The 121,896-nt window shown below is 38.7% G+C and overlaps 2 protein-coding genes across 6 annotated transcripts; one reads left to right on the top strand and one right to left on the bottom strand.

Moving 5' to 3' along the window:
* Window positions 1–429: 429 nt before the first annotated feature.
* LOC107223604 (nuclear factor of activated T-cells 5) lies at window positions 430–65,668 on the top strand. Of its 5 annotated transcripts, none has more exons than XM_046741798.1 (7): window positions 639–1,024; window positions 53,795–54,081; window positions 56,213–56,381; window positions 58,029–58,547; window positions 61,133–61,594; window positions 62,482–63,965; window positions 64,457–65,668. In XM_046741798.1, the coding sequence occupies exons 1-7, from the start codon at window positions 922–924 to the stop codon at window positions 65,429–65,431; spliced, it is 3,999 nt and encodes a 1,332-aa protein (XP_046597754.1). In that variant the 5' UTR covers window positions 639–921; the 3' UTR covers window positions 65,432–65,668. The 5 variants fall into 5 exon arrangements, 2 of the variants coding, with proteins under 2 accessions (XP_046597754.1, XP_046597753.1); XM_046741797.1 differs by lacking the exon at window positions 639–1,024 and adding an exon at window positions 39,463–40,557; XR_006904714.1 differs by lacking the exons at window positions 53,795–54,081; window positions 56,213–56,381; window positions 58,029–58,547; ... (1 more) ...; window positions 62,482–63,965; window positions 64,457–65,668 and adding exons at window positions 2,663–2,764; window positions 3,293–3,435; window positions 4,043–4,099; window positions 4,333–4,508 and having other exon boundaries at window positions 430–1,024.
* A 5,817-nt stretch (window positions 65,669–71,485) lies between these two features.
* On the bottom strand, window positions 71,486–76,315 carry LOC107223603 (endoribonuclease LACTB2). The gene is made up of 4 exons (XM_015663334.2): window positions 76,150–76,315; window positions 75,881–76,063; window positions 72,538–73,213; window positions 71,486–72,063 (listed from the first exon to the last, which is right to left on the bottom strand). The coding sequence occupies exons 2-4, from the start codon at window positions 76,006–76,008 to the stop codon at window positions 71,947–71,949; spliced, it is 921 nt and encodes a 306-aa protein (XP_015518820.2). The 5' UTR covers window positions 76,009–76,063; window positions 76,150–76,315; the 3' UTR covers window positions 71,486–71,946.
* Window positions 76,316–121,896: the final 45,581 nt, after the last annotated feature.

Here is a 121,896-nt window from a genome sequence, read left to right as displayed (position 1 = left end):
TAACTATTGCAGGTGTTTATTACTTTGGGTTATTACGGTTGAGATCGTAAATCAAAGGTTTTATGTGGAAGCTAATGTTGAAAGGTATAACGTTTAAATGGGAAAAAATATATATACCATGTATGTTATGAATTTGACTGATAAAATAACGGTTAATCTAGCGTATGAGAACTATCGATATAAGAATTTGGACGTTATGATGGTAACTATGTGTGTTGGTATTAATCTACGACTATCGGTAAGAGCACGCAAGGCTCTCTTATGGTAACTGCTCGCTGGTCAGGTAGGGCGCAGAGAGGGCACCGCCGTGGATACCGGCTGGCACGTAACACTGTGATGGTCATTTGTCTATTTTTAGGTTGAGGTACACGTATCGAGCATAGATTTAGTATCAAGTCATCTTTGCGGGCTTTTTCGAGTATGAAGATGGATACTAAGCCGTAGCTTGTTTGCGGATGTGATCGTGAATGCCTGTAGGAAGCCTGAAAAAAGAATTCGAATCCGTGTAGATAACTTAACGAAATTCGCAAATGACACAACCATCATAACCTACTAAAGCACGCTGCGTCGAAAATAGTGCACAGAAAAGGAATGTTTTCTATCGTTTGATTTCGGGACAAAAACAAAACAAACAAATGAGAATATAAGATGTAAAAGTTGAAAACAGCTGAACGTCGTGACCGCTTTCGGCAGATCCCTGCAGTGCGTCGTCATGACGTCGTAACGACCGATCAACCGCGAGATGGCCAAGACCAGAAAAACGTCGGGAACGGAGAGAGAGTGGTATATTCGGTGCTCTAGCAGCCAGAGCATAATGTCGGACAGTATAATAACACACATTGATAGAGTATGGTATGCTATAGCGTAGTTGGCAAATGGCGGTCGCGAAATGAATAATAATGTGCAGTTGTGGTTTTTGTTATGTTAAATATTGGACGAACGAAGTGTAAGATGTTAGTGAAGAGTCCTACGTCGGAGAAAAAGCAAAGAAGGAATAATGTCAGAAGTGCCAGGAGCGGTGCCGGTAAGTCTTTAGATCGGAACACCTTCGTCAGTATCAAATATTCGACGGTCGTGTAGCAGTCGACGAAAGGGTTCTGACTCTTGACCACTGACTGCCTGACCACCGATTATGCGATGTCAACGCAACATGGCGGTGGTTTCCGTGATCTCGAAGTGAACATAATAATCGCTTGAATTCAGGGGCAGGAACATTTGAGGATGAAATTTCTTATCGAAATTCGGCTCCGAGTGAGTCCGTAATTTCGTCGATTCTGTTATTGCTAGTTTACAACGCACTCAAGCCTGTTGTTTACCAACGCTTACTGATTTCAATGCGTATTCCGCCGTGGATTTTGGTCGCCATGTTTCGATGTATTCAAAATATTTACGTCTTGAGAACGCGAATCATCGTTATTCAGTTGTTATGTATACCTTGACTAGATAATTTTTACAATTGTCATGCTAAAGGCCTGTGATGCGAGTTTCGTGGAAGACGCGATGTATGGATATGTTTACATTGGTTGGTACCTGCGTTTACACATGTATACAAAACACACATGTACAGACTCGTAAAGACAGGGTAAAGGTATGCGTGCTTAGTTGCGAGCTGGTAATGTAGCGACGTCAAACAGGTCTAACAAGAAGCACTTACTGGACGGTCGTATTCTCGCATTGCGCCTTCACTTACACGCGTACACGTGCAAATTACACAATGTTGCCATGGCGATCAGAACGCCGGTCGATGTTCTCGACAAATTAGAGAAGACAATCGATAGATGCGATGTCGCGAATTCTCCCACTTGTCCTGTTTCTAATTCATCTTCAGTGTGGAACGTGTTCAAATAAATTTACACGGTTTATAATTCCCGAGCAACAAGTAGTTCATGCAGAATTTTTAAGAAGTAATTATTTCGAGCTCGCTGATAATCCGATCGAGATTTAAAATATGCGTTGGCATGGTTTTTAACCCTTATCGAAAAGTGCAGATTGAAAGTATATTCAAGAAACTATAGGAGGCACTATAAGTGAAAGACGTCCTATTTCTCACCGATGCTAAACGTAGCGCAATATTTGCCACAACTGTATTCATACGTCGACAATCTTGTATTGAAATTTCTATCATTGAGACGTTTGGTATATAGAAATATCATTAATGTTGAACTATGGTATTAATTAACGTCTATTAAGGGGTTACGTGGATTTTTAAATTTCAAAAACACCATTTTTTCTATAATTATTTTTCAAATATAATAAAAGAGTTATTTTAATCAAACTTAAGGTATATGAAAGAACGATATTCAAACTATATTACGTAAAATTTTTATCAAAAAATGCTGAAAATTCAGTCGTTCCGAACTGGTTTTCGGAGACCAAGTATTTCCGCGGCGGACACGATACCACCTGCTAGCTTCATCTGACATAAAAAAAAAAAACAAATATTTTCTGTTAGTAGGTGAGTATAGCTAGTGAATGAACGAAGGATTTTTGAAAAAATTCGCATTTGAATTTTTGCCAGAGCTTTTTACAAGAAAATACGATTTTTGGTACATTTTACACTATGCATTGCCTTGTCAAATAAGTTGTGATCGAAGAAAAAAATCTCCTTCGTTCATTCTCTAGCTATACTCACTAACCGAAAATATTTGGTTTTTGATTTCAGACGAAGCTACCAGAAGCTATCGTGTCCACCGCGGAAATACTAGGTCTCCAAAAACAAGTTCGGAACGACTGAATCTTCAACATTTTTGGATAAAAATTCTACGTAATATAGTTCAAATATTGTTCTCTCATATACCTTAATTTTGATTAAAATAATTCTTTTATTATATTTGAAAAAAAAAATTATTAAAAAAATGGATTTTTCGAAAGATCAAGAACCATGTAACCGCTTAAGTTGACACAACCAAATGAGCACAGTCACAAAAAAAAAGTATATTAGTATAGTGCTATTTTGTTGCTAAATAGTTACGCTATCGTCAACTTTGTTACCGCATATACTGTTTTTCAAATGGTGGTTGTACTGAATTGATACTTGAGCTAGCACAACCATTCAAATGTTTTTTCTCGTCTAATCAGGGAGTCAAAATTTACTACTCTTGTGTTGCTAATTTGTTACCCAATTTTCAATTTCTTTGTGCTGATTATTAAAAAAAAATTAATTTTTTGCCGACTGAAGTCAAAACTTGGTACAACCAGTTCGTTTTTTTCTTCCTGCAATTTCCTATTAAAGTTTTCGGAAATATTAATTTCATTACACGCTCCAGTAACATCGTTGCTTGCTCTCTCGCAGAAGAAGCTGCGCAAACCACGCCGAAACAACACATTATCTCGCGGGAGAAACTGCGCTACAATAACTACAAAAACGCAAACACGAAACGCGAATTTTTCAAGTTCAACTAACGGGTTTGCTGTATTGAAACTTCATACAGCTAGGTATGGAAAACTTTTGCTTCGACAGCTTAAATTATTGCTGTAAATCTATTACTACTAAACTTTGCTGATCTCAGCGAATTATTTTTTCCGTAGAATAATAATGCAAGCCCAAACGCGAACGTAAAAATAAAAGTAAAAATGAAATGTGGATGTGCCAAGTTTAGTGTCGAGTTGGCAAAATGTTTATTTGTTCGAAAATGGGCGGCACGACGTAATTGAAAGTAGTTATACAAGTTAGCAACAAATGAGCAGTGAATTTCTCTATCTCAATTCAAAAAAAAATATACGCAGCGACAAAATAGCACTAAATTACTATACGAACTTGATTTTTACGATTGTGCTCATTTGGTTGTATCAGCTTAATAAACGTCATTATCTAGTATTTCATCAAGAATAGTTTACTATTATTATTGCTATTGGCTTACTATTGGCGATTTTTAGTTGACTTCTATAATAGAAAAATATTCTTTCCGTTGAACCTGATGGCTTTGGATTAAACGTGAAGTTTAAACAGAGGCGAATTTTCAATCTACCCAAAATATTTCAATTGATCCGAATACATTTTTCGCTAAAGTGTACGCAATGATGGTGAAAACGATTTTTACAGACGTCCAAAGGGTGGCCAACTCAGAAGTCAAACGGATTATTTGAAATTGAAACTGAAGTGAGTAGATGAAAATGGCTTTTGTAGTAACAATACAAAGTTTGGAATTCCGTGGGATTGTGATTATTTTTCAATCAAATTCTCATCACTTTTTGCTACGGCAATATTAAGGTACAAAATGTTAACGGCAAATCGAAACCCTTTTTCAGGATGTGGATAAGAAAATGTATTACTTGGAATTTTGAAAAAATCCGTACGACGTTCAAAGCTTTTTGTGTTGTTTTTGGTTTCAGATGATTCGTGCTACCTATAAGGTGACCACCCTTTGGACTTGCACTGAAAAACATGACCCGCGCTCATACCTCATGTAAATATTTATACTTCAAAAAGAACGAATTACAATTCGTCATCAGTTAAAAACAATGTACACAGTTTTTCCAAAATAAACAAAAAACCGAGTTTTGAAAAATCCGATACCATTTTAGTCTCAAACACTGCTCTCTAAGTTTTCAATGTCTTTTCACTGCTGCTGTAAGGCTTTCGTGCAACATTTTCAGGTTAGCGATAAAGAAAATGTAGAAGAGTTTTTTTTTTTTTTTTATTATCGTTTGGAAGTATACATCTTTAACATAATCGACATAAAATTACTTTACTTACACCTGAAAGTCGATTCGCCATGTTCGTTTGTTATTCCTTCGAATAATTCTATTACAATTTTACTCGTAGACGTCTTTTATCGAATTCTGAATACCTAAGACGAAGCATTTTTTCAAAGAATGTACCATTATTAATTTATAAATCATGATCCGTTTTAATGTGGAATGCTTAATAATTGAGACATTAATTGTTCACCATTCGTTGCTAATCTAAATTCTTGTGTCGTTTTAAGGTACCAATATGTGAAAGGTAGCGGTCAGCATTTACTCATATGAGGTATATGTATAAAATAGGAACATGTGATTGGAAAATATACTGAAATAATCTAAGACGAAATGTACTCAAATAGTCTACCACGTCTATTTTCGGCGGCACGGTTCATTTCCGTTGATGGCTTGAAACGCGTCTGAGGGACGTCTTTACAATTTACAACTGTGTTGTTCTATTTCAAAAATAGATTTTTAAGAGGGTGCAAAAATAGAATTGCGTGTAACGCCGCGGGAACATTTAACATTTAATGAATTTCATATAATATTAATATGGTTTTGCCTATGGCGGATTCTAACGTGCAATATTGAATATCAGTATCAGGATTTAAGGCGGTTCATTAGGACAAAACACATGGAATACTTTTACTCTTATAATTCAGTCTATTCGAAAGAAAAATTCAACGTAAGAAGGTTAGAAATCATTTCCAACCAAGCAGTCAACATTTCTTAATCAAGAAAATTAATTAAACTAATGGGCTAACAAAATCATATTAGTTACTAAAAAATGATGATCATATTCTCGAAGAAGTTATAGAAAGTATAATGACTATCGTAAAACCACTGCAATCTTGTGGCTAAGTCACGATACTTTCATGTACCGGTTTTTCGACTACCGCACAATATAAGTTTTGAATTTGATTTACTCGCAAACAAACTCCTCGAAATTCTCGAAACTTCAACTTAAGTCTTCTTTGAAACTAATCAAGAGAAGGGTTTTTTCAAGAAGTTCGATATCACCTTCAGCGAAGGTTTGGAACCCTATTAAGAGTTCAATTCGTTCAATACTGACAATGATTTCGAAGAGCAACCAAAAGACTCACTATTCGGATCGAATAGCGGTTTTCATTGGCTGTTTAATTCAGGACCAATTGTTGAATACTGCTAGATTTTTAATAAATTCTCGAGTATTTCAAATGTAGGTACGTTTATGTTCGAGAGATTGCTCGACGACTTATTCACGGTTGAACCGAATTGAATTAAAATTTTAATCATTCTCAATCAGTCTTTGAGTCGAGGGAACCTGATTTTATTTTCAACAGAAAAATGATACAAAAAACCAGTTAACGTAGATCCCGAGGAGAGCTCATTGAGCAGTCGGAACGCATTATCGCGTTCGTCACTCACTGCGTCATCGGCATAGCCACAGATGGCAGTTACACATCGATGTATACACATGCATCCTAATGTCTCAAGGCCTTTGCAATGTAGGCCCAATCGCCGCCAATCATCAACCATAATGTTAACAATTTGTCGTGGGCCAACTTTTTAAACTACGACATCCCTTGCCGCCTGTGTTCTCTGTCGACGGATCTTGTTTTATTACATATCGCGTGTTTGGTATGCATTATCGTGACGTCAAGTCTAATACGTATACATCGTGTATACGATACACGTGTACACGGTTTTTTAATTTTGGTTTTTTCGTGTGGTTTTTCTTCACAGTTTCCTAAGATCTCCCTAACATCTCGAAAATCGTCAGACCGAGTATAATAATTGAGATGAAAAGATTTTCCGATTAAAATTTATAAATTTAGATTAAAAAAAAATATTCAGACACTTACTTACAAATCGAGCGGTTTGAAATTTCAAGTTTCTAACTTGCACTACTGCAAATACGATAAAAATCTAAAAAATTATTTGTTATTTGCACAGTTCAAACAATGAAGCAAAACGATTGACCAGCTTGTTGCCTAGATTTGAGTCGAATCAATTTAGGTGATTGTAATTTGCCCGCTGTTCCTTTGTTGATTATGTTTACTGCATCATTTTATATTTATAGTGTACGTACGTTGCGTAAAAGTTTATTTTTCCGTCGAATCTATTTATATTTTACTCGTAAATCTTGTCTATTCATAAACAGATGAAAAGATTTACATTGGAGTAAAATGATTTTAAACCGACACAATGAATCAGCTAGTAGAAATTATTATTTCTGTCTTCAAAAGATGGATGTTCGATTCATGTTACGACATCCTATTGAAGTAGTGCTGTCACATTCATAAGACGCCGGTAAGGAACGTTTAATGGATAGATTAGACCGACAGCTCCTTTTAAATGTACATACATTTATTCTGCGGTTCACTGAGGCACAATTATACGAACGGCTGATATACGTATATAAAGTATTATACGGTTTAACAAACGTTCACAAACCGTTTATTTACCCCATTGATCCACGCCACATGTGTTACTTAAATTGTATGCTTTTGTGGGTTTTTATAACCATGTCATGTGTTATTATAGTTATTGAATTGTAGTCATCGACCGACTCATGGATTTAATTTATTAGCGGTCGTTTTCTTCAGCCTTAGATCGGAAACGTGAACATTGAAATGGCCAATCTATCATTTGATCTGTGCAGAGAATCTTCAATTTTTTGACATATTCGTTAAATTCCGCTGCCGAAAGTTTACAGGGGTAACTTTTTTTATGCCTACTCTGATGTAACTGTGTATTACGTTTTTATTTCAACCTCGATTTTATGTCCGCCATATTAAAAGTTAATGATTTATATAAAGTTTCAAAACTGATAGGTTGTATCTTTAAGAAAATTTCCCCCCTTGCAATTGGTAGACATTTTGCGATCACATATATTTATTTTTTGACTACTGCGTATGACATTAGAAAACATAACGTCCCTAAACTTGGTTTCAAATGACCGTCGATTAAACACAGAAGGGTTTAAAAATAGAAGAAAGAGGAATTCATCACTAAAGTGCACAAAATTACAAATAAAAAAAAAAAAAATAAATAAAAAAAAGACAACAAATATTGACAGTTCTCCCGCTTTTTTCTATCGAAAATTTGAAAGCCACCGTGTTAGCCGCACTAACAGCGCGCGGCGATTCGATTCGATCGGCCTGTTACTAATAGGTTTTTCCAACCTCCAAAAAACTCGTTACTAAAACACTATGAGTAGTGGGCACTGGGCATTTATAGTATTCATTATAGCCTGTCGACGAGATATGCAAGGTTATATACACTGTACATAAATATAAGCAAAGATATAATGTAATATTAAAATCATTACATGTTTACACTATTGCGATCATTATTAATTATAATTAAAAACAGAAGAGAAAATTGTTTCCGTAGCTATTTAGCGTGTGTGTTTATGTGTACGTTGCTTTTGATACGATATATACGCGCATGCGTAAGTTGGGTCAGTAAATTCCCGAGCAATAAACATCTGTTTTTTTAACGGGGGAATTCAATGCGGTTTCATCTTGCGTTGTACGGTCATCGGTCCCGATGTTTTTTTTTTTTTTATGGTATATATAGCAGTGTCAGTTATAATCACTCGTATCTTTTTTGCCCCTCTATCCATGTATGAAGTTGGAAGCCGTCGCTAGCTAAGCTCTTAGAATTTTGTGGCAACATTTAGAAATCTGAAAAAATTACAGATATTAGTTACTTTTTCATTGCGGGCTTTCAGGAAGTTATGAATAACTTGTTCACTGTTCGTTACAGATAAATTTATAGTTGTAGATTTTTTGGGGCCGCTTTGATGAATCTGAAAATAAAATCACGAATATTTTAAGACTCCGTTTATGAAAATTATTCAATGCAAGATTTGAAAAATGTATTTATCCCCTCAAAAAACACTTGTGGTGCAAAAACCTTTCGCCAAGTACATTAAAAATGAGGTTAAATATTATTGACATCAAATTCTGAATATGTAAAAGTTTCAAATCTTTCTAATGTGATTAATAAAATTACTTTTGACGCACTTTAAAGTTGTACAAAGAAATCTGTGGACAGATTTTACGATGATCGTTGAAGGGGCCATTCGCTTTGAAATCATCAACGAAGCACAAGTGATTTCCTGGTGATGTCCAATATTCAAAAATAGTTTGCATTCCACTAATCTTCAAGTGGTTCCTAAACGTTTGAAGGTGTTCGGAATTTTACTGATTTCCAATTGATTTTCAGTATTACAGTACATCTTTATGTCTAGTGATTTGCAGTGATTTTCTTCAAGTGAATGGTTCCTCGATGCTGGTGTTTGATCCTGTGTTCGGTCGTTCGTATTTGAAAAACTATCTATCCATGCACATGTTACACCAATTCTACTTCAGTCGAAGCTTTTAGTGTCGAAAATATGGAAAGAATGTTTCCATGTTCAGGACAGACAGAGCAATAGATTACGTAAAACACTGTACATTTCATACATGTTTTCGCTCAAAGTTATGTCTTGAAGAATGTATCAAACCATGAATAGTGTTCAAGTAATTATCTGCCAACTATATAGCTTGCACTGTGTACCACAAAAAATTCCCAACTCCTATGATGATAAATGAATGAACAGAATCTGAATAAGAACAAACATGGGACTAGCTTGCACAGAATACAATACAATCAAGTTTTTGAGTTAACAAGGCCGAAAAAGGAGACACCAAGGCCAGCAAATACTTGAACCGCAACTCGTTTGACGAATTGTTTTCGAAATGCGTTGCTCAGTGAGAATCCAGGTTTCTGTATATTCCATCCCTTGTCCTTCGCTTTTTGCCAGTATCAGCTGACTCCTGTAGGTGCTGGATCTACGCTTCTTCAAAGAACCCACGTGAGAGAGGCGATAGCACGCTTGCATACACTTGTCAAACAAGATACTAAATTCATAATATTTCACACCTATTTTATGTCAAAATGTATTGTTTTGTATATATCAGTTGGCACCGCACACTCGTGACATTTGCAGATTTTATTGAATCTTGGGCTTTGTTCGCCATCGATGTTACGACGTACGATTTGCTACGCGTTTTGTGCTCTGGACTGATTTTCGTCCCACAGTGCATGCTGAGCGCAGCGACGTGCTTTCTTGTGCAAACCTAGTTATATAGAAGGTATATCTGCCGGGTTATATATGTAGAAAATGTAGATGCTTATTCATTTTAATAAATAAATAATATCTGTAAATTCTCCTCGGTATAAAGAAGTATATGGAAAACACAATTAATGAAGCACACGGCGATTGACATTCATTGTGAGGGTACAATGCAGTTTCGAAAAGTTGACATAAAATATTGAAAGTTTTTACGAATCACACATACTTACTGAATCAACATATTATGACTTACCTGCCGGTTTTACTTCACGTCATTCAGGTTCGGCGGAATCATCGTTTTTATTGAAAAACTTTCCCACCATACCCATATCAATTTTTAACACATTGTTTGAGGTTGCCTTTTGGATACCAATGTCGGTCATAATTTCGCAAAAACACTATTCATACGAAGATACGAAGAAAAATTACAGGAGGATTTGGATCTCGTGTAAACGTCATGTGCTTTTACCGCCATCGTGCCTCTGGGACGAGCTAGGGGAATTTATGGGGACTTTTAAATGCGGTCAATCGGTTTCTCAACAGGGCTGTTCAGTTTTCGCCACCAGAGGCCTTCACATAAATTTCGTACGGGTTAGCGATTTTCTATGTCGTTAAATGTCCTTTATACTCATAGCATTTGGCTATATCACGGGCACGGTCCTACATACAGGTCAGCCCCCTAACACACGCTGCTAAAAGTGGTTCGCAAAATGTCCCTCGATTCTGCCGCCAATTTCCACCACTAGTGGCGCTAGTAGTTACCTGACGAGCTTACACGCGGTCAGCGAGGGCAGCGAGCGTGTCAGAAGTCTAGTACTAGCGCTACGTAGAGGAACTAAAAAACGGGGACAAGACGCGTACAATTTGTTAGTATACGAGCAGTGGTGAGTTCAGGGGGATGACCGTGATCACGGGTCAATTATACAAGACGGACAACAGTATTTATCACTGTTTTGTATATCCATATACACCAAAAAGTGTACGGTCGAAACGACGTGGCGACGACGAAAATTATTGATCGATCTGACTATTTCGACGATGGATGTAGGAAATAACAGAACTGGATCGTACTGATATAGGGTTTAATTGAAAGCTTCAAAAATTTATAAACGCATGAAACTTGCCGAATGTAATAACTTATCGTGAGAGGGAACAAATACCGAAAAGTTTCTTTAAATGAACTTTGCGCGATCAACCACCGCTGATCTTGATTCTCTGCCAACTGGAATTATCACGCGTTTCTGAATAAATTTTTTTTAAGATATTGAAATTTCATCATTTTGCGTAGAATTTTCAGTAGTATTCACTAAAACACTTCTTTCATTGTGTTTGCATTGTTAAATATTCAATTTTACAACATTGCACCAATGTTGGTTTCGATCGACAAATGGCAGTATCGAATTGGGTATTGTAAAAAAAGAAAATCCGTTTTACTGACTAATGTAACAAATAATTTTTCGAATAAAATTACCGATACCAGAGTGAATCGTACGAATCTGCAAGATTGTAAACTATCTTTAAAGGAGTTGATATGGAGAATCGATACACATAAATTTTTCTTCAAAATTGCAGTATTTTTTATATTTTTATATTTGAAAGACATTTCCAAGAATACATTAATTTTATATATACTAAAAAGTATCGCTTTCGGTAGGTCAACTAATCTGATCGAGGTGAAACCGCATGGAGTTCCTCGTACATGTATTCTTATTTTTGTTTTATGTTAATGTAGTGCCATTGTTATAATAAAATTACGATGATTATTATTTCTATTACTATTATCGCCAATTTTATTCGCATAAGGAGCTATCGTCGTAGTAACGCAATCGTAGATGCATAAAATTAACGTGTGATATATTTATGCAGTATATAATGTATAAATTTAGTTAGTGCATGATGGCAACAATATCGCCCGGGGCGATTTTTGTTCCTCATCTTCGGTTGATTCACTGTCGAATGACGTAGGGCGTTCACAATATTCCAGTTGCGTGCTTCGTCGCCTGGCGGCACTGCGTATATTGTGTTGTTATAGTGACGCTGACGCCGCGACGTCGAGACGTCGCCATTGCAGATGCCGATGCACTTGCCGCTGCAGTCGCCAAGTTAAATCGTCCCAATCTTCGTTTTATGTTTCAGAATTCGTGTGTATTCTTGCGAAATGTGAATCCGCGGAAATTTTACGCCGATACATGTAAAATACGATCAGTGAGTAGATATCTTATCCTTAATAAAGTTAGTTATTGTGTATTCACTAATGTCATCGATTCTATTTTTCTATGCATTGGTGAAATTGTAGTATAATAAAACGTTTGGGCGAATCTCCTCAAAACTAATTGTACAAAATATAGTAAAAACGCAATTTAATGTTTTCGAAATAACCGACCATCAAGCTGTCGAAAAACAAAGCAATCAGTTAATTGAATGAATCGATTGGTCTGAATTGAGGATTAGTCTGCAGAGAAATTATCGCCAGTTTCGTAAATAGTTCGGGATGAATCGATAGATTTTTTTAGGTACATGAAGACTAATTCCATTGAAATCGGTTTATTTGTTCTCGAATTATCGTTGGTCAAAAATTTGTTACACACAGATACACTGCGAAATATTCATCTAAAGTTGATGAGAAGTGAATGTGCAATGTCTCGAATCACAGCGTCAATTCGAAATTTCTCTTATGTCCGAGGTGAATACAATACCTTTTTTTTTCTTCGAGTGGAGAATAAGAGAGAAAAAAAATAGAATGTTGGTCCTTGGGGTATTTTCGTCCAAAATAACTGTCGTCATACCTGAACGATGTCTAATAATCTTGAAAAAAAAAAAAAATGAACGCTGTAACTTATTTTGATTGAGGTCAAGAACACTTTTACGCAACTGAAACAAAAACTTGCAATTAATATGTTGACAATTTCATTACGTGGGAAATCCATCTTGTTTGGAAATTCATTACTTGTAAAAAACAGGGTGAATGTTGATGATAAAACCGTCGGGATTACGATGGTGTTTGAATGGAAGCCGAGTTGCAGCGTCGACGAATGACGTCTTTGAATATCGATGAACTGCAACGGGCGCATTGTCGGCGTGTTTATTGCAGGCTTAAGTTCGAAACGACCTTCACTCCGATGAACTTGAATTTTGTTTGACTTGAAAAGTCAGGAGCCTTGAATCTTTTGCTCCGTGGCAATTAAAATCATGTACACAGAATATACAATCAAACATATCAAACAGAGAGAAAAGATTTGTTAAATTTATGTGTGGTGAATCAACAATTTTGTTTTCAAGTGAAATATCATATTTATTTAAATTGAGAAAACATTTCTTTCCTCATATTTGATCGCGATATTTGATAAAAATTCTATACAGTTATATGTGGCACAGGGACAAACCAAAATTGCGGTCAAAATTGAGCATCCAAGGAAGAAGAAAATCGTTGCCAATTTCGCTGTTGGTCATTTTTTATCACGTGCGGCAGAAAACCATATCCGTTTTGCCGCTCGCGTAAATACAAACACTCCTGTGTATAATAAAACATGACACGTACGAATTTCATATGTGGATATAATATAGTGTATTTGCCCAACGTTGGAATCTTGTCGGACAAGTTCGGAGCAGAACGCTCGCTGCACGATCGCTGCAGACGTAAAATTTCTTCACACTCACTCACGATCAGTTGACCGAAATTCGGGGAAACGCGATGTTGGAATATCAGTATCGATGTGTAGTCGAAATTTTGCAAAAAACCGATTAAAACACTGCATATTTATTACTGCTTCTGTCAGTTTAGGGTATAAAACGCATAGTGGCTAACTTTTTCGAAAATCTAGCTCGTTTTCCCCTATAATCTAGTGAATTAGGTCACGTGGGTTTCTTCTCTTCTGTCTATATTTTATTCTATGTCTAATGGCGTGTCTTCACAACAGTTATCTACGAAGTTATCGAATTCATGTTCTTACATGCAGGTCTGAATACGACAGGGGTGGGGGTAGGCCGATCAGTGTCAAAGTTTTTTATTTCGATTTACGCTGCAAGGTGTGCTCATAGTGACGGGATGTGATGTGCGACAGAGAAGTAAGTATTTTCCGTCTCTCTCACTCCCGAATTCAGTGCATGCACCTTCGACCCTAACCCAAATTTAATTGAGAATCGGCGGAAGAGGAACGGTTCTAAACGGATCAGTCCTACAAGTTCGTTCTTACAAGTGGCGATCTTACAAGTTCGTTTATCTAAACTAGTGTGGAGGAAGGAGGATTGATTTTACAGAAATTAGTTCTTAGGGCAAAGATTCTACAGAACATGTTCTGCAGACTCGTTTCTACAGAAATATTTTTCTACGGAACGTTTCCCTACAGGAAGGAATTCGAGATTCACATCAGAAATGATACTGCATGAATTATCCTACAGGAGAATTCTTGTGCAGAACAGTTTTCTAGTTTTACACATCCAACAAAAATAATTGAAAAATAAGTCAAAAATTTTCGTCTAAGCAAATATTTTTTAAAGTTATTTGCATTCCTTGTTTGTTTTTCTTCCGTTTTCTGCAAAAGTTTCTCAAACTAACCAACTATAAAAATCAATGTAATCTGCTGGTCAATCCTCTTCTGGAGAAACGTATTATCACATTCTTTTGAGCAGGTTCAGAGTGTGCGAATATTATACCGCACATATTCCATCCAGCACGCGAAACTGTAGAATAAACTCGTTTGACGCTCGTCTATTGCCAATAATTGACTCGTTACATAACGATGCAGCCGCGGTTCATATCTCGTTTCGTGCATCATCATTTTTGTTTTTATTCTTCATTAATTTTGCATGTCGAACTTCTGCGGAGAGCTTTTTTTATAATAACTCCTGTAGTAGATATGGTAATTCTTCATTGATTTTTGCCGTTCTCATCTATACTGAAAAAAGAGCGATAGATCCCACGATTTGTAAAATAGCACTCAATTACAGTCTCTCGCATTGTTAGGAACCTTTGCATCGGTGACTCTAGAGAGACAATCTACAACGTCTCGACGTTTATACAGTGATGTATTATAAATGAAGACTGACGATACAGAAAAGAAAACTCAGTCATAATATCGATGTTTATAGAATGAGACGCGAACGTGACAATGCCAAATAGATGGTACTACACTCCTTGATGTGTTTTATGTATTTATTGATATGTCTTTACAAGTAGAGATTTTTTAGGTTATGCCGCTGGAATAACTCAGGGTAGAAAGATATTTTTGGTATTCTAAAACGTATCTCGAAGATACAAGGTGCGTTCCGTCCGACAATATTTTCGTGATACTTTATAGTCAGCAATTATCAGTTCCTCTTTCAAATACAAAGGGGTCTTCCACTCAAGTAATTATGGTGTCAAAATCATTCGGAATGATTTCGCAATCTCCGAAATCCTACTGCAATCACTAATATCGAAATAAAATCCTGTATTGGTAATCATTGGTAGTCATGAGAAATCATTCAGGATTACATAAATCTGTTTCCAATCTTGAGAAATCATATGAAATCTTAGAAATCATGAGAAATCACATAATCGAAGTAAAATTTATTTATCTCCTCAAGTTATCTCCTCTGATCGCTCTATAAAATCTGAGTAATTATGAAGCATTGTAATCGCGGTGACATTTTTTCTCGGTAAAACATCCCCTGTTAAGTACTAACAGACTGCAATAGAAAAAAAATTTAACACCTAAGGGAGTGCCCTTTCGACGTTGAAGTTTATATCTCCAAATATCTAAACATGAAAAGGGGATTAACAGCGTGATTCTGTATGCAATTCTGATCAAAAATACTTCAATACATTTTCATTTGACGCAGAAATAAAAAAATGGCATCGACCAGGGAAACCCCTTAAAGTGCGTAATGTTAACGTAAAAAATCGTTTGAATATTTCAGAAACTTAGCACGTTCAAAGTTCGCCTGTAGTTTTTAGCAATTATTTCCTCCCAATGTTTCGTTTTACGTAAACATTAACGGCTTCAATCTCACGAAAAAAATTCGTCTATGAATATTAGACGGAGTTGACGGAATGTTGCCGCAGGATACGTAAAATGTGATCAACATATATTTAATCAGGTCGTTAACTTGCAACACTCACCACAATTCGGGATTGTGTTGACTAAATGTAAACTGGCTTCGACAGCTTTGACAGCTCCGACGGTTATAACGCAGTTATAATTATTCTTACACAATTTATTACATATGTATATGTAGTATGTGTAATATGTGTATACAGCACACTTCGCATGTGTGTTGTGCGTACATAATGAACAGCAGTTCGAAATGATTTAACTAATGAGAATATTGTATAATTAGGTTGGTTTGTTGTTGCTGCGGTTTCACTGGCATGTTTCAGAAGAAAAATATTGCATATCGCTTTTTCTCAACTTCGTATAATATTAGTTGCAATATTTCGCTCATCTTCCTTTGCTACATTTAATCTTTTAGAACTGATCAGGCTGACGGAAAAATTATGGCGTTCAAACGGTTCTTTGAGTCACATGTGTAGATGAAATGTTCTCGTGCGTTTTTGTCGACTGGTTTGACTTTTCATTAAAAGCTGAACTTATCAGGTTTTGAACGTTCTTCTGCAAAACTCGCTGCTGTACTCGTCTCCATATTTTTTTTTTTTTTGGCCTATACTTGAAATGAATCCCTAGTTTGTATTTAAGGAACTTTAGATTCTCATGATTTCAAGATGCTTCGCGTGATTTTAGAAGTAACTTCCAGTGACTTATCGCGTGACTTAACTGCAGTATACAACTTTCCGTGACTTCAAAAGTGATACATCATTTTCAGTAAATTGTAACTTTTTCCAACATTGCCTGATTTCACTATAAGTTGACTTTATACAGGTTTACCTGTGACAGGAATTCAAACGATTTTATCATTTCAATACCTAACTTCAAGTGACTTTACACATGAAGTACTCGAGCTACATTTCATACAATTCAAATAACTGACGTCAAATGAATAATGACTTTATACGTTCGAAGCTTTCAGCTATGACTTCACTCGTTTTAATAATTTAATAAAAGAATGATATAGTCAGTCTGTACCGACTGAGTAAAACATCACTTAATTTAATTATCATACCCTACGCAGCATCGATTGAAAAATACGGCAGTCAGTTCAATTCTACGTGCGATATCAGATAAATATATCAAAAAAAAAATTTTGTTTCACGCAACAATGCCGGCAAGAAATGTAATTCTGTAATCGGATCACCACTAATTGCAGAAATACATTTCCACGAGTTATGTTCGCATGTAGCGAAAAGGCTATCGGATACTTTTGTTCGACATCACGTGTAGAAACGTGCGGAGTACTTTCCACGGTATTTTCTCAGTAATGCAACGTAAGCTTTGACGATGATCAACATAAGCGAAATTTCCCTCAGTCGATAACGATTGACTATAACATCCTCTCAAAAACGCTTCCAACAGTAGATGTCTGTAGTATTCAAGTAGCTTACAACCACAGCATGTAAGTAAGCTTGTCGTGTTGTCCGTAATTGAAAAGTTCTGAAAACCTGGCGAATTTGATATATATTACCAAGTGACGCACTTAGTGATGACATTAAGTAGTAGGAAGTGTATTTGGTTTTTATCAAGCTTCAGCTAATGTAATGCACACACGCGGTATGTACACAACATATTATTCATTCTTCCTTACGAACATCGCGTAACTTACGCAGAGTCAGACATATATATGTATATATAACGGATACGTTATATGATGTGTATGTGTGTGTGTGTGTGCGTGCATGTGTTTCAAATACCCACCGCGAAACGGTTACACATACCGACGAAATGCAATCATTAGGCTAACGTACAAGTCCAATTTACTCACTCGGCGGCGTTATCACGAAGTATTTCTTTCTCTCAGTTTCTCTCACCGAAGTAAGGTCTTATAGCAATATCGCTACTTATGCATACAAACGTTTGATTATATTATCTCGGCTCTCGTACCGCCGTTTCACCTGTTATTCGTAAACACCCTGGCAAGGTATTTCTCACCTATTCACATGGTAATCGATGTACATACATGCTCGCAGTAATTATGTGCATACGTTATATACACACACACACGTATTACTTATGCATCGATAACTATCGTTCATGCCTACTGCGTGTTGTCTTTCCCAGGTGAGAAGTTGTACGGGCAAGTTGCTCCGATTCAGTGAAATCGATTCTTCTGCTCCGTATTATTTGTATTGAATTATAATCGTTTAATATCGAGAGTCTTTTTTTATTTCGTATCGTGCCATTTCATTCATTTTATTACGAAAGAGATGCCGAAGTGCTTTCAATATCATTTATCGTAGATTCTCAACCAGAAACAACCAACTGTTGAATCTTTTGACATTTGAGTGCAATCCTTGATATTATTTCGCGAATCGTAAACTTGATACCTTCCAATTCGTTAACCTTCCTAATGCGCTTCCTTACATCCGTATCCAAATCTACACCGGCATGAAATAGTTCGTTTACACATGTATGTTCGCAATAAAGACAAAAACTGGCGTACCCGATTTCAATGAAAGTTTCACCGACGTCTTCCTTACGTCTTTGAGGCTTAAGTGGCAGGCTTACGTTGCGCAAAAACGTTTCAATTAGGTAAGAAAATGATCCAAGTATAATAATAATTAGAATTTTTGCGTAGACTCTGTACATCTGTGTTGGTACTACTAAAAATGGCCGCAAGATGGCGTTTCTTCATTTATTTAAAACTTGCGACGTAATCCGGTAGATGGCTGCCAAGTTAACGCGATAAACGCGAACAAAACGCGACCGGCTTTACTGCATTTAGACGGATATCTTGATCGTGATTCTACGGACAATAGTTTCCAAAATTGGTAATTTGTCCGCTTGCGGCTCTCTCTCTCTCTCATTCGAATGCATGTTTCACAATTGAGCCTCGCACTATATTTTTTGAGGCTACTTTACCGTCATCCCGTCGCGCCGAGAGTCAGTTTGTTTGCCCGAGGCTATCAATCGGTAAATACATAGGTAGTAGTGGTAACAATGGTGTATAAACCAAACCGAACACGTCATACGATTAAGGTAATGGAGGTGCTGACGTAAAAAATTTTACGTCGTTTGTCAAAGTGTCGCGTAAAACACAATGTAAATGTTCAATTTCTGCCGAAGTTTAATTTTTCGATATCGAAAACCCTTAAAAATTTTATAATCAATAATTTCACCCAGGCGGGTGAAATTTCACTAAGGCGGCTAGGTGGTCTAGTGGAGTAAGGCTCCGGTAAAGCATCGCTAGATACCAGGTTCGATTCCTGGCTCCGTCGTTAATTTTTCGAATTTACCAGTAGTTCAAAAATTATATACGTTTCACAAAATAATTTCACCACCTATTCTTTTTCCGATATTTATATGTACATATACTAAGTTGAATTCAAATAATCTAAAATCCATCATTTTTAGGGAGTTTTTGGTTTGCCGATTTCTAATACAGGCGGATACTGAGGTGAAAATGCACAAATCGAGGTTTCTTAGTTAGATAATTTCAAATATTATGTCTTTAATTCAACTAAATTCGTACGACTGAAGTTTACCCGACTTCGATTGAATTCTAACGAGTTAAAACAAAGTCATGAGTTAACAACCACTTGACATAACTTTGGGTCACTTTAAGTAACTTCACATGACTTCAGGAAAGTGTGAGCAGTGAGTTTATAAGATTTCACCTAACTTCAAGAGGCTTGATACCAAGAGCACGTATAAGATTTAACTTTGAGTATAATTAACCGGTATGTTCAATCATTATACCTGTTGAAAGCTTAAGTGTGAATTAATACTTAAAAGACTTATATTGCCCGAATCCGAAGCGTGTACACGATTGTTTATACTTGAAATTTTCAATCTTGTGTAAAATTTTGTATTACACATCAGGCTGTATTCGGGCAAACAAAGTGTTGAACGATAACGGTGACGGTTTAAATAAATCCCTTAAGGCAAGTCGGCATACGCGCCATAGATATTAAATTTCAGATGAAGAAAAATGTCCCACAATTTTCAAGCGTTTTAAACGTCAAGTCAGATTTTTTCATACTTTTCTCAAAAAACAGGATCAAGTGCTGAAAATCCAAACGCTTAAAAATTAAATGAAAAAAATTATCGACAAGTCTCTCTCGTGAACGATAAATTTACAGGTCTAAAATTTTGGGTATTTCTTGCATCTTACGTACATACGCGATGATGTATGGAAATTGGAGTTAAACCGGAATAATTACTACCGATCGTTTACTTATAATTGGCGGAATTTCCAATGAGTTTGAAGTCGATTTGGCGAAGAAAAAAAGAACCGTAGATCATTGACGCAGGAATCATTGGGAAGCTTTGACGCAATTTCTGCGTTTAAACAGTCCTCGTTCAATGTCTCGCGGAATTCGAAATCAGAGTTATTCGATTTTTGCAGTTTAAAAATGTGGTTTCAGCGTGTATTTAAAAAAATATTGAATATTTTTTAACAAATCTGATGTTGCCCGAGTGCGTTAGTATATCAAAAATTGAAATGTGTTGAAAATTATTTTGTTGTTAACTACGAGTATTTGAAGCCAGAACAGCAATTTCCGAAAAATAAAAAACAATCCACAACTGTGACGAAAAAATCAGCTGTCTCTGTATCTGTATTTTGAATTATTATAGTCACAATAACAACATTTCGTACTATCACTTGGTTTTGCTTATGCTGATCATCGCTGGTTATTGCACTTTCGCAAATACGATTTTAGCACTATTTATTAGTTGTGTATATAACGGTACAAGTCGTCTACTGTATACAAGCATCATACACAAAGACACGTTCAAAGCGTTGAAATTTGATCACTGCAAACTTTTCGAAAATAGAAATATCTAGACGATAAATATCAGAGGATACGGTAATTTTTTGAGATTTACCAGAATTATGAAAAAAAAAATATGATGCAACGTTACCTTCTAGCTGTTTCTGAATAATGAAAACGATGATCGAATAATTGATAATAATTTCTTCCTAAACAACGATAAACCGAGATGATGAAAATTTTTTTCGGCCAAGTTATTTTCAAGAGGGTGAATCAGAACTGAAACGCAGAAACGATAATATACACTGATTGTGAGAGTAATTTTTAATTTCGGTTACCGCTCAGCCCTTATTTATTTTTATTTTTTACCACAATCGAAAAATACAGTTTTAGGTATAAAATGAAAATCAGTTTTCTAGCTGTTACCAGAAAGTCTAGTATCCGTTACTATTCTTTCTCATTACGATCGCTGTTACTATATTGTCTTGCAACTGTTGCGAAAATTTAATGCTTTTGCAACAATAAATTGACGTTAAAGCCTTATTTGACTAAAAAACTAGAGTAAACCTCACAAACTGATTTTGCACTGCAATTACCAAAAAAGGATCGACAACAGCGCAAAATGGTTAGGCGTACCTCGTTTTTCGTAATTCCAACAATAGTCAAACATTTATTTCAACGATACCTGTTTTACTGAATTTTTCTAGTTACTACGACAAATGAAATTTTTCTCAGTGTAGAAGGAAATGTCCTTTAAATGCGTTAAATGCTTGATATAGGTACCAATGAAAATTAACATTTCAGATAAGTGCATCGATGTTTGAATTATGAGTAGGCGCTGACTGTTCTCGAATGTTGAGAAAATAAAAGGTCATTGTCCATCGAAGGCGTGATTTAGGTTTAACGATGTGTGTACAGTTTGCACGCGGTGTCACATCTCGTTACTACCCTGTTCAATTGCGAATCCTTAATTCGTTGCGAAACTGTTGTATACACACATAGTTGAGGAAGCACCCGATTATTCCTGCGATTTGTATATTTTCATTATCGCGACACGCTAATTACTCGTTTAGCCACAGTTTCGTCGAAGTAATGACTGTTCCAAACTTTGCTCTCGATTGGTTTGAATGGAATAACGTTGTATGCAAATTTACGACGTTGAAGTTAGTAACGTCATAGTAACGAAACGTTTGGGAAAAATTAATATTTTCTTTTTTTTTTTTTTTTCTGCAATGATTTTGAAGTAACTAGGATCGCAAAAAATAAGTATGTCTTGTTTTATTACAGTTAACTTGATTTCAAACAGTTCCAAAATTGCGAAATAACGGTTATCTCGCAGCGTCAATTTTTACGATAACGTTACCAACTTCAACACGATGCAAATTTTCCATGCGCAATCATCGGGGCTGCCGCTTAAAACTGAAAATCCTGGAATAGTCTAGGGATTTTTGTATTACATAAAAAAATTATTATGACAGAGTGAGAGAAACTTCGACGAAAATTGAAATTGAAATTTCAAACTTTGATATCCTTCCAAGTTTTATACTCTTACCGAAATACCGCGATTCACTCGCAATTGAAAAATTTATACGTAGCAATGAAGTACAAAGATTTTTAAACAGTACGTAAAATACAACTAGTAATACAACATGAAATGCAATTTTGATTCTGGGAAACGTGGCAAATTTAGGGATTTTTACTGCGTAATAAAGAAGTTCGTGTGATCTAAAAAAGAAATATAGAAACATTTAGTTTCAACTTCGAACATTTTGTCATTAACGACTGTACAGATGAATCGCATTATCCTACTAGTTTTCTACCGAAAAATTTATGTAGCTGAGAAAAGAATAAACTGGGATGTATTTTTATCTTGAGCTTGTTAGTTTGTACGGAAAAAAAAAATAAAAAATAAAACACGTATAATCGTTTTAATTTAAAAATGGTGAAGATATCATTCAGAAATAAAGAAATTATTATTACGAAAAAGTCTAACTCGGCCGATTTGTACGGAATTGTTATCCATAACAATTTGACATGTCCAGGGCAAATTTTTTCCCACGAAAAAAATGTTACAATGAAAATTGTAATTGTTCTCTGTTATTGTCGTTATTACAATTAGACGTCTAAAGGTCAAATTCATTCGTTGAATGCTTACACATACAGTGTTAATTTTTGTATTCCCATCGGCGTCGTTTTACAAACGATGATTTCCTCTCGCGTAGCATTCGAACCGGTATAATTAATAATTAATTTATCTCGCTTGTCGATTTTATTATCATCGTTAACCTTCTTCTAACATTTTTTCCTCAGACCTTCGATTTTATAACATATTATGTGACGATCAATTTCAACAAGGATGTATTTTTTTGATACCGTTATTTTTGCCGGAAGTACGTGGTATAGTTTAACAACAGATAAAGAAGACGAACCGCTATAATTATACAGTCGAATAAGAATTTGAAAAATGTAAAACACAAAAAAGAAAACATTAATTACTTTAATGTCTTTTTTTTTTTTTTTTTCTTCCATCTTTCACACCATCGTTTTGCCAAGTATACCAGAAACAGGTTTTTTTTTTTTTAAACATTTTTTTTTTATCTTTCACACTCTCAACACCAAATTTATTCTGCAGTGATATTCGCGCGGCGTAAACGAAATTCTCTTCACGAACATTATAATATAACAATTTCGGAAAGATTCAACTTACTTCGGTAAGTTTATGTATTATACATATATGTATAATACGTATATTGTTAAATGCGGTTAGGTATACATTATAATCATATACCGATCAACATTGAATATATGTATATACATACACGTATTATGACACGCCCGCGGGTATAATTCTATTTAATGGTAAATCCCAGTTCTTCGTCGCTACGTCACGTGTACCGGTTTTATTAAATCAAACGTGACGCCATTATGGCCACGTAACTAAGGTGGTTCGCTATTCAACGCGATTCAAAGACAATTCTTATTATTTACGTTCTTTTTCTATTTCCGTGAGCAAATCAGGGAGTATAATATACATATATAGATACATATATATACACACACCCATGTGTACATATGCCTGATGCATGCGTACACAAATTACTTGGGTATTTGTTGATGTTGATTATATATACGAAATGAAACATAACGATTTTAATGAGTGTTTACTCGTTGTCATTTATCTTTATTACATTCCCAGATTTCTAGACGCTTAATTAGTTGTTTATTACGTCACTTATACGACACGGTGTCTAATAACATTACTAGATAAATAAAACGGTTCTCGTAAATTTGTCACTACGTACTTCTAATCGATTTTGAATACCTGAAAAAAATATAGGCTTAGACATTGGTTTCTAAAAGTCTAATGTCGTTTTAAAATGCTTCTACTCTTCATCTACATTCCCCAATCATCCAGTGAACGCGATGTGTTAATTTTTAGCAGAATACATTTTTTTTTATAAAATAGATCAAGTTGTTGGTGAAATAAATCAAATCCGCAAGACGGGATTTCATCAAAAACGGATACACAGGAATTTTGTTTGCGAGTAGCACTAAAGTATAAATACTATTACATCTATCCATCAAAATTAAAAATAGTTATTATTTTTGTTGAAAACGCGACGAGTTTTTTCGTTCACGTTGCATATTTAATTTTTGTAATTGTCAAAAAAAAAAAAAAAAACAAAAAAAAACGTGTTCCAATTATTGCTAGATTTATAAATTCCGAGGCATCTAAAAGTTTGCAAAAAAGTATTCAGGAAACTTGTGTTTTTTTTTAACCAACTTTAAGTTGCCAGGTTTTGCATTACTTTGTCATTTTTAGCAGGGAGATTCAGCGATAATACTTTGTATAATCTTGGAACAATTTTCTTCGCAAATTGAAACTAACATTTACTTAATTACCTCGAGTTTGAAATCTTTCTGATCATCATAAAATAATGAAACAAACACATTGAAAAAAATTCAACTTGTCGTAGTTGCTAGAAAGTTCTGGTAAAGTGGTAAACGTTTTGTGGGTGGCGATACAAAATTTTCTACTTTTACGTACCTCGTTTTGTTTTTACACCGTTGCGGTTTTCCTTTTACGTCGCCCCGCAGTGGTCCAAAAGCCCGAATTCCTGGTCAAAACTAATAACTCAAATATTTCTCAGTTAAAATTGCTAGTATTACCATACCTATAGTTTTTTGGCTGGCTGATTTTGAAAATGAATGCAAAAATGCGAACTTCAAAATGGCGGACCCGAAATGGCGGATATTTTTTACAAAAAATGGTACGAATTTTTAGAAATTCATACTACGAATGTTTTTTGGGTCGCTGATTCCGAAAAAAAAAACAAAAATGCAAAATTAAAAATGGCGGACGTTAAATGGCGGACGTTTTTCGCGAAAAATGATACCAATTCGCTGAAATTCATACTAGTACTGTTTTTGGGGTCGCCGATTCCGAAAACGAATGCAAAAATGCGAAATTTAAAATGGTGGACCGAAAATGGCGGGAATATTTCATGAAAAATGGTACAACTTTGTTAAAAGTGATATTTTGTAAATTAATTTCTTTAATTCATACAGATTTTTTTCTTACAAAACAAAATAACATAATTTTTAAAGATACATATTAATCGCTATCTGAATTCTCATCATCGACGTCGTTTTGACGAATGACGTTGTCTGCGTCGCCTTCTTCAAAACTAAATTTTTCATAACTTAGAAGCGCGATCGCTTCAGGAAACAAACTTTTTCCCATTTTGGGAGGTACCTTTCGCAAACTCGAAATAAGCGGGTCTGAAGAAGCTAGAAGTCGGAGAAATATATCTTCAATATTTTTTTCTCTCGAGCATTTTCGTGAGTAACGTTCGCGGTAATTCCGTACGTCTTTATTTCGCTACCCCTGAGCTTCTTCAGAGAGCTGTCCTATTGGCAAAATGGCTAATTCGACAATCCGTGGGCCATGCATAAGTACCATATGTACGGTTGGGGACATACAATACCATGGGTATAATTCAACGAATCGATCAGCAGTCTCGTTGCAATATTTTCCAAACGAATCTACTTTGACGTTAAACCCGCATGAAATAACTTGCAAAATTACGTGAAATCTTTTCATTAACTCAGCATCGACCCCAAGAATGCGAGCAGACGTTTCAGTGTTTTCAAAAAAACGCCGAGCCGTATTGCCGTCATTTCAGAAAACGATCCTTAACGCGGCAAGCATTTCGCCATTTCATTTTGAAATTGCAAATGACTTTTGTCAACGCCTGTCGCGAACGATCTTCGATGCGAAACAAATGTGGTGCTTTATTGAGCAGTTTAACGCCCAAATTTTCGATAAGGGTATCGAGATTTTCGTCCCATTCCTCACGCACGGCATCGAACAGTTGCTGTCGTGTCCACTGCACAACCTCCGTCTTGGATCCTATCATTGAAAATGCAAATATTTCACTTACTTTTTATAATTTATAAATTAGAATTATTCACTTTCATGATAATATTCAGTAGTGCGAGTCAAATGAAATTCAAATTGGACACCATGTATATTACATCAGATACATTTCTAACGGTCCCCAGGTATATGTAAACAAAAGAAAAGGTCTGCGTCGCCCCTCTGCACTAATCCCTCGAGGCGGACCTCGAGGCTCCGGCCGAGTCGACAAAACACTGCTTCAAAGAACGCGTATTTTTGACCAATGGAGCAAAAAAGAGCACGCGATGCCAACGGTTTCACATTTTCTATACTTTTTCACACTAGGAATCGTTGAGATCTCCGCAGGATCTCCGGGGATCATAACTAATTCTCTACAGATAGTAATGCAATTCAATGAAATAGGTTATTTTGCAGCACTCGTATTGCATCGTTAATATCATCGCCATAAATTCCGAAACTTGGTTCGTTCACAAAATTTACGCAATTCACTTACCTTGAGGAATAACATCCATTTTGGTTCATTCGATTTTGATGAAAATTGAAAAAACTACAGGCTTTTTTTTCGCGCACTCGAAAGCGTGCACACACCACAGTCCAGCGCGAGTCTCGACAATGGTCACTTTCGAGGGTTTATCACAAGCCATGGAATGAATATGAACAGCTGCCCTTCTGGATTTCAAAGCTCTAATGCTATTTATTGAAAAATATATGAAGCTTTACCTCGGATGATAACTTTCGATTTTGGGGGTTTTGGCCGAGAATTCAGGCTTTCGGACCACTGTCGCGCCCGGTCAAACAATAATAATCATGATCAATAGAAGCCGCAATTCCAACCACGTGGCCACGACTCACGTGAAGTCAGCCCACCTTGCTGGCAAAAAAACATTGCTCCAAACATTGTTCCAAGTTTTTCTGGAGTTGTTCTACATTTTCTACCGATTCAATATTATAAAATGTTTCTTTCTCCTAAAATGCAAATTTTTTTTCGGTTCTGTCGCTGTTGAAAAATTGTTCCAAAAGAAGTTTTTTTTTGCATAGCCTTTGTTTTTGCAAAAATCAACATTTCCGTGCCTCTGTTCTGGTTCTTAATACTCAAAATTGTTCCCTTAATTGTACATACATTGTCCGAAAAGGAGGGATTTTCAGTGATAGTCACCCAAGTTTAGAAAAAATTCAGTGTTACGGTTATTTTTGAGATTCTTTACTTTGTTCCAAACGGTAAAAAATTCAACCCCAACTTTGGTTATGAATAATCTTTGATATATTCTTGATTCCAAAAGTCCATAACGACTTGCGACAAGTTTAGAAAGTTATTTTTGAATTCTAATAACGCAAGATAAGTTATCAACAATTTGAGAAACGTTCTTGAAATTAGAACGTTAAAAATTATTCAATTCTTATCTTTTTGATCCGACGATTCTTATGTTTTAGGGCTTATTTTGTTGACCGTAGATATCTCCAGATAAGATCTGAAAACATCTTTTTACAAAAAGTTATCTCCCGAGTGAGTGAAAATAGATTTGTCAGATTTTCTTGATATCTTGAACGTTTTCGGAACAAATTATTACATAGAAGTGAAACGAGCACAAAAACTTTACAATCGATTTAAAAAACACGATGCAGAGTTTGATTGTTTTGAAATTGCCAATTAGAAATTTGCATCACAAACTGTAGATATCTTGGCTTCTTAATTTGAATTTGCTCAGAGTCATTTCTGTTACATAGAAAAGATGTTTCATCCATCGTCACTATCATTGGCTCAAATAACGTTTCCGGAAACTTTTTGAACGGTCCTTCTTGTCTTTTCAATCTTCAACTCGGACTGCCAATTCTCAGTTCAAGACGTTCCAAGCCATCTCACAAGCAAAGTTTATTGCGCGTGTTGCAACAAGACACAAGTCTGCACTGAGCTACTTCATATACTTCATAACATCACGCGCGATCCATGCGCATCTAAAGGGAAGGGACAATGTCCTCTATCTGCAATCGAGGTCTTTTTTTTTCATCCGCGTCTGATGTCAGTTGGTTGAACCCGACTGTGTTCACTGTCAATAACAGTCGCGACGTTAATTTTGCAATACACGTTGCACCACCATTATCGATGGCATGGTCTCTTCTTCAACGAATGCAGTAAAACCCGCGGCTTTCTCTCGTCGTCATTCGGGTGGAATCTAGCTCCGATCGAACACCCTCGATTTTTTACCGATACACTGAGAAAAATTTCGTTTGTAGAACAAATATCGTTAAAAACAACTGTTTGAATATCGTTGGAATTACGAAAAATGAGGTACGCCTGACCATTTTGCGCTATCGTCGATCCTTTTTCGGTAATTGCAACGCAAAATCAGTTTCTGAGGTTTACTCTACTTTTTTAGTCAAACGAGGCTTTAACGTCAATTTATTCTTGCACAAGCATTAAATTTTCGCAACGGTTACGAGAAAATATAGCAACAGCGATCGTAATGAGAAAGAATATTAACGGATACCAGACTTTCCGGTAACGGCTAGAAAACTAATTTTCATTTTTTACCTAGAACTATATTTTTCGATTGTGGTTAAAAATGAAAATAGTTAAGGACTGACCGGTAACCGGAACTAAAAATTTCTCTCACAGTGTAGCGAAACTGTGAAAGCTCTGAGCTTTGTTCTCAGGGCTTTTTTGGCACTTCTAATTTTCCCTATTTTTCCCAAACCTGAAGCTTTCTCGACTTATGGTTATGCTATGACAGGTATTCTACAATTTTCATAAATTTCATATCTCATGATGGCTGCTTCCCACTACAAAGTTCTGGAGTAAATTGGCTATCGTTGCAATTTAACGGTTCAAATATATCGTTCAAATTACAAGAATTAAGTGTGGGACAGGTCATATTTTAACTTGCTCAGGTTTTTACATTAGTTTCGGTGGTTTGGTTTAGCTTTTTTAGCTTTCACTCGCCCGAATTAAGCTTTATAGGAATCAGGAAAAACTCGATTTTTTTTTATCAACCTTGATCGATCTAGATCGAAACTTCAAACGGTGTTATAAATAACGAAATAATTATGCCTTCCGATGAATTTTCGTCATACGAAGAACGAACTTCCAGTACAGTATAATTACTCTGATTGAGACTTCCGAGGATAACCGTGTATACCCATTAATTGCCATGATCTAATTCCTTTGACATTTGTTGTGGTGATTTTTCAACGAGCCATTCCCGAAACTTATAAGAGCTCGAATACGTTTACAGACAACGTGATGTTTGAACTCTTGTGGATTTTTCTACACATTCACGTGTACGTAAATTCTAAAAATAAACTCAATCCACATTTACGGAATGTCTAATATTTGACATTTTCTCACGGTGTGTATATTTATCCAGCAGAAAGTACAATCGAATTTCTCTGGCTGCAACGGATATTTAGCAATATTTATAATATAGGCTATATTTGCTTTACCACAAAGTGGTATGTAAATTTGATTCAAGTTTACCGCAATAAAGCTAAGAACATACATTTTCAAATATAACAATCGCCAATGTATATAAGCGTTTGCCATGATTTTTTTTAACGGTGTTTTTATCGACGTGAATCATTTTCACATCAATTATTATCATGTTATGCTGGCCCATGTTTTTTTAAAATAGAATTTCGATTGCTGAATGATTCACGGAATCGTCATATATTATAAAAATCCGATCAGCATTCTCGTCTTTGTATATTTTTACCCAGTAAACTGTACTTACTGGTTAATAGTTGACAGTAAAAATAGTTTACGACTGTAATCGTAACCATTATTAGAAATTAACGATGGTGCAAGGAAAAATTTAAGGAATTTTGTGTCGGTTTATGAAAAGAGAAAATAAAGTTAGCGTCATGAAAACTCCTATGAACCTGAAGTTGGTAACGTTATTCTGTAGATTCACGTTTCGGATAAAATCGTTATTTAGCAGTATCAGAAATATCTGAAATGCAGTAAATTGTAATAAGGAAAAATGTATACAGACTTGGAAAACTTTACTACATCAAAGTCACTATAAAAATGCAAAATAGTGATTTTGCCCCTCTATGTTTCGTTACGTTAACGTCACTAACTTCACTCTCTAAAAGCCTCGGTTATATGAGACTATTAAATATGTCATAACCGTGTTTTTGATTACCAATTGATACGGAGTTTGATTTATTAGCTACTCAACTCGGCATTGTTCAAATTTAATTCCAACGATTTAAGTTTACTTATTTTACGACTTTCGAGACAAGTTATCAGCCTTTTTTCAAGGGATTCGTAAATTAGGAAACGACAGTTTTTTTTCTCGATTTTATTATAACAAATATTTGTGAATCGACCACGATTTTCCTAATATTGCAACCCAAATAAGTGAGAAAATTGTTGACAAGATGTATATACTAAAGAAACGGTACAAAAATTTATACATACACATTTGAATTATGATATAAGATGGAATTTTTCTTTAAATATTGCGTCGTTTCGTTCGAGAATACATTCTGTTTACCGTGTAATTCTGCAATACATTTATTGATAATTTTTTATATACTAATCCGTGACTATTATTTCTCATTACGATCACTGTTACTATATTTTCGAAGATATAACGTTTGTGCAACGATAAATTGACGTTAAATCCGTATTTAACTAAAAAAGTAGAGTAAACCGAACAAACCGATTTTGCGTTGCAATTACCAAAAAAGGATCGACGATAGCGCAAAATGGTTAGGCGCACCTCGTTTTTCGCAATTCCAACAATATTCAAACAGTTTTTTTTTAACGATACCTGTTTTACTCAATTTTTCTAGTTATCACAAAAACGAAATTTTTCTCAGTGTGTGAAATAATTATACGTCCATGATCGCGAACAATAATCCCGTGCCCGACTAATCTGTATAGAAAAAAAAAACGGTTTGATTGATTCAAAACAGAAACAAGGCAGAAGAAAGTGATACCGACCCTGATATTCCATGAAGAACATTTATAAAAAATGTACATAAAATGGCTTGTATTCAATTTTAGTCGACTATATTATTGCACGAGATTCATAATATTTTTTCATCGTTATTATAATCATTATCGTTTTTATATTACCATTATTAATTAGCTTCGTTTTTTCCTTTCTTTATTCGTTTTCAAAGGAATCTGAATCACACAGAAATTGTCGACAAGTATGTGATATTAAAAGTATAAGTAATACGAAAATCTATCCGTATTTTTATAATATATATTGTTTACCAATGTTCCATAGCGAATTTAGCTATCACAATTATTTTCCATGTAGAGATTGCTTTTTGCATCACGTCTCTTCTCATTAAGATTATTGTCGATAAATATAAAACTTCGGTTCGTCGAATGTTATTAAATTTTCGAACGAATTGTACAGCAAATCGATTAGATTGACCAAATTCAAAATAGAAATAATTATGCAAAATTATCTGTCTGAAAATTTTTCTTCTACTTCAATAATTCACAATTTTGAATTTTCCACCACCGTGTGCAATAATTTTTTCACACACTTTTTTTTACACTTTATAAGTCCCGAAGTGTAATTTTATTGTTTCTATTTACGTATACTTTTTTGTATATCGATACATAATGCTTACACGCTTATAATACTGACTGACCTGAGATACGAATAATAATCTTACGCTGAATAAAACTATATATGGAACATTCCACGTCAAATTGTCAGCCCGTGTAGCTGAGCCTCTTCGATTTTAATCATTTTTTAGTATGATGTTCATACGGACCGTAGAAGGTTTAGGAATTTTTTTCAGATTATTTTAACCACCGGTGAAGTTTGAAAAAAATGGACAAACGAATTCCGAAGACGCCATCCATAAAAAATATGAAAAAATTCACAGAGAATCTGCGATTTGAAATATGATTTTCAAACACCACACGATGTATTTATATAAAAATAGTAAATATTGAGATCCCATTAATCGTGTGTTGGTCAAAAATCACATTTTGAATCGTAGAATCGGTGTGAATTTTTTGAGATTTAAAAGAATTACATTTTCGTATAAATTTCACTGAAGAAAATTTGAAAAAATTCTTCCGATCCTTTTGGCCTGGTAAGTATATCACATTAAAAAATGATCAGAATCAAAGGTACACGGGCCGCTAATTTGACGTGGAACGCACCGTATATATATATATATAATCACTGTTGCTATATCGTGGAACATGAATAATCTGAAAATATATATTTATACGTATCAAATTATCCGACACAATCTTACGGATGCTAGACACTTGCTTTCCCGTTATAATTAATCAGCCAATTTATTTGGATTAACGCTTTATCTTTACACAACGATTACGTGGGTGAAAATTGAAATGCTTCTCACTTATAAGTATTATTATTCACCTTATCTTTTCTTAACACATTTATTTACATACACACACACATATGCATATGTTGTGTACCACGTGCATATACGTGTAGTTATATAGATGCGTACGAACATTGATGATTCAAACACTCGGCTTTACTGGCGGTCTGCTGATATTATCTAACACGTTATTTGTAAACATTATATATATATACATACATGTGCGTAATAAAATATTATATGTATATGTATTAGATTTAAAAATAAGACTTAAATTTCGAATGATGAAAATTCAGATTTTTTCATCACGTCGAATCGGAATGAAAAACTCAAAAGTCTAAATATCCGAAACGCATGCGAATTGTTCAACAGGATTTGAAAACGTTTTCAATTAATGACAAGCGAAAACTTGCTAATGGAATTGAAACGTAGTTAATTTAACGGAAAAAAGATTTGGAGTTCGATCGTATCGAACGTATCTTCCTTGTACCGCATTGTCTTAAAAACACCACGTTTATTTACACACATTGAAGTAACAATGTTAATCTTAAACAGAAATTATTACCTCCTGTCAAAATGACCGTACGTACAGGTACGCTATAGCAAGATTATTTATTCTTTGAAAAAACCAAAACTTAATTAACATAAACACTAGAGTCAGTTTTTTGAATCACCTTAATTAGCACGAATTACTCAAATTTCTTTCAACGTATCAATCGAAATTCGCAAGCAATGCAATTATCACCAACTTTGTACAGACAATAAGAAACAAAGGAACCTTACATTATAGATGTTGTAAAAATATGGAACGGACGTGATTTTTCATTTATGTATCGAAATGAAGAAGCTCAAATTGATCGTACGATTATTCATATTGCATCTGTTTTTCGCGATCGGATGCCCCGAAGGTTGGAAAAAGAATTATAACTCGGCGTGATCGATGATCGATGCTCGTCGATGCAATAATAATATGTGCTGTACAGCCGGAGATGAAACCAGTGTAGATGAAACCTTTGAACCGCTTCGGCGATAACAGGAACCGTATAGCCAAGATCTGTAAAAAAAGGCGAATAAATAACTCCCTCGAGTTATCGCGCGTTGCGTTTTTTTAATATGGGTATAATGTACTTTCTGGTTGGATCGTTCGTATTTTTTTGTTGCGCTCAGAGGCGTGAATTCGGATTCTATCTGCTTTTATTACGTACACAGATCCCTGCCCGCCTTTCCTGATCTGCTGAAATCTCGGGCTGCGGGAAACGAAAATCTTGGAATCTAACAATCGTTACGTCGCTCCTTCGTCACGTTCTTACATGAAAGTTTTTCTACAATGACCAAAGGCTGTTTACATAACCGCTTTTCCAATACTCATCTAGCTATAGCTTTGGACGATGTTGTTTGTTTTATACGCGTTTGCATTCCGACTGCGGATTCGAATAAATAATAACCGGCCTCGTAATCAGTCTGATTATCGTACGAGTATTAATATCGAATTTGTGATTTCGTTTAAGTTGTAACGACAATTTTTTTAAGCAATTCGAGAATAACGGAAAATAAAACAAGTGTCGAAATTGTGATGAAAAACAGTTTCGGTATTGATTTTTTTATTTCAAATCGATTTAAAATGCTTGAAAGTTTAGTATTATAGTAGGTGGAAAATTATTATTCACAAATTAACTGAAACGGATTGTTTACCTGTTTTTCAATTATTGGAACACGGACGGTATCGTCCACCCTGACTTTCTCACTTATTGGTGTCTCGGGAATTTTTCATTGTTTAAAAATTTCTATTAATTAATTAATTGAAAATTTCCTAATGCAAACTTTTGTAATATGTATCAAATAGGCCTTGAATTTTTTTTAAATCCTATCCGATCCCAAAAACTTATAATTTATGTAAAAAATGTATACGATTAGAGGGATAACTTTCACGGAAATTAATTATTCCTTCAATTTTCACGATTTTTTTCAATCAAATTGTTTCCAACGATAACAATTTCCATTATATCGCAATAATTACTCTCGAGTACTGAAAACCTCTCAGTCTACTATCAGAAATAGTCAAATGACACAAAAAAGAAACATGTTTTCAAAGTTCTCTAAATATACAAAAATGGATGTAAGATAGGTGGTAAAAATACTTACCACTGCGATTCAAACGGCCAAGAGCAACGAGAAGTGAGTTTTAGATGAGTGCGCAAACAAGCCTGTGCATCAGAAAAATACTCAGACTGCATTAGGTATATATTTATACATATAATACTTGCGTATGTGAAAAAAAAAACATCGTGAGAAATACTCGACGTGTTACATGATATTATCAATGACAAAACTTAAAAGTGACGATTATCAGACAACTATCAAGAAACTGATAACCGGCAATCTCGTTTTTGGGTTTAAATAAATAGATTGTTGCGTAAACTATTGTTTTTTCCTTTTATCGATTCATCCTCATCGAGCTGGCTTCAACTGCATTCCCAAAAATAATTTGGTTCACTGAATATACCGATATGATTAGTGACAAATAAACTGTAAGTGGAACAAAGTAAAAAAAAAATAACAACAATAACAATAATAATTGAAACTGTTATTTGTATTTCTTAGTAAGACTAAAAAAAAAAAAAAAAAAATGAATTCAACCGCGATGAAGTTTCAAGTGTAAACAATAAATTTTGTTTCCTCGTGTGATAATGACCTGAAGAAAGAATAAACAGTGAAAAATGTGTGTTTGTATACAGTACATGTATTACGTATACGACGTTTGAAAACTTCAATAAATAAAGAATTGGAGATTCATTTTTGTTGTTATATAATGCTGCCTATTACAGCGACGCGCTCGTTTAATCGCCGGTCAATCTTTAGATAAGAAAATTTCAACGAGACTAACAACGATAAAGAGCGATCTTTACAATATGAGAACGTATAATGTATTATAAATAACCGGTGCGTGTCCGAATTTAGATCTTTTTTTTTTGTCCGCCGTACGCGACGACACCTGTTTTGTAACGCTAAGCTTGCGCCAATTCGCCCGGCTTGCATATCGAATAGATAAAATGTGTCCACGTGAATTAGTTGGTGAAATCCGACAGCATAAAACTGTACTAAAAGCTTCTAATCAAAGCTTCGATATCGATTCAGAATTGTTGAAGATTTGGCAGATTCGTGCGAGTTTTGCATTTTGTATCGTAGAAGACGGATTTTCAACAAATTCACTGGAACAGGTTTTCTTTTTCAGTAGTAAATTCAATATCGTTATTTGTTGATCGTGTAAACAGTACCGTTGCAATGTTGTGAAATTCAATATCCAACGATGCTGACATGATGGAAAAAAAATGAGTTTCAGTAAATTTGTAGAAAATAATGTTCTGACGAAAACGATGAGTCATAGTAGATCAAAATCGAACGAATCTACTAGATTTTCAAGTGTTTTGAAGCAAGTCGAAACAAAGCATCGACATTTTAACTTTTGATTATAATCCCTCTATAGTTAACAACATATTTTTGTATTCTTTTTAAACAGATCTTCGTACAGTTCACAAACAAAGTGATTTGACGATAAGTATCGAATTTTACCCAATCGCAATTTCATCAACTCTGTTTCAAATGAAACAAAAGGAGAAACGAACCGTACAATTTTCCCCTAAACTTTCAAAATGCGAAATGAGATAACAAAAAAAAAAAGATCGATTTTCAATTTCGATCAATTCACAACCCGGTTTGACCAGTTTTTGGATCCAATACTTCCATGTCACGGTTTATACTGTACGTATATTAGGTAAACTTGGGGACAATGAATCTGAGACGGCTAATTTTTTACACTAGACAGTTATGTTGGCAACACAGAGAAACCTGCAGCGCCACAGTCGGCCGAGCGTGAAACAAACTCAATCTCAACAAACGTAACATAATCCATGACCGTCGAATCTAACCTTAAAATACCGCGGCGATGATGACTTGTTGGATTGACACGTATTCTAAGGTTATATTCGACGTTCGTGGGTTATGTTACGTTTATCGAGATTGAGTTTGTTTCGCGCTCGGCCGACTGTGGCGCTGCAGGTTTTTCTGTGTTGCCAACACAACTGTCTAGTGTAAAAAATTAGCCGTCTCAGATTCATTGTCCCCGAGTGTAGACACGCTCAGATGAACAGAGCCCGGTGTGCGAGTTACGATACGCAATATTATACATTCAAAACGTCGTTTATTATACCGAAAGCGCGGCGCGCACGCGACCCTCGATTAGGCGTCTTTAAAAGCGAATCACGTGAAACGCGACAGTCCGAACGAAATGCTTGATCACGCGTTGCCCTGAGTAATTAGGCGTTGTAGGTATGTCACTGTGCCTCGAACTCAGGCCGCAGCGTTGTCGTCGTCGGTTTTCGTCTCGCTGACTATCGACGACCTTGTCAGGCCCGCGGCGTCGCGACGCCGAACGTTGAAATGCCGCGATGATGAGGAGCGTGTGGAGAACAGTGAGATAGGCGCCACTTCACTCGATTTAATAACGCTTCGTGTGATCGAATTCGAGATGAAAATTGTACCTGAAACGGGCGGAGTTAAGAGGATGGCAAGGTCATTTTTTACCGACCGAGTAAAAGCTCACTCGTTTTCATTATTACACGCGCTTACGCGTCACTAATGCAGAAAAAGTGCAGTTAGCGCCATTCCACGTTCGATGCGAATAACTAGTATGAAAAAAAGTTTTTACTTACGAAATAATAATACCAAGAAATGCAGTGTTCCTGCAATCGAATTAACACTTATTTAGGAAGATATGTATGGGGCGAAAAAGTTTCTCGACATTTTTGTTCGGCATTGCGCGTAGAATGACCCTATCTGCAGTTATTTATTAATTTGTTTTGCTTTAATAATGTTTAAGCGTGGGTAATAGCCGAAATACAGGTAATTTAAATTTTACTTGATTGGTAAAGATTGACCCCAGCAACCTCTTAAGGTGCTTGTGTGGCAAAAATTTATACTTCTTATTAATTTCATTACGAGTCAATCTGACATTCAGTATTCATCAAATTATTATGTTCGTAAGCGAGCTGCGAGAATCTATTTGAAAATAACAAAAATAAAACACACTAGAATTAGCCTTTATCCGGAATTCTCGTTTCGAATGTTGATAAGTACATTCGCAGGTACAGCAACTTGAAGTAATTATGTCACGTATTTCTTCTTTTTTTTTTGTTTTTCGTTTTGTTAGATATAACAATTGTGAATTTTGAATAAATAGACAGTTGAATTTTCCAGCGTTCTTGCTGTATACAAATATATCTTGGCACGGGTGACGTCATAACCGTATTGTTTACAATGCTTCGTACGAGTTATGATTTTTGTACAGCTGAAAAAAAGAAAAAATACGACGTAATTATTTGTTCGTGAACTATTAAAATACGTTAATAAAACAACAGGGTTTGACCCTAATGTTTCGGTTCGAAATTTTCACAAGAATTTTGTAGCATCGTTAAATTTTTCTCTTCCATGGCTCATTTTATTCAGAAGACTACTTTCTACAAATTTACTGAAACATCATTTTTATGCATTTATTCGATTCGGCGAAGGAGAAAAAAATTAGCCACTTTCTTCAACGCAACTTGTTCGTTTATATCACAATCAGCCGATGGGAAAGAAAGTGCTGTGAAAAAAAAAACTGCAGCAAACTTTCAAAGCCAAAATTTACCGTGAAAAAAACTCTGCAACGTGATTCCGCGCGTGTTTTGTCGTTGTTTGAAAATCTTCAGCCCTTTAGTTCCACGGAATAATCTCAAGATAAATTGTTAAGATTTTGAACGCCTGCCAAAATCTATTTTATTCTATCAACGTATAGCCTTGACCATCTCGGTTTTGATCCATGTTTTTTACATCATTGCTTCAACTCCCAAACGCTCTTACAGGCTTTAATTTTTCAACGCTTTTGAAGTATAAAAAAAATACTGTGCAGTTTCTGTTCTATATTGATTTCAATGTTGTCGTTGTTTCGCCAAAACTTGGCGAAAAAATGTGAAAAGGAGGAATGCAGAAAACGAAGAAGATACATCTAAGTGAATCAGCATCATAAACAGTTATTTATGAGATCGTTGGCACAATCGCACATATAAATGTACATAAACTGATAGAAATACATGTCACATAATTTCGTTTTACGACTGGAGACTGTATGGTACACCATACCTTTAAAAAAAAAAAAAAAAAAATCAAACAATAAGTGTAAAATAGAAAATATAGCCGATTACTTTTATAATATACATGATATGTACTACTGTATACTATACCATTCAGCGCATTCTAGAATATTAATTTCAAATTCAATATCACTATATAATTTTGACTGAAAATCTCTTGCCGTAACGTGTTAACAAGATTATCAATAATAACAACGATTGATAGAAAGTTAGCATATTAATGTCAAAGTAACGATACATTGATGAAAAAGTCCCTATTTCCCAACCTTAGAATCCCACCTTTTGAAGATTGATGGACATTGCAAAATACGAGTTGTATAATGCTTCCCTTCAATAAAACCTCATAAATTTTCGAGAGACGATTCTGAAAATTGTGGAATAACCATTTTTTTCCCTCTTTATATGTATAAAAATTATGCACACGTGATAATTGAAATTAATTTCATGACCATATGACGAAGAATAAATGAAAATACAACCATCGAACGAATCACTCTTCTGCAGATATTACAGTGGAAAAAAAAAAAAAAAAAAATTGAAATATTTAAAAAAAAAAAAAAAAAAACTTACATGTATGCACTAACGCACATTTATACACACTCTCTTCTTTTTACACACGTCATCAATTTATATGTACATAACGCCGAGCTGTAGACAGGAATACAAATAGATTATATGTATATAACATACCAAGTGTACGACATATTATAACGCGTGGACTTGTTGCGTGCGTGTGTGTATTAATATACATATTGCATGTGTTAAATTATACAGCGATACGCGTGCGTGTGTAAGAGCAATAATTAGCGTCTTGACTAACTTGGTGAGGAACGATGCGGCGGGAGGGGTGGGGGGTAGAATCACTGCTGAGAGACGGACAACTGCGGAGGATCGAGGGGTGGGGATGAGGTTTAGAAGTGGGGAAGTATTTCTATTCAGTCTACGATCCACGATCGCCGAAGCGGCAGTCCAGTCGTAGTACGTACTAGTACGAGGTATTAACTCGAACGTGAACGTGAAACTGTGCGCGGTGTTGTTTTGGCGTGCTACGACTTCTCCTCTCCGACAATCGTGTGAATGCACAGTCGAACCAAAGTTCAGAGTGCAACTATACGTGAGACAGGACGTCACGACTCGTGCATCGTCACAATCGTCACAATCGTCACAATCGTCATGTACGACGTTGGGAGTTGGAACGCGTTTCATGGTGATTGGTCATTTGTCGGTAAGATGGTTGTGTAACGCCGCATCATCGAAAGATGGGGGTGCGGGTGATTTACAGATCCAACCTGTGTTGTGAACTTGAACTACTGTACGCGTGACAATGGGTGTGCAAAACAGTTTGGTAATAGCCGAGCACATCCGATAGGTAGTGGTTGACCAAGGTGATAGTGGTTAAAGATATATTTTATACCAAGGTGCTGGTACCGATCATTACACACGTCGAGCACGTGGAGTGGTCGAGTAAATTGCCAAAGATAAGTGTCACACGACGTTGCCAATCTTCTCTATCCTCTCGGAGTCGAGAGTGTTAAGTGCTTGTGTCTTGCCGTTGAACGCTCCTCTGATTTTCCGGATAAACTATTGTGGCGGCGGCGGTGGTGGTGGTGCTGTTGGTGGTGGTGGTGGTGGGTTGTAATATCTCTCCTCCGAGTGCCGAAAAGGGAAGTCCGATGGCTTTAATGACACGTGCGGGGCACTTTGGATGATGACGAGTCGGCTCGACAATTCGCTGAGGGACACTGATGAGGAAGCGAGTCGCGATGATCGGTTGATTACAACCACGTGTGACCGTCGGTGAAACAGCTGAAATAAACGCCGTGATTGAAAAAACTGTGTAACAAGGGAAAATAGTGAGGAAAAGAGGAGCGTCTACTGCTCACTGGGATTTGGATGGCACCTGATTTAGGCGGCAAACGATCGCCAGGCAGAGCGATTACTGCTGCTCATTGCAGTGCCGGAGGGATGCTACTTTTGCAGCACAGACGATCCGCGGTGGGACACTCACTCGACGGCTATCTGCATGCTGGTAAATTTTTTCGTCAACAAATTGAACGGGCTACTTTTATCAACAAGTCAATAAGGATATCGCGGTCAATGGGTTCATAATTCACTTTTTCCGATCACCCTGCAGGCTCACAGTCGCGTTAGTCAGTTCCAGTGTGTAACAGCGTTTTTTTTTTTCTTTGCCGAGCGAAAGGTGGATAGTTACGTAGAAAAGCTTGAATTTCAAGGTTGTTACATTGACACGACGAAATTTTGAATAATTTCTAAGAGACTCATTACCGTTACCAGACTTCAGGATTGTTGGAAGTGCACTAACAATATAATGAACGGTACAAACGGTGAGATCAAGACCGTGCCGTCCGAATCGAATGTTGAGTGGAGAGAAAAATTAAACCTTCGATCAAAAATCTACAGCAGTAGTATTTTTAAGAAACAGCACTGCTACTGTGCGATGTAGACGAACCTGAGCAAATTGAATAGACACGTGACAACATGTCAGAATTTTGAGAAACGGTTCGCCATCATTGCCACAAATAATAATACTGCTGGAGATTTTTTAAATCGTTCTTTTCTTCTTTCCTGACTTTTGACTCAGACGGTACGGCCCATTCGTCCTCGAAACTAGAAATCTTCATTTATGATTGTACCTCTCACAATCTAATTGTGAGCTTAAAAAGTCGCGACTCTTCCGTACGTCTCGTCACGTTAACGTTACCAAATTGAACGTTGTAAAAATGTGTCTAGCTGCTTTAGCGCAGTGATCACAGAGTTTTACGTTACTCGGTATCAGTTTTCCTCTTCGTTCAATCTTCCACCGACATCTAGATATCGTTAGTTTCTCAATTCCGACTCCACTGTGTGTATCACGTATGCTCCGTAAAGTATATCAATATTGTGCTGATTTGCGTTGCGACGTTAACCGCGATCATAGTTTCCTGACCCTGGACCTCGACCGAGTACATCTATACACTAGCAGTGTCTACATCGAGTAAATTTGTCAAACATCGCTCGCAACGGACGGACGGACAACTGTGTCGAGTAATAGCTGATGACGGTAGATTACATCGTTAGTTCGTTCGTTTACTGTCCGCGAAGCATCGCTCGCTCCGGGGCATCCAGTGTTACTCAAGACAGACTCGCTTGTCGTCTTATCGAACGTTATAATCGTCTCATACACATATTTTCTACCTCATAATTTTACATCGTGGAATAGATTGCCCGTGCACCATCGGACCGATACAGTGAACACTGAAATCGCGATGATGTTTTTCCCAGTTCCATTTAAAATCATTCTCATGGAGTCTGTCCGGATCGTTCAACGAGTGTCAACCGATGGATACAATCGAACGGATTTGAACGAATTCATATGGACCACATGGATTCGTTACATAAATCTTCAATTGGTGCATGAAGTCTGAAACACCGACAATGGTGGATGACATGCTCTGCTCCGTGTCATATTGCTTGCTCATTGTCAACGGGACTGCACAAGTCGTTCCATCGATGCGTGATCAGTGCCGTTGGTGCATGTGCTCGTTGACCGATCTCTTCTTCTCCATACAGGCCTTTTGATCGATTGCCTCTTGTTTTCGTTCTTCTTTTCTTTCCTTCTTTTTTCCTTACGTTGCTTTTATTCTGATTTCACGCGGGTTATTGCTCTTATACGTCGCTGGGGTTCAAAGGTCAGTCGCTAATTGACTGCACGTTTTTATTTCTCTATGTGTTTAATAAGGCCTGCACATCACCGTATATCATTCACGAAGAGTAGCATGCAAAACGGATATACTGAAGTTATCGACCGTATAACGAAGGGACGGTGATATTTTCGACTTCGAGGCAGGGAAGCCAACTCACTCGAAATGGGGCATGAGATGTCAAATTCCCCCGCGTTAAGTGTCAAATTGAAATTACATATGTTGTAAGGGGGTTTCTCAGGTAAGAGCAGTTGAACACGGTCATATTATTGGTTCATTGTGGCTAGACTAATGGGTGGAAGAGAACGAAACAAAATTTATTCGAAAATGAAGCTGAAACTAGCAGCCAGAGTTGACAGACAAACGTGTTTAACTTTTGGGAAGTAGAAAAATGCAGTTCAGTTCCATTCTCGGAATTCTGTAAAAGCATTGGGTGTTCAAGGTATTTGCAAAAATTTTGTTTTTCGGACCTTACTGCCTTATTCGAACGAACGTTAGAACGTTTAGGTGCTAATTCTGGCCGCTAGCTCCGGTATCGTCAGTCGAAAGCTACAAATTTCCGCTTTGAAAGCAAAAAACATAAAAATTTCAATCATCTTAAAAATGTACTCCCGTAAGTCCGTTCAAGTAGAACTCTGCAGAAAAGGATTGGCAAAATGGTAACCACGTTTGTAGGTGGATGGAATATCCAACATACATAAACTAAGACTTTTTAGAATCGTCAACATGTCCGCTAAGCTTCAATGGAATGGATTTCGGATTCGAGTTTTTATTTTTGAGAAATTAATAAAATAGTTCTCGAAAAACTGGAAAAAAAAACACACGAAATCTGATGAAAAAAGTTGCAGCTAAGGCAAATGTCAGTTTATCAAAAATCCGTTCCACAGAAGTTTAGAGAATATATTGATGATTCTAAAAAGTCGTGGTTTTTCAGATATTCCGTCCGCCTGCGAACGTGGTTACCATTTTGCTAATCGTTTTCTGCAGAGCTCCGCTTAAACGTACGCACAGGAGTCAATTTTTGAGATAATTTGAAAATCGTTTTTGTGTCTCAAAGCAAACGCCCGCAGCTTTAGAATAGGGTTTGGTTCATCCTGTTCCGTCTATTAGTTTAGTCACAAAAAATATTGAATAAAATGAAAATTTTGTACCGCTCTTACTTGGGAAACCCTCTTAAGTATATGACAACTGGTGGCAGTAAACAGTCATTAGTCAGTTGACGGTAAAAGTTTTTCTACCATTCCCGAATCACTACAGTGATTATTTGACATCTGCTTAACCATAAAAATTTTGCATGACCTACGTAACCTTTAAAAATCTCGATTGACGGCTGAAGTTTGAGGTGGCTAGCCTGCATGAAAATTCGCCAAAACTCGCGCATGCAAAGTCGGATGCTCAATCTGCCAAGTTTCACTGCGAGAAATTTTTAGTTATGGTTACTACAGAGTCCTTAATTGTCCCAATGCCTTACCGTAACCGAAAATCGTAGTTTTCGGTACAAAATAACAATGAGTTTTGTAATTGTAATCGGAAAATATAGTGTGTTTTACTATTCTTTTTCATCACGATCACTCGCATCATATATTCTTGTAACTATTGCGATAATTTAATGTCGGTGCAACAATAAATTGATGTCAAGGCTTTATTTAGCTGATGAAAATTTAGTCAACTAAACAAATCGATTTAACGTAACAATAATCAGAAAATCTAATATCGACAACCATAACCACATTAAACTGTACTCGTGCCACATTTTCATTTGTTTCCGAAAAATATTTGAAGCATATAACCATTTTAATAAATTTCCCCGATAAACACCGTATGACGACGATATTTTTCTCAATGAAGGAATGTTAATGCATCGAATGAGATCGTTGTTGAAATATGCAAATTGATCCTGAATCAGTTCCTATTATATTATGTTATGTTATTGTTTATTATTTATTATTTATTATTTCTTCGCTCCCTACGAGTAATTTCTTTTTCATATGTTTGTATAAGTTAAAATGTGTGAGAGGGCCCTGGTCCTTCAAAAACAACCTGTTTTTCCACCGAGGACGAGGGCGTCCTCTCAGTCGTTCGACGCTCTTGATAAAGCAAAGACGTTAAATAACAAATGAAAAGGCATTCAAGCACGTTCACCTAAACAATGGATTTATCGACACTTGTTAAAATCACCACCTAACTAACAATAATCCCAACAATCGTACTGCGTAATTTTCGCAAGGGCCGAGCTTCCTCCGTAGTTACGATTAGCTGCAGGTATGGTTTTGCTCTATTGCATCCATTATCGCCCGTTATCTTGTTTATTTGACTAGACTATCTCTGATGTCATTAGTGTCATTTAGTCGTACCATACCGACACCGAGACGAGCTGTGCATCCATCCGCTCATTGGTAGACGACGGCTTGTATCTTCCACTCGCGTTGTGAGCATATCGACGGTAGGTATTTGCAGTTTTTATGCATCACGCGCGATCTCTCGCTGTTGAAAACGCGCGGCGAGAAAACAAAGCAATAACTTGACTGGTCTGAAAGGCACAGTCCTGCACATTTCTTTTTATTCGAAAATATTATATTTGGATACGTTCTGCTCAAGATTCGAGCTTGCAGAAATTTAGTTCAACTTGTATATGTGGGGAATTTTACATTTTTTTTCCGTGTGTATAACGGGAAACCGGTTGAACAAGATTACAAAATCACCCATTTCAGCTTCTAACTTCTCATTTTTTTTTTTTTTAGGAGTTGGGCCACAATGTCGAATGTTAACAAATATGAGAATCTGTTTCATAGAGTTTCGACATGTAGAAAGGTTGATTATAGATAAGTCAAAATGTAGAATCGTCAGGATTCTGCAAATTCTGTTTTGGTTTTTTATATTCTTATTCGTTGTCGTAATTCTATATTTTGGTTGCCCACGCTTTAACCTTTTTTACATTTGTACTATTTTTTACTTAGCCTTTTTTACATTTTGAAATACTATGAAACAGATTTTAACGTTTATGAAAATAGGATATTTTGATCCTTATTACTATGGGGTCATCGTTTGAACTTTCACTCTTTTAACAATGCGGTATTATGGTCGCTCTTCTCACTGCACGACTAATCTAGTTTTGAAACTCTACCTTACAAAAAATGAGGGGGGGGGGGGGGGGGTCCGAAAAATAGAATGTCCACACGATATAGAATGATCACAAACCTCGAGTTTTCGAAGACGCGAAGATCCGTTTCATGTGATTTCAAAATGTAAAAGGTCGAAGTATCAAAAAGTAAAAATGTATTAAGGTCAAAGTATAGAAAACCAAAGTAAGATTTGTAAGATTCTCATCCATTCTGACGATTGTACGTTTTGGCTTTTCTCTACTCCGCCGTTTCTACATCTTGAAACTCTGCGAAACAGATTTTCGCATTATTGAAAATTCGATATCGCGTCTCTTCTATTTTCTAACCATTCTATTACTTCTAGCCCCCTGCAACAATATTTCCATTTCTCCTCTATTTCTCGCCGTTTTAGTTTGTTGCAAAAAAAAAAATTCCCACCCGATCCATCCGCGGATGGTGGATCCCCCGTCCTGTCCGATCGCCGACTCGTCGTCGCTCGTGCAGTTTCATTGACCGATTATCACTCACCGAAGCGTCCTCGAAGCCCGATCTCGTTGCATTGTGCTCGCGCCGTCTGCACAGGCGGCTCTCTGCAACGACGCGACGCATCGCATCGCTATTGGCGCCGACACATTTGAGTCGACTCGACGATGCATAGGTACTCCGGTCGTTGACATTAACTCCGTGATTTTCCTCGCGCCCGTAACAAATAACATATCGCGGATCTGCTCTCCATGTCCATTGACGGCGCTGCTCCGATGCGAGAGCAAACCCACCGCAGCCTCTCATCCCCTGTGTCGTCGCCTCGTTGCAATTGCGAATTCATTCGCGTGCAATTAACAGCAACCCGCTCCGACTGCGTGACTAACTCATGGAGATTCTTCCCCTGTAGTGATATATTTACAACTTTATTGCGTTGTTGTGCGTTGTCCTGCTCGTTATGCTAGATAATTTAGGTTTTCTTTCTTTTTTTTTTTTTTTTTTTTTCTTCTTCTTTAATTTAAACATTTTTTTTTACAGATCACGTTGAGTGGCCATCAGGGTACGCGAAACAAACGAATCTATCGAATTTATGGTTTTAAAAGGACCTATTTATTAAGAAAAAAATTCTCTCGTTGGGAAAAATTTTTAGCTCAATTTTAAAAGGTGTCAGCTGGCCATTTGAAACTTTCCATTTACATAACACGAAAAAAAAAAAAATTTTCCAGGTATATTCTTTTAGGGAAAAGAATGAAATAAGGTGTGTGAAAGGTGTTGTTTATAAACTAGATTCGTCAAAGAAGTAGAGTGTTGACACTTTCAGTCATGCATTTTTCATCTGCACCGATTTGGATGAAAATTGCTACTCGGGGGTTTGTGGAGAGTTTTCGGGGTCGCTGATTACGAATCGGGCATTAGATTTTTAAAATTCAAAATGGCGGATCCAATATGGCGGACGTGAAATTCCAAATACTTATTAATTCTTCTAAAACTTTGTACTCAGGGGTTTTCGGGGTCGCTGATTACGAATCTGGCATTAGATTTTTAAAATTCAAAATGGCGGATCCAATATGGCGGACGTGAAATTCCAAATACTTATTAATTCTTCTAAAACTTTGTACTCAGGGGTTTTCGGGGTCGCTGATTACGAATCTGGCATTAGATTTTTAAAATTCAAAATGGCGGATCCAATATGGTGGACGTGACATTCCAAATACTTATTAATTCTTCTAAAACTTTGTACTCAGGGGTTTTCGGGGTCGCTGATTACGAATCTGGCATTAGATTTTTAAAATTCAAAATGGCGGATCCAATATGGCGGACGTGAAATTCCAAATACTTATTAATTCTTCTAAAACTTTGTACTCAGGGGTTTTCGGGGTCGCTGATTACGAATCGGGCATTAGATTTTCAAAATTCAAAATGGCGGATCCAATATGGCGGATGTGACATTCCAAATACTTATTAATTCTTCTAAAACTTTGTACTCAGGGGTTTTCGGGGTCGCTGATTACGAATCTGACATTAGATTTTCAAAATTCAAAATGGCGGATCCAATATGGTGGACGTCAAGTTTTATATATCTTTCTACTCAATATTTTGGCCTGAATTTAGTAGTTTGGGGGGTTTTGGAATCGCTGATCACGAATCTGAAGTCATAACTTTATAATTTCTAAATTCAAGATGGCAAGTGCCATCTTATCTTTCTTTGTCTATATTAGTGTCTTTCCCTTACCGCTACCCGGAACTAACGACGAGGACGTGGAGAGCATCTAGTTCCATTTTTGTGTTTGTTTTTTTCTGTTTTTTTTTTAAAATTTTTTTGTGATTTTTCTTCTAGTTGTTTTTTTTTCAATACCCCTATTATGACGCACGCACGCACGCATATATATTTATATATATATATATTAGACTGTTTCAAAATAAATCGACAATTTTTTTTTTTATATATATATCAATGATAATGATAAGGAACGACGGATTTTAATTATCTCAAATTTCATCTCAAATTAACTGAAATATTTATTTCTAATGTATATTTGAAGGAATATTCCTGATAAAATAGGATTTTATGTGATTAAAATTTTTGTTGTCACATTGCCCAATTGGATCGACTATAGCGGATCCACAATTTTGAATTTTCAAAATCTGACCGTGTTCAGCGATTCAAAAAACCCCTAGATACGTATTTTCAGAGGCCTTGGTTCAATATTAGAGCTCTGAGGTGATTTTTTAAAAGGTGGGACCGTAGCGGTCCCACTATGACTGAAAGGGTTAACTCATTTATTCATTTTTTATTGCATTTTTAAACATTAATCTGCTACTGTTAGGATACTGTTCCATTCGTACTCACCAACATTGGCGCGAATAACGTTGCTGGAAATTTATTGAAACGGTTTTCCCTCTTTTCTCCTAATTTTCCGAATCGTAATGTGAACTCCATTCATCCTGATGCAGGCAAACCAATGGTCTAAATATCATCTGAATCGGTCCATACGTTTTTGAGTTCTTGTTGGACGTAAGATCTACGTGAATTGTTTTTCGGATAACGCCAGCGGAAAGAGCACATTCGATTTTACTCAAAAAATTGATGAGTCTGTCTCAAAATGATCAGAGACAATTCTCTGGACATGAAAACATCGAAAAATCTGATGAAAATTAAACTAACGCATTTTAACGCAACGACTTTTGTTCAAGAATGCAGCATGTACTCGAAATTTTTATCGATTAGACTTTATCACGTTTTTCAGTTTCCTGCGCTTGTCCAATGCATATGAAACCTACAAACAAAGGAGCCCGTTTAATCAGTCCAGGAGTAGCATCTGATATTTTCAACTTGTGGGTCAAAGTCAAACCGACCAATTCCGATGCCTTTTAAAACGTGAACTGCGTCCGATATTCTTAAAACGTTATCTCATCTCGTTAGAATACTCGATATTCATGAAACAGTAAACGTTGATAGGATTCTAATTAATTTTTTTCTCTTCTCCTTCGCGTTACGTGACTCTCATTATTTCTTGTAATACTAAGAAAAAAAACTTTTTATCACCTATCATTTTTTCCCGCCAAACTTTAAGATGTCAAGAATAAGTTATTGTACAGAACACTTTGGCCACGCAACATTCTCTGTTGTACCGGGACAAGTTTCATACTTTGAAAGGTCTTATTTCAGGTAAATTACCACTGTGTCCTAAAGCAATTTAGCAACTACGCAGTTTCATCACGAGGTCTTTTATACCACGTATCTAGTGAATTAGTGAAATAAAATACATCTGATCATAGATGTAAGTAGCTATACTGCTGTAAACTCATAAGCCTATTCATTATTTACACTGTTTTACTATAACGTGACGCTTTTTGATAATATCAATAGTATAAGGTCACCCGTGTTGACAATGCCCGTATTTATACTTATCTGAAACCTTTGTGTTGTGAAGTTTCTCTGTTAATTTTACAGCCACTATATCCCAATAAAGAAATATCGATAGAAGTTGTTCTTAAGTATTGTCATGATTCGAACATTGACCATTGCTGTTAGACTCGTGGCTCGCTGTTATCCTCTTGGAATACCTTATATATTCTTCGGTCAAATTCCAAACTAATATGGATAATGACAAGTCCCGACCGCTTTTACTTCTGACATAATATATCTAATCATGGGTGGACAAGACTGATTTTCATGTGATAAATTATGTTCCAAAAACATCGGGCGGTAAACTGTTGTACAAAAATTGAAAACTCACATTACAAAATGCATTTGTGGCACAACATACCGTCAAAAATACCCCGGTTCATACATTATCGTTTTGACACTTCGTATACACTATTCTTATGAAGATATTCTCATACATATGAGGTGATTTACTCTGCGACGATACGATGACATGCTGCTATGTGGTTCCCAGACGTTTTTGCTGTTTTCAATTAATTTCGATCGAAAATTCACCCAATTTAACACTTTCTTTTCGACCCCAATTTTGAACTGACGATCAAAGTTACGATTGCGATTTAATATTACAATCAAATCTGAGTTCCGTGGGCCTAGAGCTTTTCCTGAACAGTGCAAAGAATTCTTCGAATGTTTCTTGAAGAGAACGAGTTCTGCTGCATGTCAAAATTGCCACGGGCTAATGTATCTTTCTTTCATTGTTCTTTATTACAGGTGTTATTTTCTGCGTCGATTTCTTCAACGTTATGTTACGTCGAGCTTTGAGTGTCAAGCGATTTCGAATAACCGTATAAACTGGATCATTACTCGCACGGTAGAAAACAAGCGGCCAAATAGCACGGTGATCATCGCTCAATATTCTCTACGTTTAAAAATAACATGCAGGTCAAATTTGGAAGTGATGTCACAACGTTCAGGAGGTTGGCTAGAAAACGATACATTTTAGTAATTTTTTTTTTTTTTTTTTACGCACACGATCGTACGTTGAGTACATTTATCGGATTCTTATACTCACCAGCTACGAAGATCCCTGCAAAAATGGGCAACATTGAGAAATACTTTATTTCAAATCGCTTCGAAAATTAATAAAAATCTATTATATCCGTTAAAATTGAGACTAAGGTGGCTCGTTGCATTTAGAAGTAGTATTGACTTTGTAGAAAACAGTCTCCTGAATAAAATACACTATCCTAGAGTAAAATTGACCGAATCGAATGAATTTATAACAATTTCGAAGCGATTCGGAACGAAGCATCATTATCATCTAAGCTTTCGTTTAACATTGGACTGTTTTTTGTTTCTTGAATTTTTGAATCGGAATCCATAGCTAACGAATATGATAATTCTGTGATTACTCCATGTGTAACGATTGCCTCGCAATATGATCAATAAAGAGTATCAATTTATGACCACGAGTTTGAAGCCAGAATCCTGTCAACTAAATCGTACTTCTTGTACGATTGGAACGATCGTAATTCTTTTTCCATCAGCCCCTTCGTTTGCGACAATTAGTTACCGCTGGCAAAGCGATCGGACAAAGCTCGTGAAAGAGTCTTGATTTTGTATTCGTCCTGAAGAATCACATCTACCATCTTTTTTCTACGGATGCGTCTGCAGGTGATACAAATGTTCAACTCTGGGTCCGCGACAGGATTCTCAGGGTTCGATTTCTGACCGCGGGCATTTTGCGTTATGGATGTTTGCGTCGAACTTTTCCACGGACAGACGCGTGCCTTTGCTTTGGGCAACGATAAGGGAGATCGGCCCATCTAGGAAATGCTGATTGAAAAATTTTATGCTCCTAATGACGGCTAAATAACATCACAACCGCGCGCATGCATTACTCTTAAAGTCCGACTGAAAATCGGGGAAAAAGGAATGGAGGAATATCGGTTATTGTACTCCGTGAAAACTTTTTGAAGTGCTCTGACGACAGCGATGATTAAATTGTCAATTTAATTGTTCGATTTCTCTCCGCCGTAAATCATATTTTATCCAAATTATTGTTTTCTCTAAATTCACTGAAACAGATTTTCCAGTTTTCGAATTTCGAAATCAGTATTGCTATCTGTTGATCGTAATCGGTATCGTAGCAGTGTTGTTAAGTCAGATATTTAAGTATGTCAACACGTTGAAAAGAAGTGTTAGGTTCGAATTGTAGAAGCTATTCTTTTCAATAAAATGAACCATCGTAGAGTGAAATTGAATCAACTTATTCGACTTTTGAGAATTTTGAATCAATGATTGAAATGAAACCTCAATATCTAAGCTTTCGTTTATATGTGCAATAGTTTATATTTTTCCGCTTAAAATTAATAAAAAATATTGATTCTTGGCTCACGTCCAATCTGTCGTTCTAATATATGGTATTTTAATTTCTTGAGCCGAACGCGATTGAAGATATAATTACTTGGTAAATTTGATACATTTATCTCAAATCCAAGTCCTACTATCATTATAAAAAAATTTTAATTATCACATATTCGTTTACATATTATAATATAGTATGTGGTTTGTACGGATTTGAATTTATTAGATATATATCTCTTTTCTCTCGTATTAAGTCGCGGAATTGTGAATTTAAAAAATTTTATACGCATCTCGTATTAATATCACATTTTAAAACGTTGCGACTCGTAGAAAAAAATGCGGAATATAGTAAACGCTAAATTCTATGTTCAGCGTTGCTTGTATTAAGTGTGAAGTAATAACTTGACAAAAACACATTTAAGTTCGTTGACACAAGCCAAGGTAACGAGTGAATACCATCTCCAAAACCGATTGAATTTTAGTCAATAAAGAATAAGGAGACAGTTCAGCATGTTCTTCACAACTTGCAAGTCAGTAATTTTGTCAAGAACTGTCCATTAAATGAATGTAATATAAATGATATTGGAGGTTCAGATTTTGTTTGAATTCACAACACACGAACTAAGTAAAAACTAAATTTGGGTTGAATAGAATCATAAAGATTTTTATAATTAGGTAGAAAATTGTTGATGATGTGTGGAGAAAAGAAATTAGTTTTTTCTGAATATCCAATTTCGTTGTACAGTAAATTTTGTCGTCGATGGCTTTATTCTCAATGTTCGATAGATAATAATGTAAATCGATAACGAAAGATTTACGTCAGAATTCGGGTGTGAGATGGAACGAATAAAAGTCATACCGTCTCTATCGAGGCAGATTTTACATGCGTCGAAATGATTGAGCGTGTTAAGGAAAATCGATTTTACGTCTTATTTTACGAGTTAATCGAAAAGTCGGTAATGAGCTTCGTAATTTAGGTCGAACAAAAGAATGATCGCGGCATCGCCTTAAGGCGGCGCATTCAATGGTGGTGTAGACAGATTTTAAAATCTAAACAGTTCTCGTATGGTTATAGAATTTCTGATACGTGCCGTCAAACAGAAGCCAGAATTACTATATTATACGAAAGAATAACTGTAAAATATACATACACACATAGGCAAAAGATTTGTATACGTGAAACTGAGGAATTCTAACGATTTCACCCAAGTCTTCCCCTAAATCGTAGTGATTTGCTTAACTTCAGAAGTTTTTAAAATTGTTCATCGTGCGCACTGTGTCCCAGAAATTGTTTCGGTATCGACATGAAGAAAACAAATAAACTAGTAAACATTCCTGTAATAAGGAATAAAACAACATCCATACTGTGTGATAGAAATGAATGAAAACAAGTTTGAATAAGATAAGCTAAAACATTTTTGGGGGATTTTTTCGTTCACTGTAGAAATTTACAGAAGTTGTTTGAGAAAAATGTTACCATTAGTTAGAATATCTTAGATTGGATAAACATAGATTTATGCGAGGGGCCAATCACTCAACATCAGTAGCTTTGTACGGTAGATTTCAAGATTGAATCGTTTCAAATGATTCTACATGATTTCAAATATTTCAGAGTATCCAAATTATTTCACGGGATTTTACGAGCTTCAAAAGGATTTTCAGGCATATATGTAATTTCAAAGAATTTCGAAAGGTTTTCGAAAAATCTTGTACGATTTCAGGCTTTCATGCGACTTCAAAGATTTCATAAAATCCAAAAGATTTCGTAAGATTTCAAAGTATTTAAGATGCAATACAATTTCAAAGATTTCATAAAAATCCACAACTATTGAAAGAATTTTGAACAATTTCATGGGATTACAGAGAATGCGTGTAATTTCAATTAAGATTTTGCAGGGTTTCTCAAGATTTGTTCAGGATTTAAAAGATTTCGTAAAATTTGATTATTGGCGCACACTGGATTCTAAGAGTGGTCAACCCTTCGCCATTTTTTCAACTAGTTGACATTTCAACTTGTTGCAATCGAATTTGCTCAGAATCATTTCTATTGCCCAGTGGAAATATTGTTTCGTTCGTGTTCGCGAATCGTTGGTTCGAACAACACCGCTGCAGGTTGTTGTAAAATTTTTTCGTTCGTCTCTTTTCACAGCTTCCGATCATTCAGACCAATTCATCCTTACTATTTTCCATCATAACACAGTTTTCTCTGTTTCCGCCCCTCTGCAGGAAGTGCTGGGGGTCTGTCATCAACTGCGACTGGGACTTCCGCGAGAGGAACGGTAGCGCCAACGGCTAGAACATATTCCTCGAGGAGGATCAACCACCCTCGTCAAAGTGCGCAGCCCAAGGTGCTGCTTGCCTCGGCGAGGCCAAACTCTGGTATCCGGGGTTCCGATGAACTCGCGGCGAGACTGATAAGCGCCCAGGACGCCTGTGACAATTCTAACGACTCGGGCCTCGGCTTCGAAGAGCGGCAGCAGCAGCAGCAGCAGCAGCAGCAGCTCTCCAACGCCGTAAGTATAATTCTATCGTATTCACACTGGTTCACAGACAAACATTTACAATTGCGTTTACTGTCCTTAACGAAAGGGTATTTACTTAACGATCAGGTGATAGAACCATTTCGATCGGTCTCCAAGTGATTTTAAACATTTTTAATTGGTTTGAAAATGATTTCCAGCTGTTTTAAACCAATTTCAACCAGTTTCAAACGGCTTACAAGTGATTTCAAGTGAATTCAAGCGGTTATACAATGATTACAAACAATTTTGAACTAATCTCGACGATTTAAAAATTATTTTTGAAGTGGTTTCAAGTGATTCATAAGGGTTTCAAACTCGTTTTAAACGATTCATGACCGATTTCTAAGCAAAAGTTGTTTGCAATTTTAACGAGTAAATGGTCCCGAGGCCCTATTGACTATTTTCATTTTTTACTACGGTTGAAAAATATAGCTCCAGCTAGAAAATATAAGTTCGTTTTGTGGCTGTGAAATTCTGACTAAATGATGATGGAGGAAAACAGTCATACTTTAAAACTTCAGTACTTTAACTCGCTCGAAGTCGTTCTAAATGTAATTCAAATAAAAAAAAAACGTCATTTGTCCTTCGGTGTTTCGTCACGTTAACTCCCAACTTTAGTCTGATATTTATTTACACTTCTCTGTTATTCGGGGATTGACGTGTATAATCAGATGTACGGTCTGAGCAAAATAATGTCAAAACGGGAGAGTTACAGAATAAAAAATGGACAATTCCAACTGACGATGGGGTTAATCAAGTTGAATTAGGCCAAAAAAATGTCCCATTCATATGGAGAAACAAAACGAAAAAAATACCAGTGGATATACCTGCGTGATGCTCAAACATAAACAACTTTTCTCTTTGTGTACTCTTCGTAAACAAAAGCAAACAATAATTATAGATTGATCAAATCTTCCAAGTACTAATCTGTTTTCTTTAGATATTGAAACGGGTGTCACCTATTAATATCGTCTATCCACATGCCAAAGATGTGAAACTGATTTAGATTCTAAACAATTACTGATTGAAATAATATTTGAATGTAGTCATCAGTCTGTCATTCATATTATACTATTTCGACCCATGTTATTCAGACCCTTTTTACTAAGTAGCTTGAGTATTTTTTCTCTTGAATTTTAATTATTTTCTAAATTGAATTTCTTCTGTTGTTATTACAATGTGTTGCTTTTACGGTGATTTGTAGATAACTTATTTAAAAATAAAGTCAGATATGTTTTGTTACTGATGTATGATATACGATAAAGTTTTTACTAAAACAGAAGGCAGAATAGTAATACGACGATTTAAAAGTTGTTGATCATTTGGTTTTCTTCGAAAGGAGTTTTTTTTTCAATTTCCTTTTATTTTTATTTCTTCGTATTGAGGGGATATTGTGTTGACCAAATACATATTCATTAACCTCATTTGCACTTTTACTTCGTAATTGTTTCGTTCGAGCATTGTTTTAGTTGGACAGCTGATTGAAAACTTCAATAACATCTGTTTTTGAACCAGTTAAACAGTCTCTTAAATCAGCGTGAAAGCTAATTTCCTCATTACAGCAACACCTCTGTCTCTTACAACCCCACATAATTAACCACCTAGCCAGAATATTTTGATAGTTCGCAGTCTTCTAGACATTTCCAAAATTCAAACCAACATCACATGTATAATGTATATAATATATACCTATACATATTTGGAAGTTCAAGGGTCAGATACTCGTTTGCCTCTTTGCAAGTGTTTCGTCTGCACGTCGTGCAATTCTAACGCTATATGGAACTTCAAAAACAGCGAAAAATTAGTCTGTATAATTTCAAAAAGTTAAATTGTAGAAGGGTCAAAGCATGGCGATCTGAAGTATACTTAGAACCGTAAGAATGAGTACATAAGCCGAAGCATAAAATCGTCAGAACTAGAACAAGAGTCAAAACATAAAATTGTCAGAATCCTGCCGATTGTTTATTTTGGTTACTGTATATCTACTTGTCTACGTATCAAGTTTCTGAATTTAAAAATTTTGTCAAACAGCCTTCCGCGTTTTTTAAAATTCGACGTTGTGGCCATTCTATTTCTCAATCCTTCCACCTTTTCACCCTTATCCTTTCACTTTCCTTATCAGGGCTGGAGCGCTGGCGAGGAGGATTCGAAGCGGCGCAGAATGGACATAAAGCTGGAATCGGAGGACGCCAACTTTGCGTTCCCGGAAGTTCAGGCACGCGGCCGAAACGAGACGAAGACCGCTGCAAGGGGCAATACAAATGGTATTGGAGGTGCTTCTATTCCCAGAGGTGGGTTAGGAAGCGTCGTCGGTCGCGTTATTGGCGTCACAAGGCCGCGGCCAGCCATCGGCGTCCTCGGCCCAAAGAGGGCCCCCTTTGCTCATCAAGGCCCTGTCAGACTAATTTCGCAATTATGTGAGTCGTTTCCCCCTTGAAATCATCACGTCAAAAATTTCAGAGACTCGCAATTAATTCACGGAATATTACAAGATCGTGAAGATTTTTATAAGCTCTCAAGAGATCTCAAATGATTTTTACAAGATTTTACGTAAAATTTGATGGGATTTTAAGGGGGTGCTCTGGTCGGTTTTGACCACGGTCTTACATATAAGTCTTGAACCGAACGTGGTGGGGGGTGGTCAGTTCACGTCCGAAACAAAAGTACAACTTATGGCCACAAGAGCGGCGCTACGAGTTATTCACAAACTTATTATTATTATTTGGCGGAACCCTAACCAATCTTTTTGATACTCATACACAGATAACCTTACGTTGTAATGTCACTCACAGCCCCCTGACACTCACCACTGCTCGTATACTAAAAAATTGTACGCGTCTTGTCCCCGTTTTCTAGTTCCTCTACGTGGCGCTAGTAGTAGACTTCTGGTACGATCGCTGCCCTCGCTGACCGCGTGTAAGCTCGTCAGGTAACTACTAGCGCCACTAGTGGTGGAAATTGGCAGCAAATCGAGGGACATTTTGCGAACCACTTTTAGCACCGTGTGTCAGGGGGCTGGTCACTCATATGTCTATGAATAACTGTCAGCGCTGCGTAGTGGCCAGTAGTGGCAAAAACAATTTGGACAATAACGCGGCTACCCCCACCACTCAAATTTCAGTTCGTTGCAAGACTTGGATGTAAAACACCCGTATTCATAGCCCTTCCTTGAGGAACAAGGATGCGCTTGGTGTCTATGCACTTATGACCCGTATGACGCAAAGATCACAGGCAGTCTACAGGTTAACCTCTTTGAGGTTATACACTCTCATTAACCGACGCAACTTGACAATGCGAGCCAAGCGGTTTAAGTTAGATTTAAATATGGCGTTGTGACATCTGGTGGCAAAATAATCCGTTACACTATGTGGCCACATTTAGGTTTGAGAGACCTTTTTCATCGTATTTATTGCCGTAGATAGATTTCTTGCAAAGAAACTAAAGCTTCACAGCTTGCGCTGGATTTTCCGTACATTCATTACGCGTAATTGACCCAAAACAATCCACTGATAGTCCAGTTCTTATCGCCATATTGCTTAGCTACATCCCATGTTCGTGCAAATGCTGATTTCTATTACATCATATGATATCGATCGATTTCCAATTTCACCCTCGATTTTCAATGATTTCTCAAGGTTCTGCATTATGATGTTACATGACTCTAATCAAATCGTAAAATCACTCGAATTCATTGGAATGGGGCACTTTGTTAAAATCAATGGAAATCGATAAACTGAAAGTAAAAAAAAATACCACGACATGAATAAAACGAAAATATGTTGCTCCAAATTGATGTTTCAAATCGAAATCATTGATCCGAATTGTAATTGAACAAACTTTAGCATTTGACTGTGCCGAAGCGAAATTTTTTTTTTCCATGTCAGAGGATGCGCTTTACTGCATATTCAAATAAAGATGAAATTACCAACGATTTTCAGATAGTACGTCAAGAGACGGAAAGACGCAACTGCAGATAATCTGTCAGCCGGAGCAGCAGCATAGAGCTAGATACCAAACAGAGGGTTCACGAGGCGCTGTGAAGGATCGGACAGGAAATGGATTCCCAATAGTGCGTCTGGTCGGTTACGACAAGCCAACGACCCTCCAGGTCTTCATTGGCACAGACCTGGGTCGAGTTGCTCCACACATGTTTTACCAGGCATGCAGAGTGAGTGGAAAAAACTCGACCCCTTGCGTTGAGCGCAAGGTGGATGGTACGATTGTCATTGAGGTGGACATGGATCCGGCAAAAGAAATGCTGGTCACCTGTGACTGCGTCGGCATTCTGAAAGAGCGAAATGTTGATGTCGAGCATAGGTTTCCCCAGGAAGCTGGCATTCTTCAGGGGCGCAGCAAAAAGAAATCTACCAGGTGTCGCATGGTGTTTCGCACTACTATTTCGCACCCTAACGGCACCACTGAAACTCTACAAATTTGCTCACAGCCCATCGTTTGCAGTGAGTATAATCCTTTTTTCAACAAATCTACAGAATGACTTGTTAGATACTCGTTTACCCATCGATTTCCAATATTTTTCATGCACTTGCAGTTTTCGTTCACAGATTAGAAGGCTGAAAAAGTACGTGAATTTTAGCAATGTATATCTTAACAACCAATTTTTCAATTTGATTGGCGTGTGTTTTATTCAAAAGTATGTAAATCGAGCTTTGTTTGCATTTCTTTTTTTATTGGAATCAATTAACGAGGTGCATTGTTATTGACCTGACTGTAACGTCAACCATTTCGAGATGTTTAGCGGTGCCCACGATTTTTCAGAAACGACTCAACCGAGCGAAATGATTGATATCACCGTCAATAACATTCCTTTCTGTTAAATTATCGAACAAAAAAAAAAACTTGAGTGACGCTTGATCTACTCACTTTTGAACAAAATACACCCTAATGAAATTGAATAAATGGTTTTTGAGGCATAAATTTCCAAAATCCATTCGCTTTTTCAGTTGTCTTCCTTATGCTAAAAACTAGCAGCCAGAGTTCATAGTTAAATTTGCTGTTTTCATTTAAACAAGGCGCAGTGACGCTCAGTGATCGAAGTTCTGTTCAAACTCCGCGAAAAACAGCTAATACATTTAGCAATTCTGATCAGGCATCAAACACTATCGAACTATCCTTTTTATAACAAGTCTACTGCACTTGGCCGCTAACTCTGGCTACCAGCAGAAGCTTCATGTGTTTTTTTCCAATAAAAAAATTAGATCATTGTTGATTCAAAGTGGACATTTCTTGTCAAAAAATGTTGAAACAAATTAATATTATCAATCCGATCAGAATACGAAGAGAAAACTGAAGAATAGTATCCATTTCTTTTTTGAAAAAAATAACAATATGATTAAAAGCTCATCGATTGGATGAATGTAAAAAAACTCTGGTCAAATAGTTTATATATTTTTTAGTTTCTATTTCATACTCTTTCAAAAAACAAAAAAAAACGTCTTTTAAAGGTAGCGCGACTTTCTGGGTTTCATCCTACTGTTTGGGGGTGATTACTCATTGATTAATCAAACATACCAGAAGTGACAAGCTATGGAGGTTTGTTGTTCATTTATTTTTTTCACTGTATTACAAATGAATAAACAGTTTCGTGCATTTATTTGTCGAAGAGTGAAAATTTAACAAGACATATTGTAATCCATACAACTTGTCAGAAAAAACAAATAAAAGGATCGCTCCAACAATAAAATAAACTCAAAATAAAAAATTGTTTTGTTCGAAGAAAAAAAAAAACTATTAAAAACAATACTCACGAATTCTATAAAATCTTATGTATTTTATTACGTTTTTTCAAAACACAAAGCAACAAATCCTTTGCAGTATTTTGAATCATTCATGTTTCCCAGAAACTGACAGTGTGCTTTGAACAGTTGTTATAGAAGTATTTATAATATCTGTATGAGACAGTGTTTGTTTGAAAGGTTTTTGGAAATTCATAAACAAATCCATGATATTGGTAATGATTATAATAACTGAAATATCTGTCCATAATTTGTCGATTTTCCTGCATAAAGATGTAGTACATTGACAGAATTCAAGTCCCTTTTGGTAAAATCGTTTCTAAGGGTCACAGTCATTCAATCTGTTTGCAGGGTAAAATCAAAATAGTTCCGTTAGATGTTATCTGGATAGTTATATTGAATCGGGTTACACTTGAGAAATTGAGTATTCGTACATTGAGAATTCCTTTTGTCATTAGTTTATCAATCAAGCAACAAGAGAAGATGATTGTAAAACGCTTAATTCCTATTTATGCGTAAATACGGAGAAATGAACTTTGATATAAATTTGATGGTTGTGGTATGCTTAATTTCTGAAAAAAGTCAGTGTAGTATTCTGAAAACGTCTGAGAATTCTTATATATTCACGTATTGACAATGAAACGTAGACTTTCAAAAAGAAAAGAAAAATGTGAAATTTTCGGCAAACATGTAAGCGTAAATATTTGTAAACGGTGGCTACTTTTCTGGAAAACCTGAGAACCCAGTAAATGTCAGCAAGTTTAGGTCGGTACAGAAGAGTCAGGGACATTTCGAAAATATTTGCGTTTTTTTTCTGGAAATTCCGTGAGATATGGCGTTCAATTTAATCTTTAAATTTATCAACTATTACTGATAATCTAAACTAGTTTGCTAGGATATTTTTTCAATTCTTATTTCACTTACCGCATTCACTCAATTATCTGTATGTATTTGTAAAGTTGACAATGATGATCTTAATAACAGTGTGGACATGTACGCTAAAAACATAAACTTCAATTTAACTAGGTTTTCTGCTTTTTATTTATTTACGAACTATTCAACTCAGACGTTTTTAAAGATATTGAAAAGATGTTCCAAAATGCAAAGCAAGGACTCGGAGAAAAAGTGTAGGTTCGATCAGGTAAACAAGGAAAAGTTAGATAATTTTCAAAACCAAATTGATTGGTGACTTTAAAACTGTGAACTTAGCATTTACTGGAAAATTTAAAGGCAGGAAGATTGTAAAGGATTCTAGTGATTAATTTCTACCATTTTCTCTACTTTCTCAGCTCAACCGCCAGGCATACCAGAAATCAGCAAAAAATCTCTCACGTCATGTCCATGCACCGGTGGGCTGGAGCTGTTCGTGCTGGGAAAGAACTTCCTGAAGGATACACGAATCGTGTTTCACCTGGACGACGAAGATATGTCGAGCAGCATGGAGCCACACTGGGAATGCGCCGTGCTTCCTGACAAGGAATTTCTGCAGCAGACGCATCTGGTCTGCGTGGTTCCGCCATACAGACGCCAAGATCTCGAACCCAACGAGTCGATTAGTGTGAAACTCTACGCAGTTTCATCGGGGAAGACTAGCGAGCCTCATGCTTTTCTTTATACCGCTGCCTCTGCCGCTCCTGAACCATCTGTTGGAAAAATAGAATCTGTTTTACCCGTTTTGACCACTACTTCAGCCGAAGCCACTCTGACTTCGTCCACAGAGGTTGTTTCTCTGACAAGCGTTTCTACGAGCTGTAAGTGCAATAATTAATAATATGAGTTCGCTACAGAGTTTCAGAATTTTTTCTGAACATTCAGACCGATTTTCATCCAATTTTTACGCGATCGAGGAATTGAATGTATTGCTTGTCGTCAAAAAATCGTAAAAATTGATGTGCTGACCGATTTTTAATTTGTCAATGCACATAAGGAGAACAAAAAAATCTTTCAACCGAAATATGTACTTTATTTGATTTGATAAGGCGGAATTTTTTTTACAATTGCGTAATCAAAACCAGTTGGATTATGAAAATTTCAATTCATTCAATGAAACAAATTAGGTAGCTGCAACTTATTCCTTAAATATTCGGTACACTTATCTTCATAAAATATATTCACCTAATAAATTGCCTACGTAGCTTCAACGAACTTTCATTGTTTTAAGAAATGATTCATTTTATTAGTTGATTCCAAAATTTCTCAGGCCAATATATAGAAACAACACATTGTTTTTCACAAATTGTAAAACTCCATTCAGTAAAATTTACATGATAATCGTAAATTTAAAGTAAAATAAAAAATAGATTTTTAAGTACATGTAACTGTACACAATTCAAAGACCGTCGATAAATTAACAACTATAAGTTCGATTGGAAAATTTCCAAAAAATCATATTCTTTTTTTCAGTGTCGGCTGTATTTTGTTCGGAGTTCATTGTTTTACTGATTTTGGAGTGAAAAAAAAAGAACAAAAATAGAAAAATAGAAAGCACCAATTTTTCAGGTGGTTGTTTTTTGAAAAATCATAAAGTCGGGAAGAAAGATCTAAATGAGAAAAAAAATGATTAATCTGAAGGTAGTGATGGAAAAACCGCATATCCGTATTCAACAAAGCGCTAATCAATATCCGAATAAATTTTTAGCGCTACTTTCGCCAGTGGTGACAAGCACGTCAAGTTTCGCATCGGCCATGGAACAGCAGCCGTCGCAGCCTCACTCCGAGCCGCAACAAGTGCAACAACAACAACAACAACAACAAAAACAACCACAACAACAACAGCAGCAGCAGCAGCAGCAGCAAGAAGTATTGAAGAGCGAGAGCTGCCAGTCACCTCCATCATCGAGTTCGCCAGTAACGCCTGTAATGATGTGGACCACACAGTCCCAGAGTTCGTGCACAAATGTAATGATGCCACCACCTCCGATGATTGCAAGCCCAATACTAAGCATTCACTCGTCTTCCGATCTCCAACTGATACTCCCCGATAACCTGAAAACCGAGATCCTCGACGAAAGCAGTCAAAGCAGTATGATTAGCGAAAACAGCATGCAGGGACTGCCGAGCAGCACAGCAACCAGCCAGCAAGCAGCGTCCTGTCCCCTGCAAATAAGTGGCGAAGGCTCGAGGGAGGCTCCAGCATCACTTCTGTCTGTCGTTAGCGCTAATGTCTCAGCAGCTGTGAGTCCCTCTGAGGAGACAGCAGTTAATCTGCTCGGGGTCGCAGACATGATTCGAAATCAACATCCGCTCGCCCTCTCTCCGCAAGATCCCTTCAGCGTTATGCAAGACTCTCCTCAAGTGAAGGTCCTCAGTCCACGACACATCAATAAAGAATCGACGGGGCTTTTGTCCTCCGGAGACGGAGACGGAAGCTCCAGTGGACGGGTCCAGGGTGCAGGTGTCGTCGATCTACGAATGAAACAACAACAACAGCAGCAACGGGATTTCTCCACCCTGACGACGTTTGCTGCAACTGCTCCTGATCAAAGTCTTCCTGCGCAAAGCGGACACAGCATTGAGAAGTATCTGAACCACATTGAGACTTCCCCGTCACAGAACAAGGAGCCAGAGAGAGGCGGAGCAGGAGGCGATTTTGTGGCTAGCGTCCAGCAGCGAGGGTCGATTATATCGACCGGCAGGCAACAGCAGCAGCAGGTTTCGCAACCTCCAAATATCCTTGCTCCGACACACGCGACTAAGAAATTAGATGCTTTGGTCAATTCTGCAGCTGAAACGCACCAGCTTGGTTCACCAGTTCCAGCCTCTGAAATCTCGACGGTGAATCTGATAGGGCATGTTTCTCCGGACGCCGAGGCGATCCATCGACAGCAGCAGCACGACGTTATGTCTGGATCTCCGCAGCCAAGAAACAGTCCGCCTATTCCTGTTAAGGCGATGATACTCGAGGCACTCATGCCCGCGCCAACTATCTCTGGACAGCCCATGACACCTGTCAGCGTCGCTGTTCCTGCAAATAATGGAGCACCTGAGAAATTGCCTGAGGAAAATCTTCTAACGACTATTGCCACTGCGCTTCTGCCTCCCATGCAGGAACCACCGATCAATACTGCTGCTGATACCGCCGCTTCGCCTACCTGCGTTACCACCATTCATCGTCCGCTGGAGGTATTTTTTTATAAAGCTAGTCATTTTTTTTTTTTTTACTATTCAGGGTATATTCATATTGGTATGCATAGGAAAAATCTCGAAACGTGCGTAAAGTTAGTTAAGCAGTCGATTCACGTGATACCAGGTGTACCAATGCAACAACGAGAAACATGCAAGTTTAACCGTTAAATCCGCTTCATACGCCGTTTTGGGATAGTTTGAAAGATACATATTTTCACTTTTCGGTTTATCGAAAACCTGTTCCACCAAGTTTAAAGGATACATTGACGATTCTAAAATATCTTACTTTTCACGTGTCTGATATACCGTTTGCCTGTAAACGTGGACCACTGTTTCGAATCGTGCTCCACTCAAACGGACGCAGAAGAGTTGATTTTCGTGATTATTGAATTTCTGTTCTCTTGTTATAAAGCCCTTTAAATGCATTTACCAAAGCACTTAACCCAGCCCTGAACAAAACCGAATAATCCAAATTGTCCGAACACCAGGTACCAAGCGAGCCGATTCCCTCAGCAGCTGAACAGATCCAGCAGATGCAGGTTCTTGCACAGCAGGAAGTGGCTGCAATGCAGCAAGTCCAACAGGTTGAGCAAGTGATGGCACAGGCTCAGCAGCAAGTTGAGCAGGTTGTGGCCCATGCACATCAGCAGGCAGTTCAGGCAGTTCAGCAGGCGCAACAGCAAGTGGTCCAGCAGGTTGTCCAGCACGCGCAGGTGGTCCAGCACGCGGTCCAGCAGGTCCAGGCAGTCCAGCAGGTACAGGCGGTTCCAGCGGTGCAGCAGGCGGTCCAACAGGCTACGCAGGAGGCTGTTCAACAGGCGGTTCAGCAGGCGACCCAAGAAGTGGTCCAGCAAGTCCAGGCGGTTCAGCAAGCGGTGCAGCAGGCACAGGCAGCACAGGCAATGCAGCATGCGGTTCAGCAAGACATAGGATCGATGCTGAGCCAGCCGGCAGGTTTTGTTGCCGAAGCGAGTTCGGCCCTGGCCAGTGGAGCAGCGCAGGAGCCAAGCCAGCAGAGGCTGACAACAGCTGCCGAGCAGGCGATAAATTCAGTGATAACAAACGCGACACAGGACATAATAAACAATCGTCCAATAACTACGACGACAGCGCACGCGATCATTGCCACAAAGAATATTCTCAACAGTGTTGCGACGCAGAGCGCACAGCTAATGAACACCGCCATGGAGGGGATTCTGCCGAAGTCTCCGACTGGACAGGGTGCCATGGTCGAGCAAGTTACCAACAAGGCGACATTGCCAGTGGGCAATTCTAGCCAAGGTGTCAGTGTGCCTGTAACTGCCAGCGGGCCTGTTAATCCCAGCAACGCTGGACCACCTGCCAGGAAACCTGAAGATGCTGGGGGCATGTTGCCACAGGAATTAACTTCTATGTCTGAGCATGACCTTCTCAGCTATATCAATCCCAGCTGTTTTGATCCCCAAGGAGGATTTCTCATGTAGTATCGATGTCGATATGGGTGCTATATTGGATTACTCTAATACACATATATACTAACCCCCTCCCCCCAAATTCGCAAAATGATTAAGGTGCTTTGAACATTTACGAGGATTGGGATAATTTATTTTTATTTTGAAACTTTGAATCGATTTGGAATTTATAAAATGATCGTGTATTATTATATTGTCAGAAACTGCATCCCGGTCAGCTAGGCCGGAATAAACATCATACAGATTTTTCATCTATTTATTTCTCTGCGAGACGAGTTTTTGTGGTTATGCTGGGCAAATTATTCAATTATCAATTCATGTGATAATTTATCGGCCTTGAGTCACCAGAGCACACTTCCTAACACAAGATCTATCGTATCGCAAAACATTTTGCACCGAACCGATGTTTCACGAAAGAATGGGATGGATTTTCGTAAATACTTTGAAATCGGCAACATGGCCCTGTGCTCAAACACCTTAAGACGGTGCCCTGATCTATTTTGTCGTTGACGTATGTATTTCCAAATGTCAAATCCATTCTACACGCAATTCTGAACAAAAACACTCATACGTTTTCTTTGACACAGAAATAAAGAACTGCTATAAATTCTACGAAATTGTCATAGTAAATTCGTAGAATTCACGTCATTTTTTTATTTCTATGTCAAATGAAAATGTCTCAAGAGTGTTTTTGTTCAGAATCGCGTGTAGGATGGGGTTGTTAAACCCATTTTCGTGTTTGACATACATGGACGTCGATATTTGGAGATATGTACGTCAACACCGAACTCGACCAGGGCATCCCCATAATTTTGAAAGGTATATGAAGTAAAAAAAATTGAGACTAACTGTTAACAATTGTTTACTCAGAATGTGTACATATAAGAAAAAAGAAAAAAGAAACTAAAGAACGTTATTGTTTTATTACCGTTCGAAACAATCGACACCGCGGTTCACAATATGTATCTATATATATATATACGCTACGGGCCTTACCACGGCGACCAGAAACGTCCCACTACCTTCCATCACGCGGTAAACCGATCGATAAAAATTCGGCATGGCGAGGACTGTCGTTTAAATCGAAGGCCGTAAAATCGAGGTCCTAGTATACCACTTAAATTGAATTGGAGATCTTTTAAATCTTTTTTTCAGTTTCTTATTATTATTTTATTTGGGACAAAACAAAAGTGCCTTGAAAGTAAACTACGTGTTTATTTATTTGACTTATTTTGTTTTTCAATTATGTAAAATTAGATTGATGAAAGTTGATAGAAAGAAGAGAAGAAAAAAAACTAATATTTCTTTTTTAGATTGTAACGAAGCGGTTTTTGAACTGGATATATAAGGGCTATTCGGCGTCAACCGGATCAGTCATCTCTCAGATATTTTTTTAATTTGTTATCAATTGTTTATTTAACAATTAATTTTTCAAAGATTTTTAAAACAGTGACTGACACGATCAAAAAAATTTTTTTCAATTCTGACATGTTCCTTGAACTGTACTACAACCTGTGAATTAATTCCAGAGGGGTGTTTTTCTTCGTTTTCGAGTAAAAAATCATTAAAGATGTCGATGCGCATGAAACTGCGGCGCGCCGAGTCTCTACGTAATGGCAGGCGGCCGGTTGTCGTCCACCGCTACCCCGCGGTGGCGTCGCAGCGTTATTTTAGTCATTTTCACGATGTAGGACATCATTGAAGAATCTGAAAAAAATACTGTACCTTCACAAGGCCTGCTCAAAGCGATAAGTGAAGTTTCAGGAATGTGTTTTTCACCGTTTTTTCATTACAGAGATTCAAAATAACGGTTACACACCATGAGAGTGCACATAAATGATAATAATTACATAACTTGCTACTTATTTTAAAACAAAAACACATTCTTGAAACTTCATTTATAGCTTTGAGCAGGCCTTGTGAAGGTACTGTATTTTTTTTAGATTCTTCAATCATGTCCTACATCGTGAAAATGACTCCAAAATAACGCGGCGACGCCACCGCGGGGTAGCGGTGGACGGCAACCGGCCGCCCGCCATTACGTAAAGACATCATGCGCATCGACACCTTTAATGATTTTTTACTCGAAAACGAAAAAAAACACTCCTCTGGAATTAATTCACAAGTTGTAGTACAGTTCAAGGAACATGTCAGAATTTAAAAAAAATTTTTTGATCGTGTCAGTCACTGTTTTAAAAATCTTTAAAAAATTAATTGTTAAATAAACAATTGATAACAACTTTTTTTTACCATTTCGTATTTTTTTTTTAAATTCTATGGAGCTTTCCGCGTAATTTGAAGAAAAAAACTATATCGTATCTAATTTTTTGCCAAAGTTATGAATTTTTGAAAAAAATGGGAGTCTAATTTGTTATTGTTAATAAAAAAATCGAATGTTGCATTATGAGATTCGCGCTTTGGCACAAAAATCTAACTCCCCCTACACAATCCACCTGCCAAATTAAAAAAATATCTGAGAGATGACTGATCCGGTTGACGCGGAATAGCCCATAAATACACACACACACACACACACACACACACACACACACACACACACACACACACACACACACACACACACACACACACACACGGGAACAAATCCTATCTCCCCTGTTAAATTCAATTGACGATGAAGGACAGAAACCTATTATTGTTAAGTGAGACGGGCGCAACGGGCGCGACAATTAAATTTTGTTACTATTATAATATATCATGATAGGGTGTCTACTACCTGGAAAATTCTGGAACTTCTTTAATTCTTAGGGATTTTTTTTTCTCCTGGAATATCCTGGAATCTCAGGGAATTTTTTGACGAATAGAAATTTTTATTTTTCTAATAATTCAATCAACTTATAAATACGAAGCTTACAAATAGATACTATCTTTTTTATAGATCGAAGTATGAAAAAATTTAGCCATCGCATGCATGCAAAAATATATATATATATATTAGGGTGGTCCTTATTTGGGGTGTTGACGAATTCCGACAAGTGCGCCCCCTAGACACGTTTGAAATAAATTAAAAAAAATGTGTGCGAAAACGGAGCGCTGTAGTCCAATTAGAAGACGTGCCTATAAGCTCGTTTTGTTTTTCATTTGAATAACATGGGATTTTCAGACTACTTCAGTCATTATGTTTTTGAGTTGTCCCCATGAACGCAAAAAATTCTTTTTTCACATAAATCTGTTGTTCATGGATCTCGGAATATCGTAAAATCTTTTCCGATCCAAAAAAACAGACGGCGATCAAAACATTTTAATTTTAATTATTACTTTTTAAAAAAGTATGAAGTATAAACGATGTGTTTTGAAATACACTAATTGAAATACATATTTTTTCCCACATGTACAATTATTTTTGTTTACAAACTTATGACGTAGATAAGACTGCCTTTTAATTGGTGAAATACTGTCAAGCACCAAGCGGCTAAAAAGAGGTATTCTCACGTTGATCAATTTGCCGTCGTGTATAATATCAGGGGGATGGGGGGGCGTAAAGGTTGTGATAACGACTTGTGGAAAAATATACGCGTAGTTGTACCCATGAACAACAGATTTATGTGAAAAAAGAATTTTTTAAAACATAATGATTGAAGTAGTCTAAAAATCCCATGTTATTCAAATGAAAAACAAAACGAGCTTAGAGGCACGTCTTCTAATTGGACTACAGCGCTCCGTTTTCGCACACATTTTTTTTTCATTTATTTCGAACGTGTCTAGGGGGCGCACTTGTCGAAATTCATCAGCACCCCAAATAAGGACCACCCTAATATATATATATATATATATATATTCATACTGAGTAACATTGTTTAACCCTTTACGGACGTGAGATCGCGAACAGCCGCCCGATTCTGTTTACAGTAGCGAGACCTACTGTGCACGGCTCCGTCCGCAAAGGGTGCCACAAATGGAAAATCATCTCTCCGATATATCTGTAAGAATTGAAAACTTGCCTGGAAAAATCTCGAAACCTCAGGGAATTTGGGGTTCTAAGATTAGCAGACACCCTGCATGAACATAGTTCGTTTTAACTCGTAGTAATGATTTTTACTATTTTTATTTGTATTTTCATATCGTAATTTGTGTATTTCCTCAGTGCCAGGGCTGCGTCCTTCTCTTCTGCTAAGAGATTTCACACGTTTATATATCCTACCTATATGTTTTATGTCAAAACCATAATCGGGCAGATAATAATAATAATAACAATAATAATAATAACAATAATAATAATAATAATAACAATAACAACAACAACAATGGTGATAACAACAAAACTTCATGCATACGCGATCCGAATATGGCGTAATTCTATTCTAAAAATGTTTTTTTTTTGTCATTATTTCTTTTTAATTCGTTTTTATATTTATCCACACAACAAAATAAATATATAACAAGACGCCTTGTTTTTAAAATGATTCACTCTTTTTCTGCATTTTCTAATTTCGTGCATTCGCGATGATTCTGAATCACTTTATCTTACCATTACCCAATTTAACCGCACTAGAAAAAACAACTTTCAATCTTCACAGTATCTAGTATAAAAATCGAAATTTTTTGTGTGGATTGGGGAGAAACTTGGTAAATAATACTTTGACATCCAATCTAGTTATAAACAAGAAACAGGGTCTACGATTATTTATAAGTTCAGTGTCTTCATTTTTACAGGTTTGTAAAATGAAAAATTTATGATTATTATTATGTTTTTTTCCTCAAATAAACGAAAATACAATGAATAGATATATAATTGTAAGTAAAATATTGAACAAGATTTAAATTGTAAATAATTTCGATGAAATGACGCCAATTTTGTTTATTATTAATATCATTTTTCAACAACTTTGTTGACCTAGCTTTGCAATTAAAACGGATAAAAAAAAATCGAAAAATTTTAATCAGCGTGGTCGTAATTTTGGAATAGAATTACCGGTTGTGGTCCTATGGATGAATTTGAATATTGCAAGATGTCGTTCTTTTGCCAATTGTACGTAAAACAAAATTATAATTCTATGAATTGTTTGTAATAATTTGCTCTTGACTTGATTTCATTTAATATAATGGATCATTTTTGTTATTGTACATCTTTATATACACCTCTTGTGTTATGTAAGTGTTATAAGTTTTATAGTTTAATTGTTCAGTAATAATAATAATAATGATAATAATAATATGATTGTGTTGTTGATTAGTGACGATATGAGAAAATTATGTGAGTTTGTTAATGTTATTATATATACGGAGTAAAAAAAAGGAGGCAAGAAAATATATTCAATGAATAGTGCGACAAAGAGATTGTACATGTATATATACACATACACACATATCTAGTATTATGTGTGGTAACAAAATTAACTTTAGGAGTACAACAATAGCTATTGATGAGGTGGAAAAGTTTGCCGATTAAAAATGAGAAACAAAAAAAAATGATGACCACTAATCATACACATATGAAAGCGTATATAAATACTGCAATATCAATCAAATACACACACATTGAACAGGTACGATGTATTGCTCACGCTCATTCAAAAGACGTAAAGAGTACGTGACCGATATGCTTAATTGAAATTTGGTTGAAATGAGCTTATTGTGAATCGCATAGCATAACTAAACGTAGCAAAAAATCTAACGTAATAATGGAAAACCAAATACCCCTTCCTCACGGTCCTTAGTTTGATCAATAAGAAGTTTCATGCCAATGATCAAGAATCCGAATACTCGCCAGAATTAGGATATATATATGCATTTGTGTATACATATATACGTATATATGTACACTCCTATACAGTAGGAAACAGATTTTATACACGCACGATGATATACGCGTACACATGTACTCATATGTCTAAAATATATATATATATATATACGTACATGAGCGTGGGTGTGTGTGTGTGTGTGTGTGTGTACATATGTGTGTATACACACACACACACACACACACACAACTATATATCTATTAATGATCTTGAGGTAACGTTTATAAAAAAAATATATATATATTTTATATCTGTCATACAAGCATATAATTATCATGTCAATTTGTTGTAATACACAAAACTAATCAGATATATATTATATAAATGACGCATAACTAAATTTCTGATACGAAATGGTTCACAACGATAATTTCCTACCCAAAATTTTCACCACCTTCCAAACTTCATTGTGACATACGCATAACGGTTCTGAAACAGATTTGCCAATCAACTCACGCAAACGTTATGCATTCAACTTACCACCTCAATTATTTAAGACAATATCAGTTTATTACTTCCTTTCTCTTTATCCCTCTTTCCCTCTCTGTGAAGACGAAGGTTAAATCTGTGTATTTTGGCAGAATTTAAGGTATGAAAAAAAAGCTTATGGATTCTGAAGTAAGTGAATATTTTGTGTATCATATCACATTATGTACATTTTGAGCTCTGTTTTTGCGTTAGATTGCTTGTGATGACATATTACAATATCGCTTTACAGTACTAGTTTGTAAATCAACAGTACATTTTTATTGCTGCATACATTCAAACGCATTTGAGCCAGGCTCCCGTATCCCCGCGGACCTTCCGTTCTTTCAGAAGCTTCTTCAGATGATGGTTAACGTTCTCAGCAGCTGCAATCCAGAGGTTCTCAGGGGTGTCCTGCAAACATGAATTGTGTTTTGTAGCTACATAAAGTAAAAAAAAAAAAAAATCAAAAAACCTTAGATTCACAGTAACGAAGAGTTTAACCATTTTTGAGGTCACGTGAAGTCATTTAAGGTCATGTGAACTCGACCGAAGCCTTGGTATCACGAAGTGGTTGAAATAATTTCAATTCAATTGAAGTCTTGCCGATTCAATTGCAGTTCTATGAATTCGTTCAAATCAATGGACGTCTTGTGATGTCATTTTCAATTCAATTGAGGTCTGTTGAACTATTTTAATTCAATTCAAGTCTTTCGATTTCTTAAAGTTACTTGACATTTAATGAAAGCTTTCTGCAATCTTTCGACTTCATCAAGCCTTTGGAATTCACAATTAAGACTTGAAGTCATATGAACGCTCGAATTCCCGAATGGCCAAGCCCTCGATAATGCGAAACATTATCAGTAATACGATAATCATGATACCTACTTTGTAAACACGTCGAACTATGTCAATTTCCGACATCGGTGTCTCGGTGGCGTGCTTGTAGAGGACATCAAGGATTTGTTTTTCCCTCTGGTGCCTATGAGCGATATAGAACTTTATTCGAGGCACAGGATCCTCAATGACCGGTCCGTGTCCTGGATAAATGAGTTTTGGAGAAATATCGAGGATCTCTGATAGTGAAGCCATATAGTCGTAGAGGTCCTCGAAGACGGCCGTTCCCTCACCCAGAATGCAGTCGCCACTGAAAATCGCGTTCTCTTCTTCGAGTTTCAGGCATGCATGATCCGTCGTGTGACCTGGAGTCCATTTAACTGTCAGAGTTGCCCCTTCCGTCCGAAAAGATTGCCCGTTCTCCATGGCCTCCCATTTCAATGAACGTTCGTCGTCGCTGATATTTTGAAAGTCATCTGGCGCCCTGGGTAACTTCGACACCCTGAGTCGGTCACTTTTTGAAATTTCCCAATTTTTCGACTTGTTCGGTTCGGTTACTGTGGATTCCACCAACGCTTTCACCGCCGACACACCGCCGATGTGATCATGGTGCCAGTGGGTTAACAAAAGGTGTTCCAATGTTGCATTTTCGCTTCTAAGCACCTCGGTCAAGTGCTTTGTGTACTCGGTCGACGTTGTTTTTTCACCCGCATCGATCAGAATCCGTCTTAAATTTTCGGTTTTCTTTCAATCATTTATTAATTCGTATTTCATGTAGTAGACGTAATCGGTTTTGGTCACCTAGGTACCAGTTGTGGTCATAGTTTAATTATTCGATTGTAGCTATATATGTTCATTACATATAAACTGGGGATATAGCCCCAAACGGTACAGAGGTGTTTTGATCCACTTGAATACTAATTTTCAATCTAGAAAGTGTACCGAGTAATGAAAAACTTTTGTTCCAAAACTTGCTCGAAGTCAGATTTTGATAATGAGTTAAGTAATTGATAAGATTAGTAAGAATGAGTAACATACGAGCCAAATTAACAAATAAAGAATTCTATTTAATCGTCCACAACTGGTGCATCTACCCACTTTTTTCACAAAATTGGCGAAGAGCCACGGTAGGGCCATTCTACATGCAATGCCAAACAGGAACACCCAAAATAATTTGATTATATGCGAGAATAACGCCAGGAAATGTATACCTGCATTAAATGGTAATTGAATTACAGGAATACATTCCCTAGCATTATTGTTACGTAAATCAAAACTTTTTTCAGATATTCGTAATTGACATAGTATGTAGAACGGCACTATCAGTTGGAGCTTTTTTGCGTTAGTGATGCGTAAGCGTCGGTATAGTCGAAATAAGTGATATTTCACACGGTCTATAAAAACTCACTACAGCATCCTCTTAATATAACGCGATACTTTTTTATTTATTTTTATTTGAAAATGTTATTTCGCAACTTCAGGTTTGCGTATAGTTTAACAAGCCGTAATAAGGCATAACGTGATCATATTTTCAGTGCCGAATTAATGAACCTGCCGCCCCCAGACCCTAAAATTATCTGCCGCCCCGATACGTATTTTTTCCGATATCTTATTATTTAAATGAAAGAAAATGCATAGTTCAATAAGTCGATGCCATGACGTTTTGGGTAACTCAGTTTTTTTTTTTTACATCGGTCTACGTCCACTCTTTTGAGCAACAAATCTCTCAATTAACTCTGTGTAATACGTAGAAGTTGTAAGATCTTTTTCAATTGCAAAAAATACAATGTATCCACTAATTATCATTTCATCCGAATATGATTGGAACACGATCTGACGGCAAAAACTGTAATAATGTAATCTTAACAAGAAAAAAAGAAAAAAAACGGCAGTGCTGCTTCTAAAAATTTGCCACCATGAAAAATCTGCCGCCCAAGGCCTGGGCCTAGTCGACCTAGGCGTTAATCCGACGCTGCATATTTTGCAAACTGAATATCTTCAAACTCACATGAAAGTTGCAAAATACTGAATTTTATTTCAATGTCTCGTTACGTTAACGGTACGAACTTGAAACTCTTTTTGCGTTGAATTAACATCTTCAGTCAGCACTTCTTGTTCTTCTTCCTCAAGGGAGGCTTCTACTTTGTTGGGCCAGAATAAAAAAAGTTTTCGATTCTTTTTATCGGAAAGAGCCAATGCTTAAGTATACGCTCAGCAAATTTCACAATTGGAATCCAAGCAAAAATAATGGCAGACAAAAGGGATACGGTACGCGTGAAAAAAGCTGCCGCCATACATTCCACTGCATTAAAAGAGGCAAGATTGGCTCAAAGACTTGGGCGATGACGTCTTAGAGGGAGGGGGGGTTACAGCTTGCACGGTCTAAACTCATACCTATTATTAGGAGTTTTTTTGAAAGAAAATGAAAACACTTAGAGAATCTGAGTTTGAGGGCTTTATTATTTATAGTTTCAAGAAAAATTAGATTTTTTTCATTGAAATTAACTCTATAACTCATGATTTTATTTTTTTACCTCCAAACGCATGACTGGGGTTCGAAAATAAACTGCAGATTAACTTTCAACACGTTTTTCTCGAAACCACGTTTTCTCAGTTTCCGGAAGTGTCCCTGCACATCCTAGATGAGCAATCGTTATGAAATATGGCAGGAACGTGTACAACAAACATCTTCATTAGTTGAACTAAAATTATCCAAAAATATTCGAGCGCTTTCATGTTATGAACAAAAAACTGCAAAAATTTTAGGTGAAAAACTAAACATCCCCTTTGAACGCTCACTGTTCTGCTATTTTTCAATTTTTATTCTTGATTTTAGTTAAACTTGTACACAATATTGTACAAAGTAAAAATATATTTGATACTTTTTCTTCAGATTACTCGTTCAGGACTTAGGAGTTCCGCAAGCGAAGAATATCATCGTCAGCGCACCGACATACACGGTTCCTGCAACTCCCAGTGCCATCTTTTGTCAAACTTAAAAAAATACTATTACGTTCAATAAAGACCGGTTAGTAAGTATGCCAAATATCAACAATCTATATTTAATATTTTTCGCATCAATAATTTGTGAAAATTCGAACATTTTTTGGTCTAACAAAGTAGAAAACCTCCCTTAAAGCTACGTTTCTATTTTGAGGACAAGTACTCGACCTCATCGTCACGAATTTTGTTTGAAACAATTTGAAATAGCTAGTCAGTAACTTAAGGAAATTAACAAGGTTTTACATTTTCTTTTCTTCTTGCTCCGAAATCCGTGTAAATAGAAGTTTTGCAACATGCAAAGTTCCCAATAAATGTTTTATTACAAACTAACATTATCAGTATTTATGCAGGAAGAGTATTTCAACACAAAATATTTTCACGATGTAATCACCTTGGTCCTGTACCAACGAGGTACGTGTTTGTCCCCTGCAACGTCATCGGGCCTGGATTGCAACCGAGGATACGAATAACACGGCTTGATATTCGCGACACGGTAGGAATAGCTGTCAACGAGGTCATGATGCTAGTGTCCGAAACTCCGATATCATCAATAGCCCGCTATGAGTTTAAACCTATAAACAAAAGTAACTGAATTGTAACTCTGGTAAAAACGATACATACTCAGTATCAGTAGAATAGAAAAGAGATATTTTGACTTGCCGTATGAATAATTATGAGCGCAGCTAAACTTCGATCGTTAGCAAGTTAGTTAATCTATTGATTCAGTATTCGCAAGCTCGATGGTACGGAACGATATTAGCGTCTTACATGACCTAACCTCAAAGGTTGCGGACTGTGATTTTTCAGTCATTCCTAGCCACGTGTTCTACCTTACCGACCTAACTCGCCGAATTCACATGTTTCCACGTCGCTGCCACGTTCTAATCAACACGAGGTAAACAAGTTTCAAGCTTATAAACTGCGTCGCATGTTCTGTGTTCTTACGACAGACTTGTTGCGTCCTTACAATCGAAAAATATCTTCGTATTTGTTGTTAGGGGTCAATGACATAATTAACCGATTGACGCAGTGTGGGTTGATGCCAAGACGGGAGATAAGCCATTTGGAAACTCATTAGTCGTTGCTCATTATCTATAAATAAATACGAGTTTCTCGATAAATTGGAACAAATTTATAATTTCCGGGTGTGAAGTATTTTGTATTGAAACGAAGCGAAAATACTTGAAAGGAATCGGTTTCATTTCAAAACAAATTCTAATTTCATTCGGGGAATTCGGAATTGGGTACTAATATCAAAGTAATTGCAGCCATTTCGTTGATTATACGTAGTTGTAATAACTATACGTGCGTGATTGAAGGATTTTAGCAGTTTCGTGAGCAATGCTCGTTTTGTATTCGCTGTCTGCAAGTAACTTGCATCTAATTAGATTATTTTCATTCGGTTTAAACAAAACATAGTTTAATTTAGTTCATTTCATTTGAACTGACTTAATTCCTATTCTTACAATTACCTAAATTCAATTCGATTAATCTCAATCTGATTTAGATCAAACTAGCTTATTATAGTTTATGACGCAGTTATATTTTTCTACAGGCGTAACTATCGTACGATATCATTGACATTTAATAAATCGTTCCTAATTTGATTTAATCAAATGTAACTTATAGGAACTAATGCTTTCCTTTGCCGTATAGCATTAGCTTGATATTACTTGGTTCTGTCTTGAATTCTGATTTGAACATGATATGTTATGATTTTATAATGTGATACCGTGCTTTCTGATCTTCTGATATTCAAACAATTTATACTCATTGAAGTACGTAAATTCGTAAGCTGTTTTATCTTTATCATTTGTAAAATCGAGGATAATTTAGTTTTTGTGCAATTAGTTTTTGACAATAAGCAGTGAGATGGGTAGATTAACATAGCCTAGTTCATACTACTCTCTATTACGAATTCGGTCGTTATATGCTGTAATAGTATAGATATTATTGGTGCAGGTTATTGTGATTATTATTTTTATTGTAACCACAATGACTACGGTATGATTGCATATGATTACAATTAAAAAAATGACTGCTAGATTGAAGACATTTTCATGATTACAATGTAATTACAGTGATTGCAAAATTACTACAGTAACGGATGACACATTGACTGCTTTAGTGGCTAAATCCTTGGAGTGATCCTGTTGATCTGACTTTATTACTAACAACGTTGAACAGCGAGGCGTGCGTGCGATGAAGAAATACTGAAGTAGGGTATGATGGACTACCGGGCACTGTTATAATCCTTCCTAGAATAATTTTAAATCATGATATTTTTCTATGCATTATCCCAATATGTTTGAGCAAAAATATTGCACGCGGATTTCGAAAAGTAATCGAATTAATTAAAAACAATTAGGTATACGGAGTGTGACATCGCTGCGACAACGAATCAGGACTTACAGCCGGAAAACAGGGTCCTTTGCTAATGCTTATTTTACATTTTTCCGGGTCCGATGAGTTTTCAAGAATTGAAAAAAGGCAAGGATTACTTTGAACGACGGATCAAAAATTACGGCTGAAATGCAAAAAATTTGCGACGGGTTCTTGGAACTGCGAGGAAGGAACATCACAAGTTTTTGGGTGTCAGTGTGCAGTAAGTTGACAAAATGACGAATAAAATTAGTGTATCAAAGAAAGTGAAATGCACAGATATAATTGAACATGAGATAAGAAGTCGAATTATTATATGAGAGAGTAGGTGTACAGTATGCAATGTCTCGAGGAAAGTGTGAAAAATACTATATCAGATATGTGGCTTTTAATGTAGTTTTGACACATAGCTTAAGTTTCCGCCTGTGGCCAGGTAAAACACAACTCTGCCGGGACACGATATATAATGTATGATATCGCATTGTCTCTTATTTTATGTATGCTGTATTGGAAAGAATGGCAATCGAACTTTTGTAACGTTTTTTTTTTTGTAATCTCTCAACTGTTGGTCGTCGCCTAGTCTAGATCTCTTTGTTGCACTCCTCAGGATTCAATCAGGCTAGCAGACGAGCATAAATTTTCATTGTGTCCTTGAGAGCAATTGATGAAAGCATCTTCATTTTCGCGGCCTTGTTGCGGCTAGGGTGTTGTGCTGATAATTCCAGGAAATTCTTCAAATTTTCGAGTTGCGAAGCATGAGAGCATGTGTCATCGCATGACTGTCAAGGGAAGAAGGCATGCTTCCAGACACAGCATCGACATTGCAAGAAATTCATTACTGTATCAATATGTGCCTTTGTGCAGCTTTTGGCTGTCAGAAGTCTACTTCTCATAACAGAGAAAGTTTCAAGTTGGAATCGCCGCGATTCACTCAATCTCAAAAGGCCAAGTATGAAAGTAAACCTGCTTTGTAATTTGGCGAAGTCACATCGTATTTGTTGAGCAGTTGAATCTCGATTTAAACCCACGATATGTGAATGTTCACTTCGATTTCCCTTTGTGAGTCCGACGAGTTCGAAATAATTTCTCCGATTGAGATTCACGAAAATCTATTGCTTAATACGCTGTATCCACATAATTTTGGAAGAGAACATGAATGCATCCAATCCCCCATGTTACCCTTTTGAATGATATGTTAACGGCAGATGAAATAATAATCAACTTCTTCATTGACTGGAGAATATAAAGACAGTTGCCCTAATCGGCTTTGGTATGATAACCGAAAATCGTCGTGCGCTTGCGCCCCCTGAGATGTTCCAACGGTACAGTTGAGAACTTATTGCAGAACATCAGAGAGTTACCGATTTCGACATGATGCACGCTGCATTCACCTTCCGAGTAACGCAGTCTTCGCAATGATACGCCCAAGCCAGTATTTTGCCGGTGTGTACTTACCGACTTGTCGGCGACACAAGATATTAATAATGAGAGTGAATTTCTTCCAAAATTTGTAGCTAACCAGTGATTTGATTAAATATAGGTAATAATGATATATCAGATGTAATAATGATGCAGAGATCAAATAGTATATATGTATATTCGGTCCATGTAAGATATTAATATATATGATCCATTTACGATTACTACGTGATGCATACCATAGATTTTACAACTTTCCAGGAGACAAACTAGATTATCTACAATAATACGGAATAATATGAAAATAGAAGAATGATTCATTTCGAAATGGGATTCTATTCGACGCGCGCTCGATGTATTCCATAACATTATTATTCATAAGTATTCCAATAACTTTTCATATGCTCTCTCGATCTTGAATTTTCGTAGGCATAGAATCTAAACGCTGTTTTAGCTAGTAGTAAGTGAAATACTTCACGTTGGGTAGAGAAGCAGAATTGTTTTTCGAAAATTGTATGGAAAAAAATTCAGAGTAACTGTAATACATCACGGATGCGCTAATTGTGATCAAGATGAAATGGATGCTCCGTTTATGAGACTTTATTAAACGCAGTGACCTGATTTAAAGACCTAAAAAGATGATTGTCGGCGATTTTTTGTTTCGTTTTTTTTTGATAGGGAGAGAAAGAACGAAGCTTCTTGAAACTTCGAGTGTATTTTAACACACATTTGAAAGGTACGAGCAAAAATTTTTATCATCCAGGTGTCGCAGAACGGCAGCGTTATTAGCTGACCCGTTAACTGAAGAATATATCTTTAGTCAAAGGCTGACCATCGAAGGGCCAACCGCTTGAGTCTGGAGTCGGCAGGAAAGATAAAGTGCGTATTTCTTGTCTGAAATGTGAAAACTAAAATCATCATACATCATATCATATCATCGTACATCATACATGATACATCATCATGCATCATACATCATGCATAGTATTAAAGTTCGATACCAAAGTTTGGATGTCGGATGTTCGGCTGTTCGGAAAGTGATGTCACCCAAAATTTTTTTTCTCTCGACGTCATCGATCTATGGTAATCAGCTGGCCAAATTCCTCAGTCTGGAAACAACCGCGCAGTAGAGCGGACGGATAAGAATCGCGCTCCGCAGATTTCGTGTACCGGGTTCTCTTCCTCCTGGATCCTGCGCTCCGGGTTCACTTCCTGGTGCAACTCGAGTTCCAGGACAAGCGCTCCGTAGTTTCTGCGCTCCAGGTCCGCTACGTGGTGAAACTCGACTTCAGGGACAAGCGCTCCGTAGTTCCGGCTGTCCAGGTCCTTGACCTGATAACTTTTGACCTTCCGGACAAATTTTCAAGTTTACAAGTTTGATTATTGAAAACGTCATGTTTTCTACTATCATCGGATAGGAAAAAAAAACCAAATTGGTGAGTGGTTGGCATTGTATACATAGGAATACATGACAACAACGTCGTTCAATTGGAGCTCGAATTGCTGTGCGTAGTGTTTCAAATCTGTCAGCACTTAGCTGATTGTTCTGTGGTATTTTTTGACGAAATTTATGTGTAAACGTGATTTGTAGCATTATATAGAAAAAATCTTACTGATAGATTCGGTTTACGTCAGATGCACAAAGGCAGTGTTCGCTCTGTATACTATGAAGCATATACCAGATTTTTTTGGGGACTCATCGTGCCCCAGTCTCCCCTACAACTATGTCTTCCCTACAAAAACCAGTTACACTAGGCATCCGACCCCGAGCGAGCTTTAACAAGAGAGTGTTTTAAAACTAGTTATTTTTGATTCGCGCATCATTCTATTATCAATGTGTCGAAATAACCCAAAAAACCGTGATATAATATAAATTGTCGAGCTCGAACCTAAAAAGTAACGATTTTATCAAGAAAATTCTGAACGAAAATGAATGTGATTTAATGGATCTTTATGAGTTTTGTAGTTCATTGTTGATAAAAATATATGTCAATTCAAAGTGATTTTAGCTTTTACATTTCAGACACAAATTACGCACTCCGTCTTTCCTGTCAATTCGGGATTCCAGCGGCGAGGCGCTTCATTGGCCTGCTAATAACTTCGCCATTTTGCGACAATTGATGATAAGTAAATTTTTCTTGTACTCTCCAAATGTAAGTTGGAATACACTCGAAATTATAAAAAGCTTCGTTGGTTATCTTCCATAGAGAAAAAATAACCGACAATTCGACGTTTCCCTGAAAAATTGTCGTATTTGATTGATTTAAAAAATAATAATATTTGTACTTTGCCCCATCTTTCATATGGCAGCATTTTAAAAACCCGGTTTCCACTTTGAACCGACACGAGAAATATTTTTTCTCCATTATCTGATTTTATTATTCACCTTTCTTCAGTGTTACTTAAATATTTAGCTGCATAATAATTGATTGCTTTCAGTTTTTAACCATTTTTATACGGTAATAGTACAGAACAAAGAATTATAATCAACTATTTTCCTGTGAACCATTAACAAAAAGCTATGTTACTATTTGTGCACGGTCAGTATAACATTTTTACGACATTTGATGGCGATTCTAATTATATTTTATCCACATTTTTTTCAACTTGTTACATTTACTATGAATTATTTCGATTCATTTTTCGCACAAGCCCAAATTCAGTAGCTCTCAATGCGGTCGTAAGATTTCGATAATTTTTAATGATTTTCTTATGATCTTCTTGGTCAAATTTGTCGATGGAAAAATTACATTATTCCTTACACAATATTGTTGATGTGTTCTAATACTTGAAATATTCATTAGTATTCGAGGTATGACTCGAGGTGGTTAGAGGTGGTCGTTGGAGGTGGTTGGCGGTGGTCGAGGTGGTAGAGGGGGCCTTACTTTTCCTTCGATTTCGGAGCCGAAAGTTTTTGGTCTCAAATTCGATTTGGATGACCCTCACCTGACTAATTGGATCCTCAGGAACACAAGAAACAAAGCGAAAAGAGCGTGGGATCAACAGCAGAGAAGTTACGAAGGAAAAAGCACCCGCTGAAAAATGTCGAAAATACAGGTTGTAGTTTTTCGGCTGTAACTTTTTATACGTTGCTCGCAGCGTATTGGGACTGCGCCTGATCGTTTCCTCTGGCAAAATTACGTCAGAATAGTGTACGAAAGAATTTATTCCAGCACTTTTTAAAATCGCGAAAATTTTCGCCAAAAATGCAAAGGGGTTAGCCTTTGTTACGCCCCGACGTACCGCCTTGGCGTACCTTTTTCAGAATTCCATTTCATTTCATTTCTTTAATTTCTACAATGCACAGATATCATTTCATCAAAATCTCATATTCTAATAAAGGCGAGTTCCACCCCTCCAGGCAAAAGTCACGTAGAGACCAACAATGATCCCTAGAATAAGGTTCAACTTTCTTCTATTTAACTGGTACCAAGAACTGAGATAGGAGACTGCTGAATTAGCATCAGTAGCGCTCAGCCTGGAAATATCCGTCTTTTTAAGTTAAAACTATAATCTATAACTAGGATAAACCACTACCTTTGGAACCACCAAATTAAAACAGATTACTTTTTAGGATGTATGAACGAATGTGTGAATTTTGCACGTAAATATCTTTTGTTCATATTTTCAATGTGTCACCGACGAGATTGAGAATCGTTGGAACACCTTCGAAGACCGTGAAGTAACGCTGACCATGTGGATTTGGGCGCCAGGAGGTCGCCCTTGCATCTCATTGGCTAATTACCGTTGTAACTTATTACAACTGCAGCTCCTTGGACCCTCGGACCCAAGAAGCCGCGTCTTTCATCTGTCAAGTCGTGAAGTGCGTGGACGTAAACCCGGATTAGCCCTCTCGAGCAAGAGTAGCGTTTGGAAAATCTTAGTTGTGACCGACCTAAAGTCTCGCGCTAATTCGTCAAAACCGAGCATTCAGTTACAAAAGACTCGCTATTTTCTACGTTTCCATCTTTTCTGTGCTTTACTAAATCTCATCATTTCGAGAATAGACATTTTTATGCCATTCCATTTTCCATAATTAAATTGAGTTCGGCCCTGATTCAACCGAATCAGGTAATTTTAAGTGATAATAATAATAACTACATTAGCGTTTTAATAAATAAATCGTTGGAATCAATTTTAACATGCATCAAAATCAGCAATTTGACACTTTCTACTATAACTTTCGATAATAAGATATCGTTCTAAATCTACAAAGACTAAGTGACCGACGTTCAACATCGTTCGATTGATCAACTTTTCCGAACTTGAGGTGAGGCCCTGGTCCAAAATTCTACTGACGCAGACCGACACGATCCGACGGCTCTCAATCTCGTCGACCGATTCACCTAAAGATAAGTCAATCCGAGTGTTACTCTTCGAAATTGAACGAATTCTTGTTTCACCTTTATAATCAGAATTTACTTCAGCAATATTCATTTAAAAGCAAGTCTAGAATTGGTGGCTAGCTTCACTACCCTCAATTAAATCATACTTATTGTTTCCAAGAATTGACCAACAAGACTTAACAATAGGATATATAATTGATTTAAGATAATCTAAAAAGAGACATACAATATCGAATAATCACGACCAGCTAGTTATAACCATCGTTCAGAGTAGATGTTCCTGGTACCAAATAATAATATCCTTTAGAATAGAACAACACACGATTTGTATAAACTCGAACACTTTATAAATTATTACTTTCGGCTCTTATGTCATTATCACCATTAATTGTAACCAGACATTTCAATCACCGAATCAAAACAGAATATACTTCATCTTTTACCAGTTGAATCATATTGAACCATTTATTTTGATCGACCTTTTCCCCATTTTCATTATCATAAAATTGCCTCAACAATTTAAACAAACCTCACAGACCTGTACAGGACTATAGTAACACGATCCTACAAATTACCGGCTTATCGAAAGGTAGGTCTTTTCTTAGTTTTGATATTTATTCATTGTCGTTACGTGGGAGCTAGATTATTCAATTAATCATTAACCACCACGGCTCAGTACACTCTCACCCCCACGTAACACCTGGTTTTTTTTCAGTTTTCGTCCAAAAAATTTATGGTCTAAGATTCGATTTATACGACCCTTTTCCGACTAATTGGACCCTCAGGAACTCAGAAAACGCAGCGAAAAGAGCGTGGGATCAACAGGAGAGAAGTCACGAAGGAAAAAGCACCTGCTGAAAAACAACGAAAATTCACGTTCTCGTTTTTCGGCTGTAACTTCTTATACGTTGCCCGCAGCGTATTGGGACTGCGTTTAATCGTCTCCTCTGGCGAAATTACGTCAGAATAGCGCATGAAAGAATTTAATCCAGCACTATTCAAAATCGTGAAAATTTTCGCAAAAAATGCAAAGGGGTTAGCCTTGCTTTTTTTTCATTTTTCGACCAAAGAATTTATGGTTTCAGATTCAACCAGTATGACCCTTTTTCGACTAATTCGACCCTCAGGAACTCAGAAAACGCAGCGAAAAGAGCGTGGGATCAACAGGAGAGAAGTTACGACGGAAAAAGCACCTGCTGAAAAATGTCGAAAATACAGGTTCTCGTTTTTCGGCTGTAACTTCTTCTACGTTGCTCGCAGCGTATTGGGACTGCGCTTAATCGTCTCCTCTGGCAAAATTACGTCAGAATAGTGCATGAAAGAATTCATTCCAGCACTTTTCAAAATCGTGAAAATTTTCGCAAAAATTGCAAAGGGGTTAGCCTTGCTTTTTTTTCATTTTTCGACCAAAGAATTTATGGTCTCAGATTCAATTAATATGACCCTTTTCCGACTAATTCGACCCTTAGGAACTCAGAAAACGCAGCGAAAAGAGCGTGGGATCAACAGGAGAGAAGTCACGAAGGAAAAAGCACCTGCTGAAAAATGTCGAAAATACACGTTCTCGTTTTTTGGCTGTAACTTGTTATGCGTTGCTCGCAGCGTATTGGGACTGCGCTTAATCGTCTCCTCTGGCAAAATTACGTCAGAATAGTGCATGAAAGAATTCATTCCAGCACTTTTCAAAATCGTGAAAATTTTCGCAAAAATTGCAAAGGGGTTAGCCTTGCTTTTTTTTCATTTTTCGACCAAAGAATTTATGGTCTCAGATTCAATTAGTATGACCCTTTTCCGACTAATCTGACCCTCAGGAACTCAGAAAACGCAGCGAAAAGAGCGTGGGATCAACAGGAGAGAAGTCACGAAGGAAAAAGCACCTGCTGAAAAATGTCGAAAATACACGTTCTCGTTTTTTGGCTGTAACTTGTTATGCGTTGCTCGCAGCGTATTGGGACTGCGCTTAATCGTCTCCTCTGGCAAAATTACGTCAGAATAGTGCATGAAAGAATTTATTGCAGCACTATTCAAAATCGCGAAAATTTTTGCAAAAATGCAAAGGGGTTAGCCTCACTTTTTTTTCATTTTTCGTCCAAAAAATTTATGGTCCAAGATTCGATTTATACGACCCTTTTCCGACTAATTGGACCCTCAGGAACTCAGAAAACGCAGCGAAAAGAGCGTCGGATTAACAGGAGAGAAGTTACGAAGGAAAAAGCACCTGCCGTAAAATGTCGAAAATACACGTTCTCGTTTTTTGGCTGTAACTTGTTATGCGTTGCTCGCAGCGTATTGGGACTGCGCTTAATCGTCTCCACTGGCAAAATTACGTCAGAATAGTGCATGAAAGAATTTATTCCAGCACTTTTTAAAATCGTGAAAATTTTCGCAAAAAATGCAAAGGGGTTAGCCTTGCTTTTTTTTCATTTTTCGACCAAAGAATTTATGGTCTCAGATTCAATTAGTATGACCCTTTTCCGACTAATTCGACCCTCAGGAACTCAGAAAACGCAGCGAAAAGAGCGTGGGATCAACAGGAGAGAAGTTACGAAGGAAAAAGCACCTGCTGAAAAATGTCGAAAATACAGGTTCTCGTTTTTCGGCTGTAACTTCTTCTACGTTGCTCGCAGCGTATTGGGACTGCGTTTCATCGTCTCCTCTGGCAAAATTACGTCAGCACAGTGCATGAAAGAATTCATTCCAGCACTTTTCAAAATCGCGAAAATTTTCGCAAAAAATGCAAAGGGGTTAGCCTTGCTTTTTTTTCATTTTTCGACCAAAGAACTTATGGTTTCAGATTCAACCAGTATGACCCTTTTTCGACTAATTCGACCCTCAGGAACTCAGAAAACGCAGCGAAAAGAGCGTGGGATCAACAGGAGAGAAGTTACGAAGGAAAAAGCACCTGCTGAAAAATGTCGAAAATACACGTTCTCGTTTTTTGGCTGTAACTTGTTATGCGTTGCTCGCAGCGTATTGGGACTGCGCTTAATCGTCTCCTCTGGCAAAATTACGTCAGAATAGTGCATGAAAGACTTTATTCCAGCACTATTCAAAATCGCGAAAATTTTTGCAAAAATGCAAAGGGGTTAGCCTCACTTTTTTTTCATTTTTCGTCCGAAAAATTTATGGTCCAAGATTCGATTTATACGACCCTTTTCCGACTAATCTGACCCTCAGGAACTCAGAAAACGCAGCGAAAAGAGCGTGGGATCAACAGGAGAGAAGTCACGAAGGAAAAAGCACCTGCTGAAAAACAACGAAAATTCACGTTCTCGTTTTTCGGCTGTAACTTCTTATACGTTGCCCGCAGCGTATTGGGACTGCGTTTAATCGTCTCCTCTGGAAAAATTACGTCAGAATAGCGCACGAAAGAATTTAATCCAGCACTTTTCAAAACCGTGAAAATTTTCGCAAAAATTGCAAAGGGGTTAGCCTTGCTTTTTTTTCATTTTTCGACCAAAGAATTTATGGTCCCAGATTCAACCAGTATGACCCTTTTTCGACTAATTTGACCCTCAGGAACTCAGAAAACGCAGCGAAAAGAGCGTGGGATCAACAGGAGAGAAGTTACGACGGAAAAAGCACCTGCTGAAAAATGTCGAAAATACACGTTCTCGTTTTTTGGCTGTAACTTTTTATACGTTGCCCGCAGCGTATTGGGACTGCGTTTAATCGTCTCCTCTGGCAAAATTACGTCAGAATAGTGCATGAAAGAATTCATTCCAGCACTTTTCAAAATCGCGAAAATTTTCGCAAAAAATGCAAAGGGGTTAGCCTTGCTTTTTTTTCATTTTTCGACCAAAGAACTTATGGTTTCAGATTCAACCAGTATGACCCTTCTTCGACTAATTCGACCCTCAGGAACTCAGAAAACGCAGCGAAAAGAGCGTGGGATCAACAGGAGAGAAGTCACGAAGGAAAAAGCACCTGCTGAAAAATGTCGAAAATACACGTTCTCGTTTTTTGGCTGTAACTTGTTATGCGTTGCTCGCAGCGTATTGGGACTGCGTTTAATCGTCTCCTCTGGAAAAATTACGTCAGAATAGCGCACGAAAGAATTTAATCCAGCACTTTCAAAACCGTGAAAATTTTCGCAAAAATTGCAAAGGGGTTAGCCTTGCTTTTTTTTCATTTTTCGACCAAAGAATTTATGGTCTCAGATTCAACCAGTATGACCCTTTTTCGACTAATTTGACCCTCAGGAACTCAGAAAACGCAGCGAAAAGAGCGTCGGATTAACAGGAGAGAAGTTACGAAGGAAAAAGCACCTGCCGTAAAATGTCGAAAATACACGTTCTCGTTTTTTGGCTGTAACTTGTTATGCGTTGCTCGCAGCGTATTGGGACTGCGCTTAATCGTCTCCACTGGCAAAATTACGTCAGAATAGTGCATGAAAGAATTTATTCCAGCACTTTTCAAAATCGCGAAAATTTTCGCAAAAAATGCAAAGGGGTTAGCCTCACTTTTTTTTCATTTTTCGTCCGAAAAATTTATGGTCCAAGATTCGATTTATACGACCCTTTTCCGACTAATCTGACCCTCAGGAACTCAGAAAACGCAGCGAAAAGAGCGTGGGATCAACAGGAGAGAAGTCACGAAGGAAAAAGCACCTGCTGAAAAACAACGAAAATTCACGTTCTCGTTTTTCGGCTGTAACTTCTTATACGTTGCCCGCAGCGTATTGGGACTGCGTTTAATCGTCTCCTCTGGAAAAATTACGTCAGAATAGCGCACGAAAGAATTTAATCCAGCACTTTTCAAAACCGTGAAAATTTTCGCAAAAATTGCAAAGGGGTTAGCCTTGCTTTTTTTTCATTTTTCGACCAAAGAATTTATGGTCCCAGATTCAACCAGTATGACCCTTTTTCGACTAATTTGACCCTCAGGAACTCAGAAAACGCAGCGAAAAGAGCGTCGGATTAACAGGAGAGAAGTTACGAAGGAAAAAGCACCTGCCGTAAAATGTCGAAAATACACGTTCTTGTTTTTTGGCTGTAACTTGTTATGCGTTGCTCGCAGCGTATTGGGACTGCGCTTAATCGTCTCCACTGGCAAAATTACGTCAGAATAGTGCATGAAAGAATTTATTCCAGCACTTTTTAAAATCGTGAAAATTTTCGCAAAAAATGCAAAGGGGTTAGCCTTCGGTCGGAAGCCGCCCAAACGACGATGGTGCTTGACCTGGGAGCGGCCACTAGGAGTAGCGAGGTGGAGGCCAATGAAGGGCCGACGACGGCGACATCAGCCGGTGCTTCGGAGTTCGAACTTCGCCTAACGGGATCCGAACTTCGACTCATCCCGGACAGTGACAGGGTCAGGGACGAGGAGATGGCCAGACAGTCCGCGGCCCTGAAACAGGTACGAGAGGAGGTGGGCAGGATATCCCTCCTGCTCCTCGATGCCTCGAGCAAGAGCGGAGCAGCTGACCAAGACCCTCTTGGTAAGGGTACGGCACAACCTCGCGGCACGCAGGCCACCACGGAGAAAGTGCAGAGGTCCTCGGGTGACCGGGGTGCGACCGACACTCCGATGGAAGTCGATGCCGGCGCCGATGCAGAGAACGGTAGGGGCGGCTGGAGTACGAAAAGGAAGAGAAAAGGAAAGCGCCTTGGCGAGGGAGTGCCGAGTGGGGCAGCAGTGGAAACCACACAGACTGCCCCAACAGGGGCCCTGCGGCGTACCGGGGAGGACGGACCCACGGTGGCTCGCCGTAGAGCACCGAGGACAGCAGCCGTTGCTATCAAAAGCAGAGAGGAGAACACCCCGTATGCGGAAATACTCAAGTTCGCACGCGAGAAAATACAACTCGCGGAGCTTGGTATAGAGGAGACGAGGATGCGGCGGGCAGCTAACGGGGGGGTTCTCATCGAGATTCCTGGCCCCGAGAATACGAGGAAGGCGGACGCTCTAGCGGCGCAGCTGACCAAAGTAATCCTTGATAAATACGGCAACGCAGTCTCAGTGACAAGGCCGGTTATCAAGGGCGAACTGAGAGTCCTGGGCTTGGATGACTCAGTGTCCACCGAGGAGCTGGCTTGCACCCTAGCCGAGCAGGGTGGCTGTAAGGTGGAGGAGGTCCGTGTAGGCGTCCCGAGGAGGACACCGAATGGACTATACAGCGCGTGGGCACAGTGCCCCCTGAGGGCAGCTGTGGCTGTCGCGAAGAAGGGCAAGGTGAGGATCGGTTGGACCACGGCCAGGGTAGAGCTGCTGGAGGCGCGCCCCAGGCAATGCTACAAGTGCTGGGGCTTTGGCCATATAGGGAGTACGTGCAAGGCGTCGACAGAGCGCCGGGCCGCGTGCTACAGGTGCAGCGCTGAGGGCCACCAGGCGCGAGATTGCACGGCCAATCCCAAATGCGCGGTCTGCGAGGGGAGGGGGATAGACAGCGCCCACAGGATGGGTTCGGGACGTTGTACATCCGTCGGCGAACGGGGTCGGAGGCCCGCGACTAATGCAAGCGAGAATGGTCAGGTACATACAGTGTAACCTGAACCATAGCAGGGGGGCTCAGGACCTACTGAAGCAAGTAGTGCTCGAAAGGGAAATCGACGTGTGCCTCGTATCCGAGCCGTACGCTACTCCGAGCGTGGCCACTTGGCTTAGCAGTGACGATGGCCGGGCGGCCATATACTGGAGGGCAGAGGGTAACGTCCGCGGGGGCTCGCTCGTCAAAAGGGGAAGAGGGTACGTGGCCGCTAAGTTCGGGGATATAATTGCCATATCGGTGTATATATCCCCGAACATTCTGATAGCGGAGTTCACCGAGCATCTGGACGACCTGGCTCGGGTGATCCAGCTGGCGGGGAACAGTGGGAGGGGGGTACTGGTGGGGGGGGATTTCAATGCCCGCTCGCCGACCTGGGACCCGTCTGGGTCCAACCGAAGGGGAGAGCTGCTCGAGGAGTGGGCGGCATCATGCGGTGTACGTCTCCACAACACTGGGAGGACGGCGACATGCATTAGGGCACAGGGGTCATCCGTCGTCGATCTGACGTGGTCGTCAGTTAATCTTGTACCCGTGATCAAGGGGTGGCGGGTGTTGGAGGAGACGGAAACACTATCCGACCACCGGTACATCTCGTACGAGGTCGGTACCCCTAGACGCGCAGAGCACAGGGGTAGAAAGGGCCACATGCGCTGGAACTGGTCGAAGTTCAGTCCGGAACATCTGACAGATGCTCTGTCCCTCACCCTTTCCTGGGGACCAACTGGAGGGGACTATACGACGCCAGAGGGCCTTGCAGGATGGATCGAGCGTGCCATGACGCAGGCCTGCGACGCAGCCGCGCCGAGAGCTCGCACGGGGAATCGCTCCAGGAAAGCGACATACTGGTGGAGCGAGGAGCTGGCCGACATACGCAGGTCCTGCATAGCGGCGAGGAGGCGCCTCGCTAGGGGAAGACGGACGGCTGATGACCGTCAGGAAAAAGAGGCCGAGTATCGGGCCGCCAAGAGGGTGCTCCGAGACGGTATAAAAGCGGCCAAGGCCAAGGCGTGGAGAGACCTCATCAGCTCCGTGGAAGCGGATCCATGGGGTCTCTCTTACAAATTGGTGCTAGGCAAACTGCGAAGCTCCCAAAGAGGGTTGACGGAGACGCTGGAGGAGGATACCCTCAGGAGCCTCCTTGATGCCCTCTTCCCGAGGGGTGATGGATGCGCTCCGAGGGCCCAGGGCGGCTGTCAGTGGGACGAACGGTGGGCGGTCACGGCGGATGAGGTTCGAGCTGCGCTTAAAAAGGCATGCTCGCGCAATGTCGCCCCGGGACCGGATGGCGTTAAGGGAAGTGCGTGGGCGAGAGTTCCGGAGGGAATGATCGCACTACTGTCGAGGAATTTCAGCCTCTGCCTGCGAGAAGGAGTCGTTCCGCTGCCATGGAAGAAGGCTCGACTGGTGCTCATCCCTAAGGGGGGAGCACCCACCGGACCTATCCCCAAAGTAAGGCCGATATGCCTCCTGAACGAGGTGGGTAAAATGTTCGAGAGGATCCTGGTGGCTCGGCTGGGCAAATGGATGGAGGGGAATCCTCGGGCGCGCTTGTCCGAGGACCAGTACGGGTTTCGGGAAGGGCGATCCACGAACGATGCTTTGCTAAGGGTGCGACGATTCGTGGAAAACGCCACGGAGAAGGGGGGCTACGCGGTGGCTGTGTCTCTCGACATCGCCAACGCATTCAATAGCTTGCCATGGCCGTCCATAAGGGACGCACTTAAAGACAAAGCGGCTCCGGAGTATCTTCGACGGGTCCTGGATTCCTACCTGTGGGACAGGCACGTGGAATACACAAACGGAGATGGAGAGCTGAGGAGTCTGGCAGTGACGGCCGGGGTCCCACAGGGCTCGGTTCTCGGCCCCCTGCTATGGAACTTGACTTTCGACGAGGTTCTGCGGGGGGAGGGGGTTGCAGACTGTGTTACTGTCTGCTACGCGGATGACACGCTGGTTTTGAGTTCCGCTGGGGATCCATCCACAGCGGTAGCACTGGCAAATGCGATGGTAGCCAGGGTAGTCCGGCGAATTTCGGGCCTAGGCCTCACGGTGGCGGCGAGCAAGACGGAAGCTGTCCTATTCTGGCGCGTGAAAAGGGGGGAAGCACCAAACACCCCAGACGTCAGAGTTGGCGCGGAGAGGGTGCTACTGTCGGGGTCCATGAAGTACCTGGGGGTGCGACTGGATCCCGGCCTGACGTTCAAAGCGCACTTCGCGTCCATGGAGACTAGGCTAGGGGGTGTCACGAGGACACTAGCGAGGCTGATGCCAAACCTGAGGGGGCCATCCGAATCTAGGCGTAGGCTTTATGCGCAAACTCTATTCGCGGTAATAATGTACGGCGCTCCGGTGTGGGGGGATGTGGCGAGGTCCTCAAAGTACATCCAGCGAGTAATTACGAGGTGCCAGAGAAGGATATGCGCAAGAGTAGTTGCGGCATATCGCACGGCCTCCTACGTGGCCGTTTCGATGCTGGCCAGGACCCCGCCACTATATCTAGTGGCTGATGCGTACAAGCGCACATTCCATAGAGTGCGTGAACTGCGGTCGACCAGGACGTGGTCCCAGAGCATGGTCAAAGCGATTAGGGAGGAGGAACTGCGCGTAGCCCGCGAGCAATGGAGGGTGGACCTCGGAAGTGCGGGGCTCCCCAGCGAGAGGTTGAGGTTAGCTATCTTAGCGAACTGGACGGGATGGTTCGACAGGGCACACGGGAGCATGACTTTCCGTGTGACCCAAGTCTTGACAGGCCACGGGTACTTCGCGGATTTCTTATATAGAATAGGGAAGACGGAGAGGCCGACCTGCTGGTACTGCCGGCTGGAGGAAGACACGGTGAGCCACACGGTGGAGGCGTGCCCCGCGTGGAGAGACGAGAGGAATGCCCTAAAGCGCGCCGTAGGGGAGGATCTGACACCGCCTGGCCTGATCAGGGCTATGGTAGGGTCGAGAGAGGGATGGGTGGCGGTGGCTAGCTTCGCGGAGCGGGTCATGACGGCCAAGGAACAGCGGGAGCGGTTACGACAGCGAACGCGGCGCAGCGTGCACCGCGCGACCCGCTTGAGCGGGAGAAATGGGGGTGGTTCGCGTGTAAGCGTGGGCATGACGTAGGCTCGGACCTACACGGGCAGGGGTCCAAACGGATTTGCGGGACGGGACACCGGTCGACCTCAGCCCGGTCCTTTGGGTCGGGATCGTGGTTCGGAGGTGGAGGGGAGAGGAGGGGTGCAGGGCAACTTGGAATCTGGTGCCAGGATAGGTGAGACGCTAGGCGATAGGGTGACGTTAGGGTCGTTCCGGCCTTGCCCCCTCTTCTTCTTCTTCTTCTTCTGCCTCTCTCTCTTCGTCCCCCGGCCCGGGGACGGCGGATGTGACGGTCGCGCCGGATCCATCTTCCCCCGGATCCGCAAGGGCAGGGCGCTCGTTATCGCGAACATCGAGCACCGAGTGGGGGTCTCCATTCGCTTGACAGCTCCGTTAAGCGGAGCTCTCGTCGTAGCGGCAACAGAAGATGCCCCACCAGCGGGCAGGGTCGTCCTTCGCAAGAGGACACTGAGCGTAGGATGCAGCGGGGGGGAGCCGGGAGGCGCAACTCCCGGATAGGCGTTGAAGTAAGGTCCGCGCGTAACCGCGAAGGTGCCGGGGGGATCCCTGAGGTTATGCCTCGCGCGGTTCCGGGGAGTCCCCCCTACTCGTACCAGAGTGGCCGCTGGTTTTTTAGTGGGTGCGAGTCCCACACTACCCTGAAGCTTCTTGCGCGAAGCTCCAGGGTGTGCATAAGGCATTTTTACCAGCGTTATCAAAAAAAAAAAAAAAAAAAAGGGGTTAGCGTTGCTTTTTTTTCATTTTTCGACCAAAGAATTTATGGTCTCAGATTCAACCAGTATGACCCTTTTCCGACTAATCTGACCCTCAGGAACTCAGAAAACGCAGCGAAAAGAGCGTGGGATCAACAGGAGAGAAGTTACGAAGGAAAAAGCACCTGCTGAAAAATGTCGAAAATACAGGTTCTCGTTTTTCGGCTGTAACTTCTTCCACGTTGCTCGCAGCGTATTGGGATTGCGTTTAATCGTCTCCTCTGACGAAATTACGTCAGAATAGTGCATGAAAGAATTTATTCCAGCACTTTTTAAAATCGTGAAAATTTTCGCAAAAAATGCAAAGGGGTTAGCCTTGCTTTTTTTTTCATTTTTCGACCAAAGAATTTATGGTCTCAGATTCAACCGGTATGACCCTTTTTCGACTAATTTGACCCTCAGGAACTCAGAAAACGCAGCGAAAAGAGCGTGGGATCAACAGGAGAGAAGTTACGACGGAAAAAGCACCTGCTGAAAAATGTCGAAAATACACGTTCTCGTTTTTTGGCTGTAACTTTTTATACGTTGCCCGCAGCGTATTGGGACTGCGTTTAATCGTCTCCTCTGGCAAAATTACGTCAGAATAGTGCATGAAAGAATTCATTCCAGCACTTTTCAAAATCGCGAGAATTTTCGCAAAAAATGCAAAGGGGTTAGCCTTGCTTTTTTTTCATTTTTCGACCAAAGAACTTATGGTTTCAGATTCAACCAGTATGACCCTTCTTCGACTAATTCGACCCTCAGGAACTCAGAAAACGCAGCGAAAAGAGCGTGGGATCAACAGGAGAGAAGTCACGAAGGAAAAAGCACCTGCTGAAAAATGTCGAAAATACACGTTCTCGTTTTTTGGCTGTAACTTGTTATGCGTTGCTCGCAGCGTATTGGGACTGCGTTTAATCGTCTCCTCTGGAAAAATTACGTCAGAATAGCGCACGAAAGAATTTAATCCAGCACTTTTCAAAACCGTGAAAATTTTCGCAAAAATTGCAAAGGGGTTAGCCTTGCTTTTTTTTCATTTTTCGACCAAAGAATTTATGGTCTCAGATTCAACCAGTATGACCCTTTTTCGACTAATTTGACCCTCAGGAACTCAGAAAACGCAGCGAAAAGAGCGTCGGATTAACAGGAGAGAAGTTACGAAGGAAAAAGCACCTGCCGTAAAATGTCGAAAATACACGTTCTCGTTTTTTGGCTGTAACTTGTTATGCGTTGCTCGCAGCGTATTGGGACTGCGCTTAATCGTCTCCACTGGCAAAATTACGTCAAAATAGTGCATGAAAGAATTCATTCCGGCACTTTTCAAAATCGTGAAAGTTTTCGCAAAAAATGCAAAGGGGTTAGCCTTGCTTTTTTTCGTTTTGCGACCGAAAAATTTATGGTCTCAGATTCAATTGGTATGACCCTTTTCCGACTAATCTGACCCTCAGGAACTCAGAAAACGCAGCGAAAAGAGCGTGGGATCAACAGGAGAGAAGTTACGAAGGAAAAAGCACCTGCTGAAAAATGTCGAAAATACAGGTTCTCGTTTTTCGGCTGTAACTTCTTCCACGTTGCTCGCAGCGTATTGGGATTGCGTTTAATCGTCTCCTCTGACGAAATTACGTCAGAATAGTGCATGAAAGAATTTAATCCAGCACTTTTCAAAATCGTGAAAGTTTTCGCAAAAAATGCAAAGGGGTTAGCCTTGCTTTTTTTCGTTTTTCGACCGAAAAATTTATGGTCTCAGATTCAATTGGTATGACCCTTTTCCGACTAATCTGACCCTCAGGAACTCAGAAAACGCAGCGAAAAGAGCGTGGGATCAACAGGAGAGAAGTTACGACGGAAAAAGCACCTGCTGAAAAATGTCGAAAATACACGTTCTCGTTTTTTGGCTGTAACTTGTTATGCGTTGCTCGCAGCGTATTGGAACTGCGCTTAATCGTCTCCTCTGGCAAAATTACGTCAGAATAGTGCATGAAAGAATTTATTCCAGCACTATTCAAAATCGCGAAAATTTTTGCAAAAATGCAAAGGGGTTAGCCTCACTTTTTTTTCATTTTTCGTCCAAAAAATTTATGGTCCAAGATTCGATTTATACGACTCTTTTCCGACTAATTGGACCCTCAGGAACTCAGAAAACGCAGCGAAAAGAGCGTCGGATTAACAGGAGAGAAGTTACGAAGGAAAAAGCACCTGCCGTAAAATGTCGAAAATACACGTTCTCGTTTTTTGGCTGTAACTTGTTATGGGTTGCTCGCAGCGTATTGGGACTGCGTTTAATCGTCTCCTCTGGCAAAATTACGTCAGAATAGTGCATGAAAGACTTTATTCCAGCACTATTCAAAATCGCGAAAATTTTTGCAAAAATGCAAAGGGGTTAGCCTCACTTTTTTTTCATTTTTCGTCCGAAAAATTTATGGTCCAAGATTCGATTTATACGACCCTTTTCCGACTAATTGAACCCTCAGGAACTCAGAAAACGCAGCGAAAAGAGCGTCGGATTAACAGGAGAGAAGTTACGAAGGAAAAAGCACCTGCTGAAAAATGTCGAAAATACACGTTCTCGTTTTTTGGCTGTAACTTGTTATGCGTTGCTCGCAGCGTATTGGGACTGCGCTTAATCGTCTCCACTGGCAAAATTACGTCAGAATAGTGCATGAAAGAATGTATTCCAGCACTTTTTAAAATCGCGAAAATTTTCGCAAAAAATGCAAAGGGGTTAGCCTTGCTTTTTTTTCATTTTTCGACCAAAGAATTTATGGTCTCAGATTCAATTAGTATGACCCTTTTCCGACTAATCTGACCCTCAGGAACTCAGAAAACGCAGCGAAAAGAGCGTGGGATCAACAGGAGAGAAGTTACGACGGAAAAAGCACCTGCTGAAAAATGTCGAAAATACACGTTCTCGTTTTTTGGCTGTAACTTGTTATGCGTTGCTCGCAGCGTATTGGGACTGCGCTTAATCGTCTCCTCTGGCAAAATTACGTCAGAATAGTGCATGAAAGAATTCATTCCAGCACTTTTCAAAATCGTGAAAATTTTCGCAAAAATTGCAAAGGGGTTAGCCTTGCTTTTTTTTCATTTTTCGACCAAAGAATTTATGGTCTCAGATTCAATTAGTATGACCCTTTTCCGACTAATCTGACCCTCAGGAACTCAGAAAACGCAGCGAAAAGAGCGTGGGATCAACAGGAGAGAAGTCACGAAGGAAAAAGCACCTGCTGAAAAATGTCGAAAATACACGTTCTCGTTTTTTGGCTGTAACTTGTTATGCGTTGCTCGCAGCGTATTGGGACTGCGCTTAATCGTCTCCTCTGGCAAAATTACGTCAGAATAGTGCATGAAAGAATTTATTCCAGCACTATTCAAAATCGCGAAAATTTTTGCAAAAATGCAAAGGGGTTAGCCTCACTTTTTTTTCATTTTTCGTCCAAAAAATTTATGGTCCAAGATTCGATTTATACGACCCTTTTCCGACTAATTGGACCCTCAGGAACTCAGAAAACGCAGCGAAAAGAGCGTCGGATTAACAGGAGAGAAGTTACGAAGGAAAAAGCACCTGCCGTAAAATGTCGAAAATACACGTTCTCGTTTTTTGGCTGTAACTTGTTATGCGTTGCTCGCAGCGTATTGGGACTGCGCTTAATCGTCTCCACTGGCAAAATTACGTCAGAATAGTGCATGAAAGAATTTATTCCAGCACTTTTTAAAATCGTGAAAATTTTCGCAAAAAATGCAAAGGGGTTAGCCTTGCTTTTTTTTCATTTTTCGACCAAAGAATTTATGGTCTCAGATTCAATTAGTATGACCCTTTTCCGACTAATTCGACCCTCAGGAACTCAGAAAACGCAGCGAAAAGAGCGTGGGATCAACAGGAGAGAAGTTACGAAGGAAAAAGCACCTGCTGAAAAATGTCGAAAATACAGGTTCTCGTTTTTCGGCTGTAACTTCTTCTACGTTGCTCGCAGCGTATTGGGACTGCGTTTAATCGTCTCCTCTGGCAAAATTACGTCAGCATAGTGCATGAAAGAATTCATTCCAGCACTTTTCAAAATCGCGAAAATTTTCGCAAAAAATGCAAAGGGGTTAGCCTTGCTTTTTTTTCATTTTTCGACCAAAGAATTTATGGTCTCAGATTCAATTAGTATGACCCTTTTCCGACTAATCTGACCCTCAGGAACTCAGAAAACGCAGCGAAAAGAGCGTGGGATCAACAGGAGAGAAGTCACGAAGGAAAAAGCACCTGCTGAAAAATGTCGAAAATACACGTTCTCGTTTTTTGGCTGTAACTTGTTATGCGTTGCTCGCAGCGTATTGGGACTGCGCTTAATCGTCTCCTCTGGCAAAATTACGTCAGAATAGTGCATGAAAGAATTTATTCCAGCACTATTCAAAATCGCGAAAATTTTTGCAAAAATGCAAAGGGGTTAGCCTCACTTTTTTTTCATTTTTCGTCCAAAAAATGTATGGTCCAAGATTCGATTTATACGACCCTTTTCCGACTAATTGGACCCTCAGGAACTCAGAAAACGCAGCGAAAAGAGCGTCGGATTAACAGGAGAGAAGTTACGAAGGAAAAAGCACCTGCCGTAAAATGTCGAAAATACACGTTCTCGTTTTTTGGCTGTAACTTGTTATGCGTTGCTCGCAGCGTATTGGGACTGCGCTTAATCGTCTCCACTGGCAAAATTACGTCAGAATAGTGCATGAAAGAATTTATTCCAGCACTTTTTAAAATCGTGAAAATTTTCGCAAAAAATGCAAAGGGGTTAGCCTTGCTTTTTTTTCATTTTTCGACCAAAGAATTTATGGTCTCAGATTCAATTAGTATGACCCTTTTTCGACTAATTCGACCCTCAGGAACTCAGAAAACGCAGCGAAAAGAGCGTGGGATCAACAGGAGAGAAGTTACGAAGGAAAAAGCACCTGCTGAAAAATGTCGAAAATACACGTTCTCGTTTTTTGGCTGTAACTTTTTATACGTTGCCCGCAGCGTATTGGGACTGCGTTTAATCGTCTCCTCTGGCAAAATTACGTCAGAATAGTGCATGAAAGAATTCATTCCAGCACTTTTCAAAATCGCGAAAATTTTCGCAAAAAATGCAAAGGGGTTAGCCTTGCTTTTTTTTCATTTTTCGACCAAAGAACTTATGGTTTCAGATTCAACCAGTATGACCCTTTTTCGACTAATTCGACCCTCAGGAACTCAGAAAACGCAGCGAAAAGAGCGTGGGATCAACAGGAGAGAAGTCACGAAGGAAAAAGCACCTGCTGAAAAATGTCGAAAATACACGTTCTCGTTTTTTGGCTGTAACTTGTTATGCGTTGCTCGCAGCGTATTGGGACTGCGTTTAATCGTCTCCTCTGGAAAAATTACGTCAGAACAGCGCACGAAAGAATTTAATCCAGCACTTTTCAAGACCGTGAAAATTTTCGCAAAAATTGCAAAGGGGTTAGCCTTGCTTTTTTTTCATTTTTCGACCAAAGAATTTATGGTCTCAGATTCAACCAGTATGACCCTTTTTCGACTAATTTGACCCTCAGGAACTCAGAAAACGCAGCGAAAAGAGCGTCGGATTAACAGGAGAGAAGTTACGAAGGAAAAAGCACCTGCCGTAAAATGTCGAAAATACACGTTCTCGTTTTTTGGCTGTAACTTGTTATGCGTTGCTCGCAGCGTATTGGGACTGCGCTTAATCGTCTCCACTGGCAAAATTACGTCAGAATAGTGCATGAAAGAATTTATTCCAGCACTTTTTAAAATCGTGAAAATTTTCGCAAAAAATGCAAAGGGGTTAGCCTTGCTTTTTTTTCATTTTTCGACCAAAGAATTTATGGTCCCAGATTCAACCAGTATGACCCTTTTTCGACTAATTTGACCCTCAGGAACTCAGAAAACGCAGCGAAAAGAGCGTCGGATTAACAGGAGAGAAGTTACGAAGGAAAAAGCACCTGCCGTAAAATGTCGAAAATACACGTTCTCGTTTTTTGGCTGTAACTTGTTATGCGTTGCTCGCAGCGTATTGTGACTGCGCTTAATCGTCTCCACTGGCAAAATTACGTCAGAATAGTGCATGAAAGAATTTATTCCAGCACTTTTCAAAATCGTGAAAATTTTCGCAAAAAATGCAAAGGGGTTAGCCTTGCTTTTTTTTCATTTTTCGACCAAAGAATTTATGGTCTCAGATTCAACCAGTATGACCCTTTTCCGACTAATCTGACCCTCAGGAACTCAGAAAACGCAGCGAAAAGAGCGTGGGATCAACAGGAGAGAAGTTACGAAGGAAAAAGCACCTGCTGAAAAATGTCGAAAATACAGGTTCTCGTTTTTCGGCTGTAACTTCTTCCACGTTGCTCGCAGCGTATTGGGATTGCGTTTAATCGTCTCCTCTGACGAAATTACGTCAGAATAGTGCATGAAAGAATTTAATCCAGCACTTTTCAAAATCGTGAAAGTTTTCGCAAAAAATGCAAAGGGGTTAGCCTTGCTTTTTTTCGTTTTTCGACCGAAAAATTTATGGTCTCAGATTCAATTGGTATGACCCTTTTCCGACTAATCTGACCCTCAGGAACTCAGAAAACGCAGCGAAAAGAGCGTGGGATCAACAGGAGAGAAGTCACGAAGGAAAAAGCACCTGCTGAAAAACAACGAAAATTCACGTTCTCGTTTTTCGGCTGTAACTTCTTATACGTTGCCCGCAGCGTATTGGGACTGCGTTTAATCGTCTCCTCTGGGAAAATTACGTCAGAATAGCGCACGAAAGAATTTAATCCAGCACTTTTCAAAACCGTGAAAATTTTCGCAAAAATTGCAAAGGGGTTAGCCTTGCTTTTTTTTCATTTTTCGACCAAAGAATTTATGGTCTCAGATTCAACCAGTATGACCCTTTTTCGACCAATTTGACCCTCAGGAACTCAGAAAACGCAGCGAAAAGAGCGTGGGATCAACAGGAGAGAAGTTACGACGGAAAAAGCACCTGCTGAAAAATGTCGAAAATACAGGTTCTCGTTTTTCGGCTGTAACTTCTTCTACGTTGCTCGCAGCGTATTGGGACTGCGCTTAATCGTCTCCTCTGGCAAAATTACGTCAGAATAGTGCATGAAAGAATTCATTCCAGCACTTTTCAAAATCGTGAAAATTTTCGCAAAAATTGCAAAGGGGTTAGCCTTGCTTTTTTTTCATTTTTCGACCAAAGAATTTATGGTCTCAGATTCAATTAGTATGACCCTTTTCCGACTAATTCGACCCTTAGGAACTCAGAAAACGCAGCGAAAAGAGCGTGGGATCAACAGGAGAGAAGTTACGAAGGAAAAAGCACCTGCTGAAAAATGTCGAAAATACAGGTTCTCGTTTTTCGGCTGTAACTTCTTCTACGTTGCTCGCAGCGTATTGGGACTGCGTTTAATCGTATCCTCTGGCAAAATTACGTCAGAATCGTGCATGAAAGAATTTATTCCAGCACTTTTTAAAATCGTGAAAATTTTCGCAAAAAATGCAAAGTGGTTAGCCTTGCTTTTTTTTTCATTCTTCGACCAAAGAATTTATGGTCTCAGATTCAACCAGTATGACCCTTTTTCGACTAATTTGACCCTCAGGAACTCAGAAAACGCAGCGAAAAGAGCGTGGGATCAACAGGAGAGAAGTTACGACGGAAAAAGCACCTGCTGAAAAATGTCGAAAATACACGTTCTCGTTTTTTGGCTGTAACTTCTTCTACGTTGCTCGCAGCGTATTGGGACTGCGTTTAATCGTCTCCTCTGGCAAAATTACGTCAGCATAGTGCATGAAAGAATTCATTCCAGCACTTTTCAAAATCGCGAAAATTTTCGCAAAAAATGCAAAGGGGTTAGCCTTGCTTTTTTTTCATTTTTCGACCAAAGAATTTATGGTCTCAGATTCAATTAGTATGACCCTTTTCCGACTAATCCGACCCTCAGGAACTCAGAAAACGCAGCGAAAAGAGCGTGGGATCAACAGGAGAGAAGTTACGAAGGAAAAAGCACCTGCTGAAAAATGTCGAAAATACAGGTTCTCGTTTTTCGGCTGTAACTTCTTCTACGTTGCTCGCAGCGTATTAGGACTGCGTTTAATCGTCTCCTCTGGCAAAATTACGTCAGCATAGTGCATGAAAGAATTCATTCCAGCACTTTTCAAAATCGCGAAAATTTTCGCAAAAAATGCAAAGGGGTTAGCCTTGCTTTTTTTTCATTTTTCGACCAAAGAACTTATGGTTTCAGATTCAACCAGTATGACCCTTTTTCGACTAATTCGACCCTCAGGAACTCAGAAAACGCAGCGAAAAGAGCGTGGGATCAACAGGAGAGAAGTTACGAAGGAAAAAGCACCTGCTGAAAAATGTCGAAAATACACGTTCTCGTTTTTTGGCTGTAACTTTTTATACGTTGCCCGCAGCGTATTGGGACTGCGTTTAATCGTCTCCTCTGGCAAAATTACGTCAGAATAGTGCATGAAAGAATTCATTCCAGCACTTTTCAAAATCGCGAAGATTTTCGCAAAAAATGCAAAGGGGTTAGCCTTGCTTTTTTTTCATTTTTCGACCAAAGAACTTATGGTTTCAGATTCAACCAGTATGACCCTTTTTCGACTAATTCGACCCTCAGGAACTCAGAAAACGCAGCGAAAAGAGCGTGGGATCAACAGGAGAGAAGTTACGAAGGAAAAAGCACCTGCTGAAAAATGTCGAAAATACACGTTCTCGTTTTTTGGCTGTAACTTTTTATACGTTGCCCGCAGCGTATTGGGACTGCGTTTAATCGTCTCCTCTGGCAAAATTACGTCAGAATAGTGCATGAAAGAATTCATTCCAGCACTTTTCAAAATCGCGAAAATTTTCGCAAAAAATGCAAAGGGGTTAGCCTTGCTTTTTTTTCATTTTTCGACCAAAGAACTTATGGTTTCAGATTCAACCAGTATGACCCTTTTTCGACTAATTCGACCCTCAGGAACTCAGAAAACGCAGCGAAAAGAGCGTGGGATCAACAGGAGAGAAGTCACGAAGGAAAAAGCACCTGCTGAAAAATGTCGAAAATACACGTTCTCGTTTTTTGGCTGTAACTTGTTATGCGTTGCTCGCAGCGTATTGGGACTGCGTTTAATCGTCTCCTCTGGAAAAATTACGTCAGAACAGCGCACGAAAGAATTTAATCCAGCACTTTTCAAGACCGTGAAAATTTTCGCAAAAATTGCAAAGGGGTTAGCCTTGCTTTTTTTTCATTTTTCGACCAAAGAATTTATGGTCTCAGATTCAACCAGTATGACCCTTTTTCGACTAATTTGACCCTCAGGAACTCAGAAAACGCAGCGAAAAGAGCGTCGGATTAACAGGAGAGAAGTTACGAAGGAAAAAGCACCTGCCGTAAAATGTCGAAAATACACGTTCTCGTTTTTTGGCTGTAACTTGTTATGCGTTGCTCGCAGCGTATTGGGACTGCGCTTAATCGTCTCCACTGGCAAAATTACGTCAGAATAGTGCATGAAAGAATTTATTCCAGCACTTTTTAAAATCGTGAAAATTTTCGCAAAAAATGCAAAGGGGTTAGCCTTGCTTTTTTTTCATTTTTCGACCAAAGAATTTATGGTCCCAGATTCAACCAGTATGACCCTTTTTCGACTAATTTGACCCTCAGGAACTCAGAAAACGCAGCGAAAAGAGCGTCGGATTAACAGGAGAGAAGTTACGAAGGAAAAAGCACCTGCCGTAAAATGTCGAAAATACACGTTCTCGTTTTTTGGCTGTAACTTGTTATGCGTTGCTCGCAGCGTATTGTGACTGCGCTTAATCGTCTCCACTAGCAAAATTACGTCAGAATAGTGCATGAAAGAATTTATTCCAGCACTTTTCAAAATCGTGAAAGTTTTCGCAAAAAATGCAAAGGGGTTAGCCTTGCTTTTTTTCGTTTTTCGACCGAAAAATTTATGGTCTCAGATTCAATTGGTATGACCCTTTTCCGACTAATCTGACCCTCAGGAACTCAGAAAACGCAGCGAAAAGAGCGTGGGATCAACAGGAGAGAAGTCACGAAGGAAAAAGCACCTGCTGAAAAACAACGAAAATTCACGTTCTCGTTTTTCGGCTGTAACTTCTTATACGTTGCCCGCAGCGTATTGGGACTGCGTTTAATCGTCTCCTCTGGGAAAATTACGTCAGAATAGCGCACGAAAGAATTTAATCCAGCACTTTTCAAAACCGTGAAAATTTTCGCAAAAATTGCAAAGGGGTTAGCCTTGCTTTTTTTTCATTTTTCGACCAAAGAATTTATGGTCTCAGATTCAACCAGTATGACCCTTTTTCGACCAATTTGACCCTCAGGAACTCAGAAAACGCAGCGAAAAGAGCGTGGGATCAACAGGAGAGAAGTTACGACGGAAAAAGCACCTGCTGAAAAATGTCGAAAATACAGGTTCTCGTTTTTCGGCTGTAACTTCTTCTACGTTGCTCGCAGCGTATTGGGACTGCGTTTAATCGTCTCCTCTGGCAAAATTACGTCAGAATAGTGCATGAAAGAATTCATTCCAGCACTTTTCAAAATCGCGAAGATTTTCGCAAAAAATGCAAAGGGGTTAGCCTTGCTTTTTTTTCATTTTTCGACCAAAGAACTTATGGTTTCAGATTCAACCAGTATGACCCTTTTTCGACTAATTCGACCCTCAGGAACTCAGAAAACGCAGCGAAAAGAGCGTGGGATCAACAGGAGAGAAGTCACGAAGGAAAAAGCACCTGCTGAAAAATGTCGAAAATACACGTTCTCGTTTTTTGGCTGTAACTTGTTATGCGTTGCTCGCAGCGTATTGGGACTGCGTTTAATCGTCTCCTCTGGAAAAATTACGTCAGAATAGCGCACGAAAGAATTTAATCCAGCACTTTTCAAAACCGTGAAAATTTTCGCAAAAATTGCAAAGGGGTTAGCCTTGCTTTTTTTTCATTTTTCGACCAAAGAATTTATGGTCTCAGATTCAACCAGTATGACCCTTTTTCGACTAATTTGACCCTCAGGAACTCAGAAAACGCAGCGAAAAGAGCGTCGGATTAACAGGAGAGAAGTTACGAAGGAAAAAGCACCTGCCGTAAAATGTCGAAAATACACGTTCTCGTTTTTTGGCTGTAACTTGTTATGCGTTGCTCGCAGCGTATTGGGACTGCGCTTAATCGTCTCCACTGGCAAAATTACGTCAGAATAGTGCATGAAAGAATTTATTCCAGCACTTTTTAAAATCGTGAAAATTTTCGCAAAAAATGCAAAGGGGTTAGCCTTGCTTTTTTTTCATTTTTCGACCAAAGAATTTATGGTCTCAGATTCAATTAGTATGACCCTTTTCCGACTAATTCGACCCTCAGGAACTCAGAAAACGCAGCGAAAAATGCGTGGGATCAACAGGAGAGAAGTTACGAAGGAAAAAGCACCTGCTGAAAGATGTCGAAAATACAGGTTCTCGTTTTTCGGCTGTAACTTTTTATACGTTGCCCGCAGCGTATTAGGACTGCGTTTAATTGTCTCCTCTGGCAAAATTACGTCAGAATAGTGCATGAAAGAATTCATTCCTGCACTTTTCAAAATCGTGAGAATTTTCGCAAAAATTGCAAAGGGGTTAGCCTTGCTTTTTTTCCGTTTTTCGACCAAGGAATTTATGGTCTCAGATTCAACCAGTATGACCCTTTTCCGACTAATCTGACCCTCAGGAACTCAGAAAACGCAGCGAAAAGAGCGTGGGATCAACAGGAGAGAAGTTACGAAGGAAAAAGCACCTGCTGAAAAATGTCGAAAATACAGGTTCTCGTTTTTCGGCTGTAACTTCTTCCACGTTGCTCGCAGCGTATTGGGATTGCGTTTAATCGTCTCCTCTGACGAAATTACGTCAGAATAGTGCATGAAAGAATTTAATCCAGCACTTTTCAAAATCGTGAAAGTTTTCGCAAAAAATGCAAAGGGGTTAGCCTTGCTTTTTTTCGTTTTTCGACCGAAAAATTTATGGTCTCAGATTCAATTGGTATGACCCTTTTCCGACTAATCTGACCCTCAGGAACTCAGAAAACGCAGCAAAAAGAGCGTGGGATCAACAGGAGAGAAGTCACGAAGGAAAAAGCACCTGCTGAAAAACAACGAAAATTCACGTTCTCGTTTTTCGGCTGTAACTTCTTATACGTTGCCCGCAGCGTATTGGGACTGCGTTTAATCGTCTCCTCTGGAAAAATTACGTCAGAATAGCGCACGAAAGAATTTAATCCAGCACTTTTCAAAACCGTGAAAATTTTCGCAAAAATTGCAAAGGGGTTAGCCTTGCTTTTTTTTCATTTTTCGACCAAAGAATTTATGGTCTCAGATTCAACCAGTATGACCCTTTTTCGACCATTTTGACCCTCAGGAACTCAGAAAACGCAGCGAAAAGAGCGTGGGATCAACAGGAGAGAAGTTACGAAGGAAAAAGCACCTGCTGAAAAATGTCGAAAATACAGGTTCTCGTTTTTCGGCTGTAACTTCTTCTACGTTGCTCGCAGCGTATTGGGATTGCGTTTAATCGTCTCCTCTGACGAAATTACGTCAGAATAGTGCATGAAAGAATTTATTCCAGCACTTTTCAAAATCGTGAAAGTTTTCGCAAAAAATGCAAAGGGGTTAGCCTTGCTTTTTTTCGTTTTTCGACCGAAAAATTTATGGTCTCAGATTCAATTGGTATGACCCTTTTCCGACTAATCTGACCCTCAGGAACTCAGAAAACGCAGCGAAAAGAGCGTGGGATCAACAGGAGAGAAGTCACGAAGGAAAAAGCACCTGCTGAAAAATGTCGAAAATACACGTTCTCGTTTTTTGGCTGTAACTTGTTATGCGTTGCCCGCAGCGTATTGGGACTGCGTTTAATCGTCTCCTCTGGAAAAATTACGTCAGAATAGCGCACGAAAGAATTCAATCCAGCACTTTTCAAAACCGTGAAAATTTTCGCAAAAATTGCAAAGGGGTTAGCCTTGCTTTTTTTTCATTTTTCGACCAAAGAATTTATGATCTCAGATTCAACCAGTATGACCCTTTTTCGACCAATTTGACCCTCAGGAACTCAGAAAACGCAGCGAAAAGAGCGTGGGATCAACAGGAGAGGAGTTACGAAGGAAAAAGCACCTGCTGAAAAATGTCGAAAATACAGGTTCTCGTTTTTCGGCTGTAACTTCTTCTACGTTGCTCGCAGCGTATTGGGATTGCGTTTAATCGTCTCCTCTGACGAAATTACGTCAGAATAGTGCATGAAAGAATTTAATCCAGCACTTTTCAAAACCGTGAAAATTTTCGCAAAAATTGCAAAGGCGTTAGCCTTGCTTTTTTTTCATTTTTCGACCAAAGAATTCATGGTCTCAGATTCAACCAGTATGACCCTTTTTCGACCAATTTGACCCTCAGGAACTCAGAAAACGCAGCGAAAAGAGCGTGGGATCAACAGGAGAGAAGTCACGAAGGAAAAAGCACCTGCTGAAAAATGTCGAAAATACACGTTCTCGTTTTTTGGCTGTAACTTGTTATGCGTTGCTCGCAGCGTATTGGGACTGCGCTTAATCGTCTCCTCTGGCAAAATTACGTCAGAATAGTGCATGAAAGAATTTATTCCAGCACTATTCAAAATCGCGAAAATTTTTGCAAAAATGCAAAGGGGTTAGCCTCACTTTTTTTTCATTTTTCGTCCAAAAAATTTATAGTCCAAGATTCGATTTATACGACCCTTTTCCGACTAATTGGACCCTCAGGAACTCAGAAAACGCAGCGAAAAGAGCGTCGGATTAACAGGAGAGAAGTTACGAAGGAAAAAGCACCTGCCGTAAAATGTCGAAAATACACGTTCTCGTTTTTTGGCTGTAACTTGTTATGCGTTGCTCGCAGCGTATTGGGACTGCGCTTAATCGTCTCCTCTGGCAAAATTACGTCAGAATAGTGCATGAAAGACTTTATTCCAGCACTATTCAAAATCGCGAAAATTTTTGCAAAAATGCAAAGGGGTTAGCCTCACTTTTTTTTCATTTTTCGTCCGAAAAATTTATGGTCCAAGATTCGATTTATACGACCCATTTCCGACTAATTGGACCCTCAGGAACTCAGAAAACGCAGCGAAAAGAGCGTCGGATTAACAGGAGAGAAGTTACGAAGGAAAAAGCACCTGCTGAAAAATGTCGAAAATACACGTTCTCGTTTTTTGGCTGTAACTTGTTATGCGTTGCTCGCAGCGTATTGGGACTGCGCTTAATCGTCTCCACTGGCAAAATTACGTCAGAATAGTGCATGAAAGAATGTATTCCAGCACTTTTTAAAATCGCGAAAATTTTCGCAAAAAATGCACAGGGGTTAGCCTTGCTTTTTTTTCATTTTTCGACCAAAGAATTTATGGTCTCAGATTCAATTAGTATGACCCTTTTCCGACTAATCTGACCCTCAGGAACTCAGAAAACGCAGCGAAATGAGCGTGGGATCAACAGGAGAGAAGTTACGACGGAAAAAGCACCTGCTGAAAAATGTCGAAAATACACGTTCTCGTTTTTTGGCTGTAACTTGTTATGCGTTGCTCGCAGCGTATTGGGACTGCGCTTAATCGTCTCCTCTGGCAAAATTACGTCAGAATAGTGCATGAAAGAATTCATTCCAGCACTTTTCAAAATCGTGAAAATTTTCGCAAAAATTGCAAAGGGGTTAGCCTTGCTTTTTTTTCATTTTTCGACCAAAGAATTTATGGTCTCAGATTCAATTAGTATGACCCTTTTCCGACTAATCTGACCCTCAGGAACTCAGAAAACGCAGCGAAAAGAGCGTGGGATCAACAGGAGAGAAGTCACGAAGGAAAAAGCACCTGCTGAAAAATGTCGAAAATACACGTTCTCGTTTTTTGGCTGTAACTTGTTATGCGTTGCTCGCAGCGTATTGGGACTGCGCTTAATCGTCTCCTCTGGCAAAATTACGTCAGAATAGTGCATGAAAGAATTTATTCCAGCACTATTCAAAATCGCGAAAATTTTTGCAAAAATGCAAAGGGGTTAGCCTCACTTTTTTTTCATTTTTCGTCCAAAAAATTTATGGTCCAAGATTCGATTTATACGACCCTTTTCCGACTAATTGGACCCTCAGGAACTCAGAAAACGCAGCGAAAAGAGCGTCGGATTAACAGGAGAGAAGTTACGAAGGAAAAAGCACCTGCCGTAAAATGTCGAAAATACACGTTCTCGTTTTTTGGCTGTAACTTGTTATGCGTTGCTCGCAGCGTATTGGGACTGCGCTTAATCGTCTCCACTGGCAAAATTACGTCAGAATAGTGCATGAAAGAATTTATTCCAGCACTTTTTAAAATCGTGAAAATTTTCGCAAAAAATGCAAAGGGGTTAGCCTTGCTTTTTTTTCATTTTTCGACCAAAGAATTTATGGTCTCAGATTCAACCAGTATGACCCTTTTTCGACTAATCTGACCCTCAGGAACTCAGAAAACGCAGCGAAAAGAGCGTGGGATCAACAGGAGAGAAGTTACGAAGGAAAAAGCACCTGCTGAAAAATGTCGAAAATACAGGTTCTCGTTTTTCGGCTGTAACTTCTTCCACGTTGCTCGCAGCGTATTGGGATTGCGTTTAATCGTCTCCTCTGACGAAATTACGTCAGAATAGTGCATGAAAGAATTTAATCCAGCACTTTTCAAAATCGTGAAAGTTTTCGCAAAAAATGCAAAGGGGTTAGCCTTGCTTTTTTTCGTTTTTCGACCGAAAAATTTATGGTCTCAGATTCAATTGGTATGACCCTTTTCCGACTAATCTGACCCTCAGGAACTCAGAAAACGCAGCGAAAAGAGCGTGGGATCAACAGGAGAGAAGTTACGACGGAAAAAGCACCTGCTGAAAAATGTCGAAAATACACGTTCTCGTTTTTTGGCTGTAACTTGTTATGCGTTGCTCGCAGCGTATTGGGACTGCGCTTAATCGTCTCCTCTGGCAAAATTACGTCAGAATAGTGCATGAAAGAATTCATTCCAGCACTTTTCAAAATCGTGAAAATTTTCGCAAAAATTGCAAAGGGGTTAGCCTTGCTTTTTTTTCATTTTTCGACCAAAGAATTTATGGTCTCAGATTCAATTAGTATGACCCTTTTCCGACTAATCTGACCCTCAGGAACTCAGAAAACGCAGCGAAAAGAGCGTGGGATCAACAGGAGAGAAGTCACGAAGGAAAAAGCACCTGCTGAAAAATGTCGAAAATACACGTTCTCGTTTTTTGGCTGTAACTTGTTATGCGTTGCTCGCAGCGTATTGGGACTGCGCTTAATCGTCTCCTCTGGCAAAATTACGTCAGAATAGTGCATGAAAGAATTTATTCCAGCACTATTCAAAATCGCGAAAATTTTTGCAAAAATGCAAAGGGGTTAGCCTCACTTTTTTTTCATTTTTCGTCCAAAAAATTTATGGTCCAAGATTCGATTTATACGACCCTTTTCCGACTAATTGGACCCTCAGGAACTCAGAAAACGCAGCGAAAAGAGCGTCGGATTAACAGGAGAGAAGTTACGAAGGAAAAAGCACCTGCCGTAAAATGTCGAAAATACACGTTCTCGTTTTTTGGCTGTAACTTGTTATGCGTTGCTCGCAGCGTATTGGGACTGCGCTTAATCGTCTCCACTGGCAAAATTACGTCAGAATAGTGCATGAAAGAATTTATTCCAGCACTTTTTAAAATCGTGAAAATTTTCGCAAAAAATGCAAAGGGGTTAGCCTTGCTTTTTTTTCATTTTTCGACCAAAGAATTTATGGTCTCAGATTCAACCAGTATGACCCTTTTTCGACTAATCTGACCCTCAGGAACTCAGAAAACGCAGCGAAAAGAGCGTGGGATCAACAGGAGAGAAGTTACGAAGGAAAAAGCACCTGCTGAAAAATGTCGAAAATACAGGTTCTCGTTTTTCGGCTGTAACTTGTTATGCGTTGCTCGCAGCGTATTGGGACTGCGCTTAATCGTCTCCTCTGGCAAAATTACGTCAGAATAGTGCATGAAAGAATTCATTCCAGCACTTTTCAAAATCGTGAAAATTTTCGCAAAAATTGCAAAGGGGTTAGCCTTGCTTTTTTTTCATTTTTCGACCAAAGAATTTATGGTCTCAGATTCAATTAGTATGACCCTTTTCCGACTAATCTGACCCTCAGGAACTCAGAAAACGCAGCGAAAAGAGCGTGGGATCAACAGGAGAGAAGTTACGACGGAAAAAGCACCTGCTGAAAAATGTCGAAAATACACGTTCTCGTTTTTTGGCTGTAACTTGTTATGCGTTGCTCGCAGCGTATTGGGACTGCGCTTAATCGTCTCCTCTGGCAAAATTACGTCAGAATAGTGCATGAAAGAATTCATTCCAGCACTTTTCAAAATCGTGAAAATTTTCGCAAAAATTGCAAAGGGGTTAGCCTTGCTTTTTTTTCATTTTTCGACCAAAGAATTTATGGTCTCAGATTCAATTAGTATGACCCTTTTCCGACTAATCTGACCCTCAGGAACTCAGAAAACGCAGCGAAAAGAGCGTGGGATCAACAGGAGAGAAGTCACGAAGGAAAAAGCACCTGCTGAAAAATGTCGAAAATACACGTTCTCGTTTTTTGGCTGTAACTTGTTATGCGTTGCTCGCAGCGTATTGGGACTGCGCTTAATCGTCTCCTCTGGCAAAATTACGTCAGAATAGTGCATGAAAGAATTTATTCCAGCACTATTCAAAATCGCGAAAATTTTTGCAAAAATGCAAAGGGGTTAGCCTCACTTTTTTTTCATTTTTCGTCCAAAAAATTTATGGTCCAAGATTCGATTTATACGACCCTTTTCCGACTAATTGGACCCTCAGGAACTCAGAAAACGCAGCGAAAAGAGCGTCGGATTAACAGGAGAGAAGTTACGAAGGAAAAAGCACCTGCCGTAAAATGTCGAAAATACACGTTCTCGTTTTTTGGCTGTAACTTGTTATGCGTTGCTCGCAGCGTATTGGGACTGCGCTTAATCGTCTCCACTGGCAAAATTACGTCAGAATAGTGCATGAAAGATTTTATTCCAGCACTTTTTAAAATCGTGAAAATTTTCGCAAAAAATGCAAAGGGGTTAGCCTTGCTTTTTTTTCATTTTTCGACCAAAGAATTTATGGTCTCAGATTCAACCAGTATGACCCTTTTTCGACTAATCTGACCCTCAGGAACTCAGAAAACGCAGCGAAAAGAGCGTGGGATCAACAGGAGAGAAGTTACGAAGGAAAAAGCACCTGCTGAAAAATGTCGAAAATACAGGTTCTCGTTTTTCGGCTGTAACTTCTTCCACGTTGCTCGCAGCGTATTGGGATTGCGTTTAATCGTCTCCTCTGACGAAATTACGTCAGAATAGTGCATGAAAGAATTTAATCCAGCACTTTTCAAAATCGTGAAAGTTTTCGCAAAAAATGCAAAGGGGTTAGCCTTGCTTTTTTTCGTTTTTCGACCGAAAAATTTATGGTCTCAGATTCAATTGGTATGACCCTTTTCCGACTAATCTGACCCTCAGGAACTCAGAAAACGCAGCGAAAAGAGCGTGGGATCAACAGGAGAGAAGTCACGAAGGAAAAAGCACCTGCTGAAAAACAACGAAAATTCACGTTCTCGTTTTTCGGCTGTAACTTCTTATACGTTGCCCGCAGCGTATTGGGACTGCGTTTAATCGTCTCCTCTGGGAAAATTACGTCAGAATAGCGCACGAAAGAATTTAATCCAGCACTTTTCAAAACCGTGAAAATTTTCGCAAAAATTGCAAAGGGGTTAGCCTTGCTTTTTTTTCATTTTTCGACCAAAGAATTTATGGTCTCAGATTCAACCAGTATGACCCTTTTTCGACCAATTTGACCCTCAGGAACTCAGAAAACGCAGCGAAAAGAGCGTGGGATCAACAGGAGAGAAGTTACGACGGAAAAAGCACCTGCTGAAAAATGTCGAAAATACAGGTTCTCGTTTTTCGGCTGTAACTTCTTCTACGTTGCTCGCAGCGTATTGGGACTGCGCTTAATCGTCTCCTCTGGCAAAATTACGTCAGAATAGTGCATGAAAGAATTCATTCCAGCACTTTTCAAAATCGTGAAAATTTTCGCAAAAATTGCAAAGGGGTTAGCCTTGCTTTCTTTTCATTTTTCGACCAAAGAATTTATGGTCTCAGATTCAATTAGTATGACCCTTTTCCGACTAATTCGACCCTTAGGAACTCAGAAAACGCAGCGAAAAGAGCGTGGGATCAACAGGAGAGAAGTTACGAAGGAAAAAGCACCTGCTGAAAAATGTCGAAAATACAGGTTCTCGTTTTTCGGCTGTAACTTCTTCTACGTTGCTCGCAGCGTATTGGGACTGCGTTTAATCGTATCCTCTGGCAAAATTACGTCAGAATCGTGCATGAAAGAATTTATTCCAGCACTTTTTAAAATCGTGAAAATTTTCGCAAAAAATGCAAAGGGGTTAGCCTTGCTTTTTTTTTCATTTTTCGACCAAAGAATTTATGGTCTCAGATTCAACCAGTATGACCCTTTTTCGACTAATTTGACCCTCAGGAACTCAGAAAACGCAGCGAAAAGAGCGTGGGATCAACAGGAGAGAAGTTACGACGGAAAAAGCACCTGCTGAAAAATGTCGAAAATACACGTTCTCGTTTTTTGGCTGTAACTTCTTCTACGTTGCTCGCAGCGTATTGGGACTGCGTTTAATCGTCTCCTCTGGCAAAATTACGTCAGCATAGTGCATGAAAGAATTCATTCCAGCACTTTTCAAAATCGCGAAAATTTTCGCAAAAAATGCAAAGGGGTTAGCCTTGCTTTTTTTTCATTTTTCGACCAAAGAATTTATGGTCTCAGATTCAATTAGTATGACCCTTTTCCGACTAATCCGACCCTCAGGAACTCAGAAAATGCAGCGAAAAGAGCGTGGGATCAACAGGAGAGAAGTTACGAAGGAAAAAGCACCTGCTGAAAAATGTCGAAAATACAGGTTCTCGTTTTTCGGCTGTAACTTCTTCTACGTTGCTCGCAGCGTATTAGGACTGCGTTTAATCGTCTCCTCTGGCAAAATTACGTCAGCATAGTGCATGAAAGAATTCATTCCAGCACTTTTCAAAATCGCGAAAATTTTCGCAAAAAATGCAAAGGGGTTAGCCTTGCTTTTTTTTCATTTTTCGACCAAAGAACTTATGGTTTCAGATTCAACCAGTATGACCCTTTTTCGACTAATTCGACCCTCAGGAACTCAGAAAACGCAGCGAAAAGAGCGTGGGATCAACAGGAGAGAAGTTACGAAGGAAAAAGCACCTGCTGAAAAATGTCGAAAATACACGTTCTCGTTTTTTGGCTGTAACTTTTTATACGTTGCCCGCAGCGTATTGGGACTGCGTTTAATCGTCTCCTCTGGCAAAATTACGTCAGAATAGTGCATGAAAGAATTCATTCCAGCACTTTTCAAAATCGCGAAAATTTTCGCAAAAAATGCAAAGGGGTTAGCCTTGCTTTTTTTTCATTTTTCGACCAAAGAATTTATGGTCTCAGATTCAATTAGTATGACCCTTTTCCGACTAATCCGACCCTCAGGAACTCAGAAAATGCAGCGAAAAGAGCGTGGGATCAACAGGAGAGAAGTTACGAAGGAAAAAGCACCTGCTGAAAAATGTCGAAAATACAGGTTCTCGTTTTTCGGCTGTAACTTCTTCTACGTTGCTCGCAGCGTATTAGGACTGCGTTTAATCGTCTCCTCTGGCAAAATTACGTCAGCATAGTGCATGAAAGAATTCATTCCAGCACTTTTCAAAATCGCGAAAATTTTCGCAAAAAATGCAAAGGGGTTAGCCTTGCTTTTTTTTCATTTTTCGACCAAAGAACTTATGGTTTCAGATTCAACCAGTATGACCCTTTTTCGACTAATTCGACCCTCAGGAACTCAGAAAACGCAGCGAAAAGAGCGTGGGATCAACAGGAGAGAAGTTACGAAGGAAAAAGCACCTGCTGAAAAATGTCGAAAATACACGTTCTCGTTTTTTGGCTGTAACTTTTTATACGTTGCCCGCAGCGTATTGGGACTGCGTTTAATCGTCTCCTCTGGCAAAATTACGTCAGAATAGTGCATGAAAGAATTCATTCCAGCACTTTTCAAAATCGCGAAAATTTTCGCAAAAAATGCAAAGGGGTTAGCCTTGCTTTTTTTTCATTTTTCGACCAAAGAACTTATGGTTTCAGATTCAACCAGTACGACCCTTTTTCGACTAATTCGACCCTCAGGAACTCAGAAAACGCAGCGAAAAGAGCGTGGGATCAACAGGAGAGAAGTCACGAAGGAAAAAGCACCTGCTGAAAAATGTCGAAAATACACGTTCTCGTTTTTTGGCTGTAACTTGTTATGCGTTGCTCGCAGCGTATTGGGACTGCGTTTAATCGTCTCCTCTGGAAAAATTACGTCAGAATAGCGCACGAAAGAATTTAATCCAGCACTTTTCAAAACCGTGAAAATTTTCGCAAAAATTGCAAAGGGGTTAGCCTTGCTTTTTTTTCATTTTTCGACCAAAGAATTTATGGTCTCAGATTCAACCAGTATGACCCTTTTTCGACTAATTTGACCCTCAGGAACTCAGAAAACGCAGCGAAAAGAGCGTCGGATTAACAGGAGAGAAGTTACGAAGGAAAAAGCACCTGCCGTAAAATGTCGAAAATACAGGTTCTCGTTTTTCGGCTGTAACTTCTTCCACGTTGCTCGCAGCGTATTGGGATTGCGTTTAATCGTCTCCTCTGACGAAATTACGTCAGAATAGTGCATGAAAGAATTTAATCCAGCACTTTTCAAAATCTTGAAAGTTTTCGCAAAAAATGCAAAGGGGTTAGCCTTGCTTTTTTTCGTTTTTCGACCGAAAAATTTATGGTCTCAGATTCAATTGGTATGACCCTTTTCCGACTAATCTGACCCTCAGGAACTCAGAAAACGCAGCGAAAAGAGCGTGGGATCAACAGGAGAGAAGTCACGAAGGAAAAAGCACCTGCTGAAAAACAACGAAAATTCACGTTCTCGTTTTTCGGCTGTAACTTCTTATACGTTGCCCGCAGCGTATTGGGACTGCGTTTAATCGTCTCCTCTGGGAAAATTACGTCAGAATAGCGCACGAAAGAATTTAATCCAGCACTTTTCAAAACCGTGAAAATTTTCGCAAAAATTGCAAAGGGGTTAGCCTTGCTTTTTTTTCATTTTTCGACCAAAGAATTTATGGTCTCAGATTCAACCAGTATGACCCTTTTTCGACCAATTTGACCCTCAGGAACTCAGAAAACGCAGCGAAAAGAGCGTGGGATCAACAGGAGAGAAGTTACGAAGGAAAAAGCACCTGCTGAAAAATGTCGAAAATACAGGTTCTCGTTTTTCGGCTGTAACTTCTTCTACGTTGCTCGCAGCGTATTGGGACTGCGCTTAATCGTCTCCTCTGGCAAAATTACGTCAGAATAGTGCATGAAAGAATTCATTCCAGCACTTTTCAAAATCGTGAAAATTTTCGCAAAAATTGCAAAGGGGTTAGCCTTGCTTTTTTTTCATTTTTCGACCAAAGAATTTATGGTCTCAGATTCAATTAGTATGACCCTTTTCCGACTAATTCGACCCTTAGGAACTCAGAAAACGCAGCGAAAAGAGCGTGGGATCAACAGGAGAGAAGTTACGAAGGAAAAAGCACCTGCTGAAAAATGTCGAACATACAGGTTCTCGTTTTTCGGCTGTAACTTCTTCTACGTTGCTCGCAGCGTATTGGGACTGCGTTTAATCGTATCCTCTGGCAAAATTACGTCAGAATCGTGCATGAAAGAATTTATTCCAGCACTTTTTAAAATCGTGAAAATTTTCGCAAAAAATGCAAAGGGGTTAGCCTTGCTTTTTTTTTCATTTTTCGACCAAAGAATTTATGGTCTCAGATTCAACCAGTATGACCCTTTTTCGACTAATTTGACCCTCAGGAACTCAGAAAACGCAGCGAAAAGAGCGTGGGATCAACAGGAGAGAAGTTACGACGGAAAAAGCACCTGCTGAAAAATGTCGAAAATACACGTTCTCGTTTTTTGGCTGTAACTTCTTCTACGTTGCTCGCAGCGTATTGGGACTGCGTTTAATCGTCTCCTCTGGCAAAATTACGTCAGCATAGTGCATGAAAGAATTCATTCCAGCACTTTTCAAAATCGCGAAAATTTTCGCAAAAAATGCAAAGGGGTTAGCCTTGCTTTTTTTTCATTTTTCGACCAAAGAATTTATGGTCTCAGATTCAATTAGTATGACCCTTTTCCGACTAATCCGACCCTCAGGAACTCAGAAAACGCAGCGAAAAGAGCGTGGGATCAACAGGAGAGAAGTTACGAAGGAAAAAGCACCTGCTGAAAAATGTCGAAAATACAGGTTCTCGTTTTTCGGCTGTAACTTCTTCTGCGTTGCTCGCAGCGTATTAGGACTGCGTTTAATCGTCTCCTCTGGCAAAATTACGTCAGCATAGTGCATGAAAGAATTCATTCCAGCACTTTTCAAAATCGCGAAAATTTTCGCAAAAAATGCAAAGGGGTTAGCCTTGCTTTTTTTTCATTTTTCGACCAAAGAACTTATGGTTTCAGATTCAACCAGTACGACCCTTTTTCGACTAATTCGACCCTCAGGAACTCAGAAAACGCAGCGAAAAGAGCGTGGGATCAACAGGAGAGAAGTCACGAAGGAAAAAGCACCTGCTGAAAAATGTCGAAAATACACGTTCTCGTTTTTTGGCTGTAACTTGTTATGCGTTGCTCGCAGCGTATTGGGACTGCGTTTAATCGTCTCCTCTGGAAAAATTACGTCAGAATAGCGCACGAAAGAATTTAATCCAGCACTTTTCAAAACCGTGAAAATTTTCGCAAAAATTGCAAAGGGGTTAGCCTTGCTTTTTTTTCATTTTTCGACCAAAGAATTTATGGTCTCAGATTCAACCAGTATGACCCTTTTTCGACTAATTTGACCCTCAGGAACTCAGAAAACGCAGCGAAAAGAGCGTCGGATTAACAGGAGAGAAGTTACGAAGGAAAAAGCACCTGCCGTAAAATGTCGAAAATACACGTTCTCGTTTTTTGGCTGTAACTTGTTATGCGTTGCTCGCAGCGTATTGGGACTGCGCTTAATCGTCTCCACTGGCAAAATTACGTCAGAATAGTGCATGAAAGAATTTATTCCAGCACTTTTTAAAATCGTGAAAATTTTCGCAAAAAATGCAAAGGGGTTAGCCTTGCTTTTTTTTCATTTTTCGACCAAAGAATTTATGGTCTCAGATTCAATTAGTATGACCCTTTTCCGACTAATTCGACCCTCAGGAACTCAGAAAACGCAGCGAAAAATGCGTGGGATCAACAGGAGAGAAGTTACGAAGGAAAAAGCACCTGCTGAAAGATGTCGAAAATACAGGTTCTCGTTTTTCGGCTGTAACTTCTTCTACGTTGCTCGCAGCGTATTGGGACTGCGTTTAATCGTATCCTCTGGCAAAATTACGTCAGAATCGTGCATGAAAGAATTTATTCCAGCACTTTTTAAAATCGTGAAAATTTTCGCAAAAAATGCAAAGGGGTTCAATGGTTCAATGGTTTATTTTTCATCATTTCCATAACAATATTGGAAAACATTATTGCAAAATTAAAAATAAACAAAATCTTACATCCAAAACCTTAGCCTAGTTCTATATTTCTATTTAATTTCTAGGGATGCAAAAATTAGAAAGGAGAATCAGAAAAGAGAAAGACGGCGAAGACAATGTCAAAAAAAAAGCGACAAAGAAAAGACGAAAGGGGTTAGCCTCACTTTTTCTTCGATTTTGGAGCCGAAAGTTTTTGGTCACAGATTCGATTTGAATGACCCTTACCAGACCAATTGGACCCTTAGAAACTCAGAAAACGCAGCGAAAATAGCGTAGGACCAACAGGAAAGAAACAAGGAGTGAAAAAGCACCTGCTAAAAAATGTCGATAACACAGGATCTCATTTTTTGGCTGTAACTTCAGATTCGTTGATCGCAGCGTATGGGGACTGCGCCCAATCGATTTCTCTTGCAAAATTACGTCGGAATAGTGTATGAAAGAATTTATTCCGGCACTTTTCAAAATCGCGAAAATTTTCTCCATAAATACAAAGGGGTCAGCCTCATCATTGGATGAAGAATATAAAGACAGTTGCCTTCATGGGCTTTGATATGACAACCGAAAATTGCTCCGTGAGATGTTCCAACGGTAGAGCTGAGAACTTATCGCAGAACACCAGAGAGTTTCCGATTTCAACATGATGCTGGCTGCATTCACCTTCTGAGTAACACAGTCTTCGCAATGGTAAGCCCAAGCCAGTACTTGGCCTGAGTGTACTCACTGACTGGTCGGCGATACAAGAACCTAATAATGAGAATAATATCATTCAAAATTAACAGCAAAATAGAGATTTAATTAAAGTATAGGTACCCGAGAGAAGAATGTATACATAGATCATGAATAAAAATAGATCTGATGTAATAATGATGCAGAGACCAAAAAGTACAAATGTATATGCGGTCCATGTACGACATTGATATATATGATTTATTTATGAATAATACGTGATGCATACTATAAATTTTATAATTTTCTAGCAAACATACTACATTATCTACGATAATCGGCTATAATATGTGTCAATAAAAAAATTGTTCGTTTCGATATGGGATTCAATTCGACACGCAGTCTATATGTTCAATAACAATAATATTCAGAATTAGGAGTAGGAATACGAGTGGGATCATGAGTAGGAGTAGGAATAGAAGTAGGATCAGGAGTAGGTTTAAGAGAAAGAGTAGGAATAGGAGTAGGATCAGGAGTTGGAGTAAGTTCGTAGTAGAAGTAGCAGTAAGATTGAAGTAGAAGTAGGATCAGGAGTAGGAGTAGGAGTAGGAGTAGGAGTAGGAGTAGAAGTAGGAGTATAGGAGGAGGGTAGGGGCGGGAAGGGTAGGGTAGGGTAGGGTAGGGTAGGAACTTCTACTCCTACTCCTACTCCTACTCCTACTCCTCCTCCTATTCCTATTCCTACTCCTACTCCAACTCCTTCTCTTACTTCTACTCCTAATCCGACTTCTACTCCTACCCCTACTCCTATTCTTATTTCTACTCCTACTCCCACTCCTACTCCTTCTCCTACTTCTACATTTTCTCCCAACCCTACTCCTACTCCACCCCTTACCACCCCCTACTACCTCCGACCACCTCCGTCCTCCTCGTCCACCTAATCCTCCTTTTCGTCTTTGTCCTCCTCGTTCGTTTCCTCCGCCTTCTCCTCCTCCTCCGACCACCATCCATCACCGCCAACCACCCCCAACGACCACCTCTAACCACCTCGGGTTATACCTCGAATACTAATGAATATTTTAAGTATTATAACGCATGAAAAATATTGTGTCAGGATTATTATAATATTTGTGTTGACACATTCCAACAAGAAGAGTATAAAAAATCATAGAACTTTTACGACCGCATTGAGAGCTACTGAATTTGGGCTTGTGCGAAAAATGAATCGAAATAATTCATAGTAAATGTAACAAGTTGAAAAAAATGTGGATAAAATATAATTAGAATCGCCATCAAATGTTGTAAAAATGTTATACTGACCGTGCACAAATAGTAACATAGCTTTTTGTTAATGGTTCACAGGAAAATAGTTGATTATAATTCTTTGTTCTGTACTATTACCGTATACAAATGGTTAAAAACTGAAAGCAATCAATTATTATGCAGCTAAATATTTAAGTAACACTGAAGAAAGGTGAATAATAAAATCAGATAATGGAGAAAAAATATTTCTCGTGTCGGTTCAAAGTGGAAACCGGGTTTTTAAAATGCTGCCATATGAAAGATCGGGCAAAGTACAAATATTATTATTTTTTAAATCAATCAAATACGACAATTTTTCAGGGAAACGTCGAAATTGTCAGTTATTTTTTCTCTATGGAAGATAACCAACGAAGCTTTTTATAATTTCGAGTGTATTCCAACTTACATTTGGAGAGTACAAGAAAAATTTACTTATCATCAATTGTCGCAAAATGGCGAAGTTATTAGCAGGCCAATGAAGCGCCTCGCCGCTGGAATCCCGAATTGACAGGAAAGACGGAGTGCGTAATTTGTGTCTGAAATGTAAAAGCTAAAATCACTTTGAATTGACATATATTTTTATCAACAATGAACTACAAAACTCAAAAAGATCCATTAAGTCACATTCATTTTCGTTCAGAATTTTCTTGGTAAAATCGTTACTTTTTACGTTCGAGCTCGACAATTCATATTATATCACGGTTTTTTGGGTTATTTCGACACATTGATAATAGAATGATGCGCGAATCAAAAATAACTAGTTTTAAAACACTCTCTTGTTAAAGCTCGCTCGGGGTCGGATGCCTAGTGTAACTGGTTTTTGTAGGGAAGACATAGTTGTAGGGGAGACTGGGGCACGATGAGTCCCCAAAAAAATCTGGTATATGCTTCATAGTATACAGAGCGAACACTGCCTTTGTGCATCTGACGTAAACCGAATCTATCAGTAAGATTTTTTCTATATAATGCTACAAATCACGTTTACACATAAATTTCGTCAAAAAATACCACAGAACAATCAGCTAAGTGCTGACAGATTTGAAACACTACGCACAGCAATTCTAGCTCCAATTGAACGACGTTATTGTCATGTATTCCTATGTATACAATGCCAACCACTCACCAATTGAAATTTGTTAATCCTGGTCGTTCGGTTTTTTTTCCTATCCGATGATAGTAGAAAACATGACGTTTTCAATAATCAAACTTGTAAACTTGAAAATTTGTCCGGAAGGTCAAAAGTTATCAGGTCAAGGACCTGGACAGCCAGAACTACGGAAAATTAGTCCGAAGGTCAAAAG

The sequence above is a fragment of the Neodiprion lecontei genome, chromosome 5 (assembly GCF_021901455.1).
Source record: "Neodiprion lecontei isolate iyNeoLeco1 chromosome 5, iyNeoLeco1.1, whole genome shotgun sequence".
Classification (NCBI taxonomy): domain Eukaryota; kingdom Metazoa; phylum Arthropoda; class Insecta; order Hymenoptera; family Diprionidae; genus Neodiprion; species Neodiprion lecontei.
Note: the sequence above shows the minus strand (reverse complement) of the source record. Positions and strands in the feature narration are given on the sequence as shown.

Coding starts and splice junctions, on each gene's coding strand:
- LOC107223604 (XM_046741797.1), top strand. CDS start 40,422: ATGGCACCTGATTTAGGCGGCAAACGATCGCCAGGCAGAGCGATTACT. Junction 40,558..53,794: donor CGACGGCTATCTGCATGCTG/GTAAATTTTTTC, acceptor GCCCCTCTGCAG/GAAGTGCTGGGGGTCTGTCA. Junction 58,548..61,132: donor CTCACAGCCCATCGTTTGCA/GTGAGTATAATC, acceptor CTACTTTCTCAG/CTCAACCGCCAGGCATACCA.
- LOC107223603 (XM_015663334.2), bottom strand. CDS start 76,008: ATGACCTCGTTGACAGCTATTCCTACCGTGTCGCGAATATCAAGCCGT. Junction 73,214..75,880: donor CTCGTTGGTACAGGACCAAG/GTGATTACATCG, acceptor CGAAAATTTAAG/ACGGATTCTGATCGATGCGG. Junction 72,064..72,537: donor TAGTTCGACGTGTTTACAAA/GTAGGTATCATG, acceptor TCATGTTTGCAG/GACACCCCTGAGAACCTCTG.